The following is a 144,179-nucleotide window of genomic DNA, read 5'->3' as shown; positions in this document are numbered from 1 at the left end:
ACTGTACTGACATCACATAAGGCTAAACGTCGGTTGTAGTTGCTACGTTGTGGCAACAGCAATAGGGAGTTCTGGAGTGTCTGCAGTACGCTGTTGAGATTGTAGTCAGACCCACGCATATGATCACGGCAGTACGGTAGGAAGACACAGTGATAGGTTCTCCTCACGTCGATTAATTGTCTCTGAGATCTCCTTGTTGGGATACCTCACTAGTCTAGGTCTCTTCTCTCGCTGGACAGAACTTTACGTTTCCCAATATTGCCGTTCGACGAGGGATGATGGCACGTGGAGTGACTCCACAAGTGTGTGAGGTCATCCATACAGGATCGAACTAGGAGCGACTATTGTTAAAAACTGCTCTCTAATAGAGAGGAGAAGTAAGACATGAGACCATACATTTGTTAGTGTGGCACGATACTGCTTTGTGTATGCAGATCGGCCAATGCTAGTGAGTTGTAAAAACCCAAACAGGTGAGTATAGAGCGTCCCTTTCTGTCCTGAGGCACATGAGGCGCAGGTTCTGACACGATATGTGATCTTCTTCGTGTACTCACGACAACGTGGTCTGCCGCAGGGAATCCCTCCAAGCGGCTGCCGCGTCCGGAGAGCTAGCAGGCTGTCGCGTGTCAGGGTCAACGGCCAGCCCCACTTTCGCTTGTGGCGGGGCAAGGGTCCCGTGTAATCCCTCAGGTAGGCAGCCGGGTGACTGTCAGCGTGTAGGACGGGACGCTCGCCCTCTAGCAGGTAGCCGAAGACCTCTTGTTTTTGCGCTGGCTGGCCTCTGCATTGCCACGTTCCTCGTCATCTGTACAATTCTTACAAAAGTCTTATGCCTAATTTTTTCCCATGACCTTCTATGTTATAATAAATTTACATAATGAAACATTGATGGTCTGTCATTTCAGACACTCTTATTTTACTTTTATAGTTATTAATCTATGGCAATCATTATAACATCTAATCTAGACATGGAAATAATTTATTTTGATATACGTGTAGAGACCGATCTCAGTAAGTACATGGTGTGTGATAACTGATGCTTTGTAATGGATGAACAACTAAATGTGCGGGCCCGCACTAATATTACTATTAATTATATAGATCGACAGTAGACATGCTTCAAGAATTAACTACCATATCCCAACGATCTACATTCTACGTCTTTTAATTAAATTATGTTGTTATGCAGGTCTAAGTTTTACTGTGCTATAAAGAACATGCAACTACGCTACTTTCGCTCGCCCGTCGTCCCTCCATCTCGGGTCTGTGGTTTGGTGACCTGAAAAATAGCAACTCAACAGGCGCGCGCCACACTTGTGGTAGAAAACCCCCACAATATTAATCTAGTTATTGTTAAATCCTACAGTTTAACTTATCCTAGTATCGTACTTTCCCTTTTATTTATTTATTTATTTATTTTATTTATTTATTTATTTATTTATTTATTTTTTTATTTACCTTATACAATACCCTTACATAGTTCCTGTTACGCTGAGATGTCTTGCTGCTCGCCGCTATTGACGACAGTGATGTGCGCGCCATACGACATGACCTCCGAGTTTTCATTATGCCTCACTGAAACTCCAGAGACTGGGTTAGCCATGGCTATACACGACAATAATTTTATAGTTGCAACTTCCTTCTCTATGTGAAGCGGTTTTCGCGATCGAAGTACACCTTTCCAGAAGCAATGTAATATGACCAAGCCAGGACTGGTTCCTGTTGAGGATTCAGACACCCAACACACGCCAGCTACACAGTATGTCACGAATATCCAAGTACAATTCCTTGGTGATTCATCTGTGACAAAAACGAGCAGCACGCTAAATCCCCAACCAGCACATTAGCATGGTAGGCTTTTATGCCCTCATTTCTCTCGTCTAGGGCACCATTAGAGTCAAATGCTCACAGGTTCACCCCGACTTGCAAGACAACGATACCGGCGCAGCTCTGCAAAAACTATACTGCCCATATTCACCCTCGAAATCGCGCAATATACCACAATCGTGCAGTGCACTGACGCGTGCCTGCAAGCATTGGTATGAACGTCTCACGAACTGGTTGTGGCCGCTATGGAGCGTATCACGACCTCTCAGAACGCTTCTAAGAGCACGTTCTTGTATGCGCCCGTTTGTGCGACGTCTCGTCACTCATCCTTATCCCTTAACATGGACACCAGATAGGAAAGGACAAAAACATTGCTCATGAAAAGGTGGTGTCTCCTACTCCATCGACATTGGAGATCGCAAACATAAACAAAAAGAGGATAGCAGCAGTAAATTCTTATGCAAGACAACGCAGCGTGTTAATACTTTAGCAATCTTAATCTATTAATGTAACGATTATTGTTCCCCGAACAAAGGTTCATATCTTTGCCTATTCTACTATGTACATTTCTTACACTACTACTATTCTACGAACTCCTTTATGTGAGAGAAGTGGTGGAGTCCTATGGACTAGCGTCAATCCCTTCTCAGACTCCCCCTCCTCTGACGTGCATTAGGATTTGGAGGTCTAATTTCAATCTCCTGGTTCTCCTGTTGTCCTTGATTTCGCTCCCTCCAATTACGGTCGCTTTGCCGTTCGTCATTCCTCCTGTCCCAGATTGCTTGTCTGGATTGACCCTGTTCCCTGACGTTCTGGTTTCCGTGTCTCTGGTTTCCATAACCTTGAATAGCGTAACCTTGATCTCGGTAACCCTGGTTTCCTAACTGACCAGTGCGATTATGCGATCTGTTGTCGTCTTCCCTTGCTGGCCCGTGGTATTTGTTATTTTGCGCCTTCTTCCTGTCCTTTGCGTCTTGTTTATCGAAGACTACTTCGAGTTCACGCAGTAGACTCTTGAATGCATCTATGTCAGATCCACACTTCCCGACAAGTGTCTGTTGATACCTAACTGGCAATTTCGAAAAGCAAAATTTAATAATTTCTCCGTTGCTGTATGGACTACCTAAAAACTGATTCTTCTTGAGTAAGTCATCAAAAAATTTGGTTGCGCTCTTATGCCCGGACACTTCCAGTTCAGGACAAAATATTATTTCCTCTTTAATCCTGTCTTGCGTTTCCTTTGACCAGTAGGTCCGCAGGAATGCACCAACAAATTCCTGATAAGTCCGACACGTCGCTGCCACGCCCCGCATCTTTTCCGCGGCTTGGCCTTCGATGTGTCCACACATGAATTCTAATTTGGCCTGGGTTGGCCATGACGACGGTAATGAATTAGTAAATTGCATCACCCAGCTCTTCGGATGCATCGACCCTCCATTATCTTTGAACTTCTGGAATTTGAGTATCGACAGGAAGTGATTGTGATCAAAATTCTGTCCGATCCTCGCACTGGTGTTGTCAGACGTTTCCGATACTTGCACGTCTGCGGAGTGTCCTGATCTATCTTGCTGATAACTGTGATGTGCTACGTCTGTATCACAGTGGAAGTGGCATTCAGCATTCACTCTTCTAAGTGGGCTGCAATTATTGGGGCTATTACTCGCTGTTTCTGCGTGTGCATTGTTTGTTCCGCACGCTGTCACTGGGCTAGAGCACGGCGGGCTTTTCCTCGGAGACACAATCCTGTGTGCTCCATCATTGGTATCCGAACGCGCAGTGCTCGTGTGCCCATTTCGCTCTAGTTTTGCTATCCGACTCTCTACTTCTTTCATTCGTTTCATGATGTTCGTAACCGCAATATTACCTTGAGTCTTTAAGGCCGCTAGGGATTTCGAGTGGACTTGTGTCGCACGTCGCAAGCGCCCTGCGAGTTTAAGAGTTACTCTTGCGATTTTCATTGCCCCTGTTGCTGCAGTTTTGGCTAGGCCTGCTACTTTTTGTGCTACCATTGACATTTGTTTTGCTTCTCCACATTCTTTCTTTATTGTTAATAATTCCCCACGAATTGCCCCTATATGCGAGATTATTGCCTCAGTGTCCCTCTTACGCTGTTCGTCAGCTTCTTCCTTCTCCTTCTTACGTTGTTTCTCCTCTTCTTCCTTCTCCCTCTTACGCTGTTTCTCCTCTTCTTCCTTCTCCTTCTTACGCTGTTCGTCAGCTTCTTCCTTCTCCTTCTTACGTTGTTTCTCCTCTTCTTCCTTCTCCCTCTTACGCTGTTCGTCAGCTTCTTCCTTCTCCTTCTTACGTTGTTTCTCCTCTTCTTCCTTCTCCCTCTTACGCTGTTCGTCAGCTTCTTCCTTCTCCTTCTTACGTTGGTTCTCCTCTTCTTCCTTCTCCCTCTTACGCTGTTCGTCAGCTTCTTCCTTCTCCTTCTTACGTTGTTTCTCCTCTTCTTCCTTCTCCTTCTTACGCTGTTCGTCAGCTTCTTCTTTCATTGATCGTAGGAAGCTCAGTATTGGGTTTACGTCATCTTCTTGATCCTCTTCAAACATGGGCGATGTAACTCTGGACACCTGGGCGCTAGAGCTCTGACGTGACCGAGCTGGCCTCTGTCTGCACTCGTTCGTTTGACTATAAACTTCTGCTACCGTCTCGACCTGTGTGCCTGTCTCTGTTTCATCCTCTACTTCACTATCATAATCACGGCCGCAACGCTGCTCTGAGATCGCGTCCAAATCACCTTCCTCATCAATGCCCCTGGCGTCCTGTCCTGCTAAAAATGTGCCCATCTCATCTCCGAACCTATTCCCGTCAGTAAACTGCCCCTTATCCATTATGCTATCCTCTTTTGTTTTAGCTTCGCCCGATAATAGTCGTGCCTTACTTCTCGTTATCATTCATAAAAACAAATTCATCTAAAATGCACAATAAAATTAATCTACTCCATATATTTTTTACACATAAACATAAAATTTCAACAACGCTGTTCCAACGCTGTAATCACAAACACAATTTGATGTGGTACAGAAACCGCACACAAATTCGACAAAGTGCGATGCGGTACAGACACCACATCAGCGAAACACAAAAAAAACAATGAACAAAAAAATATATACACTGAAAACAAAAACTGTAGTCATGCGCCGCTACTTAAAACTAAACGCGGAACTACCAAAAAAAACTTGGGTATTAATCATTAAAAAAAATAGAGAGAAAAAAAATTGAATGTTCCTACTAAGAATCCTGTTTGTTTATCAGAGATTCACAGGAAAGATCCTGGCAGGGTCGCCATATTATGCGAGGTGCCAGGGCTAGTAGTGTATTTATCACTAAATTCTACTAGAATCCACATGTGTAAATCATGCTCTAAGCCCCCCCTATTCTAACTCCGACTTTTGCTGTTGCACAAGGATAAAACAAATACGCGAACTGACTCTAATCAACCCTGCTAGTGGAGTAGAAGAGAGTTTGGCACCTGCAATAATTTAATTTGATAAATAAGTTAAATAAACAAAGGTTTCATTAGCATAGTGAGGAATGATAGGGTTGCTCTATTGATTAACAGAAAGAAAGTTCTGTCCAAAATAACAATATGATTTATTAAGATTAAACGCAGAATAGTAAAAGAGACACAGGAAATATAAAACATCAAATTGGCTAAAATTGGAGATTCATACAAACACAGTAAAGGTGAAGTTGTCCCTAACTTAGATCGTGAGGTTTAAGACGAAGTGGTATGTGGAGCCAATTCCTTTCCACTCAAATCTCAAGAGAGACACACAGCTAACCCAATAGTAATTGCTGCTACTCGAAACTGAATAAAGTTAGAAAAGGATGAACAGGCGCGCTCTGCTGAGCTCTGATTATCACCTAGGAAAATCCCTATCTGCCGGTGCTGCGGACGTACATTACCAACAGTCTTCTTATCTCCCAGAACACGATCTGGCGTACCGCAGGCGAGGGCTGGTTGCTCCGACGTCCTCGACCGAAAGGCGACTGCCGACTACCCAGAGCACCCGTACAGGCCGAACACCGAACATTCCCGCCCCCACGACAGTGGCCGTGGTTACGTTCCAATCAGCAACTCGAAAACCGGCGGAAATTCCACTCCATTGCCGGAGCACTACCATTCCACCAATGGAGATTCTTGGCGCCAATTTCTGTGCTGATTTTGCAGAAAGTGCGGGAATTTTCCCGCCACAACTGCGTGGGTACACAAGTCATTCCCACGCCTCGCTGGTAGCCCGCCAGAAAGTGTTTTCGCAAGGTTTCTCTGAAGTAACGGAACCTCTAGCCCAGCCGCTACTTCACACCCCAGCGGGCGTGTCTCTTGACAATGTCGGCGTCTGAAAAGCATTCACTCGACTGCCTCACACACGTCGGCTTAACTCTCTCCTGTTCCACAGAGCCCGCCTGTCACCGGCCCACCCGGGTGACGAGAGACGCTGCGTGGGAAGTACGCGTGTTAAGGAAAAGCAACCCTCCACCGCATGCAACTAGAGAGGAGAATCGTAAGATAGAAATATGAGAGGGGGCTCATGCCACCTCTCAGCATTGCTGCGAAAGGTGGATATACACTGTACTAGTGCCGACATTGTGCATGCTCTGTTGCCTGTGTCTATGTGCCTGTGGTTCTGTCAGTGTGATCATGTGATGTATCTGACCCCAGGAATGTGTCAATAAAGTTTCCCCTTCCTGGGACAATGAATTCACGGTGTTCTTATTTCAATTTCCAGGAGTGTATAGTCTACATTTAAATTACCAGCTTTACATTGCTCAGAACTTTTTACTGTTGCTATCATATTTTCCCCCTATTCCTACATCAATACTTTTAGTTTTTTATTTTCCTTGCTTTGTTACTATTTATGTTAATCTATTGTCTGTTAGTTTTACGAGGAATTTGAGGAGGTTCAAAATGGCTCTGAGCACTATGGGACTCAACATCTGTGGTCATAAGTCCCCCAGAACTTAGAACTACTTAAACCTAACTAACCTAAGGACATCACACACATCCATGCCCGAGGCAGGATTCATTCGAACCTGCGACCGGAGCAGACGCGTGGTTCCTGACTGAGCGCCTAGAACCGCTAGACCACCGCGGCCGGCAATTTGAAGAGGATTTCTAAGAAGAAAGGGTTGGGTGCGCGGATACAAACGAAGGCACAGCGAGCACATGTGATGAAATAATTAATCAAGGAGTGGATCGCCAAACAACGCGGGGAAACAAAGTACCACTCACACCAAATCACCACAAGAATGTATTTACTTCACCAAGAAAAAATCTGAGAAAAAGGGCCAAAAATCTCCTACAGAAGAGGCATATAATGTACTACAAGCTGCTGTATCTAAAAAGAGAGGTGAGTTTGATGCCCGTGGAGAGTACGTAGCGAACGTTCTACCATCCGTGGACAAAAGAACAACGCTCTTGTTTAAAAAAAGAATTTTCCTACATGGTTTTCAGAGCAGAAAGCGGCTGTTTCGAACATTCTAGTCCAATCTCAACCGACAGCGACCACAGCTGCTCGTCGCATCTACCCATTCCTTCAACTCAACGTGTGCATGCCTATGAGCTGATGCAAACCAACATACAGCAGGCATCTACTTCTGCCTCTGACAACGCCGAACAAGGCTCTCCACATTTTCTGGACTTGCTTCATTTATAAATCATAGTTACAGGTAATAATCTTTGCGTTCAATTTTTTGCTCATTTTTTAAGTGAAAAAAATTGTTTATTATTCTTTTAGCTGCCTAACTGATGAATGAAAATGCATTAATAACAAAATTTGTATAATTTATTGCCGGCCGTTGTGGCCGAGAGGTTCTAGGCGCTTCAGTCTGGAACCACACGACCGCTTCGGTCGCAGATTCGAATCCTGCCTCGGGCCTGGATGTGTGTGATGTCCTTAGGTTAGTTAGGTTTAAGTAGTTCTAAGTTCTAGGGGACTGATAACCTCAGACGTTAAGTCCCATAGTGCTCAGAGCCATTTGAAGCATTTTTAGTGTAATTTATTAACCTACCTTTGATTAGCCGAGCTGTCTTAACACATGGCTTTCCGGAGCGGGAAGGAGGGCCTACTCCCTGGCACGAATCCGCACATCGGATTAGTGGCGAGGTCTGGTAAACCGGCCAGTCTGTGGATGGTTTTTAGGCGGCTTTCCATCTGCCTCGGCGAATGAGGGCTGGTTCGCCCTATTCCGCCTCAGCTTCACTATGTCGGGGATTGCTGCGCAAACAAGTTCTCCACGTACGCTTACACCATCATTGCTGTACCACGTAAACATTGGGGCTACACTCGTCTGGTGTGAGACATTCCCTGGGGGGGGGGGGGGGGGCACTGGGGCCGAACTGCACAATAACCCTGCGTTCGGTGTGGGGCGGCGGAGGGGTTTCTCAATGAGAAACCTTCTGCATAATCTGCCCTTATACACAGCCTTAAACAAAAAGTGAAGCACTCAGAACAGGAAAAGGAAACAAAATTAAACTTCAAGGGTTGAGAGGGTATGTGATGCTATTGCTATGATTAAAAAAGCGAGTAAAATTTTTAAAGAATTTGACCGTATGAGCCCTTCTAGTCTGGATGCATGTACTGATTTGGTTGTGTCCTTCCCTTAGGCAAGCTGGCCCACAATGGTTGCACCCTGGTATCATGGACACTGGTACTGGGGCAGAGTTGAGTTCGAACTAGCCCACACATATTCTATTGGAAACATATCTGGGGCTCATGCTAGTCACAGGAGTACATCAACATCAAGCGACTAGCTCCTAGAGACACATGCCATGTGTGGATGATCGTTGTTCTGTTGAAAAATACCACATGAGTATATAGAATGTCTGTGACGAACCATTGTGCCAATAGAGTTCCTGCAATCACTACCAATTGTGATCTGAACTCTTACCAGGTGGCTCCCTACACCATGATGCCAAGAGTAAAACCATTGCCTCTCACCGAACACTGAAAAATGGGGCCTCTCCCCAGGTTTCCACCATAGCTAACGACGACGGTCATCCAACGCCATTCACCACCAGTCCATGTTTCCCAGTCATGGCACCGCTCCTAATGCAGTTGTTTCTGTTGTAGAGTTACGGCAGCCTATGCATGCGATGGTAAATCCCTAGTCCGATGAACGGTGCGGGATGATACAAAATATTGTGCGGAGGCCATTATTTGTGCTCTTATGGCAAGTGAAGATAAGAATGGGTTACGATGTGCTTAATGTCCAAAATGGCGATCCCCCCTCGTGGTGGTCGACCAGAAACTAGACGGCGAGTATGCCTGCCCTCACATTCTTGTTATTTTATTTTTTATTTTATTATAATTCCTTTAACTCCTTTTTCTTTTTGTGGTCTTCAGTCCAGAGTCTGGTTTGATGAAGCTCTCCATCTACTCGATACTGTGCAAACTTCTACATCTCCCAGTATCTACTGCAACCTACATCCTTCTGAATCTGCTTAGTGTATTCATCTCTTGGTCTCCCTCTACTGCCGGCCGAAGTGGCCGTGCGGTTAAAGGCGCTGCAGTCTGGAACCGCAAGACCGCTACGGTCGCAGGTTCGAATCCTGCCTCGGGCATGGATGTTTGTAATGTCCTTAGGTTAGTTAGGTTTAAGTAGTTCTACGTTCTAGGGGACTAATGACCTCAGCAGTTGAGTCCCATAGCGCTCAGAGCCATTTGAACCATTTTTGATCTCCCTCTACTACTTTTACCCTCCACACTGCCCTCCAATACTAAATTGGCGATCTCTTGATGCCTCTGAACATGTCCTACCAACTGATCCCTTCTTCTAGTCAAGTTGCGCCACAAATTTCTCTTCTGACCAATTCTATTCAATACCTCGTCATTAGTTATATGATCTACCCATCTAATCTTCAGCATTCCTCTGTAGCACCACATTTCGAAAGCTTCTATTCTCTTCTTGCCCAAACTAGTTATCGTCCATGTTTCACTTCCATACATGGGTACGCTCCATACAAATACTTTCAGAAACGACTTCCTGACATTTAAATCAATACTCGATGTTTACAACGTTCTCTTCTTCAGAAACGCTTTCCTTGCCATTGCCAGTCTACATTTTATATCCTCTCTACTTCGACCATCATCAGTTATTTTGCTCCCCAAATAACAAAACTCCTTCACTACTTTAAGTGTCTCATTTCCTAATCTAATTCCCTCTGCATCACCCGACTTAATTCGACTACATTCCATTATCCTCGTTTTGCTTTTGTTGATGTTCATCTTATATCCTCCTTTCAAGAGACTGTCCATTCCGTTCAACTGCTCTTCCAAGTCCTTTGCTGACTCTGACAGAATTACAATGTCATCGGCGAACCCCAACGTTTTTATTTCTTCTCCATGCATTTTAATTCCTACTCCGTGTTTTTCTTTTGTTTTCTTTATTGCTTGCTCAATATACAGATTGAATAACATCGGGGATAGGCTACAACCCTGTCTCACTCCCTTCCCAACCACTGCTTCCCTTTCATGCCCCTCGACTCTTATAACTGCCATCTGATTTCTGTACAAACTGTAAATAGTCTTTCGCTTCTTAAATCGACCCCTGCCACCTTCAGAATTTGAAAGAGAGTATTCCAGTGAACATTGTCAAAAGCTTACTCTAAGTCTACAAATGTTAGAAACGTAAGTTTGCCCTTCCTTAATCTATCTTCTAAGATAATTCCTAGGGTCAGTATTGCCTCATGTGTTCCAACATTTCTATCGAAACCAAACTGATATTCCCCAAGGTCGGCTTCTACCAGTTTTTCCAATCGTCTGTAAAGAATTCATGTTTCCAGAATGAGATTTTCACTCTGCAGCGGAGTGTGCACTGATATGAAACTTCCTGGCAGATTAAAACTGTGTGCCGGACCGATACTCGAACTCGGGACATATGCCTTTCGCGGGCAAGTGCTCTACCAACTGAGCTACCCAAGCACGACTCACGCCCCGTTCTCACAGCTTTACTTCTGCTAGTTTCAAGAATTCATGTTAGTATTTCGCAGCCATGACTTATTAAACTGATAGTTCGGTAATTTTCGCATCTGTCAACACCTACTTTCTTTGGGACTGGAATTATTATATTCTTCTTGAAGCCTGAGGGAATTTCACCTGTCTCATACATCTTGCTCACTAGATGCTATAGTTTTATCAGGGCTGACTCTCCCAAGGCTATCAGTAGTTCTAATGGAACGTTGTCTACTCCCGGGTCCTTGTTTCGACTTAGGTCTTTCAGTGCTCCGTCAAACTCTTCATGCAGTATCATATCTCCCATTTCATCTTCATCTACATCCTCTTCCGTTTCTATAATATTGTCCTCAAATACATCGCCCTTGCATAGACCCTCTATATACTCCTTCCACCATTCTGTTTCCCTTCTTTGCTTATACCTTGGTTTCCATCTGAGTTCTTGATAATCATACAAGTGGTTCTCTTTCCTCCAAAGGTCTCTTTAATTTTCCTGTAGGCAGTATCTATCTTACCTCTAGTGATATATACCTCTACATCCTTACATTTGTCCTGTAGCCACCCCTTCTTAGCCATTTTGCACTTCCTGACGATCTCATTTTTGAGACGTTTGTAATCCTTTTTGCGTGCTTCATTTACTGCATTTTTATATTTTCTCCATTCATCAATTAAATTCAATATTTCTTCTGTTACCCAAGGATTCCTACTAGGCCTCGTCTTTTTACCTACTTGATCCTCTGCTGCCTGCACTATTTCATCTCTCAAAGCTACCCATTCTTCTTCTACTGTATTTCTTTCCCCCATTCCTGTCAATTGTTCCCTTATGCTCTTCCTGAAACTCTCTACAACATCTGGTTCTGTCAGTTTATCCAGGTCCCATCTCCTTAAATTCCCACCTTTTTGCAGTTCCTTCAGTTTTAATCTACAGTTCATAACCAATAGATTGTGGTCAGAGTCCACATCTGCCCCTGGAAATGTCTTACAGTTTAAAACCTGGTTCCTAAATCTCTGTCTTACCATTATATAATCTATCTGAAACCTTCCAGTATCTCCAGGCCTCTTTCATGTATACAGCCTTCTTTCACGATTCTTGAACCAAGTGTTAGCTACGATTAAGTTATGCTCTGTGCAAAATTCTACCAGTCGGCTTCCTCTTTCATTCCTTACCCCCATTCCATATTCACCTAATACGTTTCCTTTTCTTCCTTTTCCTACTGTCGAATTCCAGTCACGCATGACTATTAAATTTTCGTCTCCCTTCACTATCTGAATAGATATTTCATCATACATTTCATCAATCTCTTCATCATCTGCGGACCTAGTTGGCATATAAACTTTTACTACTGTGGTAGGCGTGGGCTTCATACCTATGTTGGCCACAATAATGCGTTCACTATGCTGTTTGTAGTAGCTTACCCGCATTCACATTTTTTATTCATTATTAAACCTACTCCTGCATTACCCCTATTTGATTTTGTATTTATAAACCTGTATTCACCTGACCAGAAGTCTTGTTCCTACTGCCACCGAACTTCACTTATTCCCACTGTATCTAACTTTAACCTATCCATTCCCCTTTTTAAATTTTCTAACCTACCTGCCCGATTAAGAGATCTGACATTCCACACTCTGATCCATAGAACGCCAGTTTTCTTTCTCCTGATAACGACGTCCTCCTGAGTAGTCCCCGCCCGGATAGCATTATGTGGAACATATGGGTGCAACAAAGTATCGCCATCTTGTTCTGTCTTCTGATGGTATTTTCACTTCTTCCATCCCATTCCTTCCTGTTGACCTTCTGCATGTTCCTATATGGTCCAACAATTTGGCACTGTCACATCCGAATGCCTGACAACTCTGGATATTGCACTACTCCACTATACGCATCTTGCCTCCAAAATGATGTCCCTTTCAAACACTGTCAGGTGCTGATAACGCTGCCTTACACAAGTACATAGGATCTCCATCTCCTTCATATTAATCACTCAGCATCTGCATAAGAGTTTAGAAGCCATTAATATTACCTACCCGGTGCGTTTGCAGTGAAATGCTAATCATTTGCATATCCATGCATGTGGTACACTGAATGCTAATTTTCCACCTTTAGATGGATTAATATTACCTACCCAGGGCGGTTGCAGGAAATGATAATCATTTGCATATCCAAGCACGTGGTACTCTGCATAACAATTTTTCACTTCATGGTGTCGCGATTTTAATGGACAGCTGTGTAATTTCGCGGTCAAGGATAGAATAGTTGTGAGAATTCATCACAAATATCCCTGGGTACATTTGCTACTGTCTTGTTAACATCCATTACTTATCCTTGTTTTGCTGAAACTGATATACTTGATACGCCTGTCGGTTTCGAGAGACAGAATGCGAAGTCTGTTCCCGAAGTTTTTTTTTTTTTTTTAGGGCTGGGGTAGGGGGGGCATCAGCTGCTCTAATGTGCCCCTGGATGGGTTCGCCCTTGTCTCGCCAGTGTATTCTCCAGAGAACTGTTGCAATAAAACTGTGTAAGTGGACACAAAACCGAAAATAATGCTTCCACGTTGTCCACGTAATCAACAATCGAGTCCCAGGAAGTGATATATCGTACCCCCAGTTGCACGTAGATGTCATTATCGACTAGTTAACTGCTTAATCATTCACAACAAAGTGACACAGTTGAGAGCGCCCCTAAAAATCACTGAAGCTCACGTAGTATACACTCCTGGAAATGGAAAAAAGAACACATTGACACCGGTGTGTCAGACCCACCATACTTGCTCCGGACACTGCGAGAGGGCTGTACAAGCAATGATCACACGCTCGGCACAGCGGACACACCAGGAACCGCGGTGTTGGCCGTCGAATGGCGCTAGCTGCGCAGCATTTGTGCACCGCCGCCGTCAGTGTCAGCCAGTTTGCCGTGGCATACGGAGCTCCATCGCAGTCTTTAACACTGGTAGCATGCCGCGACAGCGTGGACGTGAACCGTATGTGCAGTTGACGGACTTTGAGCGAGGGCGTATAGTGGGCATGCGGGAGGCCGGGTGGACGTACCGCCGAATTGCTCAACACGTGGGGCGTGAGGTCTCCACAGTACATCGATGTTGTCGCCAGTGGTCGGCGGAAGGTGCACGTGCCCGTCGACCTGGGACCGGACCGCAGCGACGCACGGATGCACGCCAAGACCGTAGGATCCTACGCAGTGCCGTAGGGGACCGCACCGCCACTTCCCAGCAAATTAGGGACACTGTTGCTCCTGGGGTATCGGCGAGGACCATTCGCAACCGTCTCCATGAAGCTGGGCTACGGTCCCGCACACCGTTAGGCCGTCTTCCGCTCACGCCCCAACATCGTGCAGCCCGCCTCCAGTGGTGTCGCGACAGGCGTGAATGGAGGGACGAATGGAGACGTGTCGTCTTCAGCGATGAGAGTCGCTTCTGCCTTGGTGCCAATGATGGTCGTATGCGTGTTTGGCGCCGTGCAGGTGAGCGCCACAATCAGGACTGCATACGACCGAGGCACACAGGGCCAACACCCGGCATCATGGTGTGGGGAGCGATCTCCTACACTGGCCGTACACCACTGGTGATCGTCGAGGGGACACTGAATAGTGAACGGTACATCCAAACCGTCATCGAACCCATCGTTCTACCATTCCTAGACCGGCAAGGGAACTTGCTGTTCCAACAGGACAATGCACGTCCGCATGTATCCCGTGCCACCCAACGTGCTCTAGAAGGTGTAAGTCAACTACCCTGGCCAGCAAGATCTCCGGATCTGTCCCCCATTGAGCATGTTTGGGACTGGATGAAGCGTCGTCTCACGCGGTCTGCACGTCCAGCACGAACGCTGGTCCAACTGAGGCGCCAGGTGGAAATGGCATGGCAAGCCGTTCCACAGGACTACATCCAGCATCTCTACGATCGTCTCCATGGGAGAATAGCAGCCTGCATTGCTGCGAAAGGTGGATATACACTGTACTAGTGCCTACATTGTGCATGCTCTGTTGCCTGTGTCTATGTGCCTGTGGTTCTGTCAGTGTGATCATGTGATGTATCTGACCCCAGGAATGTGTCAATAAAGTTTCCCCTTCCTGGGACAATGAATTCACGGTGTTCTTATTTCAATTTCCAGGAGTGTAGGTACAGAAAGTTGGTTATAACGATAGGTTTAATTCAGTGAGATTTCTGCGAAAACTTAGGCTATATAGAAAGGATATGGTAGTGGGAAATGGAGATGGTGTATTTGTCGCACTGGACAAGAAACTCAAATTCCCATTATACAAACTGAACGTGCGTGTGAGACTGTGTGGGCAAGACTGAGAACCAGGTTGTCTGGACTGTGATGTCCCTCTGCTAACGACTAAAATTAGCGCCCTTCTTACCGGACTACGGTTTCCAACACAGCTTCCCCACCATCATTTGCAATATTTTGCAATTAAATATGCTATCAGCGTCGTAATCCATATGACGATAGTGGAAGTAGGGGAGAGTTTAGCGGGGTGAGTAGCTGCTCTGGAAATTACAAGTAATGTTTAGGGTGTCCCAAAAGTTACTTAACAACTTCAGTGTCATTTATCTCGACTTGTAATTAACTTAGAGAAAAAGTAATGCACCAAATCAAAAAGGTTTTTATGTAAGATAATGAATAAATATTTTGCCTCACCAGGCCACAAGAAAAAAAGTTTTTTCTTTGTTGTTGCTGGTTGGTAGGAGCATCAGAATATAATCTAAGAATTGAGTCTACTCAGAAAAGGCACAGTGTGAGGCTTTGTTTATTGAAAATCACACACTCAAGTTTATAGATATTTCAGAATGCGATATAAGAATCCATCATCTTCTCGGCCACCCATTAGAAAATCGCACAGGAACTTCGTGGCAACAGGGAATGTTCATTTGAAGCACCATGCAGGCGCAGGACAAGAAATGACGAAGATACCGAGGTAACTCGAATGGTTTTCCAGCTTGTACCACGTAAATATGTTCATAAGGCATCAAAATAACTTCGAATCGCTCGTGCGACAGTGCACCGGGTAATCCAAAAGCTTCTTCATTAGTTTCTGAACAAACTGCAATTAGTACAGGAAGTCAAACCACAAGACAAGCCAAAAACGTGCCACACTTATCCAAGACATTATTGCACGTTGACGCGTTATAACAGGTTTAGAATGAGTTAGAATGTCAATTAGATACTGTCAAATGGAAGCGCATGTATAACTTCATTAAAGAATAAGAGAAAACTTTTTGAGTTCGTGCATCAGAAAAACTACAAATCAAGCTATATGAGAAAGAAGTTGTAAAATACGTTTTACGACGCCCTGCATTTTATTGGCCGATTAAGTTTTGATAGTCGAGCGATAACGTTTCTAAGAGGGAACGGCAGCTGCTCTTTCGCATCTGGTATAGAAACGAAGTGCTACAACTGCCTCCTACAAGACTCTGCCCAAAGAGACTCAAAAAGCAGCAACTGACACTTGCCCAGCACATTTCACTCTCACACTGATTCGTGTTAGTACTAGGCCTATAAATGAACAAAAGCTTCACAAACAACACCAAATCTTAAACCATATTTCACCGAAGGTGCAACTCAAGAACAAACAAAAATTAATAACAGAACTAGCACATGAGAAGAAATAACAGTACAAATACACTGAAGAGCCAAAGAAACTGGTACAGCTGCCTAACATCGTGTAGGGTCCCCGCGAGCACGCAGAAGTGCCGCAACACGACGCGGTATGGGCTCGACTAACGTCTGAAGTAGTGCTGGAAGGAACTGACACCATGAATCCTGCATGCCTACCCATAAACCCGTAAGAGTGCGAGGGGGTGGATATATCTTCTGAACAGCATGTTGGAAGGCATCCCAGATATGCTCAATAATGTTCATGTCTGGGGAGTTTGGTGGCCAGTGGAAGTGTTTGAACCCAGAAGAGTGTTCCTGGAGCCACTCTGTAGCAATTCTGGACGTGTGGGGTGTCGCACTGTCCTGCTGGAATTGGCCAAGTTGTAACCTCCCCTCAGTTATCGACCTTAATGACAGTGAAAAATTAAACCGCGTGTACCTAATGGAAATTTGGGAAAGCAATCGTCACCGAAGTTAATCTGTCGGTAAAGAGGGAGGAAAGGGTTACATCTAAATGAAAGGAAAAATGCAAATGAAACGGATGGAAATTAATTTTGAAAAGGGGTAAAGTTAATAAAGAAAGTAAATGTGCGGCCGTTACGTTAACAATTAACTAGCGGTAATTAGGTATTTGAGATTTGGGGGAAATCACGGTCGCCAGTCCTAAGGACAATTACTATAGTAACTGAAAAAGAAAGGTTATTACACATATAATTATCACTAGAAGCGTGGCAACTGAAGGTTGACACGTGTAGTGTGAAAACTGAAAGTTTGTCAGAAGTAATAAATTTCGCTACACTCTGACTTAATTTAGCAAAAGAATTAATGAAACCGGAAAATCGAAAGTTAATTTAGTGACTGAAGTTAATAGTGAGCTTTCTTTCTGAAGCACATCGAAATACAGTTAGTCTTGGACTACCTCAACAATCATTTCTAAAGCTACTTGAATCTACGCAATTTAGAAAGAAGAGGTTTAACTTTGAACTTGAATTAAACGATTCTGAACAATTAACAATAGTAAAATTTAGTACGTACCAAGCTGAGCTGCAGTCACAGGTAAGCTAAAATACGGTAACAAAACTCGCACTCTTAATTTGTGCTTGTGTAATCTAAATACTGTGGCCAGCTATGAACACCTTAACTGAACTTTGAAATTAAAGCAGTGAAATGATGTTACTTTAATGCTGGCGTCTGAATTTCAACGACACTCGGGTTCATTCCGGAAAAGGAAGGGACCCTGCTTGGTAATGCAATTGGGACAATGAGCAACAAAGGTTCATGCTACATTGCTGTAATTTTGTGACACAAATTATAAAGCTGAGGTCTGCCATACAGTTCTAAAACTTTACGTGCTTCCAGTCTTCCTTGTTGGTTGATTGAAGGTTTGAAGCCGTCGATCGAGGAGGTGGCGACAGTCACTCATTGTCGGCCGTCGCTGTTGCAGAAGCTGGATGTTGGCGCGCCTTCTTCTCGACACGGTCACCAGGCGAAACGGGCTCTTGATGTGCGCCAGCTAATGCTTCCCGTCCGCGACACCATGTCAGAAACTATCATCGCGAGTCGAGCGCAATTACATGCTGCCAAACCCCGAAAGCGCGGCAACTCGCGGGAGCGTCACACAACACACCTGCTCCACTCGCTACTCCAGCCAGACCCCGACTGCTCTGCCCGCGCTCCACGCGGCAGAGTTAACACTACCAAAGTTCCTACACACTTTGATTCTTCACACGACCTATCGATGTAATCGTTCGATAGCAGTTTTCCCTAGGCAAGACCCAGCGTAAAAATACAAATAATATTTACGAAACAAACCAATTATACATCGACATAAATGCATATATATATATATATATATATATATATATATATATATATATATATAGTAAAACAATTACAATATGTAAAGACACAGAAATGTCATATATTCAGGTAACAAAAATAAGGAAAAAATTTACAGTACAATAGATGGAAATACGAGGATATGCATTTCCGGCGTTACAAAGTCCGTCGGATTGCACAATGGGCATGAATGGATGAAGGTGATCAGACAGGATGCTTACGTACGTGTCACATGTCAGAGTCCTATCCAGATGCATCAGAGGTCCCATATCACTCCAACTGCACACGCGCCGCACCATTACAGAGTCTGCACCAGCTTGAACAGTCCCCTGCTGACATGCAGGGTCCGTGGAGTCGTGAGGTTGTCCATCCGCTCGATACAGGGTGAAATGAGACTCGTCCGATCAGGCAACATGTTTCCAGTTATCAACAATCCAATGTCGGTGTTGACGGGCCCAGGCGAGACGTAAAGGTTTGTGTCATGCAGTCATCAAGAGTAGACGAGTGGGCTTTCGGCTCCTTAAGCCCATATCTGTGATGTTTCTTTCAATGGTTAGCACGCTGACCCTAGATATTGGCCCAGTATTGAAATCTGCAGCAATCTGCAGAACTGTTGCACACCGGATTCCTGGTATTCACGGTACACTCGCGAAATGTTCATACGGGAAAATCACCACTTCATCGCTACCTCGGAGATGCTGTGTCCCATCGCTCGTGCGTCGATTATAACACAACGTTCAAACTCACTTAAATCTTGATAACCATGTCATTGTAGCTGCAGTATCCGTCCTATCTAACAACTGCGACAGACACTTGCCTTATATAGGAGTTCCCGACTGCAGCGCCATATTTTGCCTGTTTACATACCTCTGTATCTGAATACGCATACCTATACCTGTTTCTTTGGCCCTTAGGTGTAATACAACTAGGTGTTCTGGGAGACTTTCATTGTTTAACTAGTTGTTAACGACTAAAACCAATGTATCTACTATTTTTACTACCTATTATTATGGTAGCTCAATACGGTGGCGGATACACATGAGGGGGGGGGGGGGAGGGGGTGCCCCGGCCCCCTTACGGGGCTGCCCACATTGCCATCTGCGCCGCCCCCGCCGGTCAGCCCGCACGCTATTCGTTCGTTTCTTTCGTCAGTCAACTCGACTGAATCGAGTTATCGATTGTACTTTCCTATGTGCACGCGCGTCCGCGTCATCGTATTTTATACGTTTCTGTCTGGCACATACGGATCGACTTAATGGCTTAGCTCTGTTGACCACTCACCCTGACATTCATTGTCCTACTGACGATGTAATTAACCAATTTGCCAGGAAGAATAGGCGCATAGCATTCATCATTTAAGGAAGAGAACCACAATTGTAACTTTTTTATAAGATGGCATTGTCTTGTATATGTGTATGTTGTTGTTGTGGTCTTCAGTCCTGAGACTGGTTTGATGCAGCTCTCCATGCTACCCTATCATGTGCAAGCTTCTTCATCTCCCAGTACCTACTGCAACCTACATCCTTCTGAATCTGCTTAGTGTATTCATCTCTTGGTCTCCCTCTACGATTTTTACCCTCCACACCGCCCTCCAATGCTAAATTTGTGATTCCTTGATGCCTCAGAACATGTCCTACCAACCGATCCCTTCTTCTAGTCAAGTTGTGCCACAAACACCTCTTCTCCCCAATACTATTCAATACCTCCTCATTAGTTACGTGATCTACCCATCTAATCTTCAGAATTCTTCTGTAGCACCACATTTAGAAAGCTTCTATTCTCTTCTTGTCCACACTATTTATCGTCCATGTCTCACTTCCATACATGGCTACGCTCCATACAAATACTTTCAGAAACGGCTTCCTGACACTTAAATCTATACTCGATGTTAACAAATTTCTCTTCTTCAGAAACGCTTTCCTTGCCATTGCCAGTCTACATTTTATATCCTCTCTACTTCGACCATCCTCAGTTATTTAGCTCCCAAAATAGCAAAACTCCTTTACTACTTTAAGTGTCTCATTTCCTAATCTAATTCCCTCAGCATCACCCGACTTAATTCGACTACATTCCATTATCCTCGTTTTGTTTTTGTTGATGCTCATCTTATATCCTCCTTTCAAGACAGTGTCCATTCCGTTCAACTGCTCTTCCAAGTCCTTTGCTGTCTGACAGAATTACAATGTCATCGGCGAACCTCAAAGTTTTTATTTCTTCTGCATGGATTTTAATACATACTCTGAATTTTCCTTTTGTTTCCCTTACTGCTTGCTCAATATACAGATTGAATAACATTGGGGAGAGGCTACAACCCTGTCTCACTCCATTCCCAACCACTGCTTCCCTTTCATGCCCCTCGACTCTTATAACTGCCATCTGGTTTCTGTACAAATTGTAAATAGCCTTTCGCTCCCTGTATTTGACCCCTGCCACCTTTAGAATTTGGAAGAGTATTCCAGTCAACATTGTCAAAAGCTTTCTCTAAGTATACAAATGCTAGAAACGTAGGTTTGCCTTTCCTTAATCTTTCTTCTAAGATAAGTCGTAAGGTCAGTATTGCCTCACGTGTTCCAGTATTTCTACGGAATCCAGTTTAAATAAAACGTTCTTAAACTTTGCATGTGACTTGAGTATTTTTTATCACGCTAAAAGTAAAGGTAGCTCAAGATAGCTTTGGCGCCCTCTCCTTGAGGTTTTTCTGTATCCGCCACTGGCTCAATATAAAACAAAAAATGAAATAATTTATTTTTACACGAATCGAGGTTTCAGATTCTTGTGTGAGAGTCAGTCCTGTACTATACGTAGCATTGCGAGAAAAAGAAAAAAATAACGAACAACTGTGGGTCTGCTAAGTAAGGATCTCTGGCATACAGAACACTGCACACGCGACACTCACACTTACCATTGGGAGACAGTGTCAGTGTGGGTACATTTTGGTTTGTGGCTTGCATCCGCTGGTGGCCAATGTGGGTCTGCGTCCAACTGTTGACTCAAGATGTGCAGCAGGGTAGTCTGACCCCGACATCCCTGGTGCAGATATGGCGACAGATGAATGGAGGAGCCATGTCTCGACTGCCAGGACAGCAAGCTGACGCGCATATTCTGGGGAACCGGCTGGCCTTCCCTAACTGTCTGCTTTGCCCTGTGCTTCAGAATCACATTCCTGCTAGTGTTTACACCAATGTCAGCTGTTTAAATACAAATGCTCAAATTTCCGCTAAGCATAGGTAGCCCGCGTGGCACTAGCTACAATGGCCGCACCGCCGTACGAGTAGACCGTCGGCCAATGCATTCATTGACTTATGGCAACACCAGTGAAACAGAATACACTCTAAGACAAAAAAAAAGTACCACGGAGGAATTATCCGAATGGGACGGAAATCGGCAGGTGTAATGTTCAGACAAACAATCGATTACAGTTTCAGAAAAATTGCATGATTTATTCAAGAGAAAGAGCTTCACAAACTGAGCAGGTCACTAACGCATTGCTTCACCTCTGGCCATTATGCAGGCTGTTATTCGGCTTGGAATTGACTGACAGAGTTGCTGCATTTCCTCCTGAGGGATGACGTGCAAATTCTGCCCATCTGGCGTGTTAGACCATCAAAATTGCGAGCTAGTTGGAGGGCCTTCACCATAATGTTCCAAACGTTCTCAGCTGGCAAGAGATATGGTGTTCTTGCTAGCCGAGGCAGGGTTCGGCAAGCACAAAGACAAGCAGTAGAATCTTTCGCCGTATGTGAGCAGGCATTACCTTCCTTAAATGCAAGCCCAAGGGCATAGGATATCGTCGACATACCGCTGCGGTGTAAGGGTGCCACGAATGACAACCAAATTGGTCCTGCTATGAAAAGCAATGGCATCCAAACCATCACCCCTGGTTGGGCCGTATGGTGCTGCGTGGGTTGTCATCCCCTGTTAACAGGGCTCATTTAGAAGCGAGACTCATCACTGAAGACAGTTCTACACCAGTCAGTGACATATCAGGCCGAATATCTGACGCCGATTGTCATTTAAAATTACATTTTAAAGTAGCGTGAGTAAAGGGTCGCTATGTGTAAGGTGCGTGAAGTGCTCATTGAATAAGAAAATCTTATCTGACATTGAAGTCAACGTAAAAGATTGCGTTGCCACCAACTCTGGCCACATGACAAATAAGACGTTGGGCTGAATCGGAAAATTAATTAATTTATTCATAAGAAAAACTCATAAAAGAACATTAATTATAAAGTCGCTCATAAAGAATGGGATGTAATTATTAATATGATCCCGGCATTGTTCACGTGAATCAAATATTAAAATAAAACAAAGAGTGCGTGGACACTTTTCATAGGAGCAGCTTGCAGCAACATTCCTGAAAACAACATCTATTCTAAAGCATTTGTTTAAAATAAAAAGGGAACACTAATTATTGAACCTGTGCGCATGGAAACGCCGTGGATGGGCTAACAAGGAAAACTACAAGGTAAATGGCGTAGATAACAGAGTTGTAACATCGGTACATTGGATAAGATTGGAGGTAAAATTATTTATTCCTTAAAACATTGATGTAAGGCATCTACATAACAACTGTTGCCTGGTTGCTTGTGAAACGCTATACAATTCACAACAGACTCGTGTGCCCACGTGGTTCTTGGAGACACAATTTCTACGTACTGTGGCCAAATTTTAGTAACCTTAAACCATGCAGCCGCGAACAATTAATACGAGGGCGGTTCAGAAAGTAACCTCCGATTGGTCACAGTGCGGGTTGTGGGGGGAGTAGCGACGCCATCTGTGCGTTCACGCACTCAACAGGTCAGTCGGCATCAAGCCGTGGTCGAGTGAACGTCGTACCTGCGCTAGTTTAGTTTTTGTGGCAGTTTGAAATGTGTGCTGCAATAGAAAACCCCGCCAAATGTGAAGTGCGTGCTGTCATAAGGTTTTTTACAGCCAGAGGATATTCTGCAGCAGCTATTCATCGTGAGCTTTGTGCCGTGTAAGGACCAAGAGTTATGAGTGAAGGAGTTGTCCGTGAATGGGTACGTTTATTTAAAAGTGGACGAGAAAACGTTCATGATGAAGAGAGGAGTGGTAGACCATCATTGGTGACTGACGAACTCGTTCAGACAGTTGATGCAAAAGTTCGTGAAAATCGACGTTTCTCAATGTCGGAGTTGTCTACTGGTTTTCCACAGATTTCTAAGACTCTCTTGTACGAGATAGTGACAGCAAGATTGGGTTACCGTAAGTTCTGTGCACGATGGGTGCCCAAAATTCTTACCGACCACCACAAAACTCAAAGAATGGCCTCTGCGTTAGACTTTCTGTCACGTTATGAGGACGAAGGAGAACCATTGTTAAACAGAATCGTGACCGGTGACGAAACCTGGATTAAGTACGTGAACCCTGAGACAAAAGAACAATCAAAGATGTGGGCACATTCAAATTCGCCTACCAAACCAAGAAAAGCCTCGCAAGATTTTTCTGCCAGAAAACTGATGGCAACAGTGTTTTGGGATGCCAAAGGGGTGTTGTTGGTTGAATTCATGGAACGTGGTACGACCATTAATCAAGACGTGTACTGTGAAACAATAAAAAAGTTACGACGGGCTATACAGAACAAACGCCGTGGTATGCTGACTTCCGGTATCGTTTATTTGCACGCTAACGCCCGTCCTCACTCTGCTCGCAGAACAACGGCCCTTCTTGAGTCCTTCAAGTGGGACGTTATCAACCATCCACCTTACAGCCCAGACCTGGCGCCAAGAGATTATCACCTCTTCATGCATTTGAAGAAATGGCTCGGGTCACAGCGGTTTGATGACGACGAAGAGCTCAAAGATGCGGTCACAGGCTGGCTCCAGGCACAAGCGGGTGATTTTTACGCAGAAGGAATTTCAAAGCTTGTGAAGAGATACGATAAGTGCCTCAATCGCTATGGAGACTATGTAGAAAAATAGTGCAAAGATATAGTTGTAAGATGTATATATTAAAATACACTCCTGGAAATTGAAATAAGAACACCGTGAATTCATTGTCCCAGGAAGGGGAAACTTTATTGACACATTCCTGGGGTCAGATATATCACATGATCACACTGACAGAACCACAGGCACATAGACACAGGCAACAGAGCATGCACAATGTCGGCACTAGTACAGTGTATATCCACCTTTCGCAGCAATGCAGGCTGCTATTCTCCCATGGAGACGATCGTAGAGATGCTGGATGTAGTCCTGTCGAACGGCTTGCCATGCCATTTCCACCTGGCGCCTCAGTTGGACCAGCGTTTGTGCTGGATGTGCAGACCGCATGAGGCGACGCTTCATCCAGTCCCAAACATGATCAATGGGGGACAGATCCGGAGATCTTGCTGGCCAGGGTAGTTGACTTACACCTTCTAGAGCACGTTGGGTGGCACGGGATACATGCGGACGTGCATTGTCCTGTTGGAACAGCAAGTTCCCTTGCCGGTCTAGGAATGGTAGAACGATGGGTTCGATGACGGTTTGGATGTACCGTGCACTATTCAGCGTCCCCTCGACGATCACCAGTGGTGTACGGCCAGTGTAGGAGATCGCTCCCCACACCATGACGCCGGGTGTTGGCCCTGTGTGCCTCGGTCGCATGCAGTCCTGATTGTGGCGCTCACCTGCACGGCGCCAAACACGCATACGACCATCATTGGCACCAAGGAAGAAGCGACTCTCATCGCTGAAGACGACACGTCTCCATTCGTCCCTCCATTCACGCCTGTCGCGACACCACTGGAGGCGGGCTGCACGATGTTGGGGCGTGAGCGGAAGACGGCCTAACGGTGTGCGGGACCGTAGCCCAGCTTCATGGAGACGATTGCGAATGGTCCTCGCCGATACCCCAGGAGCAACAGTGTCCCTAATTTGCTGGGAAGTGGCGGTGCGGTCCCCTACGGCACTGCGTAGGATACTACGGTCTTGGCGTGCATCCGTGCGTCGCTGCGGTCCGGTCCCAGGTCGACGGGCACGTGCACCTTCCGCCGACCACTGGCGACAACATCGATGTACTGTGGAGACCTCACGCCCCACGTGTTGAGCAATTCGGCGGTACGTCCACCCGGCCTCCCGCATGCCCACTATACGCCCTCGCTCAAAGTCCGTCAGCTGCACATACGGTTCACGTCCACGCTGTCGCGGCATGCTACCAGTGTTAAAGACTGCGATGGAGCTCCGTATGCCACGGCAAACTGGCTGACACTGACGGCGGCGGTGCACAAATGTTGCGCAGCTAGCGCCATTCGACGGCCAACACCGCGGTTCCTGGTGTGTCCGCTGTGCTGTGCGTGTGATCATTGCTTGTACAGCCCTCTCGCAGTGTCCGGAGCAAGTATGTTGGGTCTGACACACCGGTGTCAATGTGTTCTTTTTTCCATTTCCAGGGGTGTATTTTTATTTAACTTGGTGTATTTTTTTAAATCAACCGGAGGTTACTTTCTGAACGGCCCTCGTATTTTACAGAGGACACATTTCAATAGACAACGGGTAATGGCAGAGGGCCAACAAATTCTAATGTTAATCCATGTGGATGGTTTCCAACGGACACCTACTAACGAAACAAAGAAGATTCGCGAAGAGGCAAAAATTACCAAGGTACGGAAAATAATAGAATGTACACACACGCAGTCACGGGCTCACAAAGCTTCACACTGCACCGAGGGTGCATTTCCTACGTGAGATCACTTCAACATATGCAATTCCTTTGTGCTACGTTCTTCTTACGGACCAAAGTCTGCATTAGGAATCAGAGTGAAAGTCTGCAAAAGTGTTGCATTCCTTGCTGCGACCCAGTAAAACAATATTCATAAGAGGAGACGCAAGATCAAAAGCTAAAAGCTCCCCTCTCGCTATGAGACATTGCGCCAAGCAGCTAACTCAACTCACCCTCCTTCGAAGAGACCTCCGCTGCAGACCCTCTGCTAGCTGGAACCAGACTGACCGTCTCACACACTCCAACGTCTCCCACGCGACCCCGTGGCCAGGATAACCCAGAGATGAGGCTTCCGCCACCGACCTGACACCGATAACTTTCACACAAGGAGAGCAAACCTCTTTGCCTACCTGAAAACTACAAGCGTTGGCCATTCTGTACGACTACCGCTGATTCTCTGCAGCAGACTAAACCACCGTACAGCAAAATGAAACACACCCACGTTCATTCACTCACGCACGCCAGAGAGTTCTGTGTGACTGGAAAGCAAATAAAGTGGTAATGAAAGCGGACTACAGGACCCTTTCATCACCCCAAACGTCCCGGAGTAGATTGTGCCGTGAAGTTTCTAGCCATTCTAGGAGATTCGCCAACAGTCTTCGAAACAAACATAATTTAAGAAACAATTATCCCAACAGGCAGACAGCAGCTCAAAGGAAACGCCTAATCTACAATATTTAAATGAATTTTGGATGACTTTAGTCAGTAGTTGTGACCTCATGGGGTCCACAAAGCAAACAGATTAAGATGAAGGAAATGTATGACATTGGAAGTTGACATCATATCACCCAACTTATTGCAATAACAAACATGAGATATCATCTGAAAAATTGGTTTGAACAGTTATTAAAAGTGATTATTATAAGGTGCTCACAAGGGAACCTCCCCATCGCATCCCCCTCAGATTTAGTTATAAGTTGGAACAGTGTATAGGCCTTGATAAACTGAACACAGATCAATTGAGAAAACAGGAAGAAGTTGTGTGGAACTATGAAAAAATAATCAAAATATACAAACTGAGCAGTCCATGCGCAAGATAGGCAACATCAAGGATAGTGTGAGTTCCGGAGCGCCGTGGTCCCGTGATTAGCGTGAGCAGCTGCGGAACGAGAGGTCCTTGGTTCAAGTCTTACCTGGAGTGAAAAGTTTACTTTCTTTATTTTTGCATAGCTATTATCTGTCCGTTCGTTCATTGACGTCTCTGTTCACTGTAATAAGTTTAGTGTCTGTGTTTTGCGACCGCCTCTCCAATGGGAACCGAAAACATTTGATCGCAAGGTCATAGGTCAACCGATTCCTCCACAGGAAAACACATCTGATATATTCTATACGACACTGGTGACGGCATGTGCGTCACATGACAGGAATATGTTGTCGACCCACCTAACTTGTACACTTGGCGAATGGGTAAAAAGATTCTTCTACCTTGCCCGATTTAGGTTTTCTTGTGGATGTGATAATCACTCCCAAAAAAGTGATGAAAACATAAGAGTTTGTCACATAAACTGAAAATAAAAAATTAAACTTTTCACTCGATGGAAGAATTGAACCAAGGACCTTCCGTTCCGCAGCTGCTCACGTTACCACGAGACCACGGCGCTCCTGCGCTCCCAGTGTCCTTGACGTTGCCTATCTTCCCATGAACTACTCACTTTGTATATTTTGCTTATTTTTTTCACAGTTCGACACAACTTCTTCCTGTTTTCTCGATTGATCTGTGTTCAGTTTTTCAAGGCCTATCCACTGTGCCAACTTATAACTAAATCTGAGGGGGATGCGATGGGGAGGTTCCGTTGTGAGTACTTGTGTCCCGATCATCATGCTCAACGCAAGAGCCAAATTACAAGCATTCCAAATAAAATTTTAAAGAGAAAACATGAAATGTATGTGGCAAAGTAACATTGGAAATTAAATGGGTTAAGATATTCAGTAGAAAACCCTACAGAGTAGCCGAGAGCGCTAACGACGAGGGCTGATGTGCCGGCCAGCCTAGATGTGGTTTTTAGGCGGTTTTCCACATCCCGCTAGGTGAATACTGGGCTGGTCCCCACGTTCCGCCTCGGTTACACGCGTCACAGACATTTTAAACACGCCCACACTATTCCACGATTTACACTAGCCGCAGGCAGAAGGGGTACACTGATTCCCTCCTGGGAGGTACGGGGTGGCAGCAGGAAGGGCATCCGGCGATCCCCAAAACATTCCAAAGCAACTGGAATCACTCAACAGAGGAAAGTCCACTGGACCTGATGGGATACCAATTCGATTCTACACAGAGTACGCGAAAGAACTTGCCCCCCTTCTAACAGCCGTGTACCGCAAGTCTAGAGGAACGGAAGGTTCCAAATGATTCGAAAAGAGCACAGATAGTCCCAGTCTTCAAGAAGGGTCGTCGAGCAGATGCGCAGAACTATAGACCTATATCTCTGACGTCGATCTGTTGTGAACATGTTTTTTGCTCAAGTATCATGTCGTTTCTGGAAACCCAGAATCTACTATGTAGGAATCAACATGGATTCCGGAAACAGCGATCGTGTGAGACCCAACTCGCTTTATTTGTTCATGAGACCCAGAAAATATTAGATACAGGCTCCCAGGCATATCCTATTTTCCTTGACTTCCGGAAGGCGTTCGATACAGTTCCGCACTGTCGCCAGATAAACAAGGTAAGAGCCTACGGAATATCAGACCAGCTGTGTGGCTGGATTGAAGAGTTTTTAGCAAACAGAACACAGCATGTTCTTATCAATGGAGAGACGTCTACAGACGTTAAAGTAACCTCTGGCGTGCCACAGGGGAGTGTTATGGGGCCATTGCTTTACACAATATATATAAATGACCTAGTAGATAGTGTCGGGAGTCCCATGCGGCTTTTCGCGGATGATGCTGTAGTATACAGAGAAGTTGCAGCATTAGAAAATTGTAGCGAAATGCAGGAAGATCTGCAGCGCATAGGCACTTGGTGCAGGGAGTGGCAACTGACCCTTAACATAGACAAATGTAATGTATTGCGAATACATAGAAAAAAGGATCCTTTATTGTATGATTATATGATAGCGGAACAAACACTGGTAGCAGTTACTTCTGTAAAATATCTGGGAGTATGCGTGCGGAACGCTTTGAAGTGGAATGATCATATAAAATTAATTGTTGGTAAGGCGGGTACCAGGTGAGATTCATTGGGAGAGTGCTTAGAAAATGTAGTCCATCAACAAAGGAGGTGGCTTACAAAACACTCGTTCGACCTATACTTGAGTATTGCTCATCAGTGTGGGATCCGTACCAGATCGGGTTGACGGAGGAGATAGAGAAGATACAAAGAAGAGCGGCGCGTTTCATCACAGGGTTATTTGGTAACCGTGATAGCGTTACGGAGATGTTTAACAAACTCAAGTGGCAGACTCTGCAAGAGAGGCGCTCTGCATCGCGGTGTAGCTTGCTCGCCAGGTTTCGAGAGGGTGCGTTTCTGGATGAGGTATCGAATATATTGCTTCCCCCTACTTATACCTCCCGAGGAGATCACGAATGTAAAATTAGAGAGATTAGAGCGCGCACGGAGGCTTTCAGACAGTCGTTCTTCCCGCGAACCATACGCGACTGGAACAGGAAAGGGAGGTAATGACAGTGGCACGTAAAGTGCCCTCCGCCACACACCGTTGGGTGGCTTGCGGAGTATAAATGTAGATGTAGATGTAGAACCACACCGACCCTGCGATCGCTGCAGGACTATGGCATAAGCGAGAGAAAGAAAGAAAGATATTCAATACAAAATCAGAATTAACACAGAAACATACATAAAAGGCACACAAAATATAAAGGTTTACAAAAAAGCACAACATTACAAGATTAAAGTCGTGACCACACAGTTATAACGATATTCAACAAAAAATCATAATTAACACAGTAACATACATAAAAGGTACACAAATATACAGGTTTACAAAAAAAAAAAAAAAAAAAAAAAAAAACACTACAAGATTAAAATCGTGATTGCACAGCTAGAGAAGAAAATATTACGTCGGTGGTCTGTAAGTATGAGATCGAAACTTTCGTTGGCACCTTGTTTATCATCATAGCTACTTTCACGCCGTAACACACTGAAGACCTACACGCCTCCATAGATTATCTCAAGACAATCACACACCCATATTATGCAGCGAACAACACAAAAAACACTTGCACTTCACTGACCGAGCAGTGACATTACCCCCGAATCCACTAGAGCGCACGCCGTCGTCCCACAGAATGAAGGACCTCACTGGTGGAGCGCCTCCTGCCGGCATCGCTGTCAGCACGCACCATTGTCCATGCGCCACACCTAAAGCCGTCGGCACACGGGCCGTGCTGTCGAACGTCAACGCTGAGCGTGCCGAGTTCAACGTGCTGCTGAACGCTCAGGAACGATGCGACTTGCGCACACGGTACGTGGGCCCCAACGTGGTATACGTGATCGCAATGCACTCCAGCGACAGTTGAGGGATGTTTCTAGTTCGTTAATCACACTGTTTACTCAACGGGCGCGCGTAAAATTCCCACATTAGCTCTATTAAAATGCACATTTCTTCCAGCGTCGACGAAAAGGAAAGTACCATGTCCAATCAATAACGACACAGGCTTATAAAAGTTCAATTACAAACAGTGCGTTACAAATTTCGAGTACTTCTCCGCATAAGATAAACATTATTTCATCATTCCCACATTTTAGTAAAACCCCAAGGCCAGTCTTACTTGATCACTGTTCCTACCGAGTAGCAGAAGCTTTGCAACATTTGAATTACGAAGCGTAAGAGAAGAAGGAGCAAAATAGCTTTATACAAGTAGCGTAAGCTGTTCTTTAGATTAAGCCAATTGAACAAAGTCACCCTTCAAAAAAAAGGTGAACTTGTATTTCATTATATCAAATATTTTAGTCTATACTTATATTAAACTAATAATAAAGTATTACAACCTAATAAAAACGTGAATGCTAGGAAAAAAAAATTGGTTGTGTCAGGACGCGAACCACCGCCCCAACAAAAAAAAAAAAAAACCACATTATGTTACAGTGACGCTATTCATTACACTAAACCAACATCACACGTTTTGTATCTAATCATAGTATCTTACCTGTCGCAAAAACCTTAATCGTAGATATTTTACTAACAGAAATTTAATTATGACACATAGTGCCAAGAACAATGCGTTTTGGGTGGATCCTCAGTGTGTCGCTGCCTTCAAAGAGCCTACTCTCATTATACGCAAGTTACAATAATTCTTTTGCCACGAATATGATGTTTCTCATAATTTTATTGGAGTGAATCACACTTAACAACGGGTTTTGCAGTGATTCTCAATTTGCTGGTGCTTGGAACGGCATATATACGTATAGGCTTGAAATGAATGCCAACATGGCGCCTCACAACTCTATACTGAAGGGAGACGGCGTGCTTGTGACGTAGGTGGCGTTGTGCCATGTCATTGGTCAACGCTCAGACGCACGCTCAGAATATCTGACATGCCAGATATTGCTCTGCATGTTGGGAAAGACTCCCGAGCGTGCTACTCCACGTTGTGACGTCAGAAACTCGGCACGCTCAACGCTCAACGTTCGGATGGACGGCCCGTGTGCCGACGGCTTAACCGGCAGTTACCGAGCGAGGTGGCGCAGTGGCTACCACACTGGACTCGCATCCGGGAGGACGACAGTTCAATCCTGCTCTCGGCCATCCTGATTTAGGGTTTCCAAGATTTCGCTAAATCGCTCCAGGCAAATGCCGGGATGGTTCCTCTGAAAGGGCACGGCCGACTTCCTTCCCCGTCCTTTCCTAATCCGATGAGACCGATGGCCTTGCTGTCTGATCTCCTTCCCCAAAAACAACCCAACCCGACCAACTTGGCAGTTCCGAAGCACGCAGAAGTACTTCTTCGTGGTTGGAGTCAATTCTTCCGCTAGGACATCTTAGCACACCGTGGTCGTTTGACATTCCTGCCCGAGGGAGGCAAAAAAATGGCTCTTCTCTTAGCACCGCCCTCGGCAAGCAAGGAACGTCGACAACGACTGCATTTCTTCTGAACTTCAGGGTACGTCACTTCAGTCTTCATACCATCATTATTTGTGCACGGCTCGGTTGGTGGAGCCATGCAATGGTCGTCAGGATATTCCCGCGCGAGGAAAGCACTAATAAGCTCTCCTTCGTGCCTTCCCTCAGGAAGCAGTATTGGCTAAAATGCGTGAAATTGTTGAGGCCAATACTGCCGAAATTACAGCATTAAAAAATTCTGTGTCTGAGTACGAGAAAAAGGCACGAGAGTTGGTAGTAAAACTATCTGCCGCGACAGACGAGCTAGAACAGTACCAAAGGCGAAATAGTCTTACAACTGTTTGGCGTAGCAGAAAATAAGGAAGAAGACACAGACAAACTGCTTACACAGGTTGCAAGTGAAAAATTTAGGCGTTGAAGTGACTAAGGCAGACACTGACAGGAGCCATCGGGAGGGACGAAAACCAACAGGTGCTACCAAACCTCGTCCAATAATAGTTAAATTTGTCTCATACCGAAAAAGGGCAAAGATCTTTACCCAGAAGAAAAGGTTAGCAAGAACAGGGCTTACAATAAGGGAAGATCTGACACGCGAACGGCTAAACATTTTAAACAGTGCCATATCCCATTTCGGTCTTCAGAATGTGTGGACTCAGGATGGCAGAGTAATCATTAAGACAGCAGCTGGAAAGAAGACAGTCACAAACACGAGAGAACTGAATAGTATTAAGTGAAGCTACTCGAGCAAAAAGTGCAAACTTAACACAATTTGCAAATTGTAACATCCCTTACACTCAGATATACTGTCTTGTAAATTGTATTAACTTTTTTAATTATTTTAATTATTATTAATTAATTAATTATTATATTACTATATTATAATTAATTTAATTTCTAATTAAACTTATAATTATTTATTATATTTTAATTAATTATTGGTAATTATTTTATAATTAATTTGTGCCTTCGACTAATTGTTTTTGTAATTGTATTAACATTGTATTTTTTTTTTCCACGAACCTACTACGGTGTCGTAGCAGGCGGAGAGGTGATACTCCGACGTGGCGCGTCCCAGGTGGCGGATAGGGGGGTCCTCACCGGCTTGCCGGCGGACTTGAGCGAAATAAAATAGCTCTCGCGGACCAAACACACAACATCAAGAAATCCATTAGTGTCTGTTCTGGTATCCAGCGACTAGTGGTCTGCGTCTGTTTACCTAGTTGGTGCGGCAGTGAAATATGGCTTGATCTCAACAATCAAGTCTGCAATTACCGTGATCTTGTTAAAGGTCACCACAACCAACTTCAACTTGAAGTAATCATGATGGAACAAATGGAAAGAAATCCGCTACCCCAGGCCCCAGTCAACGGACTGGACTTTCCTGGTCATCGGATTCTGGGGGACCAGGAACATCATGAGGAGAAGAGTCGGAGCTTCTCAAAACCTCTTCGCAAGCACTACCTTGGCACTCTCAATGCAAACACTCTGTTCAAACTTGGAAAACTAAAACAACTGACAGACATGCTAGATAAATTTCACATCAAAATTCTTGCCATTCAAGAGACGCGCTTCGTAGATGAAAACCATTTTGACACAGAACATTACAGGATTTACAAAGGTAAACCTGCGGTCAGAAGAGGAACACCATTATTGTTTGGTACAGGGTTTGCAGTACACAAATCAGTCATGGATAACATCATAGACTTCAATTCAATATCAGAACGTATCTCGACACTGTCCTTCAAATCAGGTAATAAAGCATACACAATTATCAACGCACATGCACCTACAAATGACCATAACAGAAAGAAGCCACAAGAAATTGAAGACTCCTGGGAAGACATGGAGGAAGTAACTAACAACGTACCAGAAAGACATGTGAAAATTTTAATGGGTGATTTCAATGCGCAGCTTGGTAAGGAGAGAAAATTCAGAGAAATAACAGGCCCATACTCAGCACATATTCGCACGAACAGAAATGGGGAACACCTCATAAAATATTGTCAAAACTTTAACCTCAAAATCATGTCAACACAATTTCAAAAACCAAGACGAAAACTTACAACATGGAAAGCACCCAACACAGTGTGGGGAGAATTTCAGATTGATCATGTGGCCATATCCAAGAAAAATTCGCGGGAAATTCTAAATGTCAGAAAACGTAAAGGAGTCTTCGAGTCTGATCATTATTTGCTACAAGTTAAGATTAGGCCAATCCCAAGGCTGAAACAGACAGCGCAAAACAAAATAGTCAAACCTGATCCGGAATACTTGAAGATAAACAGGGATAAAATCGTTGAAGAAATTAATAGGCATTCAATAGACACATGGACAGATCTGGCGAAGGCAGTTCAGAAGACTATGTGCTGGGGACAACCACCTAGAAAACGCAAACATAAGTGGTGGAACGCAAATTGTGATGAAGCCATTGAGAGAAGAAAGCAAGCATGGGACAAGTTCAGTAGCTACAGAAATTCAGAAACATGGAAAGAATTTCACGAAGTTCAGAAACTAGCATCGAAGGAAATCAGAAGGGAAAAACGAGCATATGACAATAACAGACTAAAAGAAATTGAGGAAGATTTCAAAAGAAATAACACAAGAAATTTTTACAGAACTTTCAAAGAAAATATTAAGGGCTATCAACCCCCTAGCCTCTGCTTCCGAAGAACAGATGGATCCCTGGAAACAAACACAAAAGAAAACTGTAAAATTCTCAAACATTACTTTGATAAACTTCTTAATTGCAAAAAACCTACAGGAAAATTAACATTCCAAAAGACCACATCTAATGCCGATTCTGATCCACCCACAATAGAAGAGATAGAGGAAATCATAAAACAAATGAAAAATAACAGAGCTGCCAGAGAAGATGGTATTATCGCCGAGATCTGGAAACTCCAAGATGAAAACATCACCAAAAAAATCCATAAGATTATCTCCGAAATTTGGATCACAGAGAAAGTGCCAGAGGAATGGAAATGTGCATTGATCCATCCGTTACATAAAAAGGGTGATAAGTCAGATCCAAACAATTACAGAGGCATTTCGCTAGTACCAGTTACATACAAAATTTTCTCTAAGGTGCTATTAAACAGACTAGAACCACAAGCAGATCTGCAAATTGGGGAATACCAGGCGGGCTTCAGAAAAGGGAGATCATGCATCGAACAGATCTGGAACTTGAGAACACTTTTGAAAGTCAGACAGGCAAGAAACACTGTAGTTACCTTTGTGGACTTTAAAAAAGCATATGATTCCATAGACAGACAGACACTCTTTGACGTACTGGAAGAATATGGTATCGACAGAAAAACCAGGACACTTATACAACAGACGCTTACAGACACTACCTCCAAGATTAAGTTCATGGGAGAAATTTCGGAACCCTTCCACATACACACAGGTGTCCGACAAGGAGACGGGCTCTCACCAATCCTGTTCAACATGGTGTTAGACAAAATTATCAAGCAGTGGGAGGAACAAGTTAAAGGAATACAGCTGGGAAGAACACGTGAAACCAAAACCATCATAAAATGTCTGGCATTTGCAGATGATATAGCCATACTCAGCAATAATACACAGGAGGCAAAGGAAGCACTGGAATGCTTGCATGAAATAGCTGCCAAAACAGGTCTGCAGGTATCTTACGAGAAGACACAATATATGGAACGACAGACCAACAATGTACACACCATGCATACTGTATACGGATCCGTAGAAAGAGTCGAAAAATTTAAGTATTTAGGGGAGTACATACAAATGGGAGGATCAAACAAGGCGGCTAACATGGAACGAACGAAGAAACTCCAGAAGGCATACAAGCTCACATGGTCACGTTATAATAAGAAAAGCATATCGAGGCAGGCCAAACTTAGGCACTACAAAACAGTTGTATTACCAGAAGCATTGTACGCGTCAGAAACAACCACAATTGGAGCATCAGGCATCATAGACACAGAAAAAATAGAACGCAAAATTCTCAGAAAAATATTTGGACCAATTCACAGAGATGGCATATGGATGAAGCGACCTACCAAAGAGCTGTACCAGCACACTGGCAGACTAACAGACGCGATCAGGAAACGCAGATTAACTTTCTATGGGCACATACAGAGAATGGACAACAACCGACTTACAAAGAAAATTTTTGATGTAGTAAACAGCTCAAGCAAGAAAACAAATTGGTATCATGAAATAGACGAAGACTTAAGGCAGATAGGGATCAACAGGCAAATGATAGGAGACAGGAAATACTTCAGAAACAAAGTTAGGAGTGCAAAATTTATTGTAAAGGAGAGAAAGAAGACAGGAACATTATGGACAGAGCAAAGGAAACAGGAGCACAGCCAAAGGATGAAGAGATTTTGGGAAGAGAAGAGGAAGAGAGGAAAGAAGTGAAAATTGTGTCATCATGTGATTTTCGAGTTCAAACACTGTCCATAAGGGCAACAATGAAATGAATGAATGAATGAATGTATTATTTTTTGTACCTGTAGCTGTAACGCTTACTTAATTTTAGTTACTGCTAACACTATTTTTATTTGTTCAGTTTATTCTCTTCCATTCTGCAATAGTACCAGTGCAATTATTAGTCTCTCTTTTAGTTCATTAATCACCCGGCTCTTCGGTTTAAATTGTTCATAACAAAAATCACTATGAGTATAACTTTAGTAAATTTAAATTTAATTGTAGCTTTCTACGATAATCTATTAGTTGTTAAGGTTACTTCTCTCTGCTGGCAGCAACGTCCTTTTAAATCACTCCCCTTTTCCTTATTTCCACCCTAAGCTGTTTCTAATACACTAATTACATTTCATCTCTTACGACAGAGGACACACAGTGACACACAGCCGTCACTCTTTGGTCATATTCTCCCTGCACCGAATACCACTGCAACCTCAGGAAATCTCTTGCGATCGCCTATCCTCCTGCACTCGCGGAGTCACAAACAGGGCGCGCAAAATCTCGGACACCCCTGTGGGATGTCACTTCAGGGAAGCAGCGGCCAGTGCCCCTCGCGGCAGGTAGTGCCTAACAAAGGGACAAACCAGTCTGCCACCCTACTCCAAGCTGCCCAGCGGAACGCGTCAGAGCTTTTAGTGCCGCACTGCAACATCCAGTCTTTACCTGCACATTACCACAGTCTAACAGTCGCGACACTTCGCCTAGATTTTGTTGCCTACCGCACCAGCAGCGCCCCAAGCGGCCAGTAACTTAAACTGTGAGTTCGGCGCGATCGTGAAAATGGTTCTTTATTTTGATTTGTACAATGGTTTTTACAAGCTGGAACGTTTATAGCGCAATAAATTGCAGAAACAACAGGAAGAAGACACCACAGCTGTCTTTTTTACGTTTTCTAAAGATCCTGGGCGGTATATAGCATCATGTTACTAAACTGTATCGTCAGGATTCACTAGCAAACTACATGTATATTAATGATTAATATTTCGTTTTAGGAGCAGAAAATAATTAGTTAGTAGCAGACGAGAAGACCTTATCAAAAAGGACCCAGTTTACCTGTATAATAATATTAGGTTTTGTTCGATACATTTCGAACAAAACCAGTTCATGAACGCAGACAATAATAATCTCATGTAGAATGCAGTACCCACACTGTTTGACATCCCAAATAAGCCACCTCAACTGACGATGAAGAGGAAACTGCCACAAAGATTCGACAATCCATCTAAAGCTGTAAAACAGTCCTATGACACAGAAGCAGCCAGTTCAACTCTCCATGTATCAGTGCCAAATTCGTGTGAATCGTCAACACAGACACGCTTTGACGATGAAGTGGTTAGATTAAGTTCAGTTATTCGTGTCTTACAAAAGCGTAATGTTTGGTATGTATTTCATTCACTTCTGTTCTTAGTCACTTAATTTTCCTTGTTTCCTTCGTGTGATGACATTATTTTGTTAGCACCTTGTTCGCTGACAGATTGTTTTAAAATGATTCAAATATTTGGTTTTGCGTGAAATTTAATGTAATCAGCTCATTATAATGTTTTCAACATATTTCTCCCACTATTTGGCAGTTGCTTGTCCCACTTAGAATAATATAAAGATGAAGGTCGTACTTGTGGCAACAGGAGACAACAATGACAAACACAGTAGGCCTACAGAACGATAAATGAGCTGTCGATCGCTTTTGCATGTAGAGGTACATGTCTGTGCTTCTTACGTGTGAATCTGTGTGTTTATATTCTTTTGATATTCAACGTGGTAAACTGCATTTCTATCCAATGTCACAAGTGTTTCTTCACGAATGTGTTGTAGCTTGCCACTCGATTCACGGTTTTTGTCCATACTTGTGCTTATTTTAGAATTATTTTGAGAAACATATGTGCCTTTTGATACTACACAAACCCTTAGAGGAAAGAAAATAACTCAAATATTTCGTAAATTACGTAGGAAATGGATGCAAAGCAAACATTATGCTTCGACACGTCTGACGTTCATCTTACTCGCCGCTTGGAGCGCTAGTGTCGCTCCATCTGTCAAACGGCAACAACTTTTACAGCAGAGAGTGTCGCGACTGTTATGTTACATTGTGACATTACAAAGAACTTAGCCTCCTCTTCGACCAACTAAACTACCACGTAATCCTCTTATCCGAAACGTGGTTAAAACCACACATATCCTTTGCATCTATTCATATCCCACGGTACACATTTCTTAGGGCAGACATATCAAAAAAGCGAGGTGGCGGGGTCGGCGCGTATATACGAAGTCTCATGTACGTCAAACCCTGTTGAAGGAAAAGAGGCTGAATTCACGTTCACTGAAATAAATACACAAAGTCGGAAGTGCTTGACTGGTGTCATGTACAGGCCGCCAAAAATAAGCTCAGTGGCTTCCTTTCAGTCGGAATTACATTTTCTTCAGTGTCAACACTATAATGTCATCGTAATGGGTGACATGAACATATAGACTTGCTAAGAGACACTCCCTCCGCAATAAACCTAAGAAGATTGTTTAGTTGCAATAGCATGAACATTCTTCCATTACAACCTACACACCATACGGCGCACAGTCATACACTTATAGACGTAATCGCAACGAAAAAGACTGACAAAGTAAGAGATGTTGGCCAAACCTCGGCCCCAGGCCTCTCCGCACATGATGTAATATTCCTGCCCTACTCTGTGCAGCGTTACATAACTTGTAGGAACATGAAACGTATTGATCTTGACGCTCTAACAGCCGGTTGCTCAGAAATCTCATGGCATCAAATAATCAGAGAACCTACAATCGATGGCAAAATTAATGAACTTGGTGATACACTCACAGCCCTCTATGACAAACATGCACCTGTACACACAATCCGTGTAAGAAAATCTCCTGTTCCATGGCTGACAATCGATTTATGTCAAATGATGAATAATAGGGATGCTGCCCACAGGCGTTTCAAGGCAGATCCGAAACCCGAGCGGTTCGAAGAATATAGAAAGCTATTTTCTCGGAACAGAATGAAACAATGCATTCGCAATGCTAAAATCAGGCACACTTGCCCCCTTGTATGCAACGATCTGACGCCCACGGCTCTATGGAAGAATCTCCGTAGCTTGGGGGTCGGAAAGGCAAAATCGGAAACTGCTTTTCATATCTCAGCTAATGAATTAAATGAATTCTTCTCTGCACCTCTGAATACCAATACGGCTGATAATTACCGTCTAAAAGAATCCCCTAACTTATATAACTAACAACGATACCTTCCATCTAAAACATGTACCAATAAATAAGGCAAGAAAAGCAATAATAAGAATCTCTTCTGATGCAATAGGCAACGACAGTATCGGTATAACCATGATTAAGAATGTTGCCGATATCTTAGTACCTGTCTTAACTGACATATTCAATTTTTCCCTCGTGAACGAAATGTACCCCACTGCATGGAAAAGAAGCATAATTCGACCGATGCCTAAGTTCGAAAACCCGCTACTGACTAGTGATTACCGACCAATTAACATACTGCCTGCTGTTTCCAAAGCACCTGAATATATTGTTCATGATCAAATCACTGGACACCAGCATGAATTCAACCTATATGACAAATATCAGCCGGCTTGTGTGGCCGTGCGGTTCTAGGCGCTTCAGTCTGGAACCGCGTGACCGCTACGGTCGCAGGTTCGAATCCTGCCTCGGGCATGGATGTGTGTGATGTCCTTCGGTTAGTTAGGTTTAAGTAGTTCTAAGTTCTAGGGGACTGATGACCCCAGATGTCAAGTCCCATAGTGCTCAGAGCCATTTGAACCATTTGACAAATTTCAATCCGGTTTCCGTAAACACCACAGCATAAACACTGCTCTAGTTAAAGTAACTGATGACCTGAAATATGCCACAGACAGCCGAAAGGCAATAATATTGACGCTACTAGACTTCAGCAAAACTTTTGACACTGTTAACTTTGACATATTGCTCAGAAAAATGCAACAGCTTAATTTCTCAGATAGTGCAATGAAATGGTTTCATAGCTACTTACAAGACAGACAGCAATGTGTTGTCTCTGTAAATGAAAAATATTCCTGGAAACATGTCTCCTCAGGAGTGCCACAAGGATCAGTCTTAGAACCACTTTTTTTTCCTTATATGTCAATGATACACCCCTGGAAATGGAAAAAAGAACACATTGACACCGGTGTGTCAGACCCACCATACTTGCTCCGGACACTGCGAGAGGGCTGTACAAGCAATGATCACACGCACGGCACAGCGGACACACCAGGAACCGCGGTGTTGGCCGTCGAATGGCGCTAGCTGCGCAGCATTTGTGCACCGCCGCCGTCAGTGTCAGCCAGTTTGCCGTGGCATACGAAGCTCCATCGCAGTCTTTAACACTGGTAGCATGCCGCGACAGCGTGGACGTGAACCGCATGTGCAGTTGACGGACTTTGAGCGAGGGCGTATAGTGGGCATGCGGGAGGCCGGGTGGACGTACCGCCGAATTGCTCACACGTGGGGCGTGAGGTCTCCACAGTACATCGATGTTGTCGCCAGTGGTCGGCGGAAGGTGCACGTGCCCGTCGACCTGGGACCGGACCGCAGCGACCCACGGATGCACGCCAAGACCGTAGGATCCTACGCAGTGCCGTAGGGGACCGCACCGCCACTTCCCAGCAAATTAGGGACACTGTTGCTCCTGGGGTATCGGCGAGGACCATTCGCAACCGTCTCCATGAAGCTGGGCTACGGTCCCGCACACCGTTAGGCCGTCTTCCGCTCACGCCCCAACATCGTGCAGCCCGCCTCCAGTGGTGTCGCGACAGGCGTGAATGGAGGGACGAATGGAGACGTGTCGTCTTCAGCGATGAGAGTCGCTTCTGCCTTGGTGCCAATGATGGTCGTATGCGTGTTTGGCGCCGTGCAGGTGAGCGCCACAATCAGGACTGCATACGACCGAGGCACACAGGGCCAACACCCGGCATCATGGTGTGGGGAGCGATCTCCTACACTGGCCGTACACCACTGGTGATCGTCGAGGGGACACTGAATAGTGCACGGTACATCCAAACCGTCATCGAACCCATCGTTCTACCATTCCTAGACCGGCAAGGGAACTTGCTGTTCCAACAGGACAATGCACGTCCGCATGTATCCCGTGCCACCCAACGTGCTCTAGAAGGTGTAAGTCAACTACCCCGGCCAGCAAGATCTCCGGATCTGTCCCCCATTGAGCATGTTTGGGACTGGATGAAGCGTCGTCTCACGCGGTCTGCACGTCCAGCACGAACGCTGGTCCAACTGAGGCGCCAGGTGGAAATGGCATGGCAAGCCGTTCCACAGGACTACATCCAGCATCTCTACGATCGTCTCCATGGGAGAATAGCAGCCTGCATTGCTGCGAAAGGTGGATATACACTGTACTAGTGCCGACATTGTGCATGCTCTGTTGCCTGTGTCTATGTGCCTGTGGTTCTGTCAGTGTGATCATGTGATGTATCTGACCCCAGGAATGTGTCAATAAAGTTTCCCCTTCCTGGGACAATGAATTCACGGTGTTCTTATTTCAATTTCCAGGAGTGTATTTCGTCCGTTATGTCCTCCTGTAAATATCATTTCTATGCCGACGACCTCCAGCTCTACCTAAACGTCAGACGTGAAGATGTAAACACTGCAATCGCTCAGATGAACGATGATGTGTGTTCAGTGGTGACATGGGCGAAAAACCTGGGGCTTAAACTAAATGCAAAAAAGACACAAGTAATCTTAATAGCTCATCAGAAATTAATAAGTTCAGATTTCTGGGAACGGCTGCCTCCTATACTGCTGGATGGTATTCCAATACCATATCAGAAAACAGTTAAGAGCTTGGCTGTAACTTTGGATGAGCATCTCAACTGGGCAGAGAATACAGTCGCAGTGTGCCGGAAGACGTCTGCTCGTCTCTATGCTCTCAAAAAGTTTCGGAACGTATTTCCACAGGACGTGAAACGCCAGCTCTTGCATGCACTCGTTGTACCGAACCTCCACTATTGTGATGTAATTTAACAAGGCACGAGTAGTGAACACAAAAGATGGTTAGAACTAACCATGAATGCCTGTGTGCGTTACACCCGCAACATTCGCCGATATGATCACGTTAGTGCTTCATACTGCCAGTTAGGGTGGCTGCGGCCGGACAAATTGCGTGACTACCACACTCTATGTCTACTCCACCGACTCCTCGTCGCGCAAGCACCCCAGTATTTTGCTTCAGAGATTAAACACCTTTCATGCCATCATAATCGAAACACGAGGTCACTGTTATTTGGTATCCTAACTGTGCCCACTCACAAAAAGAAAACTTTTGCAAACTCCTTCTCAGTTGCCGCTGTCCGCCTCTGGAACAAGCTGCCCCTTACCTTGCGCAAAATTCAGTCCCCTGATGCTTTTAAGAAGAAGTTGAAGCATTTCCTACTGTCATCCTCATAACGGTTTCCACAAAATTAATGTACAAGGCCAATCCTCCCCTCTGTAATATAGCAAAGCTAGTGTCTCCTATTTGCTCCTTTTTCTTCTTCCTCTTAATCTATCTCTATTAGCCACGCAATCTTCTTTTCCTTTATATTTCATTAATTATGTTTCACCATGTCCCTATTCTTCTCCTCACTTCACCATCCCTCATACCCCTGCTGCTAGCACTCCTATCTAAAATCTGTCTCTATCATAATGTTTAATCATAGCAGTACTTATCATCTACGAATATAAAATGTAGATGTATGTATTTTTCCAAGTGTGCCTTTGTTATTGTTTATTTCACCTTTTGTACTAGATGTAGTTTAACATGCCTACTAAAACATATGAAAGTAAAATACGTAGAATGCCTGTTAGACGTAAGAGAGGGGAAAATGGTTCAAATGGCTCTGAGCACTATGGGACTTCACATCTGTGGTCATCAGTCCCCTAGAACTTAGAACTACTTAAACCTAAGGACATCACACACATCCATGCCCGAGGCAGGATTCGAACCTGCGACCGTAGCAGTCGCGCGGTTCCGGACTGCGCGCCTAGAACCGCTAGACCACCGCGACCGGCTAAGAGAGGGGACTGATGGCCCTAATCTTGCCAGGTTAAATAAATCAATAAATAAATAAACAATAACTGCACTCTCAGAGACTTTCACATAATATGATGCATATATTACAAAAAAAAAAAAACTGTGGAAATTCCTACTGCTGACTAATACACGAAAACTTGCCCGAAATTGCTTTTACAAAGAGGGCCTTCTAAATAATCTAAAAACAAAAACTTATATGATGAATTATTAAGCATTAGGAGTAGTTTTAACGATAAATGGAAATGAATTTAACTCTTAGAAAATCATGTGAGGTCCCTTCACATGAGCACATGATACTCAAAATTTAAACACCGAAGATACTTCTTATATAACATAGATACGTTGAGACAATGGTTCAGGACAGGTCTTCTACAATATTTGGTAAGGAATTGGAGTAGACAAACTGCCTATTGGCTTCTGTCTCGGGTTCTTCGGCCGACGTTCATCTAATGATTTTTCTGACGTTTCGCCAGCACGAGTGGCTGGCATTGTCAAAGCTTCACCCTCCATTGCCGGTGATGAACTGGAGGCGAGCTCGCGGCCGCAGAATGTATGTACAGGGTGTTTCAAAAATGACCAGTATATTTGAAACGGCAATACAAACTAAACGAGCAGCGATAGAAATACACCGTTTGTTGCAATATGCTTGGGACAACAGTACATTCTCAGGCGGACAAACTTTCGAAATTACAGTAGTTACAATTTTCAACAACAGATGGCGCTGCGGTCTGGGAAACTCTATAGTACGATATTTTCCACATATCCACCATTCGTAGCAATAATATGGCGTAGTCTCTGAATGAAATTACCCGAAACCTTTGACAACGTGTCTGGCGGAATGGCTTCACATGCAGATGAGATGTACTGCTTCAGCTGTTCAATTGTTTCTGGATTCTGGCGGTACACCTGGTCTTTCAAGTGTCCCCACAGAAAGAAGACACAGGGGTTCATGTCTGGCGAATAGGGAGGCCAATCCACGCCGCCTCCTGTATGTTTCGGATAGCCCAAAGCAATCACACGATCATCGAAATATTCATTCAGGAAATTAAAGACGTCGGCCGTGCGATGTGGCCGGGCACCATCTTGCATAAACCACGAGGTGTTCGCAGTGTCGTCTAAGGCAGTTTGTACCGCCACAAATTCACGAAGAATGTCCAGATAGCGTGATGCAGTAATCGTTTCGGATCTGAAAAATGGGCCAATGATTCCTTTGGAAGAAATGGCGGCCCAGACCAGTACTTTTTGAGGATGCAGGGACGATGGGACTGCAACATGGGGCTTTTCGGTTCCCCATATGCGCCAGTTCTGTTTATTGACGAAGCAGTCCAGGTAAAAATAAGCTTCGTCAGTAAACCAAATGCTGCCCACATGCATATCGCCATCATCAATCCTGTGCACTATATCGTTAGCGAATGTCTCTCGTGCAGCAATGGTAGCGGCGCTGAGGGGTTGTCGCGTTTGAATTTTGTACGGATAGAGGTGTAAACTCTGGCGCATGAGACGATACGTGGACGTTGGCGTCATTTGGACCGCAGCTGCAACACGGCGAACGGAAACCCGAGGCCGCTGTTGGATCACCTGCTGCACTAGCTGCGCGTTGCCCTCTGTGGTTGCCGTACGCAGTCGCCCTACCTTTCCAGCACGTTCATCCGTCACGTTCCCAGTCCGTTGAAATTTTTCAAACAGATCCTTTATTGTATCGCTTTTCGGTCCTTTGGTTACATTAAACCTCCGTTGAAAACTTCGTCTTGTTGCAACAACACTGTGTTCTAGGTGGTGGAATTCCAACACCAGAAAAATCCTCTGTTCTGAGGAATAAACCATGTTGTCTACAGCACACTTGCACGTTGTGAACAGCACACGCTTACAGCAGGAAGACGACGTGCAGAATGGCGCACCCACAGACTGCGTTGTCTTCTATATCTTTCACATCACTTGCAGCGCCATCTGTTGTTGAAAATTGTAACTACTGTAATTTCGAAAGTTTGTCCGCCTGAAAATGTACTGTTGTCCCAAGCATATTGCAACAAACGGTGTATTTCTATCGCTTCTCGTTTAGTTTTTATTGCCGTTTCAAATATACCGGTCATTTTTGAAACACCCTGTATGTACCTGGCGCGCCAACGTCCGAGGGCTTCTCCGCGGTCATTTCTGGTGCGGTTCTCCTCTTGCTACCTGCGACGGTCGTTCGCTGCAGTACGGGAAGCCAGGATCCGTTTACCTTAAGGCTTTCCTCTTTCTTGTTGAAACTGTTCGCGTGTTTTTGTATTTCTACAGCTTCTCTGAACAAGCGCGTGTGATAGTGCTTCTCTACAGCCAGAACTTCCGTGTCGGCGAATTTTATTACGTGGTCGGTCTCATTCAGTGCGTGCTCTGCTACGGCCGATTTCTCCACCTGCCCCAACCTGCAATGTCGCTTGTGCTCTTTGATCCTGGCATTGCAGGTTGGGTCAGGTGGAGAAATCGGCCGTAGCAGAGCACGCACTGAATGGACCGACCACGTAATAAAATTCGCCGACACGGAAGTTCTAGCTGTAGAGAAGCACTATCACACGCGCTTGTTCAGAGAAGCTGTAGAAATACAAAAACACGCGAACAGTTTCAACAAGAAAGAGGAAAGCCTTAAGATAAACGGATCCTGGCTTCCCGTACTGCAGCGAACGACCGTCGCAGGTAGCAAGAGGAGAACCGCACCGGAAATGACCGCGGAGAAGCCCTCGGACGTTGGCGCGCCAGGTACATATAGTCTGCGGCCGCGAGCTCGCCTCCAGTTCACCACCGGCAATGGAGGGTGAAGCTTTGACAATGCCAGCCACTCGTGCTGGCGAAACGTCAGAAAAATCATTAGATGAACGTCGGCCGAAGAACCCGAGACAGAATCCAATAGGCAGTTTGTCAACAAGTGGCCACGAAAGCCTTAACAATTTTGAATTGGAGTAGATTTGGCGACGCTACTAACTACAAACACAAAACTTTATCTACTACTAACTACATTCTCACACACAATCTACAGAATTTGTACCAGTCACCACAAACCTATAGGACGACTACGATCCCCACACATAAAAATGTATTTCTTCGATAGCCATATTGCTATTTTGTGACTATTTCTCCATGGTTTGCAGTACACGTCTGCTGATCTGTAGAAAATTTCTGTTACATCTTTTCTATGAAAATTTCACTATATAAGTTATGGTTAATGAAACACAGAAGGTTCATACAAGTCATACCTGAAATTATAACGTGTTAATATTTAGACATCAGATCGGTCCAAACGGAATTAGTGGGCATAAAACAGAAGTCAGAATCACTTTATGCTATACGTAAACACATAAAAGATTGTCAAAAAAAATCAAATCATTTGCCCATGGCCATAATTTCTCATCTTACAAATTGTCATACAATACTCACAACCACTGCACAATTACTCACCACATGTTGCCAGGGATCCTCACATACCTTCCCATTAATTCACACTTATGGGTTGTTACCTTGATTATTTACCAAATATAAAATTGCATTCTTTTAAAACGAGTTTCAATATTCATCTTCCAGGGCTTCCATATTCTGGTATCCTTAAACGTACCTAGTAGTAGGTGGTGGCAAATTACAACTTATAATGTAGAATCACTGAAATCAAACACCATTAGCCTCACTTCATACACAAAATCATCCTCACCTACAAGGAATAAATACACTACAACTGGAATTAATCATAAACAACCACTTTGCGACTATTTACTCGCCACACCACCGTACTCTACACATTTTCACTCACGAGAAAGAAAACATTATCTTACTGTGAGAGAAAGCGGTTCTTCTGAGCCTCATACCCATTCATACTCTGATGTTATCAAATTACTCAACACTACGCTTAAGCATATTGAGGAACCTTTCACAATTCATAGGAAATAATACACTTTAATTTTACCCGCATAAGAAATTAATCAAACACATACGGGAACCACATCGTCCAGATCTCAGAGGTGCATGATTATCTACTTTTTACTCAATATACGGTTTTACGTTGGAGATGTGGTGCAGGCCTTTTGACTTGCGGGAGCAGAGGGTTTCTACTTCAAGTGCGTTCGGATGTGGAATCCGCTTGATTCTGTACGGCCCATTGAATAAGAAAAAGAACTTCTTTGATAACCCAGCCCGTTTATTTGAGAGCTTGTGCGAGTGTAAAAGTACTTTCTGAAACTTCCTGGCAGATTAAAACTGTGTGCTGGACCGAGATTCGAACTCGGGACCTTTGCCTTTCGCGGGCAAATGCTCTACCATCTGAGCTACCCAAGCACGACTCACGCCGCGTCCTCACAGCTTTACTTCTGCCAGTACCTCGTCTCCTACCTTCCAAACTTGACAGAAGCTCTCTTGCGAACCTTGCGGAACTAGCACTTCTGAAAGAAAGGATATTGCGGGGACATGGCTTAGCCACAGCCTGGGGGATGTTTCCAGAACGAGATTTTCACTCTGCAGCGGAGTGTGCGCTAATATGAAACTTCCTGGCAGATTAACTGTGTGCTGGACCGACACTCGAAATCGGGACCTTTGCCGTTTGCAGGCAAGTGCTCTACCATCTGAGCTACCCAAGCACGACTCACGCCCCGTCCTCACAGCTTTACTGCAGCCAGTACCTCGTCTCCTACGTTCCAAACTTTACAGAAGCTCTTTTGGGAACCTTGCAGAACTAGCACTTCTGAAAGAAAGGATATTGCGGAGACATGGCTTAGCCACAGCCTGGGGGATGTTTCCAGAATGAGATTTTCACTCTGCAGCGGAGTGTGCGCTACTATGAAACTTGCTGGCAGATTAAAACAGTGTGCTGGGCCAAGACTCGAACTCGGGACCTTTGCCTTTCGCGGGCAAGTGCTCTACCAACTGAGATACCCAAGCACGACTCACGCCCCGTCCTCACAGCTTTACTTCAGCCAGTACCTCGTCTCCTACGTTCCAAACTTTACAGCTCAGCTAGCTCAGATGGTGGAGCACTTGCCCGCGAAAGGCAAAGGTCCCGAGTTCGAGTCTCGGTCCAGCACACAGTTTTCATCTACCAGGAAGTTTCATATCAGTGCACACTCCGCTGCAGAGTGAAAATCTCATTCTGAAGTACTTTCTGGCCTACGTGAAGGCTATGTTCCGCACTTTCTTTTTGCATGCTCTTATCCGAACCGCTGCAGCACTCTTTATTTTTTTCAGGGCGAGCTCCACAATTGCAGATCGCCGTAACCTGGGTCCCACTGGCCACGGAACCACCTCTTTTATCTTACTCAGAGGCTCCTTGTTTGTCAGGACTATAATCGGTGGAAGCATCGTCGAGGTATTTGGTAATTCATTCAATATATTCTGGAAACCGGATAGTTTCGTGTCCCACGTCTGGTGGTCACGGTGCCAGTATAACCGACATATTTTCCCAATTTCCTTTATGCGCCTTTCACAGGGATTTGCTGAAGGGCAGAAAAGGGATATAAAGATCGGCTAAACCCGGTCTCTCCGAAGCATATACTCCCAGTGACATGACCTAAACTGTGGCCCGTTGTCCGAGATCACACGCTTCACGGTGCCAACCTCCCGTAAGAAGTGGTTAGCGAACGCGGCGGCTACGGCCTTGCCGGTGGCCCTACACAGCTGGGTGAGGCAGACGAATTTTGACGTCAGCTCTACCGCGACGAATACGTACACAAAGCCGTTCCTGGAGAGCACCAGTGGACCGAATGGGTCTACTGCCGCGATATCCCTTAGTTTACTGGGAATGATCGGGTGCATTGGTGCGGCAAGCGACACAGTGGGCGGCTTGGCTTGCTGACAGGGCCTGCATACATTAATTACTTTACGGATACGCCGAAGCATATTACTAAAATAGCAGATTTCCCTCAGCTCCTCCGAGCATTTCCGCGCACCAAAGTGACCGTAGCTCAGATGCACGTACCACACCAGCTTATTCACTAGCTCCTCGGGAATCGCTAAAAGCCACCTAGAGTCATCCAGGGCTCGCCTCTTAAATAGGACGCCGTTCCGTACAATATAATACTGCCTGATGGCCGTGCGAGATTTATCGTGTCATTTCTCCTTGATGTCACGTAAAACTTCGTCCTTATCTTGCTCCACCCGATATTACCTATTGTTGCAGTGACATAATTTTCAAGTGCCACGTTTTGTAGGTATAAAACACCAAAATTGTTTTCATCTATTGCACCATCCTCAGCATGGGTGCGCCTGATAGGCATCCAACACAGAGCATCAGCAATGATGTTCTTGAGCCCCAGAATATATTCTATCGTGAAATGGTATTCCTGGAGAAATACTGTCCAGCGTCCTAGCCTACCATGATTAATCTTGGCGCTCATTAAGAATTGTAACACTCTACGGTGGCTGTACACCCCAGTCTTGCGCCCAAACAAATAGTAGCGGGATTTATCGAATGCTTAGACAATCGGCAGGGCTTCAAGCTCTGTGACAGAATAGTTCCTTTCACCCCACAAGAGCACACGGCTGGCGAACGAAATAGTTTTCCAGGTACATGGGTCCTTTCCACCATCCGTCTGGAAGAACACCACTCCCAGCCCGGATCCGGGTGCGCGAGCAATGGACCGTTAACCAGTGCATTTTTTAGCATGTCAAATTCGCTCTGTGGTTGTTCGGCCTACATCCAAACAGCGTCCTTACCCGTCAGTGCACACAAACGAGGGGTTGACAAAACAGTGAAATTTACAAATCTTTTTTAGATGTTGCAGAGTCCCAAATAACCCCTGAGCTGACACTTTGAAGTAGGCGTCGCACACTCCACAATTACTGCAGTTTTGTTGGGGTCTGGATGTATCCCATCTGTCAACACGATATGACCCAGAGACTTTATACTTACTCGCCCAAACTGTGATTTGTTCAGATTCATGGTCACCCCTGAAGTCTCGAATACCTTGAGCAATCGATTTATAACCTGGTTGTGTTCCTCCCATGACTTCTCTGCAATGAGAATGTCATCCAGGTACACAGTTACGTAAGCCTTCAAGTCGTCAGTATGCTATTCAGGCCTCTTATGAAAGTGGCTGAAGAAACATATAGTCCAAAAGGGAGGCGTTTAAACTGGTAGCAATCCCATAGCAGAGGAATGGAGTGTACTTACTCGCCCAAACTGTGATTTGTTCAGATTCATGGTCACCCCTGATTTCTCGAATACCTTGAGAAATCGATTTAGAACCTGGTTGTGTTCCTCCCATGACTTCTCTGCAATGAGAATGTCGTCCAGGTACACAGTTACGTAAGCCTTCAAGTCGTCAGGTAGTATGCTATTCAGGCCTCTTATGAAAGTGTCTGAAGAAACATACAGCCCAAAAGGTAGGCGTTTAAACTGGTACAATCCCATAGCAGAGGAATGGAGTGTATTGCCTGCATGGCGAATCGAGCATTATTTGCCAGTAGCTGGACCAGAGGTCAACTGATGATAAAACTTTCACACCGTGAAAGTGTTGCAAATGTTCCTCCAGTCCTTCTGGCCTATCCATATCGGACATAATAATCGTATTTATTTGATGTGAGTCCAACACCAAATGCACGGACTTGTCCCACTTTGGTACAATGAGTAACGGCGAGTTATAGGAGCTCCTTGCTCGCTCTATTACACCCTGTTCCAGCATCCTACTTATTTCGGCTTCCATTCTACTCTTGTACACCAGTGGAATAGGGTAGGGTTTAACAAAAAATGATAGATTCTTGCACACCATAAAACAGTACAGAAATGCAAGGTTGTCCACCGAGCGAGGTGGCGCAGTGGTTAGCACACTGGACACGCATTCGGGAGGACGACGGTTCAATCCCGTCTCCGGCCATCCTGATTTAGGTTTTCCGTGATTTCCCTAAATCGTTTCAGGCAAATGCCGGGATGGTTCCTTTGAAAGGGCACGGCCAATTTCCTTCCCAATCCTTCCCTAACCCGAGCTTGCGCTCCGTCTCTAATGACCTCGTTGTCGACGGGACGTTAAACACTAACCACCACCACCACCACCACTGATTGTCCCCGGTGAGTCCAAAAATATTCAGGCATGGCTTCTCAGAACATGATACAGTTCCACTCGAAGAGTTTCAGTGGCTCCCACACCAGCAATACATCTGTTCACAATGCTCGTGAAAACAGTGTTCCTCTCAGGCTCACTAGATTGTGAGTCCAGGTCACTAATGAGATTTACAAAAACCTCCTGCCCAAGTCGCGACTCAGTTCTAAAGTGAAATTTCAGACAGCTCACCTCAGACTCCTTGCGCAAAACACATTCCTCAGCCGGCCGAAGTGGCCGTGCGGTTAAAGGCGCTGCAGTCTGGAACCGCAAGGCCACTACGGTCACAGGTTCGAATCCTGCCTCGGGCATGGATGTTTGTGATGTCCTTAGGTTAGTTAGGTTTAACTAGTTCTAAGTTCTAGGGGACTAATGACCTCAGCAGTTGAGTCCCATAGTGCTCAGAGCCATTTGAACCATTTGAACCACATTCCTCAAAAATTAGACTGACAGGGTTGTTCCTGCAATGATAGTCATAACACCTCCAGCCACGTCAATCATGGCGCGGTGTGTATTCATAAAGTCAGTCCCCAATATAATGGCCACATTCATTGGTGACATCACAAAAATATTGAACTCAAACTCATGACCTTGACAAATGAGGTTTACTCGAGCCTGTATTTTAATTTTGACACTTTTTCCATACACCGCGCCCCTGACTGTGGTTCCTCTCGCCTGGGAAGTCGGCCAACTCCCCGTCTCTTCACTCCTTCGAAACCCTGCCTCACTAATGAGCGAAAAGGGGCTGCCCATATTGAGGACACACCTAATGCTGACTCCTCGAATGGAAACAGACACGATTGGACTTACCACTGGCACACAAATGCTATGGCCTTCCCTCAACGAATCTTCCCTAATGTCGTCTTCCCCTATCAAATGTACTCCAATATCGACAACAGCACTGGTCCTCCGTTGGTTGACGTCTTCTGCGTCAGTCAACAATCATTGTTCCATTTAATTAGGGGCATTAGGCGGATTGTGTTGGAGGTTTGCCGGACGAATTTCTATACCCGCTGGCGGACCACCCGCACTGTTTATGACCCCCCATCCATTGCTTGGTCGATAATCATTCCGGGGCAGGTCACGACTACCGTTCCCTAGTCTGCCATAGTTATGCCTAAATTGCTGTTAATTTCCATATCATTGTACCCCTCCGAGGTGTCTCCGATCCCCTCTTGGCGATCGGTGACCATTGGCATCATTCGCTCTACCCGAGTTCCACGAAGATTCGCGACGCTGCCAACGATTGCTCGCTCTGTGACGCCCGGGTGACACGTTGCGTCTTGAGTGCCACCTGCCCCGACGGCTGCGGCTCCGCTCTCGCGGCCGCTGCTCATAGACGCTCCGACCGACATTATGGGAGCTGCTATTCGCATCGTACTCAAGATCTAGCAGTAGATTACGGAAACCGTCTATGTCGTCCTTACACCGTCCTGCAAGGATAACATGCCACAATTGCATGGGAAATTTTCCCAGACAAATGCGAATACCTTCCGCAGGTCCATAGGGATCGTCGAAATACTCATTCGCCTGCAGCATGTGTTCAAACATCTGCACAGGGCTGGAGAATTTCGACCGGTTGAGTTCTGGTAGCGTGGTAAGTCCGTGTTTTACTCGGCTTTGGGCTGCTACTTGTAACCTCCCCCTCACTTATCGACCGTAATGACAGTCAAAAATTAAACCACGTGTACCTAATCGAAATTTGGGAAAATCAATCTTCACCGAAGTTAATCTGTCGGTAAAGAGGGAGGAAGGGGTTACATCTAAATGAAAGGAAAAATGCAAATTAAATTTGTGGAAATTAATTTTGAAAAAGGGAAAAGTTAATGAAGAAAGTAAATGTGCGGTCGTTACATTAACAATTAATAGCCGTTAATTAGATATTTGAGATTTGGGGAAAATTACAGTCGCCAGTCCTATTTACAACTACTATAATAACTGAAAAAGAAAGGTTAATGCACATATAATTAGCACTAAAAGCATGGCAACTGAAGGTTGACACGTGTTGTGTGAAAACTGAATGTTTGTCAGAAGTAATAAATTTCGCTACACTGTGACTTAATTGAACAAAAGAATTAATAAAATCGGAAAATTGAAAGTTAATTTAGTGACTGAAATTAATAGTGAACTTTGCTTCTGAAGCACAACGAAATAAAATAAAATAAGGTTAGTCTTGGTCTACCTCAACAATCATCTCAAAAGCTACTTGAATCTACGCAATTTAGAAATCAGAGATTTAACTTTGAACTTGAATTAAATGATTTTGAACAATTAACAATAGTAAAATTTAGTACGTACCAAGCTGAGCTGCAATCACAGATAAGCTAAAATATGGTAACAAAACTCGCACTCTTAATTTGTGCTTGTGTAATTTAAATATTGTAGCCAGCTAAGAATACTTTAACTGAACTTTGAAATTAAAGCAGTGAAATGGAATGATATTACTTTAATGTTGGCGTTTGAATTTCAACGAGACTCGGGTTCATTCCGGAAAAGGAAGGGACCCTGCTTGGTAATGCAATTGGGACAATGAGCAACAAAGGTTCATGCTACGTTGCTGTAATTTTGTGAGGCAAACTGAAGTTTGAATAGCTGAGGTCAGCCATGCAGTTCTAAAACTTTACGTGCTTCCAGTCTTCCTTGTTGGTTGATTGAAGGTTTGAAGTCGTCGATCGAGGAGGTGGCGACAATCACTCATTGTCGGCCGTCGCTGTTGCAGAAGCTGGATGTTGGCAGGCCTTCTTCTCGACACGATCACCAGGCGAAACGGGCTCTTGATGTGTGCCAGCTAATGTTTCCCGTCCGCGACTCCATGCCAGAAACTATCATAGCAAGTCGAGCGCAATTACATGCTGCCAAACCCTGAAAGCGCGGCAACTCGCGGGAGCGTCACTCAACACATCTGCTCCACCGCCCTACTCCAGCCAGACTCTGCTCTGTCCGCGCTCCACGCAGCAGAGTTAACACTACCAAAGATCATAAACACTTTGGTTCTCCACACGACCTATCGATGTAGTCGTTCGTTAGCATAGTTTTTCCTAGGCAAGACGCAGCGTAAAAATGCAAATAATATTTACAAAACAAACTAATTATACATGAACATAAATGCATAAATATATATATACAAATTGTAAAACAATTACAATATATAAAGAAACAGAAATGTCATGTCTTCAGGTAACAAAATAAGGAAAAAATTTATAGTACAATAGATGGAAATAGGAGGATATGCATTTCCGGCGTTACATACTGACCAATAAATCGAAAGAAAATGCTGTCGAAATTCCCTGACTGAGTAGCAGTTGCGTGCAGTTGACCTCAATGCCCCGTTGGCTCACCTTCGAGATAACCGCACACGTATTCAATTTTGTGAGCATTTGGCCACGTCGGAGGAAGGGAGAATTCCTATTGTTGCTACCAGGCCTGCGGGTGAATTCCCGTGGCCGAATTGCGGAAAACTTCAAACTTCCTCGCCCTCAAAAAGTGTTTGAAATCAAATTCATGATTTCCACTCCTCGGCGAACGTTGCTGAGGGCATCCGCGCCGTTCGCATGTGGTACGGGAAACACGATCGTAATGATAGTCAAACTCACCATCGTTCCCAGAATCACTGTCGAAGTAACTGCCCTTGCGCTCATTTATTTTAACGTCGTGGGCCGTTGCACCTTTTATTTGTATTTCTAAACGGGCCATACGCTCACATAGCCCTTTGGCTACCCCTTCTTGTTGCCTATTTGTCTCACACTGTCCGTGCTGAAATTTCGTTAGCGACCGTATTTCGTCTGTGTCAGATGATGACTATGTACTCGTCTCCCTATTACCGTCAGTTTTGCCTGCTACTGTGTCCGAGATTTCGGCTATCTCTTCCCCTAGATCTCGCTCGAGAACCATTAGAACCTGGCAATGGGTTTCTACCTGGGCTCTGAAGTTGACGGGGCACTTAGCGCAGCGTCTTCTACTCCGGACATAAGAGCCGCGTGCTCACTCTGGTATTGTTCCTCTAACACGCGGAGATTCCCTGCGTCACTTTCTTCGTGCACCACAACACGCTTGCTAATAACCCACTCCCCTCCTCTAAAGAGCAAATGCGTTGATCGACGATCTCCAGTTTATCTCTGATACCCTGCACTATTTCGTTACTTAATTTTGTAGTAACTCCTCGAGATGTCTCTTATTCTCTTCTGCTTGCTTTTTAAACTCTTCTGCTTGCTTTTTATTACCCTTAACTGTAGTAGGGTAGCCTGTAACGAATTTACACTTACCGACTAGTTCGAATTTACTACAACGGGCTCAGGACGGACAATGCTTGGACTTGCGTTTTCCGTGTTTTCCTCCTGGGCGGACTCTATGTTTTGAATGCGTCCTTGTTCAGCATTATCGTCTGACCGGTTCTCCCGATTGCGGCTCCCTGAACGGCTACGCGTCTCCATCGTATAGTTAGTTAATCCGTGTTCAAGACAAAAAAAAAAAAAACACCAAAAGGCTCCTAATCGACTCACATTCCCCACAAAGCACTCAAAAAAATTACTACAGTATACCGACACACGCCACTGATCAAGAATCACTAATTACCACACTTGCAATGTAATGAAATAATAAATTACAGTGCCTATAAAGCAATACATAAAAAGATAAAACAAGAAAACAATGCCATCTACACCTATAGTTCAAAACAACGCAAAAGTTGTTCTGTGTTGTGGAAAGGCAATATACAAGTTAGTACATCCAAAAAGAAATTAAACTAAACACAATCGCACGTAAGAAGTTCTATGGTTTACCGGAATCCTAGAGCAGGGTAAGCCATGTGCAAGTAGCGTGAGTAAAGGGTCGCTATGAGTAAGGTGCGTGAAGCGCACTTTGAATAAGAGGTCAACGTAAAAGATTGGGTTGCCACCAACTCTAGCCACACGACAAATAAGAGGTTGGGCTGAGTCGGAAAATTACTTAATTTATTCATAAGGAAAACTCATAAAAGAACATTCATTATAAAGTCACTCATAAAGAATGGGATGTAATTATTAATATGATCCCGGCATTGTTCACGTGAATCAAATATTAAAATAAAGCAAAGAGTGCGTGGACACTTTGCATAAGAACAGCTTGCAGCAACATTCCTGAAAACAAGATCTATTCTAAAGCATTTGTTTGAAATAAAAAGGGAACAGCAATTATTGGAACTGTTCACATGGAAACGCCGTGGATGGGCTAACAAGGAAAACTACAAGGTAAATGGCGTAGGTAACGGAGAAGTAACATCGGTACACTGGATGAGATTGGAGGTAAAATTATTTATTCCTTAAAACATTGATGTAAGGCATCTACATAACAACTGTTGTCTGGTAACTAAGTAAAAGTGCTTGTGAAACGCTATACGATTCACAACAGACTCGTGTGCCCACGTGGTTCCTGGAGACAATTTCTACGTACTGTGGCCAAATTTTAGTAACATTAAACTACGCAGCCGTGAACAATTAATATTTTACAGAGGACACCTTTGAATAGACAACGGGTAATGGCAGAGGGCCAACAAACTCTAGTATCAACCGACGTGGATGGTTTCCAATGGACACCTACTAATGAAACAAAGAAGGTCTACGAAGAGGCAAAAATTACCAAGGTTCGTAAAATAATAGAATGTACACACACGCAGTCACGGGCTCACAAACCTACACACTGCACCGAGGGTGGACTTCCTGCGTGAGATCGCTTCAACATACACTCCTGGAAATTGAAATAAGAACACCGTGAATTCATTGTCCCAGGAAGGGGAAACTTTATTGACACATTCCTGGGGTCAGATACATCACATGATCACACTGACAGAACCACAGGCACATAGACACAGGCAACAGAGCATGCACAATGTCGGCACTAGTACAGTGTATATCCACCTTTCGCAGCAATGCAGGCTGCTATTCTCCCATGGAGACGATCGTAGAGATGCTGGATGTAGTCCTGTGGAACGGCTTGCCATGCCATTTCCACCTGGCGCCTCAGTTGGACCAGCGTTCGTGCTGGACGTGCAGACCGCGTGAGACGACGCTTCATCCAGTCCCAAACATGCTCAATGGGGGACAGATCCGGAGATCTTGCTGGCCAGGGTAGTTGACTTACACCTTCTAGAGCACGTTGGGTGGCACGGGATACATGCGGACGTGCATTGTCCTGTTGGAACAGCAAGTTCCCTTGCCGGTCTAGGAATGGTAGAACGATGGGTTCGATGACGGTTTGGATGTACCGTGCACTATTCAGTGTCCCCTCGACGATCACCAGTGGTGTACGGCCAGTGTAGGAGATCGCTCCCCACACCATGATGCCGGGTGTTGGCCCTGTGTGCCTCGGTCGTATGCAGTCCTGATTGTGGCGCTCACCTGCACGGCGCCAAACACGCATACGACCATCATTGGCACCAAGGCAGAAGCGACTCTCATCGCTGAAGACGACACGTCTCCATTCGTCCCTCCATTCACGCCTGTCGCGACACCACTGGAGGCGGGCTGCACGATGTTGGGGCGTGAGCGGAAGACGGCCTAACGGTGTGCGGGACCGTAGCCCAGCTTCATGGAGACGGTTGCGAATGGTCCTCGCCGATACCCCAGGAGCAACAGTGTCCCTAATTTGCTGGGAAGTGGCGGTGCGGTCCCCTACGGCACTGCGTAGGATCCTACGGTCTCGGCGTGCATCCGTGCGTCGCTGCGGTCCGATCCCAGGTCGACGGGCACGTGCACCTTCCGCTGACCACTGGCGACAACATCGATGTACTGTGGAGACCTCACGCCCCACGTGTTGAGCAATTCGGCGGTACGTCCACCCGGCCTCCCGCATGCCCACTATACGCCCTCGCTCAAAGTCCGTCAACTGCACATACGGTTCACGTCCACGCTGTCGCGGCATGCTACCAGTGTTAAAGACTGCGATGGAGCTCCGTATGCCACGGCAAACTGGCTGACACTGACGGCGGCGGTGCACAAATGCTGCGCAGCTAGCGCCATTCGACGGCCAACACCGCGGTTCCTGGTGTGTCCGCTGTGCCGTGCGTGTGATCATTGCTTGTACAGCCCTCTCGCAGTGTCCGGAGCAAGTATGGTGGGTCTGACACACCGGTGTCAATGTGTTCTTTTTTCCATTTCCAGGAGTGTATATAATTCCTTTGTGCTACGTTCTTCTTACGGTACAAAGTCTGCATTTGGAATCAAACTGAAAGTCTGCTAAAGCGTTGCATTCCTTGCTGCAACCCAGTAAAACAATCTTTATAAGAAGAGACGCAAGACCAAAAGCTAAAAGCTCCCCTCTCGCTATGAGACAACGCGCCACGCGGTTAAATGAACTCACTCTTCTTCGAAGAGACCTCAGCTGCAGACCCTCGGCGAGCTGGAACCAGACTGACTGTCTACATCTACATGGTTACTCTACAATTCACACTTAAGTGCCTGCAGAGGGTTTTCTTCGAACCATTTTCATACCACTTCTCTACCGTTCCACTCTCGAAATGCGCGTGAGGACAAGGGACACCTAAATCTTTCCGTTCGAGCTCTGATTTTTCTTGTTTTATTATGATGATCATTTCTCCCTACGTAGGTGTGTGTCAACAAAATATTTTCGCATTCGGAAGAAAAAGTTGGTGATTAAAATTTCGTAAATAGATCTCGCAGTAAAGAAAACCGCCTTGGTTTTAGTGACTGCCAGCCTAATCAGTGACACTCTCACCCCTATTGCGCGATAAGATAAAACGAGCTGCCCTTCTTTGCACTTTTTCCATGTCCTCCGTCAATCCTACTTGTTAAGGATCTCACACCGCACAGCAATATTCCAGCAGAGGACGGACAAGTGTAGTGTAGGTTGTCTCTTTACTGGGTTTTTCGCATCTTCTAAGTGTTCTGCCAACAAAGCGCAGTCTTTGTTTCGCCTTCCCCACAATATTATCCATGTGGTCTTTCCAATTTAAGTTGCTCGTAATTGTAATTCCTAGGTATTTAGTCGAATTGACAGCCCTTAGATCTGTGCGACTTATTATATACCCAAAATTTATCGAATTTCTTTTAGTACCCATGTGGATGACGGCGCACTTTTCTTTGGTTAGTGCCAATTGCCACTTTTCGCACCATACAGAAACTCTCACTAGATCATTTTGTAATTGGAATTGATCGTTTGATGATTTTACTAGACGGTAAATTACAGCGTCATCTGCAAACAATCTAAGGGGGCTGCTCAGGTTATCCCCTAGATCATTTACGTAAATCAGGAACAGCAGAGGGCCCACGAAACTACCTTGCGGAACGCCGGATATCACTTCCGTTCTACTCCATGGTTTACCGTCTATCACTACGAACTGTGACCTCTCTGAGAGGAAATCACGAATCCAGTCACTCAACTGAGACGATACTCCACTTGCAAGCAATTTGATTAATAGTCGCTTGTGAGGAACGGTATCAAAAGCCTTCTGGATATCTAGGAATATGGAATCGATCTGAGATCCATTGTCGACAGCACTTATTACTTCATGGGAATAAAGAGCTAGCTGTGTTGGACAAGAAAAATATTTTCTGAATCCGTGTTGGTTATGTATCAATATGTCATTTTCTTCAAGGTGATTCATAATGTTCACACACTCCAACGTCTCCCACGCGACCACGTGGCCAGGGAAACCCAGAGATGAGGCTTGCGCCGCCAACCTAACACCGGTAACTTTCACACAAGGGGAGCAAACCTCTTTGCCTACCTGAAACCTACAAGGGTTGGCCATTCTGTACGATTACCGCTGATTCTCTGCAGCAGACTAAACCACCGTACAGCAAAATGAAACACACCCACATTCATTCACTCATGCATGCAAGAGAGTTCTGTATCACTGGAAAGCAAATAAAATGATAATGAGAGGGGACTACAGGACCCTTGCACATTACACACAAAGGTCGCGCGTTAAGGCACTAGCTGACTGGAGAAGTCGACTTCAGTCACCCTTGCTCCCACTCACAGAACCGTTGTTATACCTCAGACTAACGGTATACTCATTTCCACATGAGACTGGCAACATGAAAAGGAACAGTCTTCCAAAAGGTGGTGGCAGAGAGTTAGAGTCTATTACCATGATCCAGTGTCTCGGCTACTTGCTCACCGAAATGAAAGGAATTTGCCGTATCAACAGAGAGGGCAAGCACACAAAAACAGATATTCATAATACTCTGTTCGTCATGCCACACAGTAAGGTTCAGCGACATCCCAACAAAACACTACATAAATAAACTCAGTGCGCACGAATCTAAATTTTAAGGTTCTCCAAAAATGCATCATGCCTGTAGTTCCAGGGAAAGATGGCTTGCAAGTTCAAAGCATCACCACATAATGTGAAGCACATCCATTAAGGACTGTGAGGCCGGAAAACGAGGCTGCGCCCAGATTAACCGTTACTGTTACCCAATATGATTAATAACCTAGGAATTGGCAACAAAGTTCCTCGAAGAGGAAAAAATGACGGGCACATCAAGTGAGTAACAGCAGGGTAAGGGTATTTATCGCCTTTGGGATGCTCGTCACGTTCTGAACAAGACCTCGAAGGCTACGAAGTCTTTGGCGACGTATTTCTTGAATAAAAATCTCTCGGTGTACATGCCGCGTCAATTCTGGATAAAACTCCAAGCTTTCGACCACTACCTCCATGGTCGTCGTCAGGGCTAAAACTGACTGTCGTGAACTAGCGAGGTTCCCACTTTTATATGCCAAGGACGGCTTCTGATTGGCTGGAATACGTCATAGCAACAGCGATATGGCGCGTAATGAAGTGGTGCCCTCTACTTCCATAGATGTAGTTTCTATCCTGCGTTGCTTGCAGCGCCATCCCTTGAATCAGGAGGTAAAGTGCTTGTTAAGCAGGCTATGTTCAGCCACCGCTGATTTTTCCAAATACCTGTATTTTAGGTGGCGCTGGTGCTCGATGCAGCGGTCGGCAACGGTTCTTACAGACTGGCCCACGTAATTCTTGCCGCATTCGCAAGGAATAGTATAAATTCCCGGCACTCTTAAGCCGAGACTATCTTTGACTGGTCTCAACATTTCCTTAATTTTCCTAGGTGGTCGGAAAACTGGTTTTGTTCCTTGCCTCTTCAGGACTCTGGCTATCTTGCTCGTTGTAGCACCGCAAAAAGGAAGCCGCGCTATGTGTTGGTCCTCTTCTTGTATATGGCTGGCATCGTGTCTAACTTTCTTGGACAATACTGATTTAATTTCACCGGCAGAATAACCATTCCTCTTGAAAACAGTCGTCAAATGGCTAATCTCGGGAACGAAGTGGTCCTTGTCGGAAATAGTCCTGGCTCTGTGTACTAAAGTATTCAGCATAGCTCTCTTCTGAGACGGATGATGGAAGCTATGGCTATGCAGATATAAGTCTGTATGGGTTGGCTTCCTGTACACAGAATGGCCCAGTCGTCCATCCGGCTTTCGCTCTACCAACACATCTAAAAAAGGTAACTTCTCTTCCTTCTCTACCTCCAATGTAAATTTTATGTTTGGATGTACACCATTTAAATGTTCGACGAACTGCTGCAGCGTGTCGCTGCCGTGTGGCCAGATTAAAAAAGTATCGTCGACGTATCTGTAGAAGCATGATGGGCGGAGGTGAGCACTGTTCAACGCTCGTTCTTCAAAGTCCTCCATGAAAAAATTCGCTATAGCTGGTGACAGCGGCGAACCCATAGCTGTTCCATCCGTCATTTCACAATAATTTCCACTGTATAAAAAGTAAGTGGTCGTCAAGGTATGCCGGAACAACTTCAAAATTTCTGAGGAAAAATGAGCAGCCAACAGTTGTAGGGTGTCATCCACAGGTACTTTGGTGAACAGAGAAACCACGTCGAGGCTGACCATGATATCACTTGGGCCTATCTTCATCTGTTTTATGATATCAACAAACATTTTTGAATTCTTAATATGATGTGGGCAGTGACCAACTATAGGCGCCAACCTCGAAGAATACGATCTGTTAACACATAGCATGAATTCGGAAAATACCGTTCTTGCGCAACACAGCTAGCTCTTTATTCTCATGAAGTAATGAGATGCTACGGTCGCAGGTTCGAATCCTGCCTCGGGCATGGATGTGTGTGATGTCCTTAGGTTAGTTAGGTTTAAATAGTTCTAAGTTCTAGGGGACTGATAACCACAGCAGTTGAGTCCCATAGTGCTCAGAGCCATTTGAACCATTTGAAGTAATGAGAGCTATCAACAGGGTATCTCAAATTTATTCCATATTTGTAGATTTCATGGAGGTTTTTAATTATGTTCCCCACGAATGGCTTCGAGTCAAATTGCGTGCCGATGGAGTATTATCCCGGTTGTGCGTCTGGGTTCGTTAATTTCCTCCTAGAAAGGCCACAGTTCGTAGTAATTGACATGTAGTAGAAAATGTAGAGTAAAACAGAAGCGATGCTTGACGTTTCCCGAGGAAGTGTTATAGGCCTTCTTCTGTTTCTGATGTACAATAATAAATGATTTAGGTATATAAATGATTTAGGTGACTATCTGAGCAATCGTGTTAGGCCGTTTGGAGAGAACACGGTCATTTACCGTTTAGTAAAGTCACCAGAAGGTCAAAACCAATAGTAAGATGATTTAGACAAGACATTTGTAGGGTGCAAAAAGTGGCAATTGACCCGAAATGATATAGAGGGTGGGGTAATTCAATTGAGTACTAAAAGGAATTCGTTAAGTTTCGGTTACAAGATAAATCACACGAATCTAAAGGCTGTCAGTTCAGCTAAATACTTACGGATAACAATCACGGACAGCTTAAAATGGAACAGTCACAGTGTGAGGAAGGCGAACCAAACATTGCGTTTCGTTGGCAGAATACTTGGAAGATTCAACAAACCCACTAAAGTTCCACTCTACGCTTGTCCGTCCTCTGCTAGAGCATTGCTGCGCAGTATGAGATCCTTGCCAGATAGGATCGACGGAGGACATGGAAAAAAATTAGAGAAGGGCAGCTCGTTTTGTATTACCGCGAAATAGGTGAGAGGATGTCACGGATATGACAAGCGAGTTGTGTTGGCAAACATTAAAATAGAGAGGGTTCTTTTTGTTGCAGCGAGATCTCTTCACTCCAACTTTCTCTTCAGAATGCGTAAATATTTTGTTGACGCTCACCTATGTGGCGAGGAATCAGAGCTCGCAGTCAGCCTGCTTATCTGGGTGGTAACGTGCTCCGCCTCCCATGCAGGCGGGCCCGGGTTCGATTCCCGGCCGGGTTGAAGATTTTCTCCGCTCGGGGACTGGGTGTTCTGTTGTCCCCGTCATCATTTCGTCCTCGTCACCGGCGCGAAAGTCGCCCAGTGTGGCGTCGACTGAAATGAGACTCGCACTCTGCGGCCGAACTTCCCCGATGGGGCCTCCCGGCAAACGATGCCAAACGCTCATTTCATTTCAGAGCTCGCACGGAAAGATTCAAGTGTTCGCTGTTCGAGAGTGGAACGGAAGAGAAGTAGTCTGAAAGTGGTTCGATCAACTCTCTGCCAGGCACTTAAATGTGGATCGCAGAGTAATTACGTAGCTGTAGATGCGGATTGGATAAAGCGAGGGGAAAGTTCGTCCTTCACCAGTATAACTTCTACATTGTACGAGGTGTGGCTAGAAAAAAACCGGACTAGTACTGGTGAAACAATAAAACGAATGCAATAAGGCTGAAAGTCGCGTGGCCTGTCACGTGACTCTCGCTCCGCCTACTGCTCGAGTTTCATCTGCCTCCTGCACTCAGTCTGCCCGTGGCGTCTGTTTTAAGTAGTTGACGTTTTGTCTGTGCGTCGGAAAATGTTGAGTGTACAGAAAGAACAGCGTGTTAACATCAAATTTTGTTTCAAACTAGGAAAATCTGCAAGTGAAACGTTTGTAATGTTACAACAAGTGTACGGCGATGATTGTTTATCGCGAACACAAGTGTTTGAGTGGTTTAAACGATTTAAAGATGGCCGCGAAGACACCAGTGATGACACTCGCACTGGCAGACCATTGTCAGCAAAAACTGATGCAAACATTGAAAAAATCGGTAAACTTGTTCGACAAGATCGCCGTTTAACAATCAGAGCAGTGTCTGAGTTAACAGGAGTTGACAAGGAAAGTGTTAGGCAGATTCTTCATGAAAGTTTCAACATGAACAAAGTGTGTTCAAAAATGGTTCCTAAGTGTCTCACAATTGAACAGAAGGAACGCCGAAGAATGATTTGTTCTGACATCCTGGAAAACATTGAAAGTGATCCCACCTTCTTACACAATGTTATTACTTGCGATGAATCGTGGTTTTTTACTTACGATCCCGAAACTAAACGCCAATCGATGCATTGGAAAACTCCTGGTTCTCCACGACAAAAAAAAGCACGAATGTCAAAATCGAAATTCAAGGCAATGATGATTGTTTTTTTTTGACATCAAAGGGATTGTGCACATTGATTGGGTACCAGAGGGACAGACAGTGAATCAGCATTACTACATTAGCGTCCTGGCTACCCTACGTGAGCGAGTACGGAGAAAACGGAACGATTTGTGGAGAAAAAAGTCATGGATCCTTCACCAAGACAATGCCCCAGCTCACAGTGCGTTGTCAGTGAAGACGTTTTTGGCAAAACACAACATTCCCATCTTAGATCATCCACCCTACTCACCTGATTTGGCCCCCTGTGACTTTTTTCTTTTCCCTAAAGTCAAGTCAGCTTTGAAAGGAACCAGATTTGAGACTGTTGAAGCAGTAAAAGAAAAAGCGACGGAAGTAATGTATGGACTTACCGAAAATGATCTGCAGCATTGCTATGAACAGTGGAAAATTCGTATGGAGCGGTGTAGAGACCGAGGAGGAGAGTACATTGAAGGAGATAACATGAAATTGTAAATAATTGTAAATAAATGTTTTTTCCAGCATCAGTCCGGTTTTTTTCTAGCCGCACCTCGCATCATCTCTGAACCTGAGTCCTCCAATAAGTTACTCCACTCTACAAGTTTAATGAGCTAGTGCTGCTGTCACTTCTTATTTACTACAGCAAAAAACAACATCTAAAGTAAGGAAAGGTACCATATTAATAGAAATATTATGTGGCTCCAACTAGGCCGTATTGCGGTCCTCTTCTTCCAAAGAACTTGCATCCCAAGGAAGAAATTATTTATCTGGTTAGCGGATTTTGTGAAGTATCTTTTCTTGCTAGTTTGTGATCAGTTACTGGATAAACTTCTTTAGGCTGCTGATATGATGTAGACCCTTTTCATTGCCAGAGTCTGGCTTAACCAAACTATACCTGGGATCGCCGATTTTCTCTTCAATACTGCATGGGGCTTCCTATTGCAGACAGAGCATAAGTATTTCCGTTTGAGTTGGTGGGCAACGTTCATTGAGCTCAGAGGTGATGAGGTATCTCGAAAGAACGACCTCCTGCATAACAGCCAGTACGGATTTCGAAAACATAGATCATGTAAAACCCAACTCGATCTTTTCTCACACAACATACAGTTGGCTGGGAGGGGTCGATAAAATGTTAAATAATACAGTATTCTACTTACTAGGGTTTATTTACATACCAAAATTCGGAAATTAACAATTCAGCCAAAATGATATTCAAATGCTCTCACTGATAATTAACACTTCATACACAATAATTGCAACCAATGCCAACGTCTTAATAAATAATAATGGCAACCTGTGGCAACTTCTTAATAATAACTCCAATCAAGGAAACGCAAATCAGACTAATCTTAACATGAGGGTTGGGGAAAATCTGGAAATAATCGTGCAAATACTTTGGGATTCTAATCAAACTGGTTAACATAGAGTAGAATTTCTGAAGGTGATACAAAGAATTACTGAAGTTAGTACGTAACACCTGTTGTGGAATTTGGGGCCAAACTGTTCATGACATCACCAGGCGAATCTACAGAGTGCGGCTCCTAAGATTAAAATTATGAACTGACTTGAAATTCCCTAAGTCTCACGCAGTAGCACGTCGGTATGATCATAGTGTAGTTAACGGCGACTTAAGTACTATGACCTCAATCAGTGGTGGCTCCAGCGGCTCTCTCTTGTGCAGCTAAGTACTGGACAACCCAAAAATTTTCTAAGTCCCCCGATCACGTCAGATCTGCTGGTGGCCGAAACTGGCGAAGATGGCGGAGTGTTGGCAGCAGCGCTCCATGACAAGACTCTCACTGAAGCGGGTGGCACGACGATACGAGTAAGTCGAGACAAGTTTTGAGTCAAGTGATCTCTGTGTGAAAGTGTCCAACGAGGAAACTTCGTTATATGCTTAATTTGATTGGCTGGTCTCTGAATCTACCGAGCTCCAGTTGATCAAAATGCTCCATAGAGAGCTCGGATTCCCTTTTCTGGATTGTATTTTAGTTGCTTACCCAGTAATTTCCATTCTACTATTCTCATCTGTAAAAAGTCGTTCTTCACTTTCCCTGTCTCTCTCATTCATCAATGAGGCAGCTTTCTGTCATCACTGTCATGCTTCTCTGTCTCTGTGAAATAGTTTGGATGAACCAATTTCTGTAGGTCTTACATCCTTAAGCAATGTTTATTGTAAGAGGTACACATTCGATAGCATCTCACAGTTTTCAGAGGTTACCTTGGGGCTCCCTTTCCAGTTGCGGATACCGATCTCCGGCATCCGTTCCAGAAGTCGGCCATACACAAAAAATTCTTCCTTGCCTTACATCAGAAAAACATTTGCATGAAAGGGGTCACCACAGGATGGTCTAACTGTTGACCATCTGTGCGGTGGCAGTCTGGGGTGTCACAAAGGTGTGTGTGGGGCCCATCTATGGCAATGACCGCCTCCCCTCGCTATCCTTCTCAGAAGAGCTCAGCAGGGTTGCTCACTGTTCTGGCGTCCGGCTCTCCACCCGTGTTGGCCAATGTGCCCCCAAAACATTTCCTTATTTCCAACTAGCATGCAGTTCCGTTTCAGATTACTACAGAATATGACCATCATTTGTACATTCAATATCAATTCATTTCTCTGACTGCAATTAACTGTTCGGGTAGAAGGTGGATCTCTAATACGAATTTGTATGAATTTAAGTATGTTACACGACTGTTCCAAAAAACTGTCCCGTAACAAAGCCACAGATCAAGGCAGTCGATTAACGAGAAGCATTTGACTCACTACTATACGTACGCTTATTATCAAAAGTATGATTGTACGGAGTATCAAGCGAAATTTGTGACTGGATCACAGATTTCATGGTAGGAAGGGCGCACCATGTTACCTTTTGGATGAAGAGTCATATACAGATGTCCAAGTAACTTCAGCCATGGCAAGCCATCCTGGGCTTAAAAAAAAAAAAAAAAAAGTTCAAATGGCTCTGAGCACTATGGAACTTAACTTCTGAGGTCGTAAGTCCCCTAGAACTTAGAACTACTTAAACCTAACTGACCTAAGGACATCACACACACCCATGCCCGAGGCAGGATTCGAACCTGCGACCGTAGCGGTCGCGCTGTTCCAGACTGTAGTGCAGGGCTTCACAACATACGTGCTCGCTGAGCATGCTGTGAGCAGCAAGGCGCGAGCACGGAGCAGCGCGAGCACGCTACCCCCACTACCGGACCAGAGTGGGGAGAGTCACTTCGGGCACACAACAGCTGCCGCCAGTCAATGTAAATCCGTGGCCACCTGCAGGGATATCACTCACGAATTATTACCACAGTCTAACATAACAGTCGCGACACTCACTGCTGTAAAAGTTGTTGCCGTTTGACAGATGGAGCGACACTAGCGCTCAGAGCGGCAGGTAGGGTGAACGTCAGACGCGTCGTAAGCATAATGTTTGTTTGCATCCATTTCGTACGTAATTTCCGAATTATTCGAGTTAGTTTCTTGCCTCCAAGAGTTTCTGTAGTACCAGAAGGCATAAATGTTTCTAAAAATGATTCTAAAATAAGCGCAAGTATGGACAAAAACCATGAATAGAGTGGCAAACTACAATACATTCGTGAAGAAACACTTGTGACATTGGACAGAATTGCAGCTTACCACGTTGATATCAAAAGAATATAAACATACAGATTCACATGTAAGAAGCACAGACATGTACCTCTACATGCAAAAGCGATGGACAGCTCGTTTATCGTTCTGTAGGCGTGCTGTGTTTGTCATTGTCACTTGTTGCCACGACCTTCATCTTTATATTATTCTAAGTGGGACAAGCAACTGACAAACAGTGGGAGAAATATGCTGAAAACATTATAATGAACTGATTACATTACACTTCACGAAAAACCAAATATTTGAATAATTTTCAAACAATCTGTCTGTATTCACTTTCCTTGTCCCATAATAGTTTCGCTCGAAGTCTAGCGATCTGCAATTCAGACACTTCACATGCTTTTGTAAGACACGAACAGCTGCACTTAATCTAACCACTTCATCGTCAAAGCAGGTCTTGTGTTAATGATTCTCACGAATCTGGCACTAATACATAGAGAGTTGAACTGGCTGCTTCTGTGTCATAGGACTGTTTTACAGCTTTAGATTGACTGTCGTATCTTTGTGGCAGTTTCTTCTTCATCGTCAGTTGAGGTGGCTTATTTGGAATGTCAAACAGTGTGGGTACTGCATTCCACACGAGTTTGTTATTGTCTGCGTTCATGAACTGGTTTTGTTCGAAATGTAGCGAACAAAACCTAATATTATTATACAGGTAAACCGGGTCTTTGTTCATAAGGTCTTCTCGTCTGCTATTAACTAGCCATTTTTTTGCTCCTAAAACGAAACATTCATGATTTATACACATACATTTGCAAATGAATCCTGACGATACAGTTTAGTAACATGATGGCATATTCCTCTCAGGATCCTTAGGAAACCTAAAAAAGACAGCTGTGGTGTCTTCTTCCTATTGCTGCTGCAATATATTGCGCTACAAACGCTCCCGATGGTAAAAACCATTCTATAAATCAAAATAAACAATCACTATTCGCTTTCGCGATCGCGCCGAACTCACAGTTCAACCTACCGGCCGCTTGGAGCGCTGCTGGCGCTGAAGGCAACAAAATCGAGGCGAAGTGTCGCGACTGTTATACTAGACTGTGTTATTACTGTGACAAATGAAACAAATAAAGGAGAATGTACACGTGCCACATAATTTTATTAGCTTAGTGTATGCCTCTTCATTCGTATTAATTTGTGAACTGTTACACAATAAAAGGTGTCACTGAAGTGTGGGATTCTCTGTTATCTTGTACTTTTTGCCCTTTACAATTGCGTCTATGTTCGGAGTAATTGTTCTTGTGCATCGTAGGCGCAGCGTGCAGTTTAAATTTCGACCAGACAATGCGTTTCTCAGGCGCGTCTTGTTACATTTCATTGCAGAGAACAGTTGTTCACAAACATACGTGGAACCGAACATTGATATTATTGTAGCCGCCAGTTTCTGCAAACGAGGAAATCTATCCTGAGGGAAGTGTCTGTAGAATTCCAAAATGTTTTTCTTGTTCTGAAATTTGTCTCTGTATTCTGTCAGATCTTGAAAGCACTGATCAACTAAACTATGTGAATAACGTTCACAGTCTTTGTGAACATCTTGCATGGATGATAATTTAGGAAAATGAGCTAGTTTTCCTGTTTCCAGCTGACTCACCCAAAGTGTCAATTTCATTTTAAAAGCTCGTATTCGATCTATGAAATGAGTAATTAGCAGATCTTTATCTTGTAGTGAAATGTTCAAAGCATTCAGATGGCTAGTTAAATCTGCTAAGAACGCGAGATCACATTTCCATGAAGGCTCTTTCAATTCAGGAACACACATGTTATTTATTTCCATGAACATATTTATCTCATCTAATAGGCAAAAATTCGATTTAATAATTCGCCACGACTAAGTCAGCGGACCTCGCTGTAATAAGGCAGGCTACCATACTGGCTTTCTACATCCTCAAGAAAGCTTTTAAATTGCCTGTGTTGTAGCCCATGCTTCCTTATATAATTGATTGTACGAACAACAACACTCATCACATTTTTTAGAGAGATACTCTTTGCACATAAGTTTTCCTAGTGGATCATACAGTAAACGCCCCTTATTTCATTCGGCACGGTCAGTTTTTGCATTTTCTCCTTCAACAGCGCAACGAAACCTAATTTTTTCCCTGCCATCGCTGGTGCACCGTCTGTAGACACTGAAACTAAAGAATTCCACGACAATCCTATATTTTCAACACTTTCTTCAACACTACTTAAAATATCACCTCCAGTTGTAGTGTTCTTCATGGCTACTACATCGAGGAGCTCCTTCCTCACCTGAAGATCTCTATTAACACCTCTAATAAATATGGAAAGCTGCGCTGTTCCAGTGATATCAACACTTTCGTCCAGAGCTAGAGAATACGCCATAAAATCTATACAGATATTTGCAAGCTGGCTCTGGACGTCGTCTGCCATGTCCTGTATGCAACGCATAATGGTCATGTCAGATAATGGCACAATCCGAAACTGTTCAACTTGAGATGGACACAAATGTTCCGCTGCAACTACCAAACATATTTTATTAAATCGCCATCAGTGAAGGAGCGCAGGGATTTTGCTAAAAACAAAGCAATTTTGTAGCTCACTCTGAGAGCTTCCTCAGTTGATTTTTCTTCGTCATCCAGATCTTCTTCGGATAGCTTCCTTTTAAGTTTAATAACTTCCTGTGCACGATCTGGTCCATCACATTTTCCGCTTCCGTAGTCTTTCGCATGGTACGACATATAATGTCGCTGCAAATTAAATTTCCTAAAAGAATTCAGTGTTTTGTGACATACTAAACATTTTGCAACACCAACTTTTTCTGTAAACAGATACAATTCCTCCCAATGGGGGTTTAACTGCGAAAGCATGGTTGGGGTTACACAACAGCGACTTGACATGATTCTTAACCAGCGAAGTGACTGTTAGAGCTGATCGTAGTACTTTGAACGTTACACAGTCGGTGCGAATTCAATAGGCATGCTGCGGCCCTATGCAAACGTGCGCGTATTTCCCCTCCCTCCCTACTCCGCGACCTTGCACCTGCTTGCGAGCACGTGCCTGAGCAGACGCGAGTACTCGCGCTCAAAACCGTCCAGTTGTTAAGCCCTGCTGTAGTGCCTAGAACCGCTCCGCCACCCGGCCGGCCCTGGGCTTACATTTCAGCAAGACACTGTCTGCCTGCACATGGCGAGAGTTTCTACTGCTTGTCTTCGTGCTTGCCAAATCTTACGTTGGCCAGCAAAGTCGCCGGATGTCTCCCCAGTTGAGAATGTTGGGAGCATTATGAGCAGGACCCTCCAACCAGCTCGGGGTTTTGGCGATCTAACGCGCAAACTGGACACAAAATGGCACGATATCCCTCTTCTAGCATTTGTAGACATAGAGAAAGCTTTTGACAATGTTGACTGGAACACTCTCTTTCATATTCTGAAGGTGGCAGGGGTAAAATACAGGGAGCGAAAGGGTATTTACAATTTGTACAGAAACCAGATGGCAGTTATAAGAGTCGAGCGGCATGAAAGGGAAGCAGTGGTTGGGAAGGGAGAGAGACAAGGTTGTAGCATATCCCCGATGTTATTCAATCTGTATATTCAGCAAGCAGTAAAGGAAACTAAAGAAAAATTCGGAGTAGGTATTAAAATCCATGCAGAAGAAATAAAAATTTCTAGGTTCGACGATGACATTGTAATTCTGTCAGAAACAGCAAAGGACTTGGAAGAGCAGTTGAATGGAATGGACAGTGTCTTGAAAGAAGGATATAAGATGAACATTAACAAAAGAAAAACGAGGATAGTGGAATGTAATCGAATTACATTGGGTGGTGCTGAGGGAATTAGATTAGGAAATGAGACACTTAAAGTAGTAAATGAGTTTTGCTATTTGGGGAGCAAAGTAACTGATGATGGTCGAAGTAGAGAGGATATAAAATGTAGACTGGCAATGGCAAGGAAAGCGTGTCTGAAGAAGAGAAATTTGTCAACATCGAGTATAGATTTAAGTGTTAGGAAGTCGTTTCTGAAAGTATTTGTATGGAGTGTAGCCATGTATGGAAGTGAAACATGGACAATAAATAGTTTGGACAAGAAGAAAATAGAAGCTTTCGAAATGTGGTGCTACAGAAGAATGTTGAAGAATAGATCGGTAGATCGCATAACTAATGAGGAGGTATTGAATAGAATTGGGGAGAAGAGGAGTTTGTGGCACAACTTGACTAGAAGAAGGGATCAGTTGGTAGGACAAGTTCTGAGGCATCTAGGGATCACCAATTTAGCATTGGAGGGCAGTGCGGAGGGTAAAAATCGTAGGGGGAGGCCAAGAGACGAATACACTAAACAGATTCAGAAGGATGTAGGTTGCAGTAGGTACTGGGAGATGAAGAAGCTTGCACAGGATAGAGTAGCGTGGAGAGCTGCATCAAACCAGTCTCAGGACTGAAGACCACAACAACAACAACATCCCTCAGGAGGAGATCCAACAAGTCTATCAATGAATGCCAAGCCGAATAGCTGCTTGCGTTAGGGCCAAAGGCGACTTGCTGAATTTGTGAGGCTCTTTCTTTTCAATACAATCATTCAGCTTTTGTAAAATTGTAATCATTTGTTTGTCTGTACATGTTCATCACAACTACCGATTTTTGCCCCATTCGGATAATTTCTCGGCCATGCGTCTTTTTTTTTTTTTTTTTTTTTTTACGCAGCAGGTACTACGCACTTGATGCCAAATTTAGCTCTGGAGGCACGATACGCACTCAACCTCACCGAAGCAGTTGTATAAAAAAATATGGTATTTTTAAAATCTTGCTCTCTCTTGGATAAATTTCTGCAAACTCCCATGCACAGAGCAGCAAAACAGCCATCATCCATCTCTTGGTAAGAGTTAAACTTTTTCGAGGTTGATATTGTGTTGCTTTTGTACAGTTTGAGGATCTATTCCCCTGACGTCTTTGAGAGCACCTACAGCTTAATTTTTCACTGACCTCTGTGCAATATGAGTTTTGCACGCGCCCAAAGTGTTGCCCGGATAGCACGTACTACAACATGAAAATAAATCTGCGGAACAAGGGCGAAAATTTTACAGAAATATCTGCCAGACAGGAAAGCTTTAGCTTGGATTAAGAAAAAAGACTAGCAGACATTTTATTCCTGGATTATTTAGGATGACCGTTTTAGATCTTGTCTCATCATAGGGCTCAGCCATAACACAGCGGGCTATCATATGGATTATTTAGATAGCGGTACTGGTAACGGCGTATCAGTCAACCGTCAGGGCCGTGAGGATGGGGGAGGGGGGGGGGCGAGCGAGCCCCCTTCATTCATAGTCTGCAGAAGGGGGGTGAGATATAGTTTCTGCCCCCACAAACTGACTTACAGTCAACCATAAAAATTATGCTGTACGTCACCAAACACGTGTTTATTCTGATGACAACATTTCCAGTATCGTCAGTGTCCTCTGAGAAGTCATTCGACATCTTGCGACGACTTAAAATTTGCCACAGGTCAACAGTGACACAGTCGACACTCGCTCATCAACTCCTTCATGTTCATCAAGACGGGGCTGGGAAAATTAATCTCACAGATGTCATGAAAGAATTTGTTTCCCGAGCTGTGGAATCGAAAGCTACGTTCGAAAACTCTCGTAAGATTTTTGGAGACTACGAAGAAACAAAATACATGCCTTCTTCTTGAATTGCGGTCTACTGCAAATCTGAACTATTGTTCGGAAGTCATCTGGGAGAAAAGTAGAACTAATGTCTTCCCAATTATCTGATGTCGTTTTTCAAAGGAACTGAACTGTTTTCAGGATTCAGAACCTATAAAACTGGATCCATATTTACGACTTTCAATATTAATGAATTGTTTCGCTTTGAAAAACAAGACAGCAGTGACTGAATAACACCTTCCCACACTATCGAAATAGATATTTGCTTAACGGCTTTGCAATCTATTGCAAGAAGTATGCCTAATTCACATTAGCAGAAAACAAAGAATAAGTTTGTTAGCCCTCCTCCTCCAAAAAATATCAGTGAATAACTTCATTTATCCCCCCTTCCTCCCCAACAAAAAAATAGTTGGTTCACCACTGGGTGCTGGATATATTTGTGAGGTAGTTTCATTTCCAGCATTTGCCTCGCAACCAAGGAAAACATGCAGAAATCCTTGACCGGAACGGAGACATTGGAACTAGGAAATATTTTTGTTTATTGCTGGGAAAACGTTGTCTCAATCAAAAAGATATAATCATATTCATAGGCGTCCGCAAGAGGGGCAACGGGGGACCTTGCCCATTCTTGGAGTCTGGGTATAGGCTTTTTATTCATTATACAACCTGCTCGAATTTCTAGCAGTCATTGTCTCTGCGTTCATACGAAATTATGCCAGTTCCTTTCTTGCGGCTGCGGTTTCGGCGCTGATCTGCAGTCAAATGAATACGAACCTTTTGCAGAACCGTGACGAAGTAACAGCTTCAATCTTTTCCTGTCGCTTCTCGTTCAGACCTTACACGTCACTCGAAAAACGAAAATACCATTTCGTGCGATAGAACGGAGGGAGAAAAGTGTGACATTTCAAGGTTAAAACGGTGCTTTCCAGGACTGAGACATTCTCAAAGACTGTGGGTCACGAGCAGCCACAGTAATGTGACAAACTGAAGTGACAATTATTACCTTGGTTCAGTCCTAGGCTACCAAAATTTGATTCTACCGCGAGTTTGAGGATGCTTCTGGGAGGTTTTCCAGACTCATCTATGGTCTTATATTGGTCCTGGACTACGCTTTACCTAACAAACCAAAAACATTTAGTTTTCAAAACACATTTTCCTCAACTTTACTTACGAAGTAGAAGCTAAAAAATAGGAATCAAAGAGGCAATGCGATAAATCCGCTTTTAACCAAACATAGTGTTATTACTCGTAAACGGCTCAAAGTTGAACGAAGCGATTTTGAAGATTATTCTCAGTTTCTCCACTTCGGGGGGCGGGGGGCTAATGTGGTGTTTTTGTTCAAATCCAGCTTTAGTTTTTCACTCACTCTGATTTTTCATTTTTAGATTCAGTTTAAAGTTGTAGGACTTTGAATTAATTATTTTTGTGAATATTTTCTAGCTTTATTTCAGAAACCAGTGGATGGCCTGGATTTAATGAAACATCAAAAGGTACACGTGTGTACTATTGAAATATGCTTATCGCATAGGTACCTAAGTAATCCTTAAAAATACTACCAGTGAATACATAACTTTCAGTCTTTTGAGATATAATACGTCTTGCCTTTTGAGATACAATAAGTTTTGTATATTTCTTGTCAAATTTAGTTTTTGGGGCACTGCGCGTTTTAAAACTCACCACATCAGTTATTATAAAACTGGCAAGTTTATCGTGCCCCGCTTGGAAAAGTTTCTGCGGACGCCCATAATACTATGGCGTGTTTAATTTTTCGTGTGCAGAATACTTGTCTTGGACGTTGTGGGTTATACAGAATATAGTGTATTTTTGTGTTACAGTTGCCCAAACCTTATGAATATATTATAGTAACTAATTTGGAAATAGAACATGTATCCGTTGATGGTGCGTGCTAAGTGCGAGTGTTTCTTATACGGAAATGCAGCACGGGAGACATCTGGTAGCGCTACGCGGAGCACTGCACTCGATGTATACACAAACAAGATGGCGTCGGTTAGAAATTCCAGAAGCGACCGATAGAGGGCCACAAGGAACATCGCTCTATCACGTCGACATATTTTTCTTCGTAACAAGAAACGTTGCACGAACCGATTCTAGGCTTGCTGCAATCTTTCCAAATTTCATATTCGGAAACCGTATCTTATACAGCGATCCATTATACCCAATAAGATTCTACCATAATTCGAGATGAAAAACAATCCGTTCTTTTTGAAAGTACTATAAAATACGTATTCCAGTGAAGAGATAATATGTAAAGTGTAATCTCTTGGAAATTCTAACAAAACATACTTTACATATGAATCCTATGATTTCTTTGTCTATGAAGCACATGGTTTGTTGTATACAGTCCAATCTAAATAAAAAGAAATACTCGTAGATGAACACGTAGTATTTCACTCACTGTCAGTTTCTTGTACCTTTCTCTCAGCTGGAAGGAAGGATTTGTGTAATACCGGACGTATTTGAGCATTGATTCAAACAAGCGATCACCATGCTAACAAAAAGCAGTGCGTAAAGTACGTGGTGGATTCTAAATAGTGTAGAATAAATGTATGCATCACTTACTTGAGTGTTAAGTTCTGTCTACAAATATCGCAGAGTAAGTACTGAGTAATTAACATTTATCTTTGCTTTCAATTTCTGTTTTGTTCACTTCGTAGAATCGAAATTTCTCTCATATACAACCGTTAAAATATGCCCTTCTCTTTGTCGGCCTGCTTTACAAACTTGTTTAAAGGTGCAGGTGACGTAAAAATTTCATACCTTTAATTTTGTACTGTCTCTTCTGAGGCACTTGTTCAACAGTATGTATGGATATCTAGCAAAAGCACTCACTGCAGGCGTCCCTGATTATTTTAATATACCCATGAAGCCACAGTGTCAAAAATTAGACTTAATTATACTGCCAACAGATGTTCGTTCATGGCTGAATTTATTACCGCAGTCTGCAGAACCAACTGAAGACTTACACCTTACAGATCGTGATAGTGCACACGAAAAATGAACAGGCTGTCAAATCCTTAACTCAGTTATATTTCACCAGTACACTGTAAACTAGTAGACCTAAATATAGACGGTAATGTCAGTAACCAATTCGTAATCTCGTTACCTTCGAATGCATTATGCGTCAATTCTTTCACTCTTAAGAGGCCCCCCTAAGTACAGCGCTCATTTGTAGCTACGTTCTGTTTATAATGAAAATTTAAAAAAAAATCCGCGATACTTTTTCCCGAGCAACTGCATATAAGATTCAAAATATCAACTTTTAACAACTTCAAATATGACTCAAATCATGAAGTGAATATGTATATCGACGTTGTTGTGCAATGTTTCAATAGAAATGTAGAAACTGATCATTTTCAAACTTTCATTACTGTATTAGTCTCTCATTCCTTTCTTAACATGCAGGAGCGGTTGGCATAATTGAATATACGTATTTACCTTCCTATCCTTCTCACCAGAAGATTCGGTGTGCAGCAAGTTCTTTTTTCCTTTTATTTCAACAAATTACCCCTGTCTCGGTGTAAAATTAATAGAACCCTTCTTTGACTATTAACGCCAGTTATCTGCCCAAAACTATCCGAAATCAAGTATGTAAACTGTTAGTTCTGCCATGAAAATTAACAAATTTAATGTTCCACAAAAATGTATTGCAGCTTTGCCCAATTACTGCCATTATATATTTTTCTCACAAATATGTATTATCACCTAAATTCAATGTTAAGTGTATAGCTGCCACATGTTTACCTTTATAGCTTTTTCCAGCGACTTGCACCATATCATCAAACAAGCTGAACATTTTTCTTGTTCGGTTTCATAATACTCACAAGAAGTCCTCCAAATGAAGACAAAATAATTTGCGTACCTATGTCTCTCTCTTCCACTCCATGTGTGTCTGATCAGACACACGTGCCACGCCCTTAGTCATTACTCTTTTGTTGTCGTAGTCTTTAATTCGAAGTCTGGTTTGATGCAGCTCTTCACGCTAGTCTGTGCTGTGCAAGCCCTTTCATCTTCACTACTGCAACGTAACGTCTATTTGTTCCTCCGTCTACAATCTTTATATCCCGCCATGGGCTTTCGCAGAAATTTGTGTAAGGGGGGAAGAGGGGGTAAAACTATAAAATTGTTTTTTATATTTTTTATATATATAGTTCATGAGTTGTGGGACGTGTGATGCCACAAGAACTAACTTCTAGAAGTGTATGAGAGTTCTGCAATGAATAAAAACTCCGAACTCAGGTTTCTAGGGAGAGTGGGCGTTGGCGATAATTTGATGCCTCAGAATGTGCCTTATTACCCTGAACCTTCTTTTAGTCAAGTTGTGTCATAATTTTTTTTTCTCCACGGTTAGATTCAGTACTTCCTCATTATTTATTACGTCAGCGTTCTCCTGTAGAACATTTCAAAAGTTTCAGTTCTCTCCTTGCCTGTATTAAAAGTGGCTGGTTGCTGTATTTCTTCAAGTAATTGTATTACCGTTGTTTTACTTTTGTTGATGTCCATCTTATAATGTTTTTTTCTGGACACTATCTATTCCGTTCAACTGCTTCTCTTTTTAAATATGAGAAATTCAGGCAGTATTTTACCTCACAATAGGGTTACCATATTGTGATGTGCAAAAACTGGGAGTATTCAGGGTAGTGTAATTTATCACATATAGTTTTCATTTCCTTGCGCATTTTTAGGAAATCATTTTTACAGATGATTCTGTCATAGTACTGAACACATGCAACATTTTCAATGTTGTACAGTGTGAGCAACAACAGCTTTAAACTTCCAACAGTGAGCGTATTCCGCTCATCCGTCCATTGACCATTTAGCAGAGAAAAATATTCACTCTACATATGCATTATCTGCAGGTATGGCAAAATAGTACGCCTTTTAGCAGCTCATTCTAATCAACACTACTACTCATGTGTTGGTACCATTTCTCAGCAACACTTTTCCATAAGCAGCTCATTCTAATCAACACTACTACTCATGTGTTGGTACCATTTCTCAGCAACACTTTTCCCTATGCAGCTCATTCTAATCAACACTACTACTCATGTATTGGTACCATTTCTCAGCAGCGCTTTTCCCTACCAAAGTGGCAGAGTTCATCATGTATTGCGTTCCTAAAGCACCTACTTCATCAAAGAGTATAAAGTCATCAATAACAATATTAACGCCTCTTCTAAAAGTAACACAGTTTTTTCCACTGTTTACCGCTCTGGCTCTTTTTCCAGAGCTAAGCACTGAAGTACAGACATACCACTGTATTGGGACATGCATTTATTAATATAATTCTAACTAACTGTGGGAAAAGTGTACATTTCACTTTCAAAGACTTTAACTAAATTTTCGGCACCGCATTTAGTAATAATTTCCTTTACATTTTTAAAGGGACAAAATCGTTTTCTGCCCTTTCATGCAAACTAGCGCTCTGTAAAGCAGAGTAGATTTCTAGAAAAGTTTTGTTCTCACCTTCAATGTGTAGAGTTTTTGTTTTTGCAAAAAAAAACTCGTTACACTATGTACAGTAGCTAAAAGTTCGATAAATTTCCAGGATGACTGTTGCCAAAGCGAAGATTCAAAGTAAACTGAAGTGATAAATAATATATTTTTATTTATACGTTCTGAAAACGGATGGTTTTGCAAAAAAATTCCAAAACTGTTTGGGGGTCGAGGAAGAGTCTCATAAACGGATAGCCCCCGGTAACATCGCGTAATACCATAACCCTGGCTCATGGCTGTTTGTGACCTGGGGGCTAAGATAGTTAAGACCGCGAGAGAAGTCTCTAGCAGCTGGCTGCGCTGTTGCCAGCTCTGAACTGTTAAGCTCAAAACGACTGCACGAGGAAACAATAGTCGCCTATAGGGATGCGACGTCATAGAGACATACATAAAATCGCGTTACGTGATTGGTTGGAGTAGTCATGCGCGATTTTTCATGGACATTATTTTCACGATTCTGCTGTACGGATATGTAGCTCCACTTCCAAGGGCGTACCGAGCGAGGGGTAGGGACAGCAGCTGCGACCCCCTCCCCCCCCCCCCTCTCGGAATGCTTCTTCCTGCCCCACACTGCCGATGCGCTAACGGAACTTACACCCTGCCCGTAACAAACACGACGTATTAATTCAGTTCCAATCTTAAGAATGTCAGAACACGTGATAATATCGAATAGTAGCAAGTATGTCCATAGCCAATTGTCACGAAATCTTAAAACTATTAAGCGATTTACCGCGTACGTTCCTGCTTACTTTAGACTATGCCATGTCTACACAAAAGATAACCATCGGCCTTGGAATTCTAACATGGCCTGCAGATGCCTCGCTATACGGCGCGTACGATAAAATTTAAATCGGGGGAAGGTTAAGAACAGCAATAGAACTACCTAATACAACAACCTATTCTCTACAGACTTGCTTACATATCGTCCTACAAGCGGGAAGTTACTACTGTTATAATATTGGTACGTTTACACATGCAACAGAAATTACATTGTGCCAACAACAGTCCGGCAACATTTTCGACCAAATGAACTGCAGCTCGACTAACATTGCCGGCCACTGCATCGTTTGCGGTAATACATTTCCGGACCAAAGTGTTTACACGGCCTACAGTATTGCCGCGAAATGAACGCAAGTGAGCTAGTGAAACTGAATGCGACTCCCGTGGGTTTGCATTCCACGATGAAAGATGTTAGCAAGAAAAAGAGAAATCGGCCCTTTTGTATGCAGTCTTTTTTTTTAAATAAACGAACTACTTCCGAAACTCTTACTTTTGATTCTGGATGCTCTTCCATAAGGTTGAAAACACTACTTTGAATCTGTACTCCTACATAAAGACAAGTCGTTGATTAAATTTGAAGTAAATCGGTCAATTACTTTTCGAGATTTTTGTTGCCAAAAAGGGGTAACGTTGATTTGTTACCAAAAATCTCCGGAAGTAATTGACCGATTTACTACCAATTTTTACACGATACTCTAATGAACACTCGAACAGACGTAGGCTTATATTTTCCTGAAGTATGTAACATGTAAACAAATATGTAATATACAAAGGGGAAACATATTTTCCAAAATTTCGATAATTTCCTGGCCGACTTACTTCAAATTTGTACACGACACTATTAATGATTGTTCGGATGGACATAGGCTACATATTTCTAAATAAATAGTGTATATAAATCTGTATGTAATATGTAAGGCGGGAATGTTGTTACCAAAAACTCGAAACGTTCTTGACCGATTTACTTCAAATTTATACGCGATATTCTAATGAACGTTCAGATGGACATGGGCTACGTGTATGCAAAAGGGATAAAGTTGTTTCTGTATCAAAAATGTCGAAAAGTTCTCGGCCAATTTGCGTCAGATTTGTACCCGACACTCTAATGAACATTCGGACAGACAGGGGCTACATATTTCTTTTAATATGTGTAGTATATAAATATACACGTGATACGCAAAGGGGAAACGTTGTTACCAAAAATGTCGAAACGTTCTTGTTCGATTTAGTGTAAATTTACTACATGATACTCTATTGAACTTTCAGACGTACATTGCCTATATATTTTTTGATAGTGTGTAATACAGTAGTAGTAGTAGGGTATTCTGCCCTACGGCAGGTCTTCTCTGTCCACAGCCAGTCTTTTCATTTCTGAATATTTGTCTCCTTTGATATTGTCCAGCATTTGGTATCTTCTTCTTCCTCTTCCCCTTTTTCCCTCCACCATTCCTTCTATTCCTTCCTTCAATAAACAGTCCCTCCTCATACAATGTCCAATCAGTTCCGTTTTCTCTTTCTGATGACTTTCAGCGTGTTTCTTTCTTCTCCACCTCTTCTCAATACTTCTTCATTCCTTACTCGGTCTTCCCATTTCACTTTTCCATTCTTCTCCATATCGACATCTCTAGTGCCTCCAACCTTCTTTCATCTTCCTCAATGTCCAGGTCTCCGCACCATACAGTGCAAAGCTCCAGATGTAACATTTGGCAAGTCTTTTCCTCAGATCTTTGTTTAGTGGCCCACAAAATAATTTCTTTTTCTTCTTGAATCCTTCTTCTGCCATTGCAATTCATTTCCTAATTTCTGTTGAGCAATACATATCATCCATTATTACACTTCCCAAGTAATTGAAGTTATTCACTTGTCTATTTTCTCTCCCCCTATTTTCATTCGCAATTTTCTCCCTTTCCTCCATTTACCATGTTTTTCGTTTTCTTCTTGTTAATCTTCATTCCATATTCTTCTAATTTTGTGTTTAGCTCATCTAACATTTGTTACCTCTCTCTTGCGCTCTCTGCCATCACAACCATGTCTTCTGCAAATTTTATACACTCCACCCTCCGACACCCTATACAAACTCCTCTCCTTCCATCAAAACTTTCATTAATAATTTCCTCCTGATAGATATTGAACAGTGTTGGTGATAAACAACAACCTTGTCTTACACTTCTTTCCAGTCCAATTTCTTCACTCATCGCACCTTCTATTCTTACTCTTGCTCTCTGGTTCAAATATAAATTTCTAATTAGCTGTCTATCCCTCCAGTCCATGTTTCCTTAGGATTTCCGTCAGTTCGACCGATATGACACAATCAAAAGCCTTCTCAAGATCAATGAACACAACATCCACATTCCTTTTCTTCTCCATGTGCCTCTCCCCTATCACTCTCAGTAGCTCAATGGCATCTCTAGTTCGCATTCCTCGCCTGAAACCAAATTGTTCATCTCCTATTACGCAATTCAGCTTTCCATATAGCCTTCTGTTGAGCGTCCTCAGCAAGACTTTGGTTGCCTGCGATATCAGGCTCACTGTTCTATGTTCCTCACACTTTTTGCTATTCTTTTTCTTTTCTATAGGTATTAAGATACTTTCTGTAAAGTCGTTTGGCCATTTCCCTGTCATGTATATTTGATTACACAATTCAATCCACTCCCTTTCCCCTTCTTTCTCCAATGACTTACACAGTTCCGCAGGAATCTCATCAGTCCTGATTGCCTTTTCATTTTTCATCTCTTTCATAGATGCTTCAACGTCACTAGTTAGTATTGGATTTCCTTTGTCATCATCTGCAACTTTATATTCTTCTTCACTTGGTCGGCTGTCTGTATTGTTGTTAGCAAAAATCTCAAAAAGTTCATGATCTATTTACTTCATATTTTTACACCAGCGTTTAATAAGTGTTCAAATGGACATAGGCTACATACTTTTGTAAACGATAGTGTACACTTTTCTGTTAAAATCGACTGTGAGGAGGAATACAGTACGCTGTGCTGTGATGTGAAAATCTGAGGTTTCGATTCTTTCTACCAACAGACAAATTGTTTGCCCCCTATATATTCTTTCTCCATATACGTATTGTCAAAATAAAATTGTATTCACAAGAATGTGCTGTTTTGTTTTCTTCCACACCGTCGGTTTTACAAAGAAGAGGTAAATTGTATTGACTATTTATCGGGTTATGCTTAGAATACTACTAGGGAATCTGAATGATACGAAACTTCGTAATACAGTCCATTCACAGATTTAAACCACGCAAAATACTGTCACTGATGCTACTATCATCACAGATCCAACAACTGGAGAGCTGTCTCTCACATGCCTTGTACCAATGATCCTAACCGATTTACCCATTTATTTTAAGCGACTTCAGTTCCCAATCGAGTTTTCGTTTGCAATAAAAATAGATGAGGCTTAAGGTCAGAGAGAGGGGTAAGACGACAGAAGTGGGAAGGATGGGGGTTGTGGGAGGTGGAGGAAATGGACAGAGAGGGGGAGATTCAAAGAGACAGGAAAGGAGGGGAAGAGATCGACAAAGAGAGGGGGAGGGAGGAGATAGACAGTGAGAAAGGCTGGAGCGGGGGAGGGGAAGGGAGGAGTTTAGGACTTATGCCCAATTTACATATATATTTAGCAGTTGCGAATCATTTCTGGGTTAGATAGTGTATCATAAAAGCAGTCGGTTCGAAACCGATATGGAAGACTGTAGACCACTTTGCAACCAGATTGGCGATCACTCTTCGGTTTTTCGTTACTGGTGATTCATACCAGAGTTTGACGTGGTTCTTCAGAGGGCACTTCTCATTGAACAGACGTAGACAGAGGTAGATATAGCCCAACCATTCGAAATATTCTCCACCATAGGTGTACGACGCCGGCAACACCTCGGCAACTACCTGCCATAACCTGCTCCACCAGCAATATTCCCGGGCCATACAACAAAATTGCCCTGTATTGAACTCACACTGTTGCAGTGCTGCCCGCTGCACTATTCTGGGCACATATTGACCTAGAATATGGCCTGTGTAAACGCACCTGACCCAAACCACTTTTTGGTGAGGCGTAAGATACAGAGGTAAGTCATGGCACAAATTGTGTCTACTACGACCAATCTTGTTTTGTTGAGTAATTCTTCTTGTTATTGTTTTATCTATTTTCACTTAAGAACTAAGTGGCAGTGACGAAATCTAGCTTTGTGAAAACACTACAACTGGAACAGATTTTGTCTTTTTAGTACGTTTAATTTCGCGACATAGATTTTACAACCTGATGATGAGAGCATTGTCTCTCGAAACGCGTTGTTAAAATATATATAAAAATCGCGGTTGAATGCTAAATGTGATAACCAGTGATAACCTGGAACAGATTACATTAGATCAGATTAGTACTTGATCCATAGTTCATGAATACGACACTTCGTAATGATGTGGAACGTGTCAGGTTAGTAAAAGGTGTCTATACAAGATATTACATTACACAAAATATTACATGACACTTAATATTTTTATTTATTTTTTGGTAGGGGTGGGGAAATTACCCACTTACTATATCCAAAAATTCATCTAATGAATAGAAGGAGTGGCCATTCAGAAATTCTTTTAATTTCCTTCTAAATGCTATATGGCTATCTGTCAGACTTTTGATGCTATTAGCTAAGTGACCAAAGACTTCTGTGGCAGTATAATTTACCCCCTTCTGAGCGGCAGTTAGATTTAACCTTGAGTACTGAAGATCGTCCTTTCTCCTAGTTTAGTAGCCTTGTACACTGCTATTACTTCTGAATTCGTTCGGATTGTTGATAACAAATTTCATAAGTGAATATATATATATATATATATATATATATATATATATATATATATATATATATATATATATAGTGAGGCTACAGTGAAGATCCCTAGCTCTTTAAATAAGTGTCTGCAGGATGATCTCGGATGAGCTCCAGCAATTATTCTGATTACACGCTTTTGTGCAATGAACACTCTTTTACTCAAAGATGAGTTACCCCAGAATATGATGCCATACGAAAGCAGCATAAGTAGCTGAACTCAAAACGTTTCAGCAGATCTTCAGTGTGTTTTTTCCAGTTAAACCCCTCATCAATGCATACACCTATAAATTTTGAATATTCTACCTTGGCTACTGATTTCTGATCGAAGTCTATATTTATTAATGGTGTCATTCCATTTACTGTGTCGAACTGTAGTATACTGTGTTTCGTCAAAGTTTAATCAGAGCCCATTTGCAGAGAACCACTTAATGATTTTCTGAAAAACATCGTTTACAATTTCATCAGTTAATTCTTGTATGTTGGGTGTGATAACCATATCTGTATCATCGGCAACAATTTTCAGCCCCAAGTTATCTCCATGCGACGGTGTGCATTTAATTTGCAATTTTATACTCTTCCGGCGAAACGTTCCACTTCTTTATCTATAACGCTGGGTGACAAAACCGGTATTTCTCGGATATTAATTTTGCTAATTTTCTGTTACAAACGAAAGCAATGAAATGTGCGTATTGTGCAGATGTATCTAAACAAAGAAACGAGATCCCGGACGGTTTCTGTACGCTGGGCGCAGCTGCGTCATGTGGTTTTGTGAACGTCTCTATGGCAACGATTGTTCATAGCTCTGTAGACGGCTATAGCTTTTTGCCTACAGTCGTTTGTGCTTCGCACTTGAAAGCTGTGAAAAACGCTGCCAGGAATCGGGGATTTCCTTAAGTTGACTCGATTGTAGGAGTGTGTTAGTAGTAAAGAAAAATATGTGTTATGACTTCATGCATTATGCTGAAATTTTTTCACCTACCTCAAGTGTTTATGACGAAACATGTTTTGAAGTATGTTTCGTATAATGAGTCATTAGTGTCAGTACATTCAGCGGCATGTGTGGATACTGTCAGCGAAATATGCTCCGCACAGAGTTAGTAGCAAAGAAGTAATCCACGCCCGGGTTCCCGGGTTCGATTCCCGGCGGGGTCAGGGATTTTCTCTGCCTCGTGATGACTGGGTGTTGTGTGCTGTCCTTCGGTTAGTTAGGTTTAAGTAGTTCTAAGTTCTAGGGGACTGATGACCATAGCTGTTACCTCCCATAGTGCTCAGAACCATTTGAACCATTTTTTTGAAAGAAGTAATAAATGTAAACATCATACACAATGCGGAAGTTTTTCAGGTGTCTCCTTGTTTATGATGTCATATCTCCTAAGTATGGTAGGTAGTGGGTCTACCTCCAAGGCGATTTTTGCCTGATGGTAAGGGATACCTGTACCAAGTTTGGTTGAAATCAGTCAAGTGGTTTAGGAGGAGATGTGGAACATACACACATTTTTGTAATATGTATGGATGTAATCTGTGTTGTTTCACATGAAGAGCACACTCGCTTGATGACGAACGTGTCAAACTGTTCAACAGATTTATGCTGCCTTCCAAAGATGGGGGCCGTGCCTCTGAAATTTACAGATGAATAAACGGTTCATTCGACGAAACTGTGATTAGTTACTCTGCTTTCCCATTTTATACTTCCATGCACGTAAATGCATATTCTGCAGTGTGTATCCCAATACATTATTTATTCTGTGTATTTCTGACAAGGGAACCTCCCCATCGCACCCCCCTCAGATTTAGTTATAACTTGGCACAGTGGATAGGCCTTGATAAACTGAACACAGATCAATTGAGAAAACAGGAAGAAGTTGTGTGGAACTGTGAAAAAATAAGCAAAATATACAAACTGAGTAGTCCATGGGACATATAGGCAACATCAAGGAAGACGTAAACTCAGCAGTGCCGTGGTCCCGTGGTAGCGTGAGCAGCTGCAGAAAGAGAGGTCCTTGGTTCAAGTCTTCCCACGAGTGAAAATTTTACTTTCTTTATTTTTGCATAGTTATTATCTGTCCGTTCGTTCACTGACGTCTCTGTTCACTGTAATAAGTTTAGTGTCTGTGTTTTGCAACCGCACCGCAAAACCGTGCGATTAGTAGACGAAAGGACGTGCCTCTCCAATCGGAACCGAAAACATTTGATCGCAAGGTCATAGGTCAACCGATTCCTCCACAGGAAAACACATCTGATATATTATATACGACACTGGTGACGGCATGTGCGTCACATGACAGGAATATGTTGTCGACCCACCTAACTTGTACACTTGGCGAATGGGTAAAAAGATTCTTCTACCTTGCCCGATTTAGGTTTTCTTGTGGATGTGATAATCACTCCCAAAAAAGTGATGAAAACATAAGAGTTTCTCACATAAACTGAAAATAAAGTATTAAACTTTTCACTGGAGGCAGGACTTGAACCAAGGACCACTCGTTCCGCAGCAGCTCACGTTACCACGAGACCACGGCGCTGCTGTGCTTTCTGTGTCCTTGATATTGCCTATCGTCACAGTAACTACTCAGTTTGTATATTTTGCTTATTTTTTCACAGTTCCACACTACTTCTTCCTGTTTTCTCAATTGATCTGTGTTCGGTTTTTCAAGGCCTATCCACTGTGCCAACTTATAACTAAATCTGAGGGGGGTGCGATGGGGAGGTTCCCTTGTGAGGGGTGAACGCAAATTCAGTTTCGGACGTCGTTCAGCGACGCATGGTATCCGTCATTACAGAGTAATATGTGTAATTATGATTTATTCGGTTTTTATTTAGATCAGTTACCTTTGTTTGTGTGAAAATATCTTCATAACAGCGAAACTGCCTGTAATATGCAATCATGGAAGGGACGGATTTCTGGTAGGCATTCGTGTACAGATGCACCTTTACTGTGATGTAATTGCTGTCGCTGCATGAACAGCTTGGCATAGCGGCGTCTAGCCACAGTTCCGATGCATTCATGAAACATACACGACACGTATATAGGCCAACCCTTAAGTCAGCAAACCTGTTCATACTGTTGTGTATCGGTGCTAACGTACAGACAACAATACAGGGTGAAGCGAAATTCGCGAACTCGGGCTTCGCAGCGCGACTCCTCACATGCCAGCGATAAAAAAAATGTCTGCCACAAAATTTCGTCTGGTGAGTATATTCGGCAGAAAAAGGAGGCAGTCTGGCAACACTTAACAACATGTAAAGTAACTACCTCGGGCACGGTGCTCTTGAATTTGCTGTACAGTTGGCGCAGTAGGTAGAGTTTTGGGATGGCGTGCAAGAGGTCGAGGGTTCAATCCTTGGAGGGGGTGAATTTTTTTTTTTTATTTTCTAATTTCATTCTGACACTTCATACAGTATAGACCGTTTCTTATGTCACATGTACCCTAAGTTTATAACATTTTGTAACGCTGAACACAACAAATACGTGGTTAGACAAATAAGACACAGACAGTAGAAACAATTAATGGGACCATGGTGATAACACATACAAATTGTAATCGAGTTTGGACATTATTCGTTGCTAGTCCTACTGGTAACGTAAGGTCCTAACGAAATGTAATGGACCTGAACGAGGCAAGGATAATAGTTGGTACTAATCTATGTGAACATTAGAGAAGGGTACAAAGAAAACAGGTTTCGCTTCTAGTAGAGGAAGTGGTGCGAATAAATTCGAGCCCACGACGTGGAAAGGGCATGTTTCAAAGCTGACCAATGTTCCATTTCTACGATTGTAGTATGTAAGTGCAAATGTTTTCTAGAGGACCGCTGCAATCGCTGTTGACGATTAAGACGCCAGGTACCGTATCACTTGGACTACATTTACCAAACAAAAAAATATATTATTGAAACCAGGATCGAACGCTTGGCCTTCTGCACGCTAATCCTATACTGCATCCATGGCAACAACTGTACAGCACAAACTTCTGTGTTGACGGAGCTAGTTAACTGTACATGTGGTTACAGTGTTGCCAGATTGCCACTTTTTAACGTCTTTTCCGGTGTACTCGCCGGACGAAATTTTGTGACAGACATTTTTTTTATTTTATTTTTTATTATTATTATTTATTTTTTTTTAATCGCTGGCATGTGAGGAGTCGCGCTGCGAAGCCCGAGTTCGCGAATTCCGCTTCACCCTGTATAGGAAAAACAAACCAGAGATAGAAGCGACCAGTACTGGATGTAAGCTTGATGACGGAAGAGTAAACTGAGATGTCAACAGGAAGTACCGTGGGTGAATGCAACAAGATAGTTTCTAAACAAAAACAGCACATACATTCGACATTTGCAGTGTTATGCAGATATTTTCAGTGCAATACAAGTACAGGATGAGCCAAAAGTCCGTTAACATTTGAAAATACAATAATTCACGGAATAATGTATGTAGAGAGGAAAAAAATTACACATTTGTTCGAAATGACATGGGGCTTTATTGAAACCAAAAAAGTGCAGGAAATGACCAATAGATGGCGCTTCATATGGTACAAAAGCAATAATTAGCATAACAAGCAATAATTAGCAGAACGATTGATTTTTAAGGGAGACGATATTCTTTATAACTAATGCTCAACATGTCGGCTGTCATTCATCAACAACACCTGTAATCGAGGAACAATCTAGTGGACAGTGCTGTACAGCATATAAGTACGTATGGTGAGAAACTGTCGTCGGATATTGTCTTTTATATTCCGTAATACGTCGGACGATCGCGGTAGACTTGGGGCTCCAGGTAACCACACAACCAATAACCACTCGGATCGAGGTCTGGGGCCCTGGGAGGTCAAGCATGACCCACGTCACGGCAGAGCACCTGATCCTCATCAAAAAATGTGCGCAGGAGTACTTTCACCAATATGGGGTGGACTGCCATCCTGCATAAATGTCATACCTCCCAGCAAGAGTTTAACAGTCGGGCTAGGTATGTTCTGACTCCCTCTCTCATTACATCATAGTATACACGACTGTCATACCGAGCGAGGTGGCGCAGTGGTTAGACACTGGACTCGCATTCGGGAGGACGACGGTTCAATCCCGCGTCCGGCCATCCCGATTTAGGTTTTCCGTGATTTCCCTAAATCGCTCCAGGCAAATGCCGGGATGGTTCCTTTCAAAGGGCACGGCCGACTTCCTTCCCCGTCCTTCCCTAATCCGATGAGACCGATGACCTCGCTGTCTAGTCTCCTTCCCCAAACAAACCAACGACTGTCATTCGGCGGCACTGACGTATTGCTGTCCAGCGCAATCTGTTGGCCAATTTTTGCACTCGTTTTTGCTTCCAATAAAACCTCATGTTATTTCAGCCACGTCTGTCCGTTTTTACCTCTGCACCTACATACTCCGTGAAGCAGTGCATTTTCAAATATTAACGGACTCGTTGGTCCCCTGTACAAAGATAAATGAGGGTAAGAAATGAAACGAAATGCCATTGCTATCACTTATACCAAAATACTCAGAAAGTACTGCCAAATAGCCTCCGTAATTTTGCCTGTGGTCTTTCATTTTTCTTAAATATCATTCTCAGATTTCTAGCGAGTGCCGCTCCTCTTCGGTCTTTCTGCCATGCTTTCCATCTTCTTGTATGCCCCTCCAATTCATTGATGTTCGGAAGCCATGACATCCATCGTCTGCAAAGTGATAGCTTGCCCTAGTCTGCTTTTCAGTATTAATAACTGCAGACTTTATTTTTTATCCTTTCTTACACCCTATGTGCTTTATTTTTCGTACTTTAAATGTTTTCCTTTTTCTATATGAGCTCTTACGAGACCTTCATCATTCCTTTCTAAAACCACACCGATATTCGAAACATTCTTCTGACAATGAGCAACCTCATAATGGATGCACCTGGTCTGTTAACGACTGAAGCATCTACACGATGCAGGCCTTTGCGCCACACAGCATAGCCGGGACAGGCATAACATTCTTCTCCCAGCTAGCACTCAAGCTTATTTCGAGGTGGATATTGAGTTTAGGTTCAGTTGAAAATTCAAGATTGAAAAATCAACCTGTTACACAGCTTGTTTCAAGGTGGGTATTGAGTTTAGGTTCAGTTGAAAATTCAAGATTGAAAAAATCAACCTGTTACACAGTTTACATCAAGCTGTAAAAATTTAGCTTGAATTAAAATAATTTTCCCAAGCTTGAAATAAACTGTAATTTCCCTGGAAGGCTGTACAGCAGATGCACGCGCAGCATAGCTTCCATAGACGTCCACGGGAAGCGCCACAAGCGTTTATAAGCCGTGACGTAAGGGTGTTGTGTGTGACGTCATTACGGCGCGGAGTTTGGTTTGAGTGTGGCTGTCTCCAGTTCTGTTTTATCTTATTTTATTTACTTTTCTGAGCCTTGCTATGTTTACGGCCATTTTACCTTTGTGACGCGCGTTAATGGTTGTGGTTTGTTGACAAGTTTGTTTTATACTAGAAAACAGTTCGGTACGTTAATGTTACAAATGTTAAATATTACGTAACGTAAAGTTACGTTTACGGCCATTTTACCTTTGTGACGCGCGTTAATGGTTGTGGTTTGTTGACAAGTTTGTTTTATACTAGAAAACAGTTCGGTACGTTAATGTTACAAATGTTAAATATTACGTAACGTAAAGGAATACCATATTCTTTTACGTAGAAAAATTGAGCCTGGATAAAAGTGAAATGGATTACCAGCTAAGAATACATATTACAAGTTGTTGAGCAAAAAGAGATCATTTTAAACTAACTCTCTAATACGTGGCACAAATAAATTAAAACTTCTTCATAATTTTTTCACACCATTTCCATTCTGATATTTATTTAATTAATTAGGTTCAATAAATTCAGATTAATATTTATATAGCTTAAAACAAGCTGTAAATACCAGGCTGTATTCCACGTGTGTAGATACAGCTGGAGCCAAGCTCGATGTGTCAAGCTTGAAATATAGCTTGAACTCTGCCAACTTTGATGTTTGTTTCAAGCTTGAATCCAGCTAACAGGCCTGAATATTCCAGCTTTGATCAAGCTTATATACTTGAACTTTACAGCTGGAAACAAGTTTGAAACCGGCTTACTGTGCTATCTGGGCTCCGTCTGAATTTCAGATTCCGATTTTTATCACAGAACAAGCGCCTTGTTTTTTGGAACGTGGAGCCGGCGAGCTCATTACGACATCTAATCTATTTTCAGGATCAAGATTGGCTGTTATCACGCTTTCGAGGTGCTTAATTTGGCTGACACATGGTAGTCTTTAGAAGTTCACAGGTAGCTCATCTTGTACTTGGTGAACATCAATAGCTTAGTCTTTGCTGTATTTACATCGAGACCGTTATCTAATCCAGTAACTTTGTAATAACAAAAATGAATGTCGTATGCGCCAGCATGTGTTCGACCAGACCGCAACTAGCACTAAAAGCTTAAGGTACGACTTCGTCAAAACTTTCATTCGACTACACGGTCAACAGTGAGTCAGTTGAATGCTTTCTGACTTTCTGTCTGGATCGATTTAAGGTGGAGTTGCCGTATAAATCTAATGTTGAGGAAAGCACAGAGCAGAAACAGTTTTGTTGAAAAAAAAAAAAACAAAAAAAACAGCAGAAGTGAGATTTAATTACGAAAGCGCCATTTGACTAATTATTATGTATTTATGTCTGTGACTCTTACCCAACTGAATTAACTAAGGAAGCAGAGAAGATTAAAAGAAAAGATGTGCACTTCGTCACGGGCAGCTCCTTTTGTATTATCGCGAAATATGGGAGATAGTGTCACAGACATGATACGTGAATTGGAGTGGCAATCATTAAAACAAAGGCGTTTTTCGTTGCGACGGGATCTTCTCATGACATTTCAATCACCAGTTTCCTCCTCCGATTGCGAAAACATGTTGGCACCCAGCTACATAGGGAGAAATAATCATCACGATAAAATAAGAGAAATCAGGGCTCGCACAGAAAAATTTAAGTGCTCGTTTTTCCCGCGTGCCGTTCGAGAGCGGAACGGTAGAGAGACAACTTGAAAGTGGTTAATTGAACTCTATTGCAGGCACTTTATTGTGAATAACAGAGTAATCACGTAGGTGTAGATGTAGGTTCGTTTAGTCAGGGTTAGTGTGTCACTATCATGGTGGTAGGCAGTGCAAGAAAGGCGTTGTGTAACGCAAGTGTAAATGCAGTTTATCTGGCCCAGAACGTACAATGTTCAAATCGTTCAATTTGTTACACAGGAGATACGTCAAGTTGAAAAGAGTAGTAAGTAAGACCTACCTTTTTTATATAGAAAATAGAGCGGATGTAAAGGAAATTCAGAAGAATGAAAAGCTTGACATTAGTTTATATATATTACTGCAGTACCATTTATGGTTATAATCACGTACCCGGCAGCAGGTCAACAATGCAATAAAACATAACGACTTAATTTTTTTACAACTAAATATTTTATTTTTGCTGATTTATTGTTTTACAGGTGAAATATCAAACAATGCAGGCTTTCAAGGCTGGTATTTGAGACTGGATTTTGTTTACAGGCCCCAGCTCGTGGCCCAAGACATTTTCTCTGTCTAACTTTCGTCTTTAAAAAATAAAAAAAAAAAAATAAAAATAAAAAATAAATTGCACCAAACTCCATCTTAAATAAAATGTGTTAGGGGTACAAATGCAGATATTTTTATTGGTAAATGTGGACAGTGTACTCAACAACATTACATCAGCATTTACTTCGTGTACAGACTAATAATTATAGCAAATAATAGCCATAATTATTAGTCTGCTATAATTATAGCTATTTTTAGGTTGGTTAGTATCTCCAACTACATGTGGCAATAGCAAGGCATTAACGCTTATTTTCTCTAGGGCAGCAGCCCAGGTGTTGCGGTGCGGGCATGTGGGTGCAAAATGTTAGTCTATACTGACAGGTGTAGTCCACATAGTGGTGCAGTTACGACTGTGCAGAAAACATCTGGTAGTAAATTATATGACACTTTGGCAGGAACTCCCTTAGGTGCAGAGAAACAACATCTAACGGACTGAAGTGGATACATTTTAAGGTACCAATGATCACAGTATCTGCACTTATCACCCTGTACATTCTTGCCTTTTGGGTTATTATGAACTTGATGGGTAGTGTCTGGGTATAAAATATTAACCCGTGTGTTAAAAGTTTGACATTTTCTCTGAGATGAGAACTATAATTGTGCTTGAAATCGTAATTTTCATATAAATTGTTGCTATAGTGGCAAGAAAATCAAAATTTCTTAAATTCATGGAGAAAGAATTGCTGCCACGTGAATCTATCTGCTGGGCTACACACGTTTTCCCAGAAGATACCTAATAACCGATTAAAAGTATCTGTGAGACACAATTTTTTTTCGTAGTTATGAGTGGCACCAGATAAAACACACACTGCAAAAGCTAGGCTATTCAGTTTGTTTGCTACGAAGTCTACATGTATGTGTGTTCCAATTTCAATTTTTGTTTAGACTGAAGTCTAAAACCTTCATATGGCTTACATGTCTTGTTTCCTATCATTGTGAGTGCGTTATTGACAGACCTAAGAGTCCAGGTTCCAAAATAAGTCAAAAAAGGTTATATCCTCCAGTTTACATCCTGAGATAAGGCAAGAACTAAGAATTAGAGAAGTTTGGACGTAGGCAGTGAGGTGTCGATACACAGAGTCGTTACAATATACGAGGGTTGGAACTTTAATAGTATAATGTCGTGTGACGAGGGCCTCCTGTCAGGCAGACCGCTCGCCTGGTGCAAGTCTTTCGATGTGACGCCACTTCGGCGACTTGCGAGTCGATGGGGATGAAATGACGATGATTAGGACAACGCAACACCCAGTCCCTGAGCGGAGAAAATCTCCGCTCCAGCCGGGAATCGAACCCGGGCCCTTAGGATTGACAGTCTGTCGCGCTGACCACTCAGCTACCGGGGGAGGACAGTTTAACAGTGGCAACTATTTATTTACACCTTGTACAAAATAGATTCATGTTTCAAAGTTTTGCTGATCTTCAAAGTAGTTACCGGCATTATGGTTGGTTGGTTGGTTGTTAGGAGAAGGAGACCAGACAGCGAGGTCATCGGTCTCATCGGATTAGGGAAGGATGGGGAAGGAAGTCGGCCGTGCCCTTTGAAAGGAACCATCCCGGCATTTGCCTGGAGTGATTTAGGGAGATCACGGAAAACCTAAATCAGGATGGCCGGACGCGGGATTGAACCGTCGTCCTCCCGAATGCGAGTCCAGTGTCTAACCACTGCGCCACCTCGCTCGGTCCGGCATTATGTATAACCCGTTGCTAGTGATGTGGAAGTCGTAGGATACTCTTAGCAGTGCCAGTTGTGTTGACAGTTCGAGCTGCTCGGTCTATTGCCAGACGAATTCGTGGCAGTTCTGAAGCGAATGCCGTGAAGTGTTTCCTTCAGTTTAGAAATCGAGCTGAAAACTCACGAGGGCGTAAGTCAGGGGAGTGCAGTAGGTGGTATAGCACTTAGCAGCCCCATCAGTCAAACAAATCAGTAACTGCTTGCACTGTACGTGCTTGAGCACTGTACTGCAAAATGATGGTCAGGTCCTGCAGAATGTGTCATCACTTCTGTCTCTAAGTTGGTCGTAGGTTGTGTTCCAAAGATGAACAGCGTAGAGACAGAAGTGATGACACTTTCTGCAGGACCTGACCATCATTTTGCAGGGCAATGCTCAAGCACGTACGGTGCTGTTACTGATTTGTTTGACTGATGTGGCTGCTAAGTGCTATACCACCTACTGCACTCCCCTGACTTAAGCCCTCGTGAATTCGACTCGATTTCTAAACTGAAGGAAACGCTTCACGGCATTCGCTTCAGAAATGCTACGAATTCGTCCGCAAAAGACCGCGTCGCTCGAACTGTCAACACAACTGGCACTGCTAAGAGTATCCTACGACTTTCACATCGCTGGCAACGTGTTATACACAATGCTGGTGACTACTTTGAAGCTCAGTAAAACTTTGAAACCTGTATATGTTTTGTACGAGCTGTAAATAAATAGTTGCTACTATTAAAGTTCCAACCTTCGTACCAGGCAGCTCATCCTAGAGAATTTACCACACAGACCTGGTACTTTCCAACTTGCACGTGTCTTATTTCTCACAGTAAAGAGATACAGACAGCACATGTGATCGGTTGCTGTGTCAGGGGGGCAGCTATGACCTAACGGGCTGCCAATAACTATTAGGGAAAGGGGGGTCTGTAATGTTAAAGAAGAAATGTATGGTGTATTTAACAGTTATCTAAATGGTATATTCTATAGAATAAGCTGCCTGGGATATTGCAGAAGCTCTGCATAGACAAATATTACCTTATGGATCTGGATTTAATTCACATTTTGCTGGGAATTTTAACAAAACGGAGATGTGTGACTATCTAACATCAAATTGTGACTACTGTGTGCAAGAACACTAGGAAGGAAACACGAATGTGATTGTAAACAATGATACAACAGTTGGAATATTTTGATGTGGATGAGCTTCAGCTTATTCGTCAAATCACAAGCTCAAGAGTGAAAAACGATGTTAATAGTCATCCTATCGATTTTGTAAAGTGTTCGTGATATGCATCTGTTGTTGTTGTTGTGGTCTTCAGTCCTGAGACTGGTTTGATGCAGCTCTCCATTCTACTCTATCCTGTGCAAGCTTCTTCATCTCCCAGTACTTACTGCAACCTAAATCCTTTTGAATCTGCTTAGTGTATTTATCTCTTGTTCTCCCTCTACGATTTTTACCCTCCACGCTGCCTCCAATGCTAAATTTGTGATCCCCTGATGCCTCAGAACATGTCCTACCAACCGGTCCCTTCTTCTTGTCAAGTTTTGCCACAAACTCCTCTTCTCCCCAATTCTATTCAATACCTCCTCATTAGTTATGTGATCTACCCATCTAATCTTCAGCATTCTTCTGTAGCACCACATTTCGAAAGCTTCTATTCTCTTCTTGTCCAAACTATTTATCGTCCATGTTTCACTTCCATACATGGCTACACTCCATACAAATACTTTCAGAAACGACTTCCTGACACTTAAATCTATACTCGATGTGATATGCATCTACACGAATCTTTTACATCTTCCTTGGCTAAAAAGCATGCTATTACCAGACTGGAAGCTATGATTTGTAACTACAGAATGGATGGTTCTTTTGACCTTGTGGAGGCCGGTGTACGTGTATAAAGTACCAACTTTCATTATCAGCAGAAGATGACAAATGTTTTGTACTGCAAGATAAAGTTCAAACCCTAGCATGTGGTCACTATAATGTTTGGATGACTTTGAAAAGTAATTGAAATTGGGTACTTGGAAGCAACGCAAACCCGTTTGTTACCTATATGTAGTTTTATTGAAACAAGATGTTAAAACAACCATTTAGTGCGTTATTTCACTGAAGTGTTGTATGGTTACTACTGTGTGATATTGCAAGTTGGCATTATAAGCAGAATATGAGTAATGTGTTAATACCCAAGCATTACCTCATTATAATGTCTGGCTAATTTTGAAAAGTAGTTGAAAGTGGGTGGTTGAAAAATACCAACTCTTGTTTCTGGCCCATGTGTGTGACAAGGCAGTAAGCTATTGTAGTTATTTTGTTTCCGTCTACTTCATAGCTTTACTAGTATCTCAGTGCTCCTAACTTACATTTGTGTGCCGCTTGGGAATCTTTACTTAAAATTATATATATATATATATATATATATATATATATATATATATATATATATATATATATATATATTCTGGAATCAAATGATATTTATTACGATTTTTTATTGAATTTTAAATTGTTTCTTGTTCTGTAGAGTCGAATGACAATCGCCTCATATGTTTCTGCAGTAGAAAAGATTGACAAACAGTAAGAATATCTGAATTACTAAATGGTTCATGATGCATGGTACACTGTCCCACATGCAGGTTGCCTGTCTAGCAGCATCCAGGGGCAACAAAAATTTGGTTTTCAATGTTACAAATAATTAATGACCAAATTTAAAAATTAAAAATGTTGTAATGTATTCACTAAGAGATATAATCTTATATAACACGTTTAATACAGTAAGACAAGTTTTGCAGTTAGAAACAGTGTATATGTGTTGAGGCAGCTTAGCTTACAGCCTAAGAATCAACCACACTACATTCATCCAGTATTTGAAAATGACAACACATAGCCACTTCCAACAAACTTTACACATAATTTCTGACCTTTGTGAAACTTTTTCTCGCTGACACCTCCCACAAAATGATGTAAGTAAAAAAGTTTAATGCTCCTACATTTTCACTGTTCGTGCAATAAAAACTTAACATCAGGCATGGCATTTTAATTCATTTCTTCTTTACTACTAACCTTATCCGCAACATATCTTGCAAACAGCATCAGCATGTGTCAGTGGAATATACCTGCAATATTACAAATGGTTCAAATGGTTCTGAGCACTATGGTACTTAACTTCTAAGGTCATCAGTCCCCTAGAACTTAGAACTACTTAAACCTAACTTACCTAAGGACGTCACACACATCCATGCCCGAGGCAGGATTCGAACCTGAGACCGTAGCAGTCGCGCGGCTCCAGGCTGTAGCGCCTAGAACCGCTCGGCCACCCCGGCCGGCTGGAATATTACATTATTGTATGACGTCATCTACATTGAGATGCGTGAAAAACTAGTTTTTACTTAAAACGGAGAGCAAATTGCGTACACTAATAGTCATCCAGTATTTGATAAAGACAGCACCAAGCAACTTCCAGCAAAGTTTAAAAATAGTTTCAGTCCTTTTCAAAACTTTTTCTCGCTTACATGCTTAACGTGAAATATTTAACACATTTACTCATTTGCAAAGCAAGCAGAAGTTGACACTGCTTTAAAAGGAAAGTAAAGAAAATCAGAATTTAATGTCCAATCGACAGAAATGGAACAGAAACTCGAATTACGAAAGGACGGAACAGGAAATCTGCAGTATCCTTTTGTAAAGGAACTATCCCGGCATTTGGTAGGAGCAGTTTAGGGAAATCACACAAAACCTACGTCTGTATGATCGGATGTGGATTGAAACCATCATCCTCCCAAATATGAGTCTCGTGTACTAACCATTGTGTCACTTCACTCTGTGAAGATGTTCTGTACATGGGAGTTCGATTCCTTAAAAAACTGGCGGGTTTACAGGATATTAATATTTGCAGTCCACTTTTCCTCAGTTGTTACTTCTTCTTCTTGCGTTACGGCCTCTGTAGGACCACGGGCAGCCCCTTCGTGGACTGAATTTTCCTCTTCTTCTCCCAGAACCTCTTCATTCTTTCTCTTCTTCTCTCCCGCTCTTCTTTCGAGATCTTCAGTGTCCTTTTCTGCTGTTGGCGCCACTGCTGAGACTCTAATCTTTTCCTGTATTCTTCTCTGTCGATCTCCGGCACATTGGTCGATGTATGTTTGTTCCTCTAATTTTCCTTTCCTTCGACCTTGATCCCCAATTCCAACCAGTTCAACAACCCACTTGGTTCCTGTCATTCCCATTGTCCTTCCTGTTGTTTGCCACACTCTCTTCGTCATTCTGTCTATACTCATCCTAACTACACGTCCAGGAGACCTTGCCCTTTTGAGTCTGATTTCCCCCGATATTGTTCTCATGTTCCGGTACAGTTCTTCCCTAGGTCTTCGCATCCACCTCTCTCCACCTCTTTTGGTACCTAGTATTTTGCTCAAGAGAGTAGAAGAACAGGTAGAAAGTACAGTTGGCGACTACCAAGCGGGATTCAGGAAGGGAAGAGGTTGTATAGAACAGATATTTATCCTGAAGCAACTGATGGAACATAGGGCCTGTTACTTCGGTATACTTCATGTCTATGAGAACAAATGTTATCTGTCACAATGGAGCAGCCTCAACTAGGCATCAAATCGAAAGTAATAATTATTCCCCCCTCCCCCCCAAACTGTGTTTGGGTGGGTGACCCATTAGGTAACAAACTTCAAAAAACCATGATTTGATGACAGTTCATTCATTGTACAACCAGGGCCACGTGTGTTTTGTACTGCTGTAGAACAAATCTATATTTACTTCGATATATAAAGCAGACAAATTTTGGTTTCTTTAAAATGCTATTTCATCACAAAGGTCGAACTATAGCCGTCATCCAATGTACCTTAACCTGTAAGCTATAGCAGTGGTGCTAGTATCTATGTCAAGAAAATGGCCAGTTCTGGAGTACATACTGATTGGCTGCTTCGCTTCATTGACTGGTAAAATATTGGGCTGTGACTGGAACAACAAAATGTGTGTGTGTGTGTGTGTGTGTGTGTGTGTGTGTGTGCGTGCACACTTCTCATGAAACAATGTGAGTTCTGCAGATGCTGACTACGAGAATAAGATGGATGGCTCTGTGGAGCATAATGATGAGGCGTTTCGTTTTAATGGCCAGTAAAGTACTGGGCTGTGATTGGGAGACCAAAATATGTACGTATTGTCTAGGAACCACTCTGATTGGGCTATTTCAAATTAATTGGCATGGCTTGGGAGAGGAGAGGGATAGGGGCTAGGGGAAAAGGGGTGGGTCATGATGACATCACGCATTTGACCCTGCCCTTGTATGTAGGTGAGCTGATGGTCCTAGGTTATAAAACAGTACTTTGCTTTCCCACTATCTTGATAGCGTCAAGGAAGGCACTGATAATGACTTTGTTGTTGTTGTGGTCTTCAGTCCTGAGACTGGTTTGATGCAGCTCTCCATGCTACTCTATCCTGTGCAAGCGTCTTCATCTCCCAGTACCTACTGCAACCTAAATCCTTCTGAATCTGCTTAGTGTATTCATCTCTCCCTCTACGATTTTTACCCTCCACGCTGCCCTCCAATGCTAAATTTGTGATTCCTTGATGCCTCAAAACATGTCCTACCAACCGATCCCTTCTTCTAGTCAAGTTGTGCCACAAACTTCTCTTTTCCCCAATCCTATTCAATACCTCCTCATTAGTTATGTTATCTACGCATCAAATCTTCAGCATTCTTCTGTAGCACCACATTTCGAAAGCTTCTATTCTCTTCTTGTCCAAACTATTTATCGTCCATGTTTCACTTCCATACATGGCTACTCTCCATACAAATACTTTCAGAAACGACTTCCTAACACTTAAATCTACACTCGATGTTAACAAATTTGTCTTCTTCAGACACGCTTTCCTTGCCATTGCCAGTCTACATTTTATATCCTCTCTACTTCGAACATCATCAGTTATTTTGCTCCCCAAATAGCAAAACTCCTTTACTACTTTAAGTGTCTCATTTCCTAATCTAATTCCCTCAGCATCACCCGACTTAATTCGACTACATTCCATTATCCTCGTTTTGCTTCTGTTGATATTCATCTTATATCCTCCTTTCAAGACACTGTCCATTCCGTTCAACTGCTCTTCGAGGTCCTTTGCTGTCTCTGACAGAATTACAATGTCATCGGCGAACCTCAAGGTTTTTATTTCTTCTCCATGGATTTTAATACCTATTCCGAATTTTTCTTTTGTTTCCTTTACTGCTTGCTCAATATACAGATTGAATAACATCGGGGAGAGGCTACAACCCTGTCTCACTCCTTTCCCAATCACTGCTTCCCTTTCATGTCCCTCGACTCTTATAACTGCCATCTGGTTTCTGTACAAATTGTAAATAGCCTTTCGCTCCCTGTATTTTACCCCAGCCACCTTTAGAATTTGAAAGAGAGTATTACAGTCAACATTGTCAAAAGCTTTGTCTAAATCTACAAATGCTAGAAAGGTAGGTTTGCCTTTCCTTAATCTTTCTTCTAAGATAAGTCGTAAGGTCAGTATTGCCTCACGTGTTCCAGTATATAATGACTATTGGGTCTAAATTGGTCGGTGGTGTCTAATAAAGCATTTCTACAATCGTAACAACCTCATCGAACCACGACTTCTTTCTGACGACAAGGTCATGAAAGACGAATGGCTAGCTAAGTTGCAGAATGACGCTGGGAGGAAACAGTCGCGGCTTTGTTCATGGATCTACTCTCATGTGGCTCAGGAAAACTTCGGAAATCCTCATTCAAGGTGGCGAGAACGAATCTGAACTACTCTGTAACAGAGTATCTCATCTTTTACTTAAGAAGTATGTCGATGTTTTGGCCAAACTAGTTGTCGGTATTTTGTGACCAATGTTTCACCTTAAAATGAAATAAACGACTCTAGCAGTGCCAACCAATTTAAATTATGCAGCTTTCTGTTAGCATTTTCATGGGTTCTCTACACAACAAAGGCTGTACGACTCTGTCACCCTCTGAGTGTTCAGAATGTAAGTGGGATCGATGAACAAGGGGCCGGCCGCGGTGGTCTCGCGGTTCTAGGCGCGCAGTCCGGAACCGTGCGACTGCTACGGTCGCAGGTTCGAATCCTGCCTCGGGCATGGCTGTGTGTGATGTCCTTAGGTTAGTTAGGTTTAAGTAGTTCTAGGGGACTGATGACCACAGCAGTTGAGTCCCATAGTGCTCAGAGCCATTTGAACCATTTTGAATGAACAAGGACACAAGATCCGGAGACCTATCAGGGATTTAAAGTGGGGTGACCATATAAAACTAGTGCGGAAAAGCCCGAGTAATGTACACCTCTGAAATCGTCACAACAACTGTACACAAGGGCCACAGTGACCCTCTATTATTCGCTGGAGAAACTGCCTGAATACAGAATATTTTGTAATGAAATTTGTCTCTCACGTACTAACCGCATTTTATTTTATCTCTGTCATGTACTTTTTTAATCCGTGTTAGTATTAATGCGTCCAAAATTCGAGACCAAGTAAAAACTGTCACGGAAGCTTCTCAATAATGAATCTTGAAAGTGATCCAGACTTAAAGACTTTATTTGCAATTTAATTAGATGAAGATGTTATTCGTGTAATGAACTGCACATATTAGACAAATATTTTGAGGTGTTCTCAATTATTCACAAATCCATTCATTATTTCCACACTCTTGGATTATGGGCTACAACGTTATCAGCAAATGGCAGGCCTCATCTATTAGGGACACGTGTGTTTCAGCAATGACCATTCTCATGGTGGACGATTGAATTTTCTTCATCGCCGTCTGAAGACTCAACAGTCTGGTAAGTTTTTCCATTGTCCATAACCGCTGCAGAAGCATCAGCTTCAGAATCACTTTCATCACGAAAGCCACTTTCTTTTACATTAGTGGCAGAGGGCTGTGTATGTGCAGTGGCGTCACTTTCAGGGCTGTATTCTTCTAACAATGCTTCAGATGATGTTCAGATGTGTGTGAATTCCTAAGGGATCAAACTGCAGATGTCAGCGGACCCTAGACTTACACGCTACTTAAACTAACTTACGCTAAGAACAACACACACAGCCATGTCCGAGGGAGGATTCGAACCTCCGGCCGAAGGGGCCGCGCAATCCGTGACATGACGCCGCAAACCGCACGGTCAACAATCCTTCCCGTAGAGCATCTTTCGCTAGTAAAATATCATTCTTACGTGCCATTTTCACTTAAATGTACCTCACACTCAGCAACAGAACAGTTGCACATCGTGTACTCCACGGTCACAGTGACTCTTCAAAACATACACTCCTGGAAATTGAAATAAGAACACCGTGAATTCATTGTCCCAGGAAGGGGAAACTTTATTGACACATTCCTGGGGTCAGATACATCACATGATCACACTGACAGAACCACAGGCACATAGACACAGGCAACAGAGCATGCACAATGTCGGCACTAGTACAGTGTATATCCACCTTTCGCAGCAATGCAGGCTGCTATTCTCCCATGGAGACGATCGTAGAGATGCTGGATGTAGTCCTGTGGAACGGCTTGCCGTGCCATTTCCACCTGGCGCCTCAGTTGGACCAGCGTTCGTGCTGGACGTGCAGACCGCGTGAGACGACGCTTCATCCAGTCCCAAACATGCTCAATGGGGGACAGATCCGGAGATCTTGCTGGCCAGGGTAGTTGACTTACACCTTCTAGAGCACGTTGGGTGGCACGGGATACATGCGGACGTGCATTGTCCTGTTGGAACAGCAAGTTCCCTTGCCGGTCTAGGAATGGTAGAACGATGGGTTCGATGACGGTTTGGATGTACCGTGCACTATTCAGTGTCCCCTCGACGATCACCAGTGGTGTACGGCCAGTGTAGGAGATCGCTCCCCACACCATGATGCCGGGTGTTGGCCCTGTGTGCCTCGGTCGTATGCAGTCCTGATTGTGGCGCTCACCTGCACGGCGCCAAACACGCATACGACCATCATTGGCACCAAGGCAGAAGCGACTCTCATCGCTGAAGACGACACGTCTCCATTCGTCCCTCCATTCACGCCTGTCGCGACACCACTGGAGGCGGGCTGCACGATGTTGGGGCGTGAGCGGAAGACGGCCTAACGGTGTGCGGGACCGTAGCCCAGCTTCATGGAGACGGTTGCGAATGGTCCTCGCCGATACCCCAGGAGCAACAGTGTCTATAATTTGCTGGGAAGTGGCGGTGCGGTCCCCTACGGCACTGCGTAGGATCCTACGGTCTTGGCGTGCATCCGTGCGTCGCTGCGGTCCGGTCCCAGGTCGACGGGCACGTGCACCTTCCGCCGACCACTGGCGACAACATCGATGTACCGTGGAGACCTCACGCCCCACGTGTTGAGCAATTCGGCGGTACGTCCACCCGGCCTCCCGCATGCCCACTATACGCCCTCGCTCAAAGTCCGTCAAATGCACATACGGTTCACGTCCACGCTGTCGCGGCATGCTACCAGTGTTAAAGACTGCGATGGAGCTCCGTATGCCACGGCAAACTGGCTGACACTGACGGCGGCGGTGCACAAATGCTGCGCAGCTAGCGCCATTCGACGGCCAACACCGCGGTTCCTGGTGTGTCCGCTGTGCCGTGCGTGTGATCATTGCTTGTACAGCCCTCTCGCAGTGTCCGGAGCAAGTATGGTGGGTCTGACACACCGGTGTCAATGTGTTCTTTTTTCCATTTCCAGGAGTGTATTTCTCTCAAATAAATTAAACAACAGTGTCTCACAACTATGAACGTCCGTCCTCTGCTAGGTCTCACTGAACGCTACATTTATATTGGTGGCAGAGGGCCGTGTATGTGCAGTGGCTTATGCACAGCAACAAACAAAAAAACTTCAGGATCATACTGGCCCTGGTCTACACTTCTAGGATTAAAATTCTGAGTGCATATTTTCCAAGAAGAGTCCCCGTCTATATCTATATCTACATCTATGGCTAATGAAGTCATCTCGACCGGCCTGACACAACGGCAACGTTTCCACTGCTTCGGAAAACTAACAGGTGTACGATACACCACCAACAGGCCGCACCATTTCGTTTTGGCATATCTAGGGTGTGCTACGGCACTGTAGCGTGGGCATCTCGGGGAGTGTCAGGACCACAGATACGTATCTTCAAACAAACAGTAAAATAATTACATACCTTCATTTTTTCGCGATGATAATTAAAACTTTATGAGTACCCCCCCGCACACTGCTGCTGTGACGTTTTGCGCTTAGCCTCGTTCTTTTCGAACCAGAATGTCGAGTCAGTTACGAGACACACCAAATGGGACGAAAGAAGCACTAGACGAGCCTGGCAATTGATCTGTCAATGCCCTTTCGATGCAATAAATAAATAATTTGTCTTGTTGACAAAAGTCTGTTCATTTCGGTGGCGCTGAAATCAGGTGTTACTTGTCGGCTCTTCCTCAGCTCGAAATCGCCCAGGTAGCAATATTATGTATTTATAGGGAGAGGGTGGGGCGGGGGACAGTAACAGCAGACATGGACGAATCTACATACCTTCACCGAGGAGTCAAGCAGTATATTGCTCCCTCCTACGTATATCTCGCGAAGAGACGATGAGGATAAAATCAGAGAGATTAGAGCCCACACAGAGGCATACCGACAATCTTTCTTTCCACGAACAATACGAGACTGGAATAGAAGGGAGAACCGATAGAGGTACTCAGAGTACCCTCCGCCACACACCGTCAGGTGGCTTGCGGAGTATGGATGTAGATGTAGATATCATAAAAATTATCACCCATAATCACAATCAAATTACAGTTCCTCCTGCCCCCATTCAACCATCGCCTGGTTCTGGACCCTACATCTAGTCCGCACACAGGATTATTTATTTATTTTTTTTGGGGGGTGGGACGGGGAGGGGAGATACTCGAATATGAAAGCTAATTTTACCTAGTGACTTTTTATATAGTAATATAAATGCAGATTCGATTTAACCTTTTAATAGACCAGACAGGCGGATTAGAATTTCAATCGCCTTAAATGACCTATAAACGTGTTAATATCTCAAATTTCCGCAAAACTACTAGATAAATATTTATTTAATTCACAGCAGTGTTACTGAATCATCAATCTCATCTAATATGCATTTAGAAAGGAAAATAGCTCGAAAAATTCAGAGAAATTAACAGAATATTACAAGATAAAGTCTAGTCGTCGAAGGAATCGAGCTAAAATTATTATTATTAAGGGATTTCAGCGTCGTTGTTGTTGTGGTCTTCAGTCCTGAGACTGGTTTGATGCAGCTCTCTATGCTACTCTATCCTGTGCAACCTTCTTCATCTCCCAGTACCTACTGCAGCCTACATCATTCTGAATCTGCTTAGTGTATTCATCTTTTGGTCTCCCTCTACGAGTTTTAGCCTCCACACTGCCCTCCAATATTAAATTGGTGATCCCTTGATGCCTCAGAACATGTCCTACCAACCGGTCGCTTCTTCTTGTCAAGTTTTGCCACAAACTCCTCTTCTCCCCAATTCTATTCAATACCTCCTCATTAGTTATGCGATCTACCCATCTAATCTTCAGCATTCATCTGTAGCACCACATTTCGAAAGCTTCTATTCTCTTCTTGTCCAAACTGGTTATCGTCCATGTTTCACTTCCATACATGGCTACACTCCATACAAATACTTTCAGAAAAGACTTCCTGACACTTAAATGTATACTTGATGTTAACAAATTTCTCTTCTTCAGAAACGCTTTCCTTGCCATTGCCAGTCTACATTTTATATCCTCTCTACTTCGATCATCATGAGTTACTTTGCTCCCCAAATAGCAAAACTCCTTTACTACTTTAAGTGTCTCATTTCCTAATCTAATTCCCTCCGCATCACCCGACTTAATTCGACTACATTCCATTATCCTCGTTTTGCTTTTGTTGATGTTCATCTTATACCCTCCTTTCAAAACATTGTCCATTCCGTTCAACTGCTCTTCCAAGTCCTTTGCTGTCTCTGACAGAATTACAATGTCATCGGCGAACCACAAAGTTTTTATTTCTTCTCCATGGATTTTAATACCTACTCGGGGTTCACATTAATATGTCGGTTAATGGACACTTGTGCCTGTCCATTGAGCCTCTATTCTTTCACTGTAAGGATGCACAGTACTGAATGCGCTGGCTTACTGAACTGCCTCGTTCACAGATAACAGACACATCTTATACCAAACAAACTGAAAATTTACTTACAGTAGCTAACTTGGTCGAAAGTTGTCTTATAAAGCTGACCGATGAAGAATCCCTAGTTACGTGACTCCGAGCTGGTGTCTTCAGTTTTTTATGTGCTTGGAGTTGCTTACTATGATGGACAGGGCCTTGCAGGTTACTCTCGATTTGATACGTGTATTCCACCCCACGTGACACTTCCTGCAAAAATCATTCGCTACTTTCTTTCTACGCGATAGACGTTTGTTTACTTTACAGAAGTTTTCGAACAAAGACACTAACTTTGAGTATATCCTGTTCTCTTTCGAATCAGCCCAGACACAGTCATTTTGCACCTAAATTTTTCCATGTTTAGCTAAGTATGGCACTGAGACGGGAGACAGTGGAACCTAATTAGCTCAAACCTATCCTTGGCTGATCTATTCTCGACTACGCGGAAATCCTTTCGCAGACACATATTTGGTAACGTTACGAAACTGTTCGCCATCTACTCTTGCTTTACAAGAGTTGAAAACGCACATTGTATCATGAATCTTCCTCACTGTTTCTCATAAACTTCTTTACATCTGAAACTCCTTTCACTCGACTTTCAGTCATAATCAGGAATGAATAATATTAAGAAACCATTTATTACTAGGAAATTTCCATTGTATCTAGTATAACCAAAAAACACTTTGGGGGCAAGGTTGTGAGCCCCCTACCCCCAACCCCCACCCACACGGGGTGCAGGCCTGCCTACATCCGAAATTCGAAGTATTCTCTACCAAACACCATGAGGCTATTTGTTAGATGTAACTGCTGACAGCCGCGCGAGAGATAACCTGAAGCGATTACTGCTAACTCCAGGCAACACCTTTCATTTGATTTGTTTTTCCAAATGCATAAGGAAATCGATCACTCTGTCTTGTATTACTCACAGTCTCGGGCACTATTCAATACGATTTCTTAGTGTGACGAAAACGCAATTCTACACAATGCAGTCACGCTGATGTATTGTCGCAATCTGAGAGCAATTATGAATAATCAATAGCCTACGGTCTACAAATCGGATTTTATCTCAACAAAATCTGTTTTGTTGAAAGTATTCATAGTAGGTAAATGATTCACAGGCAAAAGGCTGTTATCGCGCTACGTACACAGTGTTACAAATTTACCAATTACTAAATGAGACATACCTAAGTCTGCCTGCTAAGAATAAGAGAAAGCTACAGGCCCTAATCCGTATTTTAGTCTAACACTTTTGCTGTCGACAGTTGTGTCACTTACCAATGATTATGCGTTAAAAGTCAGAGACAATAAATATATTAACATGAGAACAGTAACCTTACTGTACTAGTCGTAGCTCAGTCCATGCCATTTCTCTGCTTGTTACAGCCCGATCCGACGGCAATCCAGTAAGGAATCCAAAACTTGTTTTACCTAGCAGGTGACTATCTGATGCTGTTGAGTTTGGTTAACAAATGAAAAAAGTACCAAGACAATGAAAAAGCAACGAATTTAGGCCAAAACGATGTTATAGCATTCATTGGTTGGTAGATACCACCGAAGTGTTACAGTTGCAGACGCATTCTATTGCTGTTTAATAAACAGATTTAACTTCGCCTTTGCTTAATAATTTGACTAGAAAGAAACCCTTTCAACGCTCTACATTGCAAAGGTGTGGTCTGTTGGTAATCGTGTGCAAACCACACCGAATGGGTGTTCTGCAACAACTGGTCTCAACAACTACAGCCGTAACTTGTTAATGGCGGTAGGAACTCGCCAATTGTAGTTCCCACTTCGTTCGGTGTGGCAGTTGTTCAAATGTGGTGGAAGGACGTTTGTTTCGAGTCCTGGTAAGAGGATACCCAATGATAATAGCGCCATGTTTATATAGGTGAAAGAGCACTGACCCACGATCTGCAGAGAGGAAAAAATATAGATTAGACGATGGACTGGAGCTTCAAGCGACCACTTATTGATCGCATGCCCTGGCAAGGATTTCGCTCGCACACTGATGTGTCTTTGTGTCCGCCCATACATTGCGTTTTATTTGTAGCTGCAATAGTGTTTTATGTCTTGCTAATTGTATGTTTTCACACGAACCAAAAAGTTTCGTGGTTTGGTGTGATATTTACAAAAGAAAACACAGTTGTAGGTATTCGAATAAGGAAATATTAAACCTACGAATATATTTTACAAGCGAATCCATTTAAGGAGAAAGAGCCTTGACAATCGCTCCCGAAACAGTGACCGGAACACTACGAAGACTACAACAATCTGTGTAACCTGCCATACCGAAGAGAGAAATTTTTAAGTTGGATTCAACTTGTATCATGTAATATTTACGGAAGGCGGAGTTTTGCTTTTAGATAATCAGCTAGCAGAAAGTTATTCTGTTTCATCATTTCCGTCGCAAATAACGTTTCTCAAACGCGTATAAAATGATATAACTCTTCTAGATACTGAAAAGGTAATAACTACGGAAAAAATAATAAATATTGGTAAACGAATCTAAACTTAGAACTATTCTACAAAACACAGTAATAAATGGAAAAAGCGAAGATCGGAAACAAAGCTCACTGCACTAAATTAACTCTTTGGAATCGCATGGAATCATACGTTATGGCCGGAGAGCGAAGATAGATACAGGGCCACGTCGACAGTAATTGTCAAAACTTCGTAACACATTGAGAATACACATGCTGATTCGCTCATCTAACCTAAAACCAAAGTTATAGGGAGAAAGTTCGCCGCTTTTACATTTGTCAGAAACCCATACCGCTATGCTGTGTTACAAGTTGTATGCTTGATGTTTTGGCGAAGCTGTTGTAGCGCGGGTCAAGGTTCGGCAGAGAAGTAGTCAGAACTGGCAACGTCGCATCAAAGTCTCTTCGCCTGGTGTGCTGCTCCCTCCCACTCGAAACGCGTGGAGCAACATTGCACTGTTTTGTAAAGAATGCCACTGCAGCAGTGATAAAATGTGAACACTGATTGAAGGCAATTTTAATGTCGACGTGGCACTGTTTGTATATGTCTCGTTCCAGTACATATCAATAAGCATCGAAGACAGTTTACTACCTGACGTTTTAATTGGGCCCATATCACCATCATCAGACGCAACAGGCTGCCTTAAAATCTCGCAAAAACGCGTCAGTTCCTTTCGACGATTATCAATAAGGATGTCAACAGCTGACAAACGCATTTGTAACTTTTCAGGTTCGTGTTCTGATTTTGAAGGTAACGTTTCATTAGACTTACAGGCATGCAGTCAGACACCCATAGAGGCAGTAAATCAGTTGTGTGTAGGATAATATCGATTTTATTCACGCCCAGAAAACAAATACTTTCAATGGTACTCTTATGTTTGTTTTGCTAAGTCCGTGTCCTATATTTTCTTTGAGGCTAACACACACTGTCGCAACCACGCTATGCACAGAGCGAGCGAGACAAAGTAAAATGTGACGATTAACGAATACCAGATCAGGCGGAAGAATTCAGATCAAACATGAACAATACGTATGTAACTGCCAAAGATTACTTAAAATCCTGAGCATGTCAATTAAGCACCCAATTAAAGCAATCTGAATGGATGACATTCGCTGATACACAACCTGGGAAGAACGAGCAAAAACTATAGATTTTTTGTCTAGATGAAGAACATAATGTTGGATGACAGTAAATTCTTTGATCAGTGGCAAAATTCCGCGAGATTCATGCAACAAAACACCAACTTTTTTAAAAAGCTTTTGGCATATGAAAAGTCGACAGTTTATTTCAGATCACATCATAACTAAGAATTTGATTCGAAATTACCGAAATTTGTAGAATATTACTTAGTATTTTCGACCTATAATGCCAACGTCGGCAGGGTATTCTCTTCCGCGTAAGTCCACTCGAGAAAGGAAACCGACGCAATAACAGACATATTGTTGTTACATAATTTAAAATTACCCTGTCACGAGTTCCACGAAATTGTTTCCAAGAAAGATAACGCTATTGAGAAAGTGTGTGTAAATGAGAAACATTAATACTTATCTACAGATTATTGTTATTCTTTTGTAAGTAGGATTGAAATGACCAAGTTTATTGAATACCCTATTCTTTTTGTCACAGGCGAACAGATAATTGTTTATTTTGTTTAATGAAGAACGTTTAGTCTATTTTGACATAACATTACTGATCTTTGTTTTGTTTAAGAATGTTTAAGGTTGATCTCGCAATAACAGACTTAATTGATTATTAATAAACATTTGGAAATATCCGACTGGCTGTATTTTTATTTAAACTTGGCAGTCAGGGTTTTAAAGCAAAATGTCCAGCTACATATGACGCCGAGTCCGGCTTCTCTATTTTTGGACCTGCCAACCCTGGCTGGACTACATGGCAGCGAACTTGCTTCAGAATTCGAAGTGGTTGTGGTCTAGAAACCTTGAGAACAAATTAAATCTTTTAATTATTGTATTTATACATACTATATCTAAATATTGCACATTTGGCACCTAACGTATTGTGCCGTATCAGACTGGTTCAGCGATAGATTTCATCAGTAAGTATCTCAACAGAAAAGGCGAAATTCCATAGTAAGAAAAGTCTCAGTATTACACGGTAAATTATGTGCACTGCACTTAAACAAACATTCGTTGCAAGAAAATCGAAGTAACAGGATGCAAGGATCCCATTAAAAAGTTTTACACTTTATTTCTGCGATCGATGAGCGAGATATTTCAACAATGGAATTATGTTCTTTGAACTCTGTTCTGTAAAGGAACAAAACGCAATCATCGATGCATGTAATGGCAGCGTATTACAACAAACAAAATACCAATACTGTGTTTACTCAACACAGCATATGTATCACGCATCTATATACAAGGACAAACAGAAGGTAACGGAGTTACTGAGTGACACATATTATACGCGCAGACAAAATTGACACTCGGCGCGGTGGCTGATGGGAGCGACCGTAAAAGAATTTCCCCTTTACAGTCGCTCCCATCAGCCACCGCGCTGAGTGTGAAATTTGTTTACGTGAATAACACAATTTCTTTTAAGGTGTGTATTGTTATGTAAAGATATACCTCCAGCTACTCATTATTATTATTACAGTAAAACTTGCTCAAAACAGAATCGCATGCAGCTAAAATAATTTTCCAATTTGGACAAGATTCCTGATTACACAAAACTCACTAGGCTACAAAAAATTTATCAGGTATCATGCACAAAAGTATAAATTTGTAATTATGTAAGTATTTACGTACTTGAATAGTAGATGTTGATTTACTACATCTTGTACAGTAGAACACTAGTCTGTTACACTAGCTGATAAATAATATGGCGTTTCTGTATTTTTACTCCGACTTTAAATTCGTTTATTGTTGTAAGTACATACATATTATCCCGGCATTTATTTGCTTTACATTTTCCTTTTTTCGCCTTATATCAAGGAGGGACATGTGTGAATTTCCTATTCAAAATTGTTTTTTTCTACGTAATTTTTTGCACTATACAATAGTTCTAACAGCCTTGAGGATTATTGTGTGCTGCAAATTGCATTACATAGTTTATGCATGCAATATCTTCTTTAGGTGTTCTTTATTTTTCTAGGGACATCATTTTGCTCTTCTCCTTGCTTTGTTTCTTCCCGATCATCTTCTGTGTGTGGATTTCTACTAAATCTGTTGCTGAAGTAAAAGTGGAGTGAACTGAATAAAGTCATCACTTAGAATGTAGTCATCTGCACTACATGAAACGTTTGGCATTGTATTTAATCCACCAACTGCTGCTACATTTCCTTGATCTTCGGTGGCTACAGAAGCGTCTTGTTCATGACCAAATCCAGTCTTGCTGAAGCACTTTGTAACAGAATCGGGCTTTATTTTTCTTACTGCCGACCCAACCCAATTTACTGCATCGAGGACAGAAACTGAAGTACAAGAGCAAATGCACTTTCGGCTTCTTCAACACTAAGAATAAGAGATTGCATCAATAATCGCCTATAACAATGGAAGTGATCGTATGGCATTGTTCGCCGGGAGGCCCCATTCGGGGGAGTTTGGCCGCCGTATTGCAAGTACTCTTTACTTGACGCCACTTTGACGACTTGCGAGTAAATGATGATGAAAATGATGATGAAGGACACACATCACCCTGCCGGGAATGTAACCCGGACACCCTACGTGGTAGGCGGTACTACTTGAAGATATTTGTCTTTGACAGATCTATTCCGTTGATGATCCTGTTATCCTTGCGTACAAAAAGATATCAGCTGCAAGACATTAATTAGCCTCATAAAATAATGTCCCATGATTATCAAACAAGCATCTACACAATGTTCTTGTCACCATAGCACAGTCTTAGGATAAAACTAAGATAAGGACTGAAGTTACCAGAAACATAAAAGTGCTGTGTTTCGTCTGCCAACAGCCCATTTCAAAGAAAGTTATTTCATTTTGGATGTTTGCCATATATACTTTACTGCTTTTTAAAAACATTACCTTTGGTACAGTATGTCATGCAACGAATAATTAGTACGTGTTTAATTTAGCCAAAAGACATGTACCTGTGCATGGCATAATATTTATAATGTCGCATCTCCGCAAGAAAAGTGACACAGCTCACAAACATTACATTTTACCAAAAGAAAACTGACGCTTTTTTGCTGCAGCACAGAGAAATGTCATTTAACACTGTATGCATCTGTAAAAGCGCAAATGAAAGTGAAAAACAGTTAAAAATTAGGAAGTAGAAAATATATTGAGGACTGATTAAATTTAATATAACCCCCCCCCCTCCCAAACGCATTGATTTAACCTCAGTTGGAATTATGACATTTTTCTCCTGCCACAACTTTTCAAATTCCTGTTCACTCTCAAAATAGTACACGCGCAGTATTTTAATCTTTATGATAACTTGCTCCAAGGCAAATTCAGATTCAAAGCAGAGTTTCTAAGAATTTAAATGCAAGAAAAAAATAAAAATTTTCCAAGTATTTGATATATTTAACCAAATAAAAAACTTATTTTAATCTTACATTTAAATTTCAGCAAAAGTATGCTACAACACATTCATGTGCAAAAGCTATTATCCACAAATAAATCAAATTCTCTTAATTTCATCACAGTATTGTAGGTAACAATGGGAAATAGAATTAGGGACATTAAAAAAACTGCATAAATTTGCGGAATATGCTTGGAAACAATTAGGGACAAACAATCTTGTTTCTTCTGTTCCCTCAAAGGAAAATGATGGCCTCGAATAATGTAAAGAGAGAAGCTCTCTCTTATTTCTAGTTGTGATTTCAACTTTCGAAAAATCAGACTTCATAAGAGTACTTAAGGCTGGATGATAAAGGTTTTAACATCAAATCTCAAAATTTTGACTATGGAAATCTCAAGAGCAGTTCCTTCGTTATCTTTCAGAGCCTTAGCGCAACCCATTTCTCCACTGAGTCGTTTTAGATCTATAAAACCAGAATGAACTAACTTGTTCACACTACTTCTTGGTGGTTCTAATTTGTGCCGCGCACTATTGCGGAATGTAAGTTAGGTCAGTTTTCTTTTTTTAATTTGTTTTTTTATCATTGAGTGAATGGCATCGCATTCATTCTGCGTGTGCCCAAAAATAAAGAATTTTACAATTATTCTATTTTTTTGTGTTTTCACCGCGTGCATGAATAATCAAGTAATGTATTTATTTTTATTTTGTCCGCCGCAGTTATCATAGCAAAAAGTGAACTGCAAATTTTCATCATTAACAACTGAAGAAAGGTTTTGGAGAGACATCCACAGACAAATACCTATGTCATTTGAATGTGCTGCTGACCCTCACATTCACTCCGAAGGTAACATTCGACAACACCACTAAATATGTGGCAAATAGTAAAGTTATAACAATTAATCTTTGGTTTGTACTAAAACAGAGAGATTTCACCTGTACGACATGGCATTACGGCATGAAGATCAAAGGTAGATATGATGACATTGTTATTAACTTGACGTTTATCATGCTCTTTGGCTTGGCGACTTAATACCTTCTCTCTCTCTCTCTCTCTCAATTCCTGGAACTTCGATTTGAGTTCTGCATCATCTGTTGCACTTTAGCATTGCATCATCTGGTGTATTTTTGTACGCTTCACATAAATTACACATTTCTTTTTTCGGCACGAAGAATGAAATGTATTCACTATTAAAAACTGTTGAATAAATCATTAACTTGGCGGCTGGTTGACCCCTCTATTCTTGCAGTTTTATAAAGTCCGATGGAAATCTGCCAAAATTTTGTCCCCAGAATAAAGTCACGTTGATGTTTCCTCGTGTATAATGGCTCTCTATTCTCGGTACTGAATCCATGCGTTGTCTTACGGAGTCGACTTATCCGTGATGCCCATATTTTCCCGTCCTTTCACTGAATGCGAAACCGTATACATAGCTTGGAATCTTTATAATAAAGATTAAATGCATGGTTCACTTGACGGTACTTATTTGGGTTACACTTGTGAAACACTGGCTGAACTTTTTCAGCTTTGAAAGAACGTTATTTCTCCAAGTCACCTATGCCTCAGCGAGTATCGAAAATTAGTTTCGCTCTTCCTCAATGAACTTAGTATTGCCTGGAGCCTACGCTTTGACGTACAAATTGGTAGTAATTTTCTTTAAGGAAACACTTTTTTAGTCTTTGGGGAAGAAACACATTCGTTGGCGTTTTGAAATTTCTTTAATCCAAGCAGATTTCTTTAGAGGTCTTTTTTTGCTACTCTTTGTTGCGGAAGGCAAGATTTTTGCCGGTGTATTTCGTTGATTACTATGTTGAGAAGACGAGGAGAATGAAGAACTATTCCATCTATATCTGATGATATCTGATGATCAGGTACTTGGTGATGTCTGAACCAAGTTTAAGGGACTGTCGCCAAAGTTGGGAAGCATTTTTATCCTCGGCTTCAGACAGGAAGTCTTCTATATCTGAAGATTCACTCTCTGAAGAAACTTCATACTCCGGATCACTGTCCGAGTCATGGACAGATGATGAGGAGCTATCACTGTCTTCATTATAGCTTTTTATAAAAGAAGTATGATTTCTTTTCAAAGAGGTCCCACGATTAGCAGTGGATGGCCTGCACTTTCTCAAAATGAGTCTTGTATCACTCGCAGCACGGACTTTACGACAACAGGAAGATAAACTGCGAGTCACAGCCTTTGGATCAGTACCTTCAGCTTGTTCCCCTGTAGCTTCACAGTTTCCCTCTGAAATTCTAGATCCCATTTCACTTTATTTGATTAGCTTTCCTGATGTGGCTATCTGCACCAGCATTTTCCCACAAGACGAGAATACCATATTCGGCTGCACATAAAAATATATAACTGTATATATCCGGCGAACTTCGTTCCGCCTCTGAAAATCTTTATGTGTTATAGCTGACCCGGCAAACGTTGTTTTGTCATATAAATTATCTCTATAAGAATAATGTATACGTGTAACACAATAGCCGTTGTTGGCGGGAGCTCGTAACACAAAACAATAATAATGGCCGAAAACTGTGTAGGGAGTGAGAAAAGGCTTAGGGGGAAGTCCGGCAGTATCGGCCACTATTAGTTCTAGCGTTTCTACGGTAGATCGCGCAGATTTAACAAGCCGACACACGGCTCGTCCATGAGCATACAAACATAGCGGCAATTTCGTGTCGAAATGTGTTCGCCAGCACCATGAATAAGGCCAAGCGCACACGCATCGATATTTATCGTACGTAAAAATATTGTACATTAAATTATTTTAGAGGAACAAAGGAGGGCATAGGAACTTCTTTGTTCCACTAAAATAATTTGTTCGTACGATATATTTCCGTACGATAAAAATCGATGCGTGTGCGCTAGGCCTAAATGTCGGTTTGTCGAATGACGCGTGCTACCTAGTTAAACTTCTCGGTCTAGTTACGTCGATGCAAAGAGGGCTATTCGAGTCGTTGCTTTTGGTACGTTTTCTTCAATTACCTATCTATTGAATAGTGAAAGACTCACCGGTAGACACCTGGCGGGCCGGCCAAATTGGCCGGGTGGTTCTAGGCGCTACAGTCTGGAACCGCGCGACCGCTACGGTCGCAGGTTCGAATCCTGCCTCGGGCATGGATGTGTGTGATGTCCTTAGGTTAGTTAGGTTTAAATAGTTCTAAGTTCTAGGGGACTGATGACCTCGGAACTTAAGTCCCATAGTGCTCTGAGCCATTTTGACATCTGGTGCCGGCCGAAGTGGCCGTGCGGTTCTAGGCGCTGCAGTCTGGAACCGCGAGACCGCTACGGTCGCAGGTTCGAATCCTGCCTCGGGCGTGGATGTGTGTTATGTCCTTAGGTTAGTTAGGTTTAACTAGTTCTAAGTTCTAGGGGACTAATGACCTCAGAAGTTGAGTCCCATAGTGCTCAGAGCCATTTGAACCATTTGACATCTGGTGGGGATAACTGATCAAGTGATAATTGATCAGTTATAGACCAGGGTTGAAAATTATTAAATTACTAAAATCGCTATTAAAAATAGGGGTTGGTGGCAGAAGGGTGAAAATTTAGGGTTGCGGTATTTTGTAATGCCACACCATAAAAAAATAAAAAGCTCTGTCCAAAAAATAAGAAAAAAAATTTGGGGTGGTCCACCCTTATCAATTAGGGGTATGAAAAATAGATACGGCCGATTCTTAGACATACCGAATATACATGTAAAATTCCATCAGAATTGATCGAGCCGTTGATCAACAGATAACTGATCAATTACGACAGGGGTTGAAAAATATTAAATTGCTAAAATCGCAATTAAAAAAAGGGGGTTGGTGGTAGAAGGGTGAAAATTTAGGGTTGTGTATATTTTTAATACCAAATCATAAAAAATAAAAAGTTCTGTCCAAAAAATAAGAAAAATATTTTTGGGGTGGGCCACCCTTATCACTTAGGGGTATGAAAAATAGATAACGACCGATTCTCAGACGTACCGAATATACTTGTAAAATTTCATCAGAATCGATCGAGCCGTTTCGGAGGAGTATGGCAACTAACACGGTGACACGAGAATGTTTATATATAACATTTTTTATTTTGTTTTAAAAATAATGTTAAATACCTGATAATGCTATTACAATGATAAAAACTGAACTCATAGTACTCGTAATTATGGCAATAACAGTTACTGCAGAATTCAAAGATACTAGTAAAGTGACGTCCTTTATTTAAATGACGCACTGAAATGCCTACCTCACAAACGAGAGAAGTGTCCTAATTCAAGATGTGACACACAGACCACGAAAACTGACAAGATGCAATCTGGAATACTATTTTAACTAAAAATGTGACACTATCTTTGATTCACGAACACGTTACTCTTGTGAAGGTCGCAACACAACTGAGACGTACCATTGTTCTTATTCCAACAATTGACATTTTCTGTTGTGGCAAAGTGACACATCGCGACGTCTACAAGTTTTCCAATTAACTACACTAATGAAACTTTTCGTGTAACAAGATGCAACTAAGTCATACTTACTCGTGTAATAAATCGCGGAAATATGTTTTTGACTTACGTCACATTCCTAGCGGCTGAGCGATGTCTGTTCAACTATAAACTAATCCATTGTTTTCCATCTTTCACCTGTTGAGATAGACCCCTGGTTCGATTCCCGGCAGGGGCGGAGATTTTCTTCGCTCAGGGACTGGGTGTTGTGTTGTCCTAATCATCATCATTTCATCCCCATCGACGCGCAAGTCGCCGAAGTGGCGCCAAATCGAAAGACTTCCACCCGGCGAACGGCCTACTCGACGGGAGGCCCTAGTTACACGACATTTATAACCTGTTCAGATCTGTCGACAGCGGACCGGTTCACAGTTTAGATAAATGCTAACAGTCGCTGAGTATTAATACAAGGTGGGAATTATCTGATAGTCATAACCCGTTTGACGAAAAATTGTGCCCGCAATGCGAAACTTCTGTGGAAGCTCCTCCCTGTGATAGGAATCCTTTAGTGTTCCACATTTATTGGCCTCTTGGCTTCTTGTTTTGTGACCTTTTCGTAGTCCGCAACGCGGGCTCATAGGGAGCTTCTAATCTCCGCAGGAGGCATCCGCTTGCTAAGGACTCCATTCATTTTATTGATATATTCGACCTGTAGAGGGAGACCAAGAGATGAATACACTAAGCAGATTCAGAAGGATGTAGGCTGCAGAAGGTACTGGCAGATGAAGAAGCTTGCGCAGGATAGAGTAGCATGGAGAGCTGCATAAAACCAGTCTCTGGACCGAAGACCACAACAACATTCGACCTGTTACCAAAATTTCAACTGCACATTACTGTGTATATTGACGCACGAATGTCTTTTAAAATTTGACCAGTGCTCACGAATAAGAGATAAAATGCCGCTGCGACATGTTATTCCTCCTTTGCACGGGTTATGTAATAACGGTATGTCCAAACCTGTGTTGCTCACTTCAATAGGATTTAAAGCTTGCGGAGAACCACACTGCCTGACGACGCAGGACGTTTTCCTATGGAATGACCTTTTCATCACAATTCATCGTCACTTTGTCTAACCTTCAACGAGGTCAGTTTGAGTTATGGTTCGTATGTAACATGGCTGTGAGTAGTTATATGCGGCGAAAGTTCGAAGAAGTTAATGGTTCAGATGTACAAATTTCTGTTCTTAAATATGGAGTTGAACTTATGGTAGTGAAGGCTACAGTTTCATGGTATTCTATTGAACTTATTGCTATTTTTCAGGGATGAATTAGGTCATTGCTGGTACGAGCGTTTTAGGTGACCTAATGTTATAATCTAGATTTTATTTTATTTTATTTTATTTTATTTTTTTTGCTATCGTTTCGGCCTGCTATGGACCACAAAGATTTTTATCTCTTCCCTGATTGTGTTTTCCTCTTTTGCTAGTAGATTTTCTTTTTGCAGGCAGGACGTGGAACTGACGTAGTAAGCGAAATAAGGTTTTTAGTAATTTTGACTTTTTCTCTGAAAACTTCTCGATCCTGATTGTCATCAAATAAAATTTCAGCTTCTTGTAAATCCTTTTTAACTTGGCTTGCCCATTTCGAATACGATTTTGTTTTTGAAATTGATGAATGTATGCGATGAGTAAGTCTTTCCGGGTTCATTCTTTCCAGGTGATCTTCGTCATGTTTAAACATTCTGATGCATACAAAGCTGACGGTCTAATTACGGTGTTATAATGACAAAGTTTTAGGTTTAAAGACAGGCTTTTGCTTTTGTATAAGTTTTTGCACAGATGAAAAGCATTTACTAGTTTAGAACACCTACTTCCTGCAGCTGCATTTTCTGAACCGTCAGGTGTAATTATTTAAATTTCTTCGACTGCTTAATTTTCTCTTGTATTTCAATGTGAAGAGGAGCGTGTTTGATGTTTGTGATGAATTCAGTTTTGTTAAATTCTATTTTTTTGGCTCTGAGCACTATGGGACTCAACTGCTGTGGTCATAAGTCCCCTAGAACTTAGAACTACTTAAACCTAACTAACCTAAGGACAGCACACAACACCCAGCCATCACGAGGCAGAGAAAATCCCTGACCCCGCCGGGAATCGAACCCGAGCGTGGGAAGCGAGAACGCTACCGCACGACCACGAGATGCGGGCAATTCTATTTTTAGGCCAGTCTTAGCAGCAATTGATTGTAGGCTGGACACTTGAACCTTAGCTTCGTCAATATTATTTATAATAAGTGCCAGATCATCAGCAAAAGCCAAACAGTTTCCACTGAGGCCATTTCTTTTGTGTCCAGTTTGAATCCCATAACCTGGCGGTACGGTTGTTTTCCACTCTCTATCATGTCCAGGACACCGTTGAAAAGCAGTGGAGAGAGTAGGTCATCTTGTCTCACCCCTGTACAGATTTCAAATGGTTCTGATAGATTACTTATATCTATTCGTCCTCAGCACCGGTAAGATGACAGTGACGTACTTCAACTTCTTCTGCTCTTCAGCCGTGATTTCAGAAAAGTGTGGGTAACTTTCAGCGTCTCCTATGGCCTATCAAATCACTCAAACTTTATTTTCATTTACATCTACATGGATACTCTACAAATCTCGCTTCATCGAACCGCCTTCACAATAATTCTCTATTATACCACTCTCGAACAGCGCGTGGAAGAAAGAAGACCTATATATTTCCGTGCGAGCTCTGATTTCCCTTATTTTACTATGACGATCGTTTCTCCCTATGTAGGTCGGCGTCAACAAAATATTTTCACATTCGGAGGAGAAAACTGGTGATTGAAATTTCGTGAGAAGATCCAGCCGCAACGAGAAACGAATTTGTTTTCATGATGTCCGTCCCAAACCCTGTATCACGTCCGTGACGCTCTCCCCTATTTCTTGATGGTACAATACGTGCTGCCTGTCTTTGAACTTTCTAGATGTACTCCGTTAATCATATCTGGTAACGATCTCAGACCTCGCAGCAGTACTCCAAGAGAAAGCGGAACGTGGTGTAGGTAGTCTCTTCAGAAGGTCTGTTGTATCTTCTAAGTGTTTTGCCAATAAAACGCAGTCCTTGGTTCGCCTTCCCCACGACGTTTTCCATGTGTTTTTTTCCAGTTTGAGTTGTTCGTTGTTGTAATTCCTAGGTATTTAGTTAAATTTACGGCTTTTAGATTTGATTGATTTATCGTGTAACTAAAGTTTAACAGCTTTCTTTTAGCACTATTTTGGATGACCTCACACTTCTCATTATTTAGGGTCAACTGTCAATTTTCGCACCATACAGACATCTTTTCTGAATCGTTTTGCAATTTGTGTTGGTTTGATGATTTTACTACACGATAAATGACAGCATGATCTGCAAACAGCCTAAGACGGCTGCTCAGATTGTCTCCTGTTTACATAGAAAAGGCGTAGACTTTGCCGCGAATTGTGCCCTCCGCCACACACCGCTTGGTGGCTAGTGGAGTACATATGTAGATGTCTCGCTGTAACTGTACAGTACCATGTGAAGACTCTGAACCTTACATACTGACATTATGCCTATTTACCATTCCACTGACATGAATGGTTGATTCATCAGTAAAGCATATGCAATTTAAGTAATCGTTAGCGCCATCAATCCTGTTGAGAATCTCAGTTGCAAATTCAGCACGTGTCAGCAAATCATTCGGTTGCAAGGCCTGCACGATTTGCACTTTGTAGGCATGCAACCTAAGCCTTTCATGAAGAATGCTCACCACACTTACTTGCGGTATTTGAAGTTCACGTGATGCTTGTCGCGTCGATTTAGACGGACTCCGTTGAAACGATTGCCGAACACGATCAACAGTTGCATCACTCACACGAGGCCTGCCACTGCGAGGACGATCTTCAACGCTGCCTGTTTCGTTAAACGTTGCATACCATCGCTTTATTGATCTAACGTCAGGAGGCCTGCGTCCATCAGAAGCCCGAAATTGACGCTGAACACTGATGGGCGATTTCGTTCTGTGAAACCAAAGCAAACATTGCGCTATCTCCTGCTTCGACGCCATTTCGCCAGCAACTAAGGTGACCTAAGAGACCGCGTTAGTGTTGTGGAGCACTAGCGCCATCTATTGGTCACAACTAGTAACACTAACCTATGTAACGGCATCAAATGTAACTTATTACACTACTGGCCATTACAATTGCTACACCAAGAAGAAATGCAGATGATAAACGGGTATTCACTGGACAAATATATTATACTAGAACTGACAAGTGACTACATTTTCACGCAGTTTGGGTGCATAGATCCTGAGAAATCAGTACCTAGAACAACCACCTCTGGCCGTAATAACGGCTTTGATACGCCTGGGCATTGAGTCAAACAGAGCTTGGATGGCGTGTACAGATACAGCTGCCTGTGCAGCTTCAACACGATACCGCAGTTCATCAAGAATAATGACCGGCGTATTGTGACGAGCCTGTTGCTCGGCCACCATTAACCAGACGTTTCCAATTCGTGAGAGATATGGAGAACGTGCTGGCCAGGGCAGCAGTCGATTATTTTCTGTATCCATAAAGGCCCGTACAGGACCTGCAACATGCGGTCGTGCATTCTCTGGCTGAAATGTAGGGTTTGGCAGGGATTGAATGAAGGGTAGAGCCACGGATCGTAACACATCTGAAATGAAACGTCCACTGTTCAAAGTGCCGTCAATGCGAACAAGAGGTGACCGAGACGTGTAACCAATGGCACGCCATACCATCACGCCGGGTGATACGCCAGTATGGCGAAGACGAATACACACTTCCAATGTGCGTTCACCGCGATGTCGCCAAACACGGATGCGACCATCACGATGCTGTAAACAGAACCTGGATTCATCCGAAAAAATGACGTTTTTCCATTCGTGCACCCAGGTTTGTCGTTGAGTAAACCGTCGCGGGCGCTCCTGTCTGTGATGCAGCGTCTAGGGTAACCGCGGCCGTGGTCTCCGAGCTGATAGTCCATACTTCTGCAAACGTCGTCGAACTGTTCGTGCAGATGGTTGTATTGCAAACGTCCCCATCTGTTGACTCAGGGATCGAGACGTGGCTGCACGATCCGTTACAGCCATGCGGATAAGATGCCTGTCATCTCGACTGCTAGTGATTCGAGGCCGTTGGGATCCAGCACGGCGTTCCGCATTACCCTCCTGAACCCAGCGGTTCCATATTCTGCTAACAGTCATTGGATCTCGACGAACGCCAGCACCATTTTCGCGATACGATAAACCGCAATCACGGTAGGCTAAAATCCGACCTTTATCAAAGTCGGAAACGTGATGGTACACATTTCTGCTCCTTAGACGAGGCATCACAACAACGTCTCACCAGGCAACGCCGATCAACTGCTGTTCGTGTATGAGAAATCGGTTGGAAACTTTCCTCATGTCAGCACGTTGTAGGTGTCGCCAGCGACGCCAACCTTGTGTGAATGCTCTGAAAAGCTAATCATTTGCATATCACAGCATCTTCTTCCTGTCGGTTAAATTTCGCGTCTGTAGGACGTCATCTTCGTGGTGTAGCAATTTTAATGGTCAGTAGTGTATGTCAAACGGTTACTCTGTTATAAATGTTTATAATCAGGGCAAGATTTTGTGCTCACCCTGTATAACATACAAAGGAACCTCTAAACTTGACACATAGCAAATGATTCGATGTCTGAATGGAACATTTCCCAAAGTCTGAATTCGTGATCATATTCATATTTTTGTTGTCATGTAGGTCACCACAGCTAATTTATTTCTTTTATAAGTTTCTTGCCAATAACATACGAACAATTACTCTTACATACAATTAGAATTACTTTGACATTATTTCGGTAGTTTTTATTGAAATGGTGCGCCTTAAAGTAAAGCAGTCATCAAATCGATGGTTTTTTGAAAAGTATAGCATTTTGGCGTGAATGTTCCCATCGGAGGTGGTATTCTCTAGCCTTCGGAATCCTTAGCTCTGTTGAACTGTTTACGAATTGTTAGGGATACCGTCGTTAGACTTGACGCACTGTACGGTAACAATTCACTCTTTAAATAATTCTGGTGTTAATGGCCAGACGAGCTACCTGGCGTATTGGTAGTTGTGGAATTTAAATCTTCCGTCAGTCATCATGTTAGGTCTTCTATAGATTTCCTAAATCACTTAAGGAGGATGTCAAGATAGCGCTTTCAACTATGATGAACCATTTCCTTTTCCCACCGGTCTCGAAATAGGATACTTATGCTTGTTCTTCGTTGCACAGCCGCTCTGTACAAAACTGGTACCTGAGCGAGACAAGATGATGATGCTCGTTGCTTGTCAGGTTCGATAGGTGATTCCCATCAGATCAAGCACTTCAGCATTCTGACCACAACTGAGATCCGTTTCCAGTAACTACGACTAGACCCCTCCGACGAATTGTTAAACTAAGCCAAAGACTGGTCATGTGATCTCAAGCGTAGAAGCGCCATTGGTCTCCAATCTCCAGTGTGAGCTGACTGTTTTGCCTCCACGAGCAGCATATGTAATGTGAAGAAACTGTACTTTTATTTCACATTCTTAAGCAGGACTGGCTCTATATCTGTTTATTCTCGTTGGGCAGAATCGACTGTGACCATTTGTAACTGACAAGTGGCAGCTTCATTGGGTCATGAAAATTTTGGAACACTTTCTTATATCTACGATTTTGTCGTGCGCGTCAATGGTCTCGAAACTGCAGATATTGGCTGGGAGTCCAGTGTAACCAAGTGATATCCACTGAAGAGCGAAAGTAACTAATATCGTGTAGCGCCTCCGTGAGAACGCGGAAGTGCTGCAACACGACGTGGCATGGACTCGACTAATGTCTGAAGTAGTGATGGAGGAAATTGACGCCATGAATCCTACAGGGCTCTCCACAAATCCGTAGCGTACGAGGGGGTGCAGATCTCTTCTGAACAGCACGTTGCAAGGCATCCCAAGTATGCTCAATGATCTTCATCTCTGGGGAGTCTGATGGCCAGCGGAAGTGTTTAAACTCAGAAGAGTGTTCCTGGAGCCACTCTGTAGCAATTTTGGACGTGTGAGTTGTCGCATTGTCCTGCTGGAATTGCCCAAGTGCATCGGAATGCACAATGAACATGAATGACTGCAGGTGATCAGACAGGATGCTTACGTACGTGTCACCTGTCAGAGTCATATCTAGACCTATCAGTGGCCTCATATCACTCCAACTGTACACGCCCCACACCGTTACAGAGCCTCCACCAGCTTGAATAGTACTCTGCTGACTTGCAGGAACCATGGGTTCATGAGGTTGTCTCCACACCCGTACACGTCCATCTGCTCGATACCATTTGAAACGAAACTCGTCCGACCAGGCAGCGTGTTCCAGTTATCAACAGTCCAATGTCGGTGTTGACAGGCCCAGGCGAGGCGTAAAGCTTTTGTGTTGTGCAGTCATCAGGAGTAGACGAGTGAGCCTTCGGCTCCGAAATCCCATCTACACATCTACATCTACATCTATACTCCGCGAGCCATATACTCCGCGAGCCACCTTACGGTGTGTGGCGGAGGGTACTTATTGTACCACTATCTGATCCCCCCTTCCCTGTTCCATTCACGAATTGTGCGTGGGAAGAACGACTGCTTGTAAGTCTCCGTATTTGCTCTAATTTCTCGGATCTTCTCGTTGTGATCATTACGCGAGATATATGTGGGCGGTAGTAATATGTTGCCCATCTCTTCCCGGAATGTGCTCTCTCGTAATTTCGATAATAAACCTCTCCGTATTGCGTAACGCCTTTCTTGAAGTGTCCGCCACTGGAGCTTGTTCAGCATCTCCGTAACGCTCTCGCGCTGACTAAATGTCCCCATGACGAATCGCGCTGCTTTTCGCTGGATCATGTCTATCTCTTCTATTAATCCAACCTGGTAAGGGTCCCATACTGATGAGCAATACTCAAGAATCGGACGAACAAGCGTTTTGTAAGCTACTTCTTTCGTCGATGAGTCACATTTTCTTAGAATTCTTCCTATGAATCTCAACCTGGCGCCTGCTTTTCCCACTATTTGTTTTATGTGATCATTCCACTTCAGATCGCTCCGGATAGTAACTCCTAAGTATTTTACGGTCGTTACCGCTTCCAATGATTTACCACCTATGGCATAATCGTACTGGAATGGATTTCTGCCCCTATGTATGCGCATTATATTACATTTATCTACGTTTAGGGAAAGCTGCCAGCTGTCGCACCATTCATTAATCCTCTGCAGGTCTTCCTGGAGTACGTACGAGTCTTCTGATGTTGCTACTTTCTTGTAGACAACCGTGTCATCTGCAAATAGCCTCACGGAGCTACCGATGTTGTCAACTAAGTCATTTATGTATATTGTAAACAATAAAGGTCCTATCACGCTTCCTTGCGGTACTCCCGAAATTACCTCTACATCTGCAGATTTTGAACCGTTAAGAATGACATGTTGTGTTCTTTCTTCTAGGAAATCCTCAATCCATATCGATGATGTTTCGTTGAATGCTTCGCACGCTTACATTTTTTGATGGCCCAGCATTGAAATCTGGAGCAACTTCGCGGAAGGGTTGCACTTCTGTCATGTTGGACAATTCTCCGAACATTTGGTCCCGTTCTTGCAGGGTCTTTTTCCAGCCCCAGCGATGTCAGAGATTTGATGTTTTACCGCATTCCTTATATTCACGGTACACTCGTGAAATGGTCGTACGGGAAAATGTTCACTTCATCGCTACCTCGGAGATGCTGTGTCGCCGGCCACTGTGGCCGAGCCGAGCGGTTGTAGGCGCTTCAGTCCGGAACCACGCGTTTGCTACGGTCGCAGGTTCGAATCCTGCATCGGGCATGGATGTGTGTGATGTCCTTAGGTTAGTTAGGTTTAAGTAGTTCTAAGTTCTAGGGGACTGATGATCTCAGATGTTGAGTCCCATAGTGCTCAGAGCAATTTTTTTTGGTCAGACACGATCACCAACATTCTAGGGTTTTGTGAAAGCAGCAACTGAATGCTACTCTTAATTCAACCGAAATATGGGCGGTAATAGAAAAATACTTCCTTCGATAGGTCCGTATCAACAATTGTCTGATAGGGCAGCACTAAAACAGAGGTGCGGCAGCACAGTAAGAAATCACAAAGAGAGTTTGTCAAGTTTATGTTACAAAATGGTACTTAACTTGGCTCTTGATGTCCTAAACCTAGTAAATTGATATCTGATTAACTTTTCTGTCTCCAAGAAGTCTATGATTCTGTAAGTATCACTGATAGTAGTGTCTGCAGACACTCTGTACTGGTGGTACTTCTCGGTAAGTAGTCAGAAGATAGTCTCCAGAGTATTGTACTGAGCGGAGTACAGGCACTGAACTGTCTGCTGGTTCTTAACTGTATGAGTGTCTGCGGCCAGTCGTGTTATGGTACCTGCCGGTGGAACAATTTCCAGGTGTGCTAGTACAAGGCGGAAGGAGTGTAGTACGCGGTTCGTAGCATTCCCTAAGGCTGGCTGGTTGGTTGATTTGGGGGGGGGGGGGGGGGGGGCGACCAAACAACGAGGTCATCGGTGCCATCGGATTAGGGAAGGATGGGGAAGGAAGCCTCCCGTGCCCTTTCAAAGGAGTCGTCCCGGCATTTGTCTGAAGCGGTTTAGGAGAATCACGGAAAACCTAAATCAGGATGGCGGGACGCGGGTTTGAACCGTCGCCTCCCGAATGCGAGTCCAGCGTGCTAGCTGCTGCGCCACCTCGCTCGGTCCCTATAGCTGTCCACACTATCGGCGGACGTACCGGGTTATCAAAAAGTCAGTATACATTTGAAAACTTAATAAACCACGGAATAATGTAGATAGAGAGGTAAAAATTGACACACATGCTTCGAATGACATGGGGTTTTATGAGAACAAAAAAAAAATCACAAAATGTCCGACAGATGGCGCTGGACAGCAAAACGTCAGTGACTGCACATGACAATCGTGTATAAAAGGAGCTGTAGTGAGAGAATCAGATGCGCCATCAGCCGCAGCATGTTGACGTTACCTGAAAAGGCGCTTTTAGTGAAGCTGTATTATCAGAATGGGGAATGTGCTAGTTCAGCGTTACGATCCTATCGCCATGGGAAGGGGATTCGAACGGGCAAAGGTCCGTTGACAAATGCAGCTGTGACGAGAATGATTTCGAAGTTCGAAGCCACGGGTTGTTTAGACGATAGACCCCGTAGTGGCCGACCGAGCACAAGGCGTAATGCTGCTCAGACAGTTCAGGAAGAAATGGAGACTGTAGCGGGTTCGTCTATGCACGGGGAAGTCAGCGCTCGTACAGTCGCACGTCGCACCGGCATTCTATACACTACTGTTTGGTTGGCACTGAGGCGTACCCTCCGATGCTATCCGTACAAAATCCATCGGCATCGTGAACTGTTACCTGGCGATTTAGTGAAGCGGAGGGAATGTGCTGCGTGGGCGTTTCAAAAGATGGCGGAAGATGACGATTGGTTGAGTAACGTGTTGTGGACCGACGAACCTCATTTCACGCTCCGAGGGTCTGTCAACGCCCACAACTGCAGACTTTGGTCAGGTCACCAGCATTGTGAAGCCTAGTGCAGGATTGGCTCAGGTGACTGTTAACGTAGGGGGGTTATGTAGGGATTTTACTAAAGAGGATCAGGTAGTGATTGTGGGTGGGGCTGGTAATAGTATTGATAGGGATGGGGAGTATGACATAGATGGTGAACTGGAAAAGATAGCCACTCAGACTGGCAACACGAATGTGCATTTCGTGGAACTGTTTCAGCGTCACGATCGGCCTCAGCCGTCAGGCGTAATAACATGAGACTTGGGGCTGCGGTGATGATAGAAAGCATGGGTCACATTTCAGTGGTGTCGGTGGAGTCTATCAGCAGGACGGGTTTCACTAGACATGGCCTGCACCTCAACTGGTATTGGAAGGGGAGGTTGGCAAAGCTTATAGGTGACTGCGTAGGTGGGGTTGGTGGGATCACTCATGGGAAAATTCCTGCAGTAGTGGGTGTTAGAGCTGCACCTTTTTTAGATTGAAGTCAGCTGATAGGTATTCCTGCTTAAGGGAAGTCTCTCTAACAAAGGAACCACTTTTGACAAAGCTTAGGTATCTGAGTAATGAGGGAATTAGTATATTTCATCAAAATATACAAGGTATTAGAGATAAAGTTAGTGAACTGCTTATAGATGTTGACTCTGAAATTATTGGTACATCTGAACACTTCTTAAATAAGGAAATAATTCAGAGGCTACCTTTACCAGGATACAGGTTGGCTGGCAGCTTTTCTAGGAGCTCTTTGCGGTGTGGGAGAGTAGCCATGTATGTGAAAAACGGCATCCCATTTGAGTCAATTGATGTTTCAAAGTACTGCACTGAAAAGGTGTTCGAATGTTGTGCAGGTGTGGTTAAATTTAACGGAACTAAACTTCTAACTGTTGTTATTTATAGATCCCCAGACTCCGATTTCACAACATTTTTGCTAAAGCTAGAGGAGGTTCTTGGTTCACTTTATAGGAAATACAAAAAGTTAGTTATATGTGGTGACTTAAATATTAATTGCATAAGTGATTGTGCAAGGAAGAGGATGCTGGTAGACCTCCTTAATTCATATAATCTTATGCAAACCGTATTCTTTCCAACGAGAGTGCAATGGAACAGTAGAACAACCATAGACAAGATTTTTGTCCATTCCTCATTACTAGAAGGGCATTCTGTTAGCAAAAAGGTGAATGGCCTTTCAGATCATGATGCACAAATTTTAACTCTAAAAGATTTTTGTGCTTCAACACGTGTTAAATATAGTCATCAGCTGCTCAGGCAAGCTGATCCATTTGCTGTAGAGATCTTTGTAAACCTTATCAAGGAACAAGTGTGGCAAGATGTTTATGGCGCTGATACAGTAGACGATAAATATAATGCTTTTCTCAAGACTTTTCTCGTGCTCTTTGAAAGTTGCTTTCCGTTAGAACGTTCAAAACAGGGTATTAGTACAAACAGGCAGCCTGGGTGGCTGACTAAAGGGATAAGAATATCTTGTAGAACAAGAAACCTAGTCCCAACAGGGAATCATATAGCGCTCTTAGAAAAAAGTGTTCCGAGACTGTTACCTGAAAGAGGGGATTGAGTTAATAATTAAATCACTAAAGACCAAGAACTCTCATGGATATGACCGGGTATCTAGCAGAATACTGACGTATTGTTTTATATATATTAGCCCAGTACTTAGCCATATCTGTAACTTTTCCTTTAGGAGTGGTCGGTTTCCTGACCGATTAAAGTACTCGATTGTGAAGCCACTTTATAAAAAGGGATACAGGGATAATGTTGACAATTATAGACCTATTTCTATGCCATCGGTGTTTGCTAAAGTTATCGAGAAGGTTGTATATACAAGGTTACTGGAGCATTTAAATTCACATAATTTGCTGTCAAATGTTCAAATGAATCAAATGGCTCTGAGCACTATGCGACTTAACTCCTGAGGTCATCAGTCGCCTAGAACTTAGAACTAATTAAACCTAACGAACCTAAGGACATCAAACACATCCATGCCCGAGGCAGGATTCGAACCTGCGACCGTAGCGGTCGCTCGGCTCCAGACTGTAGCGCCTAGAACCGCACGGCCACTCCGCCCGGCTGTCAAATGTTCAGTTTGGGTTTAGAAATGGTTTAACAACTGAAAATGCTATACTCTCTTTTCTCTGTGAGGTTTTGGACGGATTAAATAAAAGGTTGCGAACGCTAGGTGTTTTCTTTGATTTAACGAAGGCTTTTGACTGTGTTGATCACAAAATATTACTGCAGAAGTTGGACCATTATGGAGTAAGGGGAGTAGCTTACAATTGGTTCGCCTCTTACTTTAAGAACAGAAAGCAGAAGGTATTTTTCCGCAATATTGAGAGTGGTAGTGATGTTCAGTCCCAATGGGGCACTGTTAAGTGGGGCGTTCCCCAAGGGTCGGTGCTGGGGCTACTGCTGTTTCTTTTTTATATAAATGATATGCCTTCTAGTATTACAGGTGATTCAAAAATATTTCTGTTTGCTGATGACACCAGCTTGATAGTGAAGGATCTTGTGTGTAATATTGAAACAGTATCAAATAATGTAGTTCATGAAATAAGTTCGTGGCTTGTGGAAAATAATTTGATGCTAAATTACAGTAAGACTCGGTTTTTACAGTTTCTAACTCACAATTCAACAATAACCGATATTTTGATCAGACAGAATGGGCATATTATAAGCGAGACGGAACAGTTCAAGTTCCTAGGCGTTCGGATAGATAGTAAGCTGTTGTGGAAAGCCCATGTTCAGGATCTTGTTCAGAAACTAAATGCTGTTTTATTTATCATTAGAACAGTATCTGAAATAAGTGACACTTGCCGGCCGCGGTGGCCGTGCGGTTCTGGCGCTGCAGTCCGGAACCGCGGGGCTGCTACGGTCGCAGGTTCGAATCCTGCCTCGGGCATGGGTGTGTGTGATGTCCTTAGGTTAGTTAGGTTTAAGTAGTTCTAAGTTCTAGGGGACTTATGACCTAAGATGTTGAGTCCCATAGTGCTCAGTGCCATTTGAACCATTTTGAAGTGACACTTCAATACGAAAAGTATTCTACTTCGCATATTTTCATACGCTTATGTCGTATGGTATTATTTTTTGGGGCAATTCTTCTGATTCAAAAAGTATATTTTTGGCTCAAAAACGGGCTGTTCGAGCTATATGTGGTGTAAGTTCGAGAACCTCTTGTCGACCCCTATTCAATAGTCTGGTAATTCTGACATTGCCCTCACAGTATATATTTTCTTTAATGTCGTTTGTTGTTAGCAATATTAGCCTATTCCCAAGAGTTAGCAGCTTTCACTCATTTAATACTAAGCAGAAATCCAATCTGCATGTGGAATGCACTTCCTTGACTCTTGTGCAGAAAGGAATGCAGTATTCTGCTGCATCCATTTTCAATGAGCTACCACAAGAACTTAAAAATGTTAGCAGTAGCCCAAACTCTTTTAAGTCTAAACTGAAGAGTTTCCTCATGGCTCACTCATTCTATTCTGTCGAGGAGCTCCTGGAAGAGCTAAAAAATTAAGCAAATTCTAGTGTTATATTGTTGATTTTCTTTATTTAAACTTACGACTTGTCACCTGAATATGTTTCTTTTTATATTTCATTTTATCTGTTTCTACAATCGTGTTATAATTTCATGTATTGACTAGTTCCATGACCATGGAGACTTCTCCTTAATTTGGTCCCACGGAACAATAAATAAATAAATAAAATAAATAAATTTGTGCTACCGAAAATCCTAGAACTGTCGTGGAAACTCCATTGCACGACGAGAAAGTCGCGGTATGGGTTGGATTTACCACATCTACCGTTATCGGGCCTTTTTTCTTCGAGAAAATGCGTGATTCTGGTTTTGTAACTGCTACCGTGACGGGTGAGAGGTACGCCGATCACCTGCTGGAACGTACGATATTTATGCAGGATGGCGCTCCACCGCATGTTGCTAGACGCGTGAAAGATCTCTTGCGCGCATCGTTTGGTGATGATCGTGTGCTCAGCCGCCACTTTCGTCATGCTTAGCCTACCAGGTCCCCAGACCTCAGTCCGTGAGATTACTGGCTTTGGGGCTACCTGAAGTCGCAAGTGTACCGTGATCGACCGACATCTCTAGGGATGCTGAAAGACAACATCCGTCGCCAGTGCCTCACCATAACTCCGGACATGTTTTACAGTGCTGTTCACAACATTATTCCTCGACTACAGCTATAGTTGAGGAATGATGGTGGATATATTGAGCATTTCCTGTAAATAACATCATCTTTGCTTTGTCTTACTTTGTTATGCCAATTATTGCTATTCTGATCAGATGAAGCGCCATCTGTCGGACATTTTTTGAACTTTTGTATTTGTTTGGTTCTGATAAAACCCCATGTCATTCCAAGCATGTGTGTCAATTAGTACCTCTCTATCTACATTATTCCGTGGTTTATTCAGTTTTCAAATTCGTACTGACTTTTTGATCACCCGGTATATAAAGCGCTAGAGGGAGTGCCGCAGCAGCGGTAAGAGATCCGGTTTTGTGAGTGCTTTCTGGAGGCGGCTGCATGGCCGTTAAGAGACGCCTGGTGCGTGGTTGTGGCTGCGTGATAGCGGCCGCTCGCGGTATTTGTTATGTAACTTGGTTAACAATATCCCTCCCTTGTGTGGAGGAAGCTTATGAAGCCGACTGGCTTCATTAGAATCCTGTTTCCTTGCTTTCCCACTTGCGTATTTGGTGGGTGCACGAATGTTACTCCCTGGTATTTAACCAAACAGTACTGTGGTAAACTGAGCAAAACCACGGTGAAGGGGCAGCCAGTCAAGCATACGTCATTTCGATTTCCGTAGGCTGGTCTGAGATGGGAGGCGCGACTTACACTTGCACTGGTTCATCGCAGGCTGGATGCAGTTGGGGCCTGCTGCTGGAGGACCTGGCCATGGTGGCTAACGGCTGCATCCGAAGGTCCCTTGGACAGCTAGGTGCACATAGGCCTTCTGATTCTGTAAAAGAGACAGCCTTAGAGATCTGCCTGTATGCATCTGAGCACAGTGTGGCCTGATTTCATTTTTACGGTGTGTTGTGATTCCATGTGAACATTTAATCTTAAACGTACGAGAGGCGTTTGAAAAGTCCGTGCAAAGTCCGAGAGATGGCACCACCGGCGCGTGTCGAAGTCATGTTTAGTTAGTAGCATCTTTGGAAAGAACGCTCACCAAGTTTCAGCCATATTGGTCTATTTCTTTGTGTTTGGCATTCGTGTGAATCAAGGAAGCCGAGTGATTGTCAAAAAATGGACGAAAAAAAAAATTTCGTGTGGTGATTAAACATTACTTTATGAAAGGAGACTAAAGAGAAGCTTGATAACCATTACGGTGACTCTGCACCTTCGATTAGAACAGATTGTAAGTGGTTTCAATATTTTCGGAGTGGCCATATGGGCACAAGTGATGCTGAGCATTCTGGACGCCCTGTCGAGGTTACTACTCCAGAAATCATTGATAAAATCTATGATATGGTGATGGATGACAGAAGAGTTAAGGTGCGTGAGACTGCTAGTGCTGTGTGCATCTCGAATGAACGGGCACATAACATTTTGCGTAAATATTTGAACATGAGAATGCTATCCGCAAGATGGGTTCCGCGATTGCTCACGCCTGACCAAAAACGGAATTGTGTGAAGTGTTGCAAGGATGGTTTGCAGCTGTTCAGGAAAAATCCGCAGGACGTCAAGCGTCGTTTCGTCACTATGGACGAAACATGGATACATTACAATACTCCTAAGACCAAACTACAATCTAAACAATGGGTTACTAAGGGAGAATTTGCACCAAAAAAGGCGAAGATCATTCCTTCGGCTGGAAAGGTTATGGCGACTGTCTTTTGTGATTCGCAAGGGATAATCCTCATCTACTATCTGGAAAAGAGTAAAACTATTACAGGTGCATATTGTTCATCGTTATTGGACCGTTAGAAAACCGACCTGCAAGAAAACGCCGGCGATTGGACCGCAAAAAAGTCCTTTTCCATCACGACACTGCACCAGCACACACCTCAGCGGCTGTGGTCATAAAATTATTGGAAATAGGATTCCAACTGGTTTCACATCCCCCCAATCCTCCAGACTTGGCTCCCTCGGACTACTATTTGTTCCCCAATTTGAAGAAGTGGCTGGTGGGACAAAGATTTTATTTAAACGAGGAGGTGACTGCAGCAACTAATAGCTATTCTGCAGACTTGGACAGTTCCTATTGTTCGGAAGGGATCAATAAATTAGAACAGTGTTGGACGGAGTGTATAAGACTAAAAGGAGACTATGTAGAAAAATAAAATAGGTTTACCCCAAACACGTAAGTAGTTTTTATTTTTTCACGGACTTTTCAAACGCCCCTCGTAGCATTCCGAACTGCTTTATGACTATGCCTGGTACCCCTGTCTTTTTCGCCTGCTGAGTAAAATAAGGGCCGGATCATTTAGTAAAAAAAAAAATTGTTTGTTTCGATTGTTGTCGTGGCTCGGCATGTACGTAGATGCGCAAGTGGCTCTGAAATTGACAATGTTCGATGCGGCCTTCCATGAAGCTACCCTGCTGCGGGATTTGCATTGTGTAAAGTGGGCCGGCCGGTGTGGACGTGCGGTTCTAGGCGCTTCAGTCTGGAACCGCGTGATGTCCTTAGGTTAGTTAGGTTTAAGTAGTTCTGAGTTCTAGGGGACTGATGACCACAGATGTTAAGTCCCATAGTGCTCAGAGCCATTTTGTGTAAAGCGGCTCTGTACTGACACAGGGAATATCAGAAAAGCATTGTATTTATTTTGCTGTTGAACCAGCTTTGTCGTGTGTGACTTGAAAGTTCGTACGAATCTTTTAGCGAGCCCATTGGCCTCAGGATGAAAGCGTGCAGTTCTGAAGTGTGAAATGCCGATCGTTTCACAAAATACACTCCTGGAAATGGAAAAAAGAACACATTGACACCGGTGTGTCAGACCCACCATACTTGCTCCGGACACTGCGAGAGGGCTGTACAAGCAATGATCACACGCACGGCACAGCGGACACACCAGGAACCGCGGTGTTAGCCGTCGAATGGCGCTAGCTGCGCAGCATTTCTTCACCGCCGCCGTCAGTGTCAGCCAGTTTGCCGTGGCATACGGAGCTCCATCGCAGTCTTTAACACTGGTAGCATGCCGCGACAGCGTGGACGTGAACCGTATGTGCAGTTGACGGACTTTGAGCGAGGGCGTATAGTGGGCATGCGGGAGGCCGGGTGGACGTACCGCCGAATTGCTCAACACGTGGGGCGTGAGGTCTCCACAGTACATCGATGTTGTCGCCAGTGGTCGGCGGAAGGTGCACGAGCCCGTCGACCTGGGACCGGACCGCAGCGACGCACGGATGCACGCCAAGACCGTAGGATCCTACGCAGTGCCGTAGGGGACCGCACCGCCACTTCCCAGCAAATTAGGGACACTGTTGCTCCTGGGGTATCGGCGAGGACGATTCGCAACCGTCTCCATGAAGCTGGGCTACGGTCCCGCACACCGTTAGGCCGTCTTCCGCTCACGCCCCAACATCGTGCAGCCCGCCTCCAGTGGTGTCGCGACAGGCGTGAATGGAGGGACGAATGGAGACGTGTCGTCTTCAGCGATGAGAGTCGCTTGTGCCTTGGTGCCAATGATGGTCGTATGCGTGTTTGGCGCCGTGCAGGTGAGCGCCACAATCAGGACTGCATACGACCGAGGCACACAGGGCCAACACCCGGCATCATGGTGTGGGGAGCGATCTCCTACACTGGCCGTACACCACTGGTGATCGTCGAGGGGACACTGAATAGCGCACGGTACATCCAAACCGTCATCGAACCCATCGTTCTACCATTCCTAGACCGGCAAGGGAACTTGCTGTTCCAACAGGACAATGCACGTCCACATGTATCCCGTGCCACCCAACGTGCTCTAGAAGGTGTAAGTCAACTACCCTGGCCAGCAAGATCTCCGGATCTGTCCCCCATTGAGCATGTTTGGGACTGGATGAAGCGTCGTCTCACGCGGTCTGCACGTCCAGCACGAACGCTGGTCCAACTGAGGCGCCAGGTGGAAATGGCATGGCAAGCCGTTCCACAGGACTACATCCAGCATCTCTACGATCGTCTCCATGGGAGAATAGCAGCCTGCATTGGTGCGAAAGGTGGATATACACTGTACTAGTGCCGACATTGTGCATGCTCTGTTGCCTGTGTCTATGTGCCTGTGGTTCTGTCAGTGTGATCATGTGATGTATATGACCCCAGGAATGTGTCAATAAAGTTTCGCCTTCCTGGGACAATGAATTCACGGTGTTCTTATTTCAATTTCCAGGAGTGTAGTTTAAGTTCCTGAGAAGAAAATTGTGTGTCGTTGTCAGCGACAAAAGATTTCGGCAAACTTTCAATACAGAAGACATTGGAAAAGCCTGAATAGTCTGCGTTGCACATAACGATGCCATCTCTACATAAATTTGATTAAGGCATCGATGAGAATGAGCCAGCAGCTTCCGAGAAATGGTCGTGCAAAATCAATGTGCAGTCGTGACCAGAGTTCTGATGTCTGTGGCCACAGAAAATATTGTCGACACGCAGCTGATTGGTATTTTTGGCATAAGTGGCATTCTTCCACAGGAGTTCTCTCTGGCAATGCGTTTGGCACGAACTGTGCCCCAGAGGCGTTGATGTAACATCTGTAGTACCTTACATTTAAGCACCTCATGGCCGGCTGGTGTGACCGAGCGGTTCTAGGCGCCACAGTCTGGAACCGCGCGACCGCTACGGTCGCAGGTTCGAATCCTGCCTCGGGCATGGATGTGTGTGATGTCCTTAGGTTAGTTAGGTTCAAGTAGTTCTAAGTTCTAGGGGACTGATGACCTCAGAAGTTAAGTCCCATAGTGCTCAGAGCCATTTTAAGCACCTCATGGATAAACATTTGTCTCTTGCCTGATTGTGAATGTACCAGAACGCCGCCTTTGTACACTGCAAGTGCGTGACTCATTTTCCAATAGGATTCAATCTCTGATTTGATTAAGTAACTTCTTTACCTGAGGCCACTCTGGCTGAATATGCTGTTTGATCTTAGCCAAAACAGGATCCTTAGGCACAAGCTTGGCAATTGAAATGGAGTTTACTTGGCAATTTCCCACTGTGTCTTGATTACTGGTATCTATCTCAAAACAAACATCAGTTAATGAATTAACTATTTTGTCTTGCCCTATTGGCAGATATGAAACCAAATCGGCTTTCACGTGTTGTGGTGTGGACGTGTTTCAAAGTCGTAATTGGACAGAAGTAGCGCCCAGTTTTGAAACTTGGAGTTATCCGTATAGGAACACTACTGTACGGTCCAAATATAGCCATTAAAGGTTTGTGGTCGGTGAGGAGGATGAATCTACGGCCTTAACGTAATTATAAAATCTCTCGACAGCAATAAATAAATAAACACAAGAGCCTCCTTCTCGATCTGACTGTAATTTATTTGTGCCATTGTGAGGGACTTTGAAGCGAGACCAACTGGTCATTAAAAACCATTATACACTATGTGATCGAAAGTATCCGGACACCTGGCAGAACATGACTTACAAATTCGTGGAGCCCTCCATCGGTAATGCTGAAATTTAATATGGTGATGGCCCACCCTTAGCCTTGATGAGAGCTTCCACTCTCGCAGGCATACGTTCAATCACATGCTGGAAGGTTGGGAATGACAGCCCATTCTTCACAGAATGCTGCATTGAGGAGAGGTATCGATGTCGGTCGGTGAGGCCTGGCACGAAGTAGGCGTTCCAAAATATCCCAAAGATGACGTTCACAGGGCATTCTCCAAACCCATACTGTGCCATCGGATCGACACATTGTGTACCGTGATTCGTCACTCCACACAACGTTTTCCCACCGTTCAATCGTCCAATGTTTACGCTCCTTACACCAAGCGAGGCGTCGTTTGGCATTTACCGGCGTGATGTGTAGCTTTTGATGAGACGCTCGACCGTGAAATCCAATTTTTTACACCTCCTGCCTAACTGTCATAGTACTTGCAGTGGATCCTTACGCAGTTTGGAATTCCTGTGTGATGGTCTGGATAGATATCTGCCTACTGCACTTTACGACCCTCTTCAATTGTCGGCGGTCTCTGTCAGTCAACAGACGAAGTCGGCCTGTACGCTTTCGTGCTGTACGTGTCCCTTCACGTTTCCATTTCACTATCACATCGGAAACAGTGGACCTAGGGATGTTTAGGAGTGTGTAAATCTCGCGTACAGACGTACGGCAGAAGTGACACCCAATCACCTGACACGTTCGAAGTCCGTGAGTTCCGCGGAGCGCCCCATTCTGCTCTCTCACTCTGTCTAATGACTACTGAGGTCGCTGATATGGAGTACCTGGCAGTAGGTGGCAGCACAATGCACCTAATATGAAAAACGTGTGTTTTTGGGGGTGTCCGGATACTTTTGATCACATAGTGTATCTAAGCAACAGAACTGCGCCTATGCTGTAGCCTGAAGTATCTGCGGCAATCGTAGGCACTTTGTGCAGGTCTTGTGTCATAAAATATTTGGTGCAGATACACGCCTTTGTATGTCCGATACAATGGCCAACAATCTTGTAAAGATGGGATGTTAGATTAAGGGGGTCCTTCTTTATTATTAGGGGAATGCATGATAAGTGTGTCGCGAATTAGTGAGTCTGGTTAAGATTTCTTACATGGATTGTTTTCACAGTGAAATTTTCATTCCTGAGTCAGGCCCTTTAGTTGAGTAGCCGACTCTTTGCAGCTTTGATTTCACTTCTAGAAACATTGATAATATCTGTTCGAATCCTGCCTCGGGCATGGATGTGTGTGATGTCCTTAGGTTAGTTAGGTTTAAATAGTTCTAAGTCTAGGGGACTGATGACCTCAGATGTTAAGTCCCATAGTGCTCAGAGCCATTTAATAATATCTGTGTCTGGCCGCAACAACATGAACCTTTGAGTCAAAATATTTTGCAAACGTTTTTTTAATGTCAGAATATGAAATAGCCACTGGTTCACAAATAGGCCACAATTTCTGAAGAAAGTGAAATGCATTGGGGCCTACATATGCCGATGAAAATAATTTTCGTTCTACATCACGTAATGTCTTATGTGTAGCATAGTGTAGCTCTACTCACTGGATAGAGTCCGCTTTTCGACCGAATGCTGGAGAGGGTGGCGGTAGCATCTTTAATTGGAATGGTTGTTGATGTTGGTCACCGGTCTTGCTTTCTTCAAGTCAGGCCAACTGTACCATCAAGGCTCCTGGGTTGCTGACGGGTGTCGCAGTAAAATTAACACTGGTTTTAGGACGAGTTCCAGAAGGGCTACATCTGAAAATCATGCTCAGAACAGTTTACAATATTCACAAAATCTTCCCCTAAAGGAAGCGGATTAGCTATCGCAGAATGTAACAATCACAGAATAAAGCTACGCAATATTTTCGCAAAAATTAGTGAAAGTAATCATGCTCCCAAAATTAAAAAATATTAATAATTTGTCCTGCTCTGTTAGTTTTCTCCTTGCTGAAGCATTGTTTCTCTTTACTCGTCGCCTAATGTTGAAGAGAATGCTGTGGTTTGGCACTGATCAACAATTTCCAATTTTTCTCATCGCCAAAATGATGACTGGCGAAAGTTGTTATCAATTCTTAAAGTTTTCCCCAATGCCAAAATGTTGTGAATTTAGCAACTGAATGCTACTCTTAATTCAATTCAAACATCCACAGTAACACAAAAATGCTTTCCTGCTATGGTTTCTTAATGGTAGTCCTTGCATACTATGATTATTAACAGTTGTCAGTTAGGGCATCACTAAAATAGAGGTGTGGCAACACAGTAAGAAGTAACAAAGAACACATATTAGAAGGCACTAAACAAAACAGTCTAACTTCTGGTTCATAACTACACTACTGGCCATTAAAATTGCTACACCACGAAGATGACGTGGTACAGACGCTAAATTTAACCGACAGGAAGAAGATGCTGTGATATGCAAATGATTAGCTTTGCAAAGCATTTACACAAAGTTAGCGCCGGTGCCGACACCTACAACGTGGTGACATGAGGAAAGTTTCCAACCGATTTCTCATACACAAACAGTAGTTGAACGGCGTTGTCTGGTCAAACGTTGTTGTGATGCCTCGTGTAAGGAGGAGAAATGCGTACCATCACGTTTCCGACTTTGATAAAGGTCGGATTGTAGCCTATCGCGATTGCGGTTTATCGTATCGCGAAATTGCTGCTCCCGTTGGTCGAGATCCAATGACTGTTAGCAGAATATGGAATCGGTGGGTTCAGGAGGGTAATACGGAACGCCGTGCTGGATTCCAACGGCCTCATATCGCTAGCAGTCGAGATGACAGGCATCTTATCCGCACGGCTGTAACGGATCGTGCAGCCAAGTCTCGATCCCTGAGTCAACAGATGGGGACGTTTGCAAGACAACAACCATCTACACGAACAGTTCGACGACGTTTGCAGCAACATGGACTATCAGCTCGGAGACCATGGCTGCATTACCCTTGACGCTGCATCACAGACAGGAGCGCCTGCGATGTTGTACTCAACGACGAACCTGGGTGCGCGAATGGCAAAACGTCATTTTTTCGGATGAATCCAGGTTCTGTTTACAGCATCATGATGGTCGCATCCGTGTTTGGCGACATCTCGGTGAACGCACATTGGAAGCGTGTATTCGTCATCGCCATACTGGCGTATCACCCGACGTGATGCCATGGGATGCCATTGGTTACACGTGTCGGTCACCTCTTGTTCGCATTGACGGCGCTTTGAACAGTGGACGTTACATTTCAGATGTGTTACGACCCGTGGCTCTACCCTTCAATTCGATCCCTGTGAAAGCCTACATTTCAGCAGGATAATGCACGACCGCACGTTGCAGGTCCTGTACGGGCCTTTCTGGATACAGAAAATGTTCGACTGCTGCCCTGGCCAGCACATTCTCCAGATCTCCCACCAATTGAAAACGTCTGGACTATGGTGGCCGAGCAACTGGCTCGTCACAATACGCCAGTCACTACTCTTGATGAACTGTGGTATCGTGTTGAAGCTGCATGGGCAGCTGTACCTGTACACGCCGTCCAAGCTCTGTCTGACTCAATGCCCAGGCATATGAAGGCCGTTATTACGGCCAGAGGTGGTTGTTCTGGGTACTGATTTCTCAGGATCTATGCTTCCAAGTTGCGTGAAAATGTAAACACATGTCAGTTGTAGTATAATATATTTGTCCAATGAATACCCGTTTATCCAATTTTAATGGCCAGTAGTGAATCTGAGTGTCTGTGGCATGTCGTGTTTCGGCGCCTGTCGGCAGAAGGATTCCCGTGTCTAGTAGTACAAGGCAGAAGCAACGTAATCCACAGTTGAGAGCGTCCCCTATCGGCTGTCCACACTATCGGCGGACGTATACATCACGCTGGAGGAAGTGGTGCGGAAGTAGGAAGAGATCCGGCTTGTGAGGACAGCCCGGGGGCTGCTGCATGAGAGGCGCCAGGCGAGCGGCAGAGCCTGTGTAGTGGTGGCCTCTCGCCATATCTGTTGTGCACCTCTTGCTTGGTACAAAACATAAGGTTGTTCACTGATCAAGACGATGAGTAGGGGAAAATATCATCATGCAACAAATGTGAGGGATTGCAGAAACAAACAAAACACAACTCCGCCCGAACAGGCGATGGTGGCCCAACGGTACCGACCGGCCGCCGTGTCGTCCTCAGTCCACAGGCGGCAGTAGATGCGGATACGGAGGGGCATGTGGTCAGCACACTGCTCTCAGCCGTATGCCAGTTTACGAGACTGGAGCCACTACTCCTCAATCAAGTAGCTCCTCAGTTTGCCTCACAAGGGCTGAGAGCACCCCGGTTGACAACAGCCAGAGGGAGCCAAGGGAGTTGCTAAATTTAACGTCCCCGCGTCCTGTCTCTACGCTGTTCATTTTTGGAACACAACCTTCGACGAGCTTAGAGACAGAAGTGATGATACTTTCTTCAGGACCTGACCATCATTTTGCAGGACAATGCTCAAGTATGTACAGTGCAAGCTGTTACTGATTTGTTCGACTGATGGAGCTGCTAAGTGCTATACCACCTACTGCACTCCCCTTACTTAGGCCCTCGTAAGTTGAACTCGATTTTTAAACTGAAGGAAACACTTCACGGCATTCGCTTCAGAACTGCTACAAATTCGTCGAGCAATAGACCGCGCCGCTCGAACTGTCAACACAACTCGAACTGCTAAGAGTATCCTACGACTTCCACATCGCTGGCAACGGGCTATACACAATGCTAGTGACTAC

This window comes from Schistocerca nitens, chromosome 4 (assembly GCF_023898315.1).
Source record: "Schistocerca nitens isolate TAMUIC-IGC-003100 chromosome 4, iqSchNite1.1, whole genome shotgun sequence".
NCBI lineage: Eukaryota > Metazoa > Arthropoda > Insecta > Orthoptera > Acrididae > Schistocerca > Schistocerca nitens.
The sequence above is the reverse complement of the archived record's forward strand: the minus strand, read 5'-3'. Positions refer to the sequence as shown.